The sequence below is a fragment of the Solanum dulcamara genome, chromosome 2 (genome assembly GCF_947179165.1).
Source record: "Solanum dulcamara chromosome 2, daSolDulc1.2, whole genome shotgun sequence".
NCBI classification, from domain to species: domain Eukaryota; kingdom Viridiplantae; phylum Streptophyta; class Magnoliopsida; order Solanales; family Solanaceae; genus Solanum; species Solanum dulcamara.
Genome location: NC_077238.1, coordinates 63,231,665 through 63,375,843, shown reverse-complemented (window position 1 = coordinate 63,375,843; position 144,179 = coordinate 63,231,665). Strand labels below are relative to the sequence as shown.

Sequence of the window (144,179 nt, the reverse complement as noted above, 5' to 3'; positions counted from 1 at the left end):
GCAATCACAACATCAAGCTACATAATCTACCAACAACAACAGCTTCAGAAAGCCTTTTGGTGCAGCTGGATGGTTAGCTCAACAACAACTATTGGGCCTTCTCAATTGTTTAAGTCGTGCAGGTTGTATGCAGATCTTCAAATGCCTGATGCAATCAACAAAAATCCAGACTAGCAACACAACACCCAATACTTGGAGCCGCACTCAATGGCTATCAAAAATGAAGCTAGTTTTCAATTTTGGTCACCGTTGTGTGTCTCCTGGTTTAGTTATACTGACCTTGAGCCTTGTGTTGGAGTTGTGAGGCTGATTCTGGATTTAGGAAAAATCGATCCTCCCTCAGTTATGTTTTCTCTTCTTAGTTGCATTGTACCGAGAGGAGTCCTCTCATAGATTTAACGCTTTTCTAGTACATAGATAGCACCTTTGTACCAGGGATAAGTATGCGGACCTTAAAGCCGGCTTCTCATCCATCATAATTTTTGGAGGTAAGGCTTCTCATGTCCCCCTCCTTGTACTTGTTCTTTCGTTCTGCTTTATATAATGAGGAAAATTTCGATTAAAAAAAATCATGGTAATAAATCTCAATAATAGACGATTATATTCCTTGAGCAAAACCTATGTCTGAATCAGACGGTGTAAAGTCTTTGCCACAAATCATGTAAAGTCTTTGCCTTAGACGGTGTAAAGTCTTTAGCTCGGACTATGGAATGCCTCTGACTTAGACAGTATAAAGTCTTTGCCACAAATCATGTAAAGTCTTTGCCACAAATCATGTAAAGTCTTTGCCTCAGACGGTGTAAAGTCTTTAGCTCGAACTATAGAATGCCTCTGACTCAGACAGTGTAAAGTCTTTACCAAAAATCATGTAAAGTTTTTGCGTTAGACGGTGTAAAGTCTTTAGCTCGGACTATGGAATGCCTTTTCTTTGCCACAAATCATGTAAAGTCTTTGTCTTAGACGGTGTAAAATCTTTAGCTCGGACTATGGAATGCCTCTGACTCAGACAGTGTAAAATCTTTGCCACAAATCATGTAAAGTCTTTTCCTCAGACGGTGAAAAGTCTTTAGCTCGGACTATGGAATGCCTCTGACTCAGACAGTGTAAAGTCTTTGCCAAAAATCATGTAAAGTCTTTGCCTTATACGGTGTAAAGTCTTTATCTCGGACTATGGAATGCCTTTTCTTTGCAACAAATCATGTAAAGTCTTTGCCTCAGACGGTGTAAAGTCTTTAGTTCGGACTATGGAATGCCTCTGACTCAGATGGTGTAAAGTCTTTGCCACAAATCATGTAAAATCTTTGCCTTAGGCGGTGTAAAGTCTTTAGCTCGGACTATGGAATGCCTTTTCTTTCCCACAAATCATGTAAAGTCTTTGTCTCAGATGGTGTAAAGTCTTTAGCTCGGACTATGGAATGCCTCTGACTCAGACAGTGTAAAGTCTTTGCCACAAATCATGTAAAGTCTTTGTCTCAGACGGTGTAAAGTCTTTAGCTCGGACTATGGAATGCCTTTTCTTTGCCACAAATCATGTAAAGTTTTTGCCTCAGACGGTGTAAAGTCTTTAGCTCGGACTATGGAATGCCTCTAACTCAGACGGTGTAAAGTCTTTGCCACAAATCATGTAAAGTCTTTGCCTTAGATGGTGTAAAGTCTTTAGCTCGGACTATGGAATGCCTTTTCTTTCCCACAAATCATGTAAAGTCTTTGTCTCAGACGGTGTAAAGTATTTGACTTAGACCAATAGAATAAAAGTTTATTGCATATGAAGTAATATTTTCATTTACAAAAAAAAAATGAAATAATAAAAATAATATATATATATATATATATTAAAAAAAATGTACCTCATATGTTGATGAACTCAAGAGGATATGTAAAAAAGAGTATCAAAACTGTCAATACCAATGATGAAAATAAATAGAAGGAGAGAGTCTATTTATAGACAAGTAGTGATGGTGAGAGAGTCCTTCTTTTAAAGTAATTGTAATTACTTTTTGGGTAGGACTCTAGTAAAATGATACAAATTTATTCTCTCCAAATTCTAATTGGATGTGAAATTATGAAAATTTGGGCTATCCATATTCTAAAAGGAGTGTGTCCTTTCATAATTCTAATTGCATTTGGAAGACAGAATAAAGGGTAGGCATTTGCAAAAAAAAAAACGTGAAAAAAAAAGTGAATAAATAAATAAATAAATTATCTAGAACGATATTGAAGGAGTTTAAATCTAAATTTTGGATATGTTGTATAACTTTGTATCTAAATTCAAAATAATCAAGCGGCTTGTGATTTTGAAGTTCCTACATGAAGATACAAAAGTTTTAATAAAATCACTCAAATCTGAAACCGCCAGCATGGCAAAATCTAGAGCTAACTTTTAAAAAAAAAATTATCTAGAACGGTCATGAAAGTATTAAATTCTCAATTTTGGATATGTTGTAAATCGAGAAATCTAGTTTCTAGAAAATCACACCATTTGTGATTCCTACGTATCTACAATAAGATATGAATTTTCTACGACAGACATGTCAAGATGAGGAAAAGGCTATTGAAAATCAAAAAAAAAGAAGAAGAAAGTACCACGGCGCTGAAATCTATTTATAGAGGTTTATTAGCACCTATTATAATTAGATTCAAACTTGAATTAGGCTTCTACAAAATTGACTCCTAATCGGATTCCAATTAGTGGTGGAATCTTGCATGACAAGTAAACACCCAAAAAAAAAGGGCAACAAAAAACGTGAAAAAAAAATCATTTTTTTTCTTCTCTTTCCTAATCCTCATTGGATATAACTAATTTGCTACATTCCTACTCCAACAATGATGAAGGGGTGCATCAATATAGTATGAATTCACGGTACATCTGAAAATAAATGGCATGTCATTATCCTACAAGTAATACTTCAAGCCTAGTCTTCAAAAGATAAAATATCTCGACAAGACTTGAAGCAGGGGGCATTTGTAATCATTTACAATTTATTAAATATAAATTTGTAGAATGGTTCAATTTATATTAAATTCAAGATATATTAGTCCAAATAAATATTTTGGATTAATAAAATTGGATCAATTATTTAAGCCCAATAAATGTGGATTTAATTAAAAAAAACTAAATCCATTGATTTGGGCTATAAAGATGACTCCACTTTGTTAAGCCCAATATCATCTCATCCTAGATGCCCAAAATCATGCCACATGTCAAAGTTAGGTGGCAATCCAAGTCAAATTAAATAAGCCACTAGAATTATGCCATGTGCCAAAGTTAGGTGGCAATCCAAGTCAAATTAAATAAGCCACTAAAATTATGTCACATGTCAAAGTTAGGTGGCAATCCAGGTCAAATTAAATAAGCCACTAAAATCATGCCACATGTCAGAGTTATGTGGCAATCTAAGTCAAATTAAATGAGCCACTAAAATAATGTCACGTGTCCATGTGACATGTTCTGACCAATCAAATTAAAACTCTTTAACAAAAAAATCTGATTGGTCAGTTCAAACCAACCAATCAAATCACACCCTCATACCACTCCCTACAACTATAAATAGGGGTCCTCATTATTCTGAGAAAAGGGGGTTTTGGAAGAACAAGAAGCAACAAGAGAGCTCGTGGATCAAAGACCACAAATTCTCTACAAAGCTACAAAGTTCAAGCAATCAAATTCAAGTTCAAGATCAAGAACGAAGAAGAAGATCAAGATCAAGTTACTTGTTCATCTTTACTGTTCGTCATAACCATACAAGTGTTCGTGACGAATCATTCAAATCCAAGTTCGAAGACGAAGATTCAAGATCAAGCTATTCAAGCCCTTGACTCTAAATCAAAATCAAATTCAAGTTCAACGTGTTTCATATTATTTGAAGAATCAGAGGATTATTATAGAGATTGTAACCACATTACATTTTGAAATCAAATATTACACTTTGTTACTCCAATTTTCCGGTCTTGATTATTTATTTTTCTCGGCTCGAAAATTTGTTGTTTACACACACATTGTGCATTCAGTAGGTTCAATTCTCTTTTTGTCAATATTGTTTCTATTTTTTAAAAAATATTCGAAGTTGGGCCATCGACCTATTTATTAAAACCAAAAACAAGGTAAAAAAGACTTGGGCCAAAAACAAACCCACTCTCTACAAACTAAAGAACAAAACACACTAAAACTAAAGAAATACTACAGCAAAACAATAGACTAACTGCCTAATACAATTCCAAATTGGAAAGTTATAGTATAACGCCATTACCGACGACATCTTCAAGCTATATTGTTTTTGTTTTTATAGATTTTGATTTCATTATTAGTTTTAAATTCTGGTTTTGAAAACTTTCTAGAAACTTTGTTGTTTATTATTTTTGCAAAATTTTTTGTTCTACAAAAGTTTTTCCCCTGCAAAAGTTTTTGTTCTATAAAAGTTTTTTGTTCTACTAAAGGTTTGTTTTGTTCTACAAATTTTTGTTGTTCTACAACAGTGTTTTGTTCTACAAAAGTTTTTTCTCTAAGTAATTTTATAATATAGATTGAAAAACAATCCTAAGGAAATTATTTATTTTTATTATTAATATGTATTATTGTATGGAGCTTAAATTTGTGTGGTTTTCTACTCCGTTTGACATTTAACAATGTCTGATTTTTTGGAGACTAAACTCTTCTGAGTTTTTTATGAGTCTTCGCTCAAACTCTCACTTTAAGGAAAGAGAATATCTTTATTATGGAGACTTATAGTCCTCACATATTTAGTCGTCAATTTGTCTTCTTCCAAGATGCTCCTGGTCGATTAGATCGAGATCTACGTGAAGCTCCATTAGACGAGGGATTAAGGCTTGGTAAAATTTGTGTGTTGGAAAAATTTAGGTCAAAAGCAACAGTTTCTTCTAATGGGTCCAACCTGAAGAAATTCTTTTTGCTCAATTATAAGTCCTGGTGGAAAAAGGTGCAAGGGAATTTTCTTGAAAATCATGTGCAAATCTTGGTAAATGTTGTTGGTCCGAATACTGATGCTCTTCAAAAGCATGATGATGAAGTCTTAATTGTGAACCAACCTCCTATTTTGGAGTCTAAAGTTGTTGTTCCAGAGAAGGTCAAGGGACCTTCCTTTGAAGAAGTTCGAAAAGAAAAGTACTCAACTCAAATTCATCATACTTCTCACAAGCGACCATCTCAAAATAATAGTAGCATCCGTAGTAATCGTTGTTGGAAGTGAAACTACCTTATGACACACCAAAAGATACTAATTTGCATGAGGTGGAGATTTCTGATAACAATGTTAGATCTTGAAGGACTTTGACAACTATTAAAGAGGTAACGATTTAAACTTTTCATCATCCCATGATACTAAATGGCTCCACTAATTATTATCTTTCTTCTTTTATTTAATTTTTATTTTTTTTGCAACCAAACAATGTTGTCATGTTGGAAGCTTCTTATCAAGTAAGCTACAAGATACTAGTGAATCTGTAAAGGGGCCGACTTCAAGGAAATTAATTTTGACAACCGAATAAGAGCAAAAGGCTACTTATATTTCTCACGAAAGAACTACATCAAATGTAGAATCTCATCCTCATAACAAACCCACAAAGTCCATGTCTATCTTTTATGGAAAGAAGGTCGTCTTAGACTTTGAATAAATTTCTTCAAGGAAACTTGGAATAAGATCCATTCTAAACTTGTCGATATCACTGCAAAATGTGCTTCTTCTCTTAATGATCTGGTCCAAGTAATTCTTCAAGATGTAGATGCAATGGGGGTGGATATTTCTCCTTTGAAGAACTTATTGGAGTTTCTCATTAAACTTGCCACCTCCTATGACAAAGCACGATCATCCCTTGCTGATAAAGCCTTGGAACTTGAAAAAAATGAGCAATATTTAAAATCCAAGGAACATCTTGATCTTGTCTTGAATAAAAGAAGAATGAGAAATTGAAAGAATTATTTGATGTCTGTAACTCCCAGTCATTCAGAATTGGATGATTGGATAAGAAATCTGCTAGCACTTATCCTTTTACTGTCTTTTGAGATATATACACAATTTCATTATTGAAATTGGAGGTACCACCTTGCCAGCAAATCACTTAAGACAGGCTTGGATATGACAAACTTGATAGGATTCACTTTAGAGATAAGTCATACAACATAAGCTAGGAAGTAGTGATTCATCTTCTGAATTGAGTATACGAGTGCTGGACATAACCTGTCAATAGGTGAATACTTGACCACATTTTGTATCATCATCCTACTCAAGTAATATAGGGTATTTTCCTTATCCTCTTGTGCTAGAAGTGCTCCTACTGACCTTTCTTGTTTCGGAATGTATAAAATCAATAGTTTTCTAGATATAGGAGCTACAAGTGTTGGGGGCTTCATAAGATAAGACTTTACGTTCTCAAAAGCATTGGTACAATCTTGGTCCCATTCAAAAGGAACATCTTTCTTCATATGACAACTGAATGGTTGACATCACCCAAGTAGATTTGAGATAAATCTCCTAAGGTATGCCAATTTTCCCTGCAAGCTTTTTAATTTATGAATACTTTTTGGCTAAGGCATCTTTAAAATAGAGTGTATCTTGTCTTGTCAATCTCAATTCCTCGATGTCGAAAAATAAAACCAAGAAACTTTCTTGAAGTAACCCCAAAGGCCTATTTTAAAGGGTTTATTTTTAGTTGATATCTTCGAAGTCATTTGAACATCATTCTCAAATCTTGCAAGTGGTCATCACTCTTCCTTGATTTCACAACAAAGTCATCCACATAGAACTTAACATTTTTATGAACCTAGTATTTTTTAAACCAAAAGGCATCACTCTGTAGCAATATATACATTAGGAGCGTAAAATGCATTAAGTTCTTCATCCCTTAGTGCCATCCAAATTTGCATATATCCAGATAAACCATACATAAAAGACATTGTATCGAATCCATTTATGGAATCAATCATAAGCTCAGGGATTGGAAGTGGAAATGCATACTTAGGATATGTATTATTAAGATTCCTTAAATTCAACACAAACTTAGATTTGACCATTCTTATTTCGTACAGATACAATGCTTGAAATCTATGTAGGAAATTTGACTTCACGAATGAAACCTTCTTCAATGAGCTTGTTCTTCAGTTTAGATCAAAGAAAATAGTTCAGGTCTAAAGCGACTTTGATCTTGTTTAACAGGATGAATGCCTCATTTCACAACAAGACGATGAACTGCAACTCTAGCATCTAATTCTGACATCTCTTTGTAACTTCAATAAAATACATCTCTAAACTCCATAAGAAACTCAATGTATTTATTTTCTTTATTTTCCTTCAGTGTGTCACTTGCATATGTAGGCCTTATATCATCATCAACCCCAAGATTTACTTCCTTCAATGCATCAATAGTGTTCTTTACCCCATCCTCGAGTTCAAGTGGCACATATTCAGTATTCTCATCTTCTTGAGGATCGCCATCATTAAAGAATATGTGATGAAATGTATGAACATCAACAAATCCATCCTCAATTATCGCATCTAGTGAAGTACTTTCCTTGTCACAAATTCTAATATGATATGATGATCTTACATTTTTTTCATCTTCATATTGCTCCTTAGTGTGAACTATGGTATGATTTCTTACTCTTATGACTCCACACATGAAACTACAAGTTTTTTGTCTCTCCTCATTCTAGAAGGAATCAAACTGGGGAAATTATCGGGTGAATTATGCTCTTGAGCATGTATCCATTCTTCCATTCTTCTATAATTTCATTGGTGCTTGTATTTTTTCTTCATTGGTCCCAACTGATCAAACACTAAAGTTTTTGGAGTTTATTTGACAAGCTGATCCAATGCAGAAATGCTAGGAATCAGGTCGCTGAGTCGATCAAACACAAAAGGTTTTTTATTGAACATCATAGGTTCTTCCATAAGGGTAATATAGTTGTGCTAATCTTTTTTATAGAGATTCGGACTGGTGATGGTTGTTTATAATCCAAACCTTCACGCGGTTGCTTCACAATATGCCCTCTCTCTATCATCATCCTTTGAGTAGGATTTAGGCCATGATTTTCCTTTTTAATAACTTAATGCGAGAGCTTTCCTAATTTAAAAGTTTCCTTGGGATTACATCCTTCTTTCACCAATCACTTATAAGCATTTGGGTCAAAACCCTCATTTGTACGCTTTTTAGGAATTGATTCATATGAATCATGGTTTTATAGTCTTACAAATTCTTCTATCATTTTTGAAGGTGCTTTGATTGCATCAATATTTTTGATAGGAAATATAAATCCTCTACTCTGCAACTTAGAAGGTGGGATTTTGACCTTGTTTGCCTTAGGTACATAGTGAAGAATAGGAATCACTTTCTTACCTGAAGATACCTCATTTTTTTCAGGTACATTGAGCATATCTAAAAGTTCTTGATATTTTTCGATCATAACCCCTGCCTTTCCAGATACTACATCAACCTTTTTTTGAATATTAACCTTTCTAATTGGCATCATGTTATCAAATTTGACTTCTTTTGAGATATGGTTCTTTAAGTAGAATTTCATATCTGCAAAGTGCGCTCCTATCTCAGTGAAAGGTTCGTCATAATAAATTACCTTATTTTGAACCCCATCTTCAAAGTACTAAAAAAATATTGATGGTAGGTTGACAGTACCACACAGTACCACTTTATTCTCGTGTATCCCTGTCCTTCCTAACAAGATATTATACGAGGTCTTTGAGTCAATAATATACATCCATACACTCGAATGCATATCTCCCATCGTTATATCTAATTTGATAGCGCAAATGGATCTCTGCCCCCTTAGTTAAATACCTAAATCATTAGATGACTTTCAGCTAGCTCATTCATTGAGACTCCAAGTTTTTTTACAGTGCGAATAGGGAGAATATTGACTTCAGATCCATCATCTACCATAATTCTATTTACTTTATTTCCATGCACAAAACCTACCATATATAAAGGACGATTATGCAATATTTCACCCAAAAAAAGATCATCATTAGTGAATATGAACTTCGCATCACAAGTGTCCACTTCTTTGAAGAGAGACTTGACAAGACCTTCATGTGATGGAAGTAATGATGGCGATAAATATTCCCCCATTGTTTCTTCTCTATTAATGTTACAATATAAGGACTCGGTGTCATAATGAGAAACCTTTACATGGAACCAACTTGGCGAAAATTCCTCCAATGTCACTGGAGAACACTGCTTTTGATAGTAATTCCCCTCAACTCTTGCCTTCTTCACATTCTTCTTTACCCTTTGAGTTTTACGTGGTTTCTTCACCTTTCCTCTTGACACTTGGTTACTCATCTCTCTTCATGATCTCTTTTTACAGCGTCTTCACCACGTTACCAAAATCCATCCTTCATCATCAATATGAGAACCGCAAGATTGATTTTCCTCTAGAGGTTTTTCTTACCCTATTACTTTATTATTCAATGGAAAGAGAAATGATGCACGAACATTGATCAGTTCAAAGTCACCAAATTTAATTATTTTTGTGGTGATGTGGCTAGGACATCGCCACAATCATGTAATTCAACAAAGTTGCAAAACAATATGGGATCGAGTGAATATGGTGATGTGGCTAGGACATCGCCACAGTCATGTAATTCAATAAAGTTGCAAAACAATATGGGATCGAGTGAATCAAAATTGACAGAGACTTGATTCAAACTCTCCTTCTCTTCTTCAAGCAATATCTTTCCTTCATGGGTCAAGTCCATAATCGTTTTCTTAAAGATAAAACACTTTTCAAACGAATGGCCTATCACATGATGATATTTTCAATAATTTGGATCATTAGTCCTCCTAGCTTTATCTGGATGCTTTATTTCAGGTAATTCAAAAAGTTTCAATGCCAGGAGATCTTCAAAATTGTTGGAACATCTAAGTCCGATAATGGATACTCTTTTGTCTGCATTTCCTTCAAAGTCAATTTTCTACCAGTGTTATTTTGAAAACTCATGGTCTTCACCCTTTGATTCTTGCTTAGCTTTGTGGCAACTTTCAAAGGTATGCTATTAACATTTATCGACTTTTTGTTTCAAACTTGGGTGCCAACTTCCCCCTTTCTTTACCTACATTTTGTTTTTTCCCTTGCAAGGCTCATAAATAGGTGGTCCTTCAATTCCGCTTGTGGACATGCTAAACTTCATATCATAAGCACGTGTGGCTAGTTCCTCAAATAACTTGGGTTTAATATCTTGTAGGATATAACGAAGTCCCCAACATATTCCTTGAATACACATTTCTAGTCCAGAAGCTTCACTAAGTCTATCCTTATAATTGAGGCTTTCATTTCTCCATTGATTGATGAACTCAATGACATGATCATTTACCTATTGACGTGTATTTGTGATTTCAACCATGCTCATGGTACGTCTCATACTATAGAAATGATTAAAAAATTCATATTTAAGTTGTTCCTAACTATCAATGGAACCAGCCTCGAGATCCTTATAATAATTAAAGGCATTTCCTTGTAAGGAGCGCACAAATTATTTAACAAGATAATCTCCATAATTCCAAAATTATTGCAAGTTTCAACAAAGTGTGCGATGTGTTGCTTTGGATTTCCCTTTCCATCAAATTGTTCAAATTTTGGAGGTTGATAACCTGTAAATATCTTCAAAACATCGATTCATGAAGTGTATAGTTTGGTATACGTAAATGATGACTTTGAAGAAATCTCATACCTATCTTTTATAGTTCCAATAATGAAATCCTTCAGTTGATGAATGGAAATTCCTCCTTCGGTGGATATTTGCAGTTCATCACCCACATGTATTTTCTTTGTAGATGAATCTCCTTTTTCTTATACCATGGGCATTTTCCAGGTGCATGACTTGAGTCCCCCTCCATAACACTTTCAACTATGTCCATCAACTTGATAATTTAATTATCCTAATCTTACACATATTTTTGTTAGACCTTCAATCCCCATTTTCAAACACTGTAGATGTTCTTCAACAGTTGAGGTGTTAGTCATCATTGCTTGGATGGCCTTTATAGCTAATGGAGTAAAGCACAGATTTTTCCTCAAACTAAAATTTGATTGGAACAACTTACGTGGAGTGACTGGGCAAATATGGTGATCAGGACATCATCTTTATCTTGAATTATGTGATCCTTTTTCTTAAAGGGACTAAATCGAGCCAATATCTTTTCAACAATCTCAGCTATATTCTCTCTTTCTTCCAATTCATTCGAAAAGAATCTTGCCCCCTTTGAAGATGAAAGATCAAAAATAGGAATTAACGCGGACAACACTTAAAGTGCTTGTTTTCCTAGTACGTTTGACTTGTTCCTAGTGATGGCTTCCAAACTTCTCGTAGTAGAATTCAGTATGTTCTCCACCTGAGAGAAAAACTTGGAATTAGTAGCCTTAGCAATGAAAGACTTGGAGTCAAACTTCTTAGATTCCATTTAAGTATTCTTAAAAATTTGATGATCGATGTAAAGAGATGAGAGGCAGAGATCGTTCAACTAGGAGTGCCAAAATTTGTGTCATGCCCCAAGAGGGTACCCTAGATGAGACCGGCACTCGAAGACCATTGCTGGTCCCCAAGCGAACCACTTGGTCCAATCACACATTCGTTCATATCAATCAATTAGCGAAAAGTTTAAAATAAAGAAATAATTTAGTGAGCAATCCAAATCAACGATTCTAACTCAAGAAAGAAAGGTTATGGTCCAATAAATCAACTCCAATCTTTGTCATTTAAATTAGTTTGACAAGAATAATTCAACGAAAGAAAATACTCAATCGACCCATCACTGTCTAGTCTATGAAGCCTCTATCACTACTATCTGATTGGTGCCAATGAAATGTTCATCGCTACCTCAAATCAAAATAAAAAGGGCAAACTTGACGCAAGAATAACATAAGCGTTGTCCTCCGAATATAGAGAAGACTCACCAATACGCTGAGTGTGTATAGATCCTCAATGGTTCTCTTATTGATGATCTTTTAAACCTATCTCTGCATTATGAAATGATGCAGGTCCAAATAGACGTCAGTACATGGAATGTACGAGTATGTAATATGGCAGAATAAAACATACCTCAAGAAAGAGTAACGTTGGTTCAAATATCTCAACTCAGAAAAATAAGAGAGACTCAATCAAAGTATCATAAGTCTAAAGTAAGGCTAAATTTTTAGACAAAGACCAATCATATACCATACAATCCAATCTAATTATGTACAATACAGTTCAATCAAATCATTTACAATTCGATCCCATCCAATCATATACCACTCTATTTAACCCGATCACACATCATTCTATTTAATCCAATCCAATCGTACACTATCCGTTCACATATCATTTAATCCAATCCACCACATATCACCTACTCCAATCCAATCATACATAATCCAATCATATATTATCCAATCCAATCCAATCATATACCATCAACTCAACAATCAACTCAACAATCAAGTCAAATGACTCAACTCAATAAATATGCAAATTAGAACTTAGTAATATGATATATTCCAACTCAACTATCAACAAGCTCAATCAAACCAATCAAATCAAGCACAATCCACTCAATTTGGGAGTTTCTCTAACCGACAATAATCCTACCACCTATAAGTAGGTGATGCACAACGAGCCACGTCATTGCCACGTCCGTCCATACCTTGCTAGGGCATGAACGAATCAACCAATCATGGATTCCATCGATCAGTCAATTCCTATCATTTCAGGATAATAAAATGGGAAACATCCGACTTTAATGGTTCGATCCCATGGGAAGGATCTGACTTTAACAGTTCAATCTCTTCCTACATTGGCGGCATAGTTTATGAGGTTTGCGTATGGACTATACTCTTATCCAATTCGGTGCTCGATACTCCTCCCAAGACTCAATATGTATATATTCATCAAGTGAGTAAAATATTCAAAATACTTATTTAATCTCTTAGGACTTAGTTTCAAATAAACTCATTTAGTCTCATTGGAATCTTATCAAAACTCAATCCAACTAGTCTCATTGGATCTTCTTTCATAATCAACTCATTTCAATCATCAAACTCTTCTTTCTGAATTCGATACCATCTCAACTCAATGAATGCAGAAAATATTAGATACATTTAAAATATAATTTCAACTCCTCAACACTAACTAAAAATAGATATTTTTATGTAAAAATACTCAACTCGTTTATACTCAAAATACTCATGTTCAAAAATAATTAAAAGACTTCTCAAACTCAACTCATGATTAAACTCTTCTTTAAATCATAGATGAAAATAATCACTCTTTAAACTCAAAATAGTGTATAAATAGTTTATGCAAAAATGTTCACAAATTATTTATTTAAAACTCCTTCTCAAAAGATCATTCATTTTCAAAATGTTCATAAAACTACAATCAAATCAAATTATGCAAATCACATATCACATAATCACATTAGACTCCAATCCACTTCACCTCAAGCATCATCACCAACATACCTCTTCATCAATCATTCTACATATGTTTAAAGATAACCATCACTCACATCATCATCACACATCACCATTTACATCATCATCAAACATCATTATTCACATCATTGTCAAACATCATCATCCACATTATTATCAAACATCTTTCTCCAAAATCCTTATTTAATTCTATATTCCATTTATAGAAACAAAAGTGATATTCTAGCTCTACCAATGTTTCATTTCTTTTTGTCATTCACATTCATAACTATCTCAATTCTAATATAACTCAAAAAAATCAATTTCATCAAACTCTGTAAAAGCATACCTTATTTCACTATGAAAATAATATTGTTTTTATTATAATAAAAACCATCAATCTCATTCTCAAGATAAATTATGACAAAAGAAATCTCATCTTGGATTCATGTGAATGAATATATGAATCCATACTCTCAACAAAACTCAACTCAAGAACACCATCAATACATATGAATTTATATACAAAAATTCACTTGTAGTCAATAATATGAAAGATAACTATTTAGTAATTCAATTCATGAAAATCATCAATCAATTAATAGTAAAAAGAAAATCTTTCTATAATTTTGGGAAAAAATCAGGAAAACCTCCATGGGAGGTTCAAGCTTTTCACGATTTTCATCCAACACATCTATGGTGCATATGGAAGAACTCAATCCATATTTTAGGTTAGCCTTACATACCTTGCTTGAACATCATCTCACTGCAAACCAAGACTTGACTTGAAGATCTTGAATCCTTGAGCTTTTGAGAGGATTTCTTGTTGGAGATGTTTGAAAGAGAAGAGGGGATGAAGATTAGGGTTTTTGGGAGGTGAGAAGGCTAAAAAATGATCCCAAAACATCCTATGTTAGTGTATATATGTTTAGAGAAAATGTCCAAGTTGCCCCTCTTCAAAATCTGAAAAACTGGGCAAAACTCTTGCTGGTGCTATAGTGGCGCATCGCGCTACTGCAGCGGCAAGCCAAAATAGGCTTAAAACCCTGCACATCTAATAGTGGCGCATCGCGCCAAGGACAAAACTACTGAGGCTGTTTTCTGGAGCTATAGTGGCGCCGGGTGCCATTGGAGCGCCAAGCCTAAATTTCCTGCAGTGGTCACCCAGGCCTGAAATTCCTGCAGTACTAGTCTATAGTGAAATAGTCATAACTTTTGACTTCGAACTCCAAAATTTGTAATCTTGGTGGCGTTGGAAATAAGACTCAAAGAACGTTAATTTGGAAGGTCATGAGCCACCCAGTTCATTATATTCTAGGAGATATGGTCATTTGAAGTTGACCCTTATACTAACTCATCTGAAAACTTAATCGATTGTAATTCTTTAGACTCAGTTTGGTGTTAGAGATCCCTTATGATCCCTAAATACATCTAACACACTTCAAATACATAGGAATTAATCCTAACTCATATATATAATTACAAGTCCTTCAGTTCGAGTCTACCCACACGTGGAGAAATGTTCGAGTCTTTGCGGAAAAAAATACGGGGTTTTACATTATCTCCCTCTTGGGATCATTCGTCCTCGAATGAAGATCAAGCAAAGCTGGACACGAGGAATGAATAACAATCGAGACTTAATCAAATCAACAAATCAACCAATCAAGCAATTTAGACAATCAACTATCCCCGCTCAAGAATAAGCAAATTAATTTAAGTGAAGAGTAGGGACATTTCCTTCATCATTCTCATCATTAGGCACGAATAGAACATTGAAACTCTATCAATAGAATCATTCAAACATCTAGATCATCAACAGTCGAACTCCAATTCATGAGTGACATTCACAATCCTCTCCATAATTTTGTAAGACCAATATATCGGTGCCCAAGCTTCCCTTTCTTTCCAAGCCTCATAACACCCTTCATGTATATCCAATCATTCCCCCGAAAGTCAACAATAGCCTGCTACCATCACTCTCATAGTGACTACCACACACTCAAGCCTATCACTCTAACCACCTCAACCACACCTAAGAATTTCCAGGCTTACCTTAACACTTCTACCTCCATTATTGTATGAGCTCACACCCAGAGACATACTAACATACTCTTACCTATTTATTGCACATCATAAGGTCTCATCTCGCTTCTCTTCCACACATCTATCCTCAACTAGACAAGTACAATATAACTATCACAATAAAGAAACACTCACTCTTCCCCATCTACTCTCACTCAACTCAGTCTACTATCATCCTGGTCAATTCATCACAATCGAAAGCTCAAGACTTACTTTGGTTCATTACCCTATCATCTCCTTCTTAGCTCAAAGGTATCAACTAAATGATACTAACTAGTCACCCAAAGCAACTCGTAAATTTAGAGCTAATACAACTCTATTCTATCTCATAGACACCTCTTAAGACGCTTCTTAACAAATGACTTAGCCTTAATTCATTGTTTACATTTGAGGGTCGCATACCCCTTCATTCATTACTCCTCCCACTCCTTGCAAGTTAATATCTTAATCTCTCACATACGTCATATCAAGCCTACTAAATCAAATTTTAAAACTAGCACTATCACAATCATTCATAACACCTCATTATTCACCCTATGGATACTTCACTTGAGTTGTAGGCCTCAATCAACCATCATTCTCACTACTTCAATCCTACTCCTCTAACTCCCTCTCTCTAACTCTAGGATCATCCTACAAATCATAACTCACCTTTTCCTCAAATCACATTCCATCGGATGGTGACACTAATTATTTAGAGACATAACTTCCCTCTCAAAGATAACATTCAAATAAAGATTCAGAGATGAGATTCTAGGATACATCTCGCTGTGGCTCAACGCACGATCTATATGAATGAGAGTACATTATTCCAAATTAATAGAGTTAAAAACATAAATCAGCTCCTTTCAAGACTTGTGCAGTCTCTTCACTTCCTCAAGACCTTATCTTAACGCATAAACAAGAATCTCAGATTTACTGTTCCAACCACCTTGAGTATAAGGGATAGTCGAATGGATTTGAGCAACGCACGAACTAGAAGGGAACATTCATAGAGTTAAACTCTATTGTATGAACTCAGAATATGAAAGAAGGGAAATAATTCTTAATGTTCTATAGCCTCCTGATTATAAGTGTGGTACACAACACACTCATAAGTAAGACTCTACTAGACACGGCTTTATAGACTCCCTAGAACTCTTGAACTCTGTGCTCTGATGCCATATTTTTCATACCCTGAGAGGGTACCCTAGATGTGACCGGTACTCGAAGACTATTGCTGGTCCCCAAACGAACTAGTTGGTCCAATCACACATCTGTTCATATCAATCAATCAGCGGAAAGTTTAAAATAAAGAAATAATTTAGTGGGCAATCCAAATCAATGATTCTAACTCAAGAAAGAAAGGCCATGGTCCAAGAAATCAACTCCAATCTTTGTCATTTAAATTAGTTTGACAAGAATAATTCAAGGAAAGAAAATACTCAATCGACCCATTACTGTCTAGTCTATGAAGCCTCTATCACTACTATCTGATTGGTGCTAATGACATGTTCATGGCTACCTCAAATAAAAATGAAAAAGGCTAACTTGATGCAAGAATAACATAAGCGGTGTCCTCTAAATGTAGGAGAGGACTCACCAATACGCTGTGTGTGTATAGATTCTCAATGGTGCTCCTATTGACAATCTCTTAAACTTGTCTCTGCATCATAAAATGATGCAGGTCCAAATGGACGTCAGTACATAGAATGTACAAGTATGTAATATGGCAAAATGAAACATACCTCAAGGAAGAGTAACATTGGTTCAAATATCTCAACTCAGAAAGATAAGAGAGACACAATCAAAGTGTCATAAGTCTAAAGTAAGGATACATATTTAGACAAAGACCAATCATATACCATACAATTCAATCTAATCATGTACAATACAGTTTAATCAAATCATTTACAATTCGATACCATCCAATCACATACCACTCTATTCAACCCAATCACACATCATTCTATTCAATCCAATCCAATCGTACACTATCCGATCACATATCATTTAATCCAATCCATCACACATTACCTACTCCAATCCAATCATACACAATCCAATCATATATCATCCAATCTAATCCAATCATATACCATCAACTCAACAATCAAGTCAAAGGATGAAACTCAATAAATATGCAAATTAGAACTTAGTAATGTGATATAATCCAACTCAATTATCAACAAGCTCAATCAAACCAATCAAATCATGCACAATCTACTCAATTTAGGAGTTTCTCTAACTGATAATAATCCCACCACCTATAAGTAGGTGATGCTCAACGAGCCACGTCATTTCCATGTCCGTCCATACCTTGCTAGGGCATGAATGAATCAACCAATCATGGGTTCCATCGATCAGTCAAGTCCTATTATTTCAGGATAATAAAATGGGAAACATCCAACTTTAATGATTCGATCCCATGGGAAGCATCCGACTTTAACGTTTCAATCCCTTCCTAAGTTGGCGGCGTAGTTTATGAGGTTCGAGTATTGACTATACTCTTACCCAATTTGGTGCTCGATACTCCTCCCAAGACTCAATATGCACATATTCATCAAGTGAGTAAAATATTCAAAATACTTATTTAGTCTCTTAGGACTTAGTTTGAAATAAGCTCATTTTAGTCTCATTGGACTCTTTTCAAAACTCAATCCATCTGGTCTCATTGGACCTTCTTTCACAATCAACTCATTTCAATCATCAAACTCTTCTTTCTGAATTCAATACCATCTCAACTCAATGAATACAGAAAATATTAGATACATTTAAAACATAATTTCAACTCCTTAACTCAAACTCAAAAAAGACATTTTTATGTAAAAATACTCAACTCATTTATACTCAAAATACTCATGTTCAAAAATAATTAAAAGACTTTTCAAACTCAACTCATGATTAAACTCTTCTTTAAATCATAGATGAAAATAATCACTCTTTAAACTCAAAATAGTGTATAAATAGTTTATGCAAAAATGTTCACAAATTATTTATTTAAAACTCCTTCTCAAAAGATCATTCATTTTCAAAATGTTCATAAGACTCCAATCAAATCAAATTATGCAAATCACATATCACATAATCACATTAGACTCCAATCCACTTCACCTCAAGCATCATCATCAACATACCTCTTCATCAATCATTCTACATATGTTTAAAGATAACCATCACTCACATCATCATCAAACATCACCATTTACATCATCATCAAACATCATTATTCACATCATTGGCAAACATCATCATCCACATCATTATCAAACATATTTCTCCAAAATCCTTATTTAATTCTATATTCCATTTATAGAAATAAAAGTGACATTCTAGCTCTACCAATGTTTCATTTATTTTTATGCCATTCACATTCATAACTATCCCAATTCTTATATAACTCAAAAAAATCAATTTCGTCAAACTTTGTGAAAGAATACATCATTTCACTATGAAAATAATATTATTTTTATTATAATAAAAACCATCAATCTCATCCTCAAATCAAGAACACCATCAATACATATGAATTTATATACAAAAATTTATTTGTAGTTAATAATATGAAAGATAACTATTTAGTAATTCAATTCATGAAAATCATCAATACATTAATAGTAAAAAGAAAATTTTTCTATAATTTTGGGAAAAATTCAAGAAAACCTCCATGGGAGGTTCAAGCTTTTCACCATTTTCATTCAACACGTCTATGGGGCATATGGAAGAACTCAATCCATATTTTAGGTTAGCCTTACATACCTTGCTTGAAGATCATCTCATTGGAAATCAAGACTTGACTTGAAGATCTTGAATTCTTGAGCTTTTGAGAGGATTTCTTGTTGGATATGTTTGGAAGATAAGAGGGGATGAAGATTAGGGTTTTTGGGAGGTGAGAAGGCTAAAAAAATGATCCCAAAACATCGTATGTTAGTGTATATATGTTTAGGGAAAATGTCCAAGTTGTCCCTCTTCAAAATCTGGAAAACTAGGCAAAACTCTTGTTGGCGCTACAGTGGCGCATCGCGCCACAGCAGCGCCAAGCCAAAATAGGCTTAAAACCCTGCACATCTAATAGTGGCACATTGCGCCAAGGACCAAATTACTGAGGCTATTTTCTGGCGCTATAGTGGTGCTGGGCGCCACTGGATAGCCAAGCTTAAATTTCCTGCAGTGGTCGCCCAGGCCTGAAATTCCTGCAGTACTAGTCTGTAGTGAAATGGTCATAACGTTTGACTCCGAACTCCAAAACTTACAATCTTGGTGGCGTTGGAAATAAGACTCAAATACCGTTAATTTGGTAGGTCGTGAGCCACCCAGTTCATTATATTCTAGGAGTTATGGTCGTTTGAAGTTGACCCTTATACTAACTCATCCGAACACTTAATCGATTGGAATTTTTTGGACTCAGTTTAGTGTTAGAGATCCCTTATGACCCCTAAATACATCTAACACACTTCAAATACTTAGGAATTAATCCTAACTCATATATTTAATCACAAGTCCTTTGTTTGAATCTACACATACGTGGAGAAATATTCGAGTCTTTGTAGAAAATAATCTGGGGTGTTACATTATCTCCCCTTTGGGATCATTCGTCCTCGAATAAAGATCAAGAAAAGCTGGACTCGAGGAATGAATAACAATCGAGACTCAATCAAATCAACAAATCAACCAATCGGGCAATTTAGACAATCAACTATCCCCGCTCAAGAATAAACAAATCAATTTAAGTCAAGCGTAGGGACATTTCCTTCATCATTCTCATCATTAGGCACGAATAGAACATCGAAACTCTATTAATCGAATCATTCAAAAATCTAGATCATCAACCGTCGAACCCCAATTCATGAGTAACATTCCCAATCCTCTCCATAATTTTGTAAGCCCAATATATCGGTGCCCAAGCTTCCCTTTCTTTCTAAGCCTCATAACACCCTTCATGTACATCCAATCATTCCCCCAAAAGTCAACAATAGCCTGCTACCATCACTCTCATAGTGACTACCACACACTCAAGCCTATCACTCTAACCACCTCAACCACACCTAAGAATTTCCAGGCTTACCGTAACACTTCTACCTCCATTATTGTATGAGCTCACACCCAGAGACATACTAACATACTCTTACCTATTTATTGCACATCATAAGGTCTCATCTCGCTTATCTTCCACACATCTATCCTCAACTAGACAAGTACAATACAACTATCACAATAAAGAAACACTCACTCTTCCCCATCTACTCTCACTCAACTCAGTCTACTATCATCCTGGTCAATTCATCACAATCGAAAGCTCAAGACTTACTTTGGTTCATTACCCTATCATCTCCCCCTTAGCTCAAAGGTATCAACTAAATGATACTAACTAGTCACCCAAAGCAACTCGTAAATTTAGAGCTCATACAACTCTATACTATCTAATACACACCTCTTAAGCCGTTTCTTACTAAATGACTTAGCCTTAATTCACTATTTACATTTGAGGGTTGCATACCCCTCCATTCATTACTCCCCCCCACTCCTTGCAAGTTAATATCTTAATCTCTCACATATGTCATGTAAAGCCTACTAAATCAAATTTTAAAACTAGCACTATCACAATCATTCATTACACCTCATTATTCACCCTATAGATACTTCACTCTAGTTGTAGGCCTCAATCAACCATCATTCTCACTACTTCAGTCCTACTCCTCTAACTCCCTCTCTCTAACTCTAGGATTATCCTACGAATCATAACTCACCTTTTTGTCAAATCACATTCCATCGGATGGTGACACTAATCATTTAGAGAAATAACTTCCCTCTCAAAGATAACATTCGAATCAAGATTCAGAGATTAGATTCTAGGATACATCTCGTTGTGGCTCAACACACGATCCATATGAATGAGAGTACATTATTCAAATCAATAGAGTTAAACACATAAATCGGCTCCTCTCAAGACTTGTGCAGTCTCTTCACTTCCTCAAGACTTTATCTTAACTCATCAATAAGAATCTCAGATTTACTGTTCCAACCACCTTGAGTATGAGGGGTAGTCGAATGGATTTAAGCAACACACGATTTAGAAGGGAACATTCATAGAGTTAAACTCTATCGCACGAACTCAGAATATGAAAGAAGGGAAACAATTCTTAATGTCCTATAGCCTCCTGATTATAAGTATGGTGCACAACACACCCATAAGCAAGACTCTACTAGACACGGCTTCATAGACTCCCTAGGACTCTTGAACTCTGTGCTCTGATACCATATTTTTCACACACCAAGAGGGTACCCTAGATGTGACCGATACTCGAAGACCATTGCTGGTCCCCAAGCAAACCACTTGGTCCAATCACATATCTGTTCATATCAATCAATCAGCGAAAAGTTTAAAATAAAAAAATAATTTAGTGGGTAATCCAAATCAATGATTCTAACTCAAGAAAGAAAGGCCATGGGATAACAAATCAACTCCAATCTTTGTCATTTAAATTAGTTTAACAAGAATAATTCAAAGAAAGAAAATACTCAATCGACCCATCACTGTCTAGTCTATGAAGCCTCTATCACTACTATCTGATTGGTGCCAATGACATGTTCATGTCTACCTCTAATAAATATGAAAAGGGCTACCTTGACGCAAGAATAACATAAGCGGTGTCCTCTGATTGCAGGAGAGGACTCATTAATACGCTGAGTGTGTATAGATCCTCAATGGTGTTCCTATTGACGATCTTTTAAACTTGTCTCTGCATCATGAAATGATGCAGGTCCAAATGGACGTCAGTACATGGAATGTACGAGTATGTAATATGGAAGAATAAAACATACCTCAAGGAAGAGTAACATGGGTTCAAATATTTCAACTCAGAAAGATAAGAGAGACTCAATCAAAGTGTCATAAGTCTAAAGTAAGGATACATTTTTAGACAAAGACCAATCATATACCATACAATTCAATCCAATCATGTACAATACAATTCAATCAAATCATTTACAATTCGATCCCATCCAATCACATACCACTCTATTCAACCCAATCACACATCATTCTATTCAATCTAATCCAATCGTACACTATCCGATCACATATCATTTAATCCAATCCATCATATATCACCTACTCCAATCCAATCATACACAATCCAATCATATATCATCCAATCCAATCCAATCATATACCATCAACTCAACAATCAAGTCAAAGGATGCAACTCAATAAATATGCAAATTAGAACTTAGTAATGTGATATAATCCAACTCAATTATCAACAAGCTCAATCAAACTAATCAAATCATGCACAATCTACTCGATTTGGGAGTTTCTCTAACCGATAATAATCCCACCACCTATAAGTAGGTGATGCACAAGGAGCCACGTCATTTCCATGTCCGTCCATACCTTTCTAGGGCATGAACGAATCAATCAATCATGGATTCCATCAATCAGTCAAGTCCTATCATTTCAGGACAATAAAATGGGAAACATCCGACTTTAACGATTCAATCCCATGGGAAGTATCCAACTTTAATGGTTCAATCCCTTCCTACATTGGCGGTGTAGTTTATGAGGTTTGAGTATGGACTATACTCTTACCCAATTTGGTGTTCGATACTCCTCCCAAGACTCAATATGCACATATTCATCAAGTGAGTAAAATATTCAAAATACTTGTTTAGTCTCTTAGGACTTAGTTTCAAATCAACTCATTTAGTCTCATTGGACTCTTTTCAAAACTCAATCCATTTGGTCTCATTGTACCTTCTTTCACAATCAACTCATTTCAATCATCAAACTCTTCTTTCTGAATTCGATACCATCTCAACTCAATGAATGCAGAAAATATTAGATACATTTAAAACATAATTTCAACTCCTCAACTCAAACTCAAAATAGACATTTTTATGCAAAAATATTCAACTCATTTATACTCAAAATACTCATGTTCAAAAATAATTAAAAGATTTCTCAAACTCAACTCATTCTTAAACTCTTTATTAAATCATAGATGAAAATAATCATTCTTTAAACTCAAAATAGTGTATAAATAGTTTATGCAAAAATGTTCACAAATTATTTATTTAAAACTCCTTCTCAAAAGATCATTCATTTTCAAAATGTTCATAAGACTCCAATCAAATCAAATTATGCAAATCACATATCACATAATCACATTAGACTCCAATCCACTTCACCTCAAGCATCATCATCAACATACCTCTTCATCAATCATTCTACATATGTTTAAAGATAACCATCACTCACATCATCATCAAACATCACCATTTACATCATCATCAAACATCATTATTCACATCATTGTCAAACATCATCATCCACATCATTATCAAACATCTTTCTCCAAAATCCTTATTTAATTCTATATTCCATTTATAGAAATAAAAGTGACATTCTAGCTCTACCAATGTTTCATTTATTTTTATGCCATTCACATTCATAACTATCCCAATTCTCATATAACTCAAAAAAATCAATTTCATCAAACTCATGTAAAAGAATACCTCATTTCACTATGAAAATAACATTGTTTTTATTATAATAAAAATCATCAATCTCATCCTCAAGATAAATTATGATAAAAGAAATCTCATCTTGGGTTCATGTGAATGAATACATGAATCCATACTCTCAACAAAACTCAACTCAAGAGCAGCATCAATACATATGAATTTATATACAAAAATTTATTTGTAGTTAATAATATGAAATATAGCTATTTAGTAATTCAATTCATGAAAATCATTAATCAATTAATAGTAAAAAGAAAATATTTCTATAATGTTTGGAAAAATTCAAGAAAACCTCCAAGGGAGGTTCAAGCTTTTCACCATTTTCATCCAACACATCTATGGGACATATGGAAGAACTCAATCCATATTTTAGGTCAGCCTTACATACCTTGCTTGAAGATCATCTCACCGGAAACCAAGATTTGACTTGATTGAATTCTTGAGCTTTTGAGAGGATTTCTTGTTGGAGATATTTGGAAGAGAAGAGGGGATGAAGATTAGGATTTTTGGGAGGTGAGAAGGCTAAAAAAATGATCCCAAAATGTCCTATGTTAGTGTATATATGTTTAGGGAAAATGTCCAAGTTGCCCCTCTTCAAAATCTAGAAAACTGGGCAAAACTCTTGCTGGCGCTATAGTGGCGCATCGCGCCACTGCAGCGCCAAGCCAAAATAGGCTTAAAACCCTGCACATCTAATAGTGGTGCATCGCACCAAGGATGAAACTACTGAGGCTATTTTCTGGCGCTATAGTGGCGCCGGGCGCCACTTGAGTGCCAAGCCTAAATTTCCTACAGTGGTCGCCTAGGCATGAAATTCCTGCAGTACTAGTCTGTAGTGAAATGGTCATAACTTTTGACTCCGAACTCTAAAAATTGCAATCTTGGTGGCGTTGGAAAGAATACTCAAATACCTTTAATTTGGTAGGTGTGGACCACCCAGTTCATTATATTTTAGGAGATATGGTCATTTGAAGTTGACCCTTATACTAACTCATCCGAAAACTTAATCGATTGGAATTCTTTGGACTCGGTTTGGTGTTAGAGATCCCTTATGACCCCTAAACACATCTAACACACTTCAAATACTTAGGAATTAATCCTAACTTATATATATAATTACAAGTCCTTCGGTTCGAGTCTACACACACGTGGACAAATATTCGAGTCTTTGTGAAAAATATTCTGGGGTGTTACAATTTGGAAATAATAAATTTTTGAGCCGAGAAAAATAAATAATCAAGACTAAAAAATTGGAGTGACAAAATTTAATATTTGATTTCAAGATGTAGTGTGTGTTACAATCTCTATGATAATCCTCTAATTCTTTAAATAATATGGAATATGTTGAACTTGAATTTGATTTAGATTCAAGGGCTTGATCAGCATGATCTTGAATCTATGTCTTCAAACTTGGATTTGAGTTATTCATCATGAACACTTTTATGGTTATGACGAATAATAAATATGAACAAGTAACTTTATCGTGAATTTGAACATGAACTTGATTGCTCGAACTTTGTAGCTTATCGAGAATTTACGGACTTTGATCCACGAGCTCTCTTCTTGCTTCTTGTTCTTCAAAAATTCCCCCATTTGAGAATAATGAGGACCCCCATTTATAGTTGTAGGGAGTGGTATACCTGTGTGATTTGATTGGCCGATTTAAATTGACCAATCAGATATCTCTAGTGAAGAGCTCTAATTTGATCGGTCAGAACATGTCACATATACACGTGGTATTATTCTAGTGGCTCATTTAATTTGACTTGGATTACCACATAAATTCGACATATGACATAATTTTAGTGGCTTATTTAATTTGAGTTGGATTGACACATAACTCTTGCACATGACATGATTCTAGTGGCTCATTTAATTTGACTTGGATTGCCATACAACTTTGACATGTAGTGTGATTTTAGTGACTTATTTAATTTGACTTGAATTTTGATATAACTTTGGCATGTGGTATTATTCTAGTGGCTTATTTAATTTAATTTAGACTGCCACATAACTCAGACTATTTTCTTGAATTTAATATTGTTCAAATTAATTTATGGAGTTAATTCCAATAAAATTTTAATACTTACACTAGGTTCAAAAGATCAAATAAATTGTGAATGACGGTTCAACATTATCGAACAACTCAATCCATTATCATGATGAAGACAATATTTAGGAATAAGCATAAAACATTAAGGATTTTTAACGAGTTAATAAAGCTTAAAGTTTTTTAATAGTTTCTAAGTTTGGAAAATTTTACCAAATATTATATCTACACAGTAACAAGGTTAGAAATAACCTATGTGAGTGTGAAATGTATGCCGCTTAAAAGAGGATGATTGCAAAAACCCATTCTCTATATAGTCATGAAACTAGGAGGTGTTCATGCCTGAAACAAACACAACCGTAAGAACCACAGACAGTAAAGGGTTAATTGTGTGACATATGGTTGTCTAGGTTTACAGCAAAGCTCGATGGTCCAAACATATCAAATCTATCGATTGATCGAGTATATCCGACGTATGTTCACTACGGTAAATTCAAAAACAAAACATACTTATCCAGATACAATTAATCCTTGTTTGTAAAGTACACACTTTGTCAGTTTCTTTTTCTTAGAGTTCCCCATTCATTGTGGGATTGTTGAATTTTAAAAGGTGTGAATGAAAAATGAAGAGTAGTGACTTTTCTGAAAAGATGTGACCTTTTTGAAGAGTTGCAGCTTTTATGAAAGGTTGTGACATTTGCGAAGGATTGTGACCTTTTCAATAAGGAACAATAAGAATCTATTCACACTACCCTTTATTGTCTATAAATAAAGAATTTTCCTCTCATTTTTCAACAACAAATTTCAAGAGTTCTTTTTCTACTACTAAATCTAGTATTGTAAGTGTACTTTACTTCTATTGAGTGGTTCACTAACACCGTAATTTTAGGTACCAATACACCGGTGAGTAAGATCGTTCTATTCTAGAAGGATATATTCCATTTGGGTATTTGAGGAGAATAATTTTATTAAGGACATTATGCGTTTAGTGAGCTCGATTTTTTTCTTGCCAATATTGTTTCTGTTTTTCTTACAAATTCTGTTCTCATTACTAGTTCTAATTTCTAGTTTTGAAAACTTGCTACAAACTTTATTGTTTATTATTTTTGCAAACATTTTTGTTCCTCAAAAAGTTTTTTTCAACAAAAGTTTTTGTCCTACAAAAGTTTTTTGTTCTACAAAAACTTTTATTCAAAGTGGTTTTTTAATACAGATTGGACAACACATTCATCATGTCATTGTTCATGGGAAGTTGAGACTTGTGGAAGTACTATTTTTGAGAAAGAAAATATATATATATATATATATATATATATATATATATATACAACAACAACAACAACAACAACAACAATCTAGTGAAATTTCATAATGTGGGGTCTGAGAAGGGTAAAGTGTATGCAGACCTTACTCCTATCAAGGTAGGATGGCTGTTTCTGAGAGACCCTCGGCTCAATAGAAGCATAAAAAGAGGTCAGGCTAAGAAGTTCAAGAAGTTCAAAGCGATATGTGAAAGCAAGTAACGAAAGCGACACAAATAAAATAGAGTAATCAAAGTATGGAAAGTAATAGATAATAATAGAAATCAGAGCATAAGAAATTATAGTGTGTGTGTCTTAGGATCTACAGGCTCGGCAAACTATATACGACAGGTTTTGCGATAGCCTTGATTCCACAACATCATTTCATTGCATTGCATTGGTCATCTCTGTTATTGTGAATCTTGTCTTTTATTATGAGTATTTGTGTGTAGTTTTACATGTTTACTTTACTCGCGCCGTTCTTATATAAATTGACGGCACCGATGTCGAAATGAGACTTTTCTATATGCAGGTGGAAGTGTTTCATAGTTTATTTTTGTAAGTTCTAATTATCTATCTTATACTTACTCAGTCAAACCTACTGAGTACATGTGAATTGTACTCACTCCCTACTTTTGTGTCCTTTTGGTCTAGATCCTAGTTAGATCATTTCTCGTGGCGGCTTATCAGATCTAGTGGATTGTGTCCATTCAAAGTTGTGGTGAGATCCTACCTTTCGAATAGTTATTGGACTCTATCTATCTATTTCAGTCTTTATTTTCGGTTTCAAAGACTTGTGAAGTACTTTAAATTCTAAAGTTGTAGTAGATGCTCTTTATGCTTAAGATACTAGGTTTCGGGAACTCTTTTGTTGCATCTTGTTTTTCTTTACCTTATGGTCTAACTCCATTCTATGAGTCTCGTATGTGATTTGATTTTCTTTTTTCGCAATATCTGAGATATCTCTTGAGTTAGAAAGTTAGGCTGACACAGTAGGTTGAGTTTAAGGTGTGTTTTATCATGACCTCAATTTTTGGATCATGACAGAAGATGAGTTTGAGGATCATTGAAGAGAGAAACTCGGATTAGACATCTAGAGGTGTCTAGACCAAGATCTGCACTATGTTGGATAATTGAAAGAATGAGGCACATGCCCCAATATAAAGTGAAACCATCGTAGTAAGTGTTTCATACCACGTGTGCTAAGCGATCAATGGGTTAATGAAAGAATGGTTCCCTGCTTCTTCATCGTGTGAGATATTGAATAGTTCAATTAAATTTTTCATGAAAATAACTTTTGACCTTAGAATTTTTCTTAAAGTTTCAATTAGTGTTGCTATTTAGCATGTCACTAATAGTCATGAATGATTCGGCCGTGTAGTGCTTGTCTAGGAGAGTAGTTGAATTGGAGCAGATAGATTCGAGAAGAAAGGAAAGACGATTAAGGTAAATAATATAACTTATATACACAAGACGACTATTATACTAATTATATAGATGTCAAGTGTAATTGTGTATATAAAGTTAAAACATGAACTCGAGTTCAGCTCATTAATAGGATGAAAGATCGAATAAGTAACTACTGAAATAGTAAATGATGTATAGGGTATTATGAGTAATATCTCATCATAATTTTAGCGAATTCTTTTCACATGTGATTAGATTCTTATATGGAGCTTGTAAAACCTTATATATAAGCTCTTGATGTGCTCAAAGGTCGCACAAATTATTTGTCATATGAATTTGGTATGTTGTAGATGTCGTACTGGCTTGGGTCTGTTCATCATGTTCAAAGTGGAGATGTTAGATTTTGAGTCTTGAGTCGCCCATATGAACCGATCCGACCCAACTGAATATCTTTTAAAAGAGGATCATATGAAAAGCTACTTCTGATGAGAAGTTACTGCAATTTGAATTTAAGTGGGAACAATTTTACGAGAACTAGAAAACAGTAAATCAGAAAATTTCCCTACAAAAGGAATCCCTCTTTCCTCAAGAAAACATACGAAAGAAACAGTGAAAAAGGAAAATCCTAAAGATTTATTATTATCTCCACAATTAACATCTACAACGTATGAAAAATATTTAATTTGTGACATTAACTTTGTTTCCTAATGATTCAAAGAGGGATTTGGCAACTCATTTTTGATATAAAATCAACAACTTTCAGTGCAAAAATTAGATATACAACCTGTTGATTTTTCGCCGAATTTCTTTCAAACACAAAAAAATATATAAAAGAAAATATAAATGCTGTACCTCCAAATAGGAGTTTTCGTTAATGTGTCTTGTCTTCCACACTGGAAGAGTTTGTCAAATATTTGAAGACAAAAAATGTTCACTTTTCACAAACTTAATGGACTAAAACCTCTAAAGATTATACTTAAAAGTAGGGCAGGGCATAATTTGGTTCAAATCGAAAAATTTCATCGAATTGATTTTTTTTAAAATTCGATTTCGATTTTTCGATTTGATCGGTCGGTTTTGGTTTTAGATTTTAAAATTTTGATAATTCAGTTCAATTTTTGGTTTTTAATATAAAAAAATAGGTTAACTGAAAAACCATTTTTTTGTAATTTGTAACTTTTTCATTTTTCTCATATCAATTCCTTTATGTCCAACATAAGCCCACATAGGTAAGACCAAAATTAAATGGGTTTTTCCATCTAAGTCAAGACCAACCATATCATCAAGTAATTATTATTTTTTTACCATTTTTTATTTTCTTAAAGATATCTTATTTTCTTTCATAAACCAACAAGATTCTAAATACTTCATACTAAATAAAGTTTTGCAGTTTTGCTGCTTAATTTAGATTCATATAGTTTTATTTGCATAGCTTAAAATATTTTTTTATTTCATCTTTGTTTTTTCGTGTTTTTTTTCTTCTATTATTTCATAATCTACTAATCTCAGAATTTTCTAATATGATAAGTGCAAACTGAAAATCAAACTGAATTTTAAAAAAACAAACAGAACCGAGTTAAATTCAATTCGATTTTGATTTTTTCATTTTTACTAAACCGAACACCAAAAAATCGAATCAAACTTTCCAAATCGAACCGAACCAACTGAATGTCCACCCCTACTTAAAAGGAGTACTCTAAAGTCTAAACCTACCCCAAACATAAATGGCCATTTTTATCACACTACAAAAAGAATTGGAATTAGCAAAGAGCTTTATCGCTAAATTACGTGTAGCTAACATAATTTTCAATAATCTATGACTAAATATGATTAGGAATGAATTTTATTCTTTAGCAATATAATTTATCCGTCGTGGATTCATATTTTTTTATAGTGTCATTTTATCCCATATAGAAAGAACAAGATTACATGGATACTACCCCAATCCAATTGTCAAGTATATAATAATGGATAGTATTGCAAAATGAAGTAAAGAAAAGTATAGAAGAATTGAGAAGCAAGGGAAAAAAATTACTATAAATCAAAAAAATTAGTTGAGAAGTTCACATCTTGCCTGGATAAAAAAAATATTGATGAGAATTTCGAAAGTTTTGAAAACTATACACAAACACCTGAAGTCATTTTCCACTATACATAAATGAAATGTAACACAACTTATTTTTCTTGACACTCTCAGCTATCTTCTAGAGTACACACGTTATTTTACAGATATTGCTGATTTAGAAATTTCTACCTTAGTTTTCTTCTTTTTTTTCTTCTTCTGTTTGATTTTCCATCAGGTATTCGATATTGATATTTGGGTTTGATTAAATTTTAATTTACATTGGAAATTTCCATATTAAAAATGAAAAAATATTTACCACTTTATCACAATCCTAATTGGTACTTTTGTTCTTCTTGTAGACATAGCAAAAGTTTATTAAGTTCAACTGAATTCAATATTTTTAACACAATATATATATATATATATATATATATATATATATATAAATAAATGCTAAATTTTAAATATTAATTTCATAATTCAAGAGTGCGATTTAAGGACCCTTACCTCATGCCAAAAAGTCAAACATTTAAATTTCCCACTTTGAATCAGCTTTCCCATTAAATATGACCCAAGATAGTGGCATAACCATTTGGGGTTAGTGTGAAACATCCAAATATGTAGTGTTTTGGTCATTCCATAGAGTCAATAAAAAGCTGAAACATTTTCCAAGTCAAGCACAACGTCTCTTCTATGTATGAAATGGGTCAGGAAAATAAAGATGCTTTGACAGAAAAATAGTTCAACTTTCACCACATTTTGATTGGTTCTAGATATTGAAAGGAATTTAATTTGGCTCCACTTTCTGTTAGGTGCAAATGGAGATTTTTCTTTATTTTCTCTCCGTCTGGAAATATATATATATTTTATCATCATGATGTCCAAGCACCTTACACGTACTACGAATAATTCTTCGGAATACTTATCATCTCTCACTAAAAGTAGATAAAAAAAAGTAGACAATTTTATCTATCAAAATTAAAGTAGATAAAAAAAAAAGGATGCGCAAGGATGACTTCCAAAGAGTTCATCCATTCTAGTACTACTCTTATTTTTTCAAAAATGTTATTCCTTCCCTCTCATTTTACGTGACATCATTTTCTTTTTAGTCCATTTGGAAAAAAACATGTCACCTTACTATAATTAGAAAAAATCTAATTTTAAAATTTTTCTTTTACTCTTACTGAAATGATTTACAACCACACAAATATCTAAAGATTGTTTTAGATCATAATCTTTAAAAGTCTTTTTTTAAATATAGTGTGAAGTCAAATGGTACCACAGTATTTAACAATATAATACTAGAATAATGAAAAAAAAAAATCCTAACTCCTAAGTTTTGTTTAAAGTTGTCCCTCTTACAAATGAAAGGAAAATTATTTATCCTTTTCCAGTTTGTGGAGTAATATGTTTTAGATTGCTTCTTGAAAATATTAAAATCCGAGCCATAGATTGAAATATTTAAAATTTTGTATCTTCATAAAAGTTTAATTTCTACCAAGGAACATTCACCGAAAATTAAGGGCTATATCTAGAAAATACACTGTGAATTGAAAAGGTAAAATAAGAAGATTCTTACACATGAATCTGACACGTTGGCATTACTCGCCATTTCTTTGTCTGTAATATTAGTTTCATGAACTAGCCAAGGAAGAAAAGAAAAGCAAATAGATAAATGAATGAGGTGTCAATTCTAAGGTCGTGTAATTTAGTTTGCAGTTTTCAAGAAAATAATTTCCAAATTAAATTTGACATCGTTTGCAGTTTTCAAGAAAATAGTTTTCAGGTGTACTGATCTGTATTTCCGGTGACGAACAATCCCTGCAACTCAAATAAGTACGCCGACGTGAACAGTACTCCGACGTGAGCAGTATTTTCCGGCGGCAACCAGGTTCATTTCTACCGGAGTTGGTACCTCCGGTTTTTATATCTTTATATTCTATCCTTTGTTCATATACTTGTAGTTACATTTTGCCGATTTTAAACCCTCGAATAATTTATTAGTTCATACGCATTTTCGTGGCTTTGGATAGTGATGGTAGACTAGGGTCATGTTCTCGCTCATGGACGGGGACGAGGGTAAGGAGAGGTAAGTGGGTTAAAGAAGCGTCTAGACTGAGAATAGGTTCTTGGAACATTGGGACGTTAACGGGTAAATCCATAGAACTGGTTAAGATTCTAAAGAGGAGGAAGATTAATATAGCCTGTGTCCAGGAGACAAAATGGGTCGGCTCCAAAGCTAAGGAGGTAGACGGGTATAAGCTTTGGTTTTCTGGTAAATCGAAGTATAGAAATGGGGTAGGCATTTTAATAGACAGTGATTTAAGAGATCAGGTGGTGGAGGTTAGGAGAGTCAATGATAGGATGATGTCGATTAAAATGGTCGTTGAAGGGATCACGTTGAACGTTATTAGTGCTTATGCGCCGCAAGCGGGCTTATGCGAGGAGGATAAGAGGCGCTTTTGGGAGGAGTTGGACGAGTTAGTAGGAGGCATACCACCTACTGAGAAGCTTGTCGTGGGAGGGGATTTCAATGGGCACATCGGATCTATTTCGGGAGGGTATGATGATGTGCATGGGGGCTTTGGCTTCGGGGACAGAAATGGAGGAGGAACCGCACTGTTGGATTTCGCAAGAGTTTTCGGATTGGTGATAGCCAACTCGAGTTTCCCAAAGAAGGAGGGCCACTTGGTAACCTTCCGTAGTTCAGTGGCTAAAACTCAGATAGATTTTTTACTCCTCAAGAAGGATGATAAAGGTTTGTGCAAAGACTGTAAGGTCATCCCGAACGACAACCTTACAACCCGACATAAGCTCTTAGTGATGTATTTAGGGATAAAGATGACAAGGACGAGGAGGGTCGGGGAAGAACGACCTAGGATCAGATGGGGGAGTTTGACAACGGTTAGTGCCCTTGAGATGGGAGAGAAATTGAAGAATATGGGGGCCTGGGATAGTAGTGGGGATGCGAACGATATGTGGGATAGGACAGCTACTTATATTAGGGCTGTAGCAAGGGAAGTGCTAGGAGTCTCGTCAGGTAGTCGTAGTCGGCATCGAGGGGACTGGTGGTGGAATGGAGAAGTGCAAGGGAAAGTGGAAGCAAAGAAGGTGGTGTATGCTAAGTTGATGGAGAGCAAGGATGAGGTGGAGAAGTGGACGAATGGAGAACTGTATAAGATAGCGAGGAAGGAGGCGAAGTCGGCGGTTGCAACGGCAAAAATGGCAGCTTTTGAACGTCTCTATGCTGAACTGGAAGAGAAAGGTGGGGACAAAAAATTATTCAAGCTAGCCAGGGCCCGGGAGAGAAGGGCACGCGATGTGGATCAAGTGAAGTGCATTAAAGACGAAGATGGAAAAGTATTGGTAGAGGAGACCCTTATCAAACAACGATGGCAGTCATACTTCCATAAACTTTTGAATGACAAAGGGGACAGAGAAATTGTGTTGGGAGATTTGGAACATACAGGAAGGAGTCACGATTCTGGGGGTTGTAGGAGTATTACGGTCGATGAGGTTAAGGATGCTGTACGTAGGATGCGCGGGGGAAGAGCGATCGGACCTGACGAGATCCCTGGAGAATTTTGGAAGAGTGCGGGCTCGGTAGGTTTGGAATGGCTGACTAGGTTATTTAATGTCATCTTTACGACCGCAACGATGCCCGTAGAATGGAGATCGAGCATCATGATCCCACTTTACAAAAACAAAGGGGATAGCCAGAGCTGTGACAACTATAGAGGTATTAAGCTTCTAAGCCATACTATGAAAGTGTGGGAAAGAGTGGTAGAGATGAGGGTGAGGAGAGGCGTGTCTATTTCAGAGAACCAGTTCGGATTTATGCTGGGACGCTCAACTACAGACGCCATCCACCTTATGAGGAGACTAATGGAGCAATATAGGGAGAGAAAGAGAGACTTGCATATGGTATTCATCGACTTGGAAAAGGCTTACGATAAAGTCCCACGAGAGATACTATGGAGATGTTTGGAGGCTAAAGGTGTACCTGTAGCGTACATAAGGGTGATCAAGGACATGTACGAGGGTGCCAAAACCAGGGTAAGGACAGTAGGAGGGGACTCAGAACACTTCCCAGTTATGATGGAGTTGCATCAAGGATCAGCTCTTAGCCCGTTCCTATTTTCCTTGGTGATGGATGGATTGACGCGGCAAATTCAAGGGGAGGTGCCATGGTGTATGCTTTTTGCGGACGACATAGTCCTCATCGATGAGACTCGTAGCGGAGTTAACGCTAAGCTGGAAGATTGGAGACGCACCTTGGAGTCTAAGGGGTTTAAGCTAAGTAGGACCAAGACAGAGTACCTAGAGTGCAAGTTCAGTGAGACACCTCAAGAGGTTGGCGCGGAAGTTAGGCTCGGGGACCAAGCCATCCAAAAGAGAAGTAGTTTAAAGTACCTTGGTTCTATCATGCAAAACAGCGGAGAGATCGACGATGATGTCACACACCGTATTGGGGCAGGATGGATGAAATGGAGGCTCGCCTCCGGTGTGTTATGTGACAAGAAGGTGCCACCACAACTTAAGGGCAAGTTCTACAAAGTGGTCGTTAGACCAGCTATGCTGTATGGGGCGGAGTGTTGGCCAGTTAAGGTCTCCCACGTGCAAAGGATGAAGGTTGCCGAGATGAGAATGTTGAGATGGATATGTGGGCATACTAGGAGTGACAAGATTAGAAATGAGGCTATTCGAGAAAAGGTAGGAGTGGCCTCGGTGGAAGACAAGATGCGGGAAACGCGACTGAGATGGTTTGTACATGTGAAGAGGAGACTCCCAGATGCACCAGTGCGGAGATGTGAGAGGTTGGCCATGGATGGTTTCAGAAGAGGTAGGGGTAGGCCGAAGAAATATTGGGGAGAGGTGATCAGACAGGACATGGCGCATTTACGGCTTAACGAGGACATGACCCTAGATAGGAGGGTGTGGAGGACACATATTAGGGTAGAAGGCTAGTACATAGTTGTTTTATTCTCCCTTACTCGTAGGCGTATTAACGCACTATGATTTCCTGTACTCTGACGTATGTTATTTATGGTATTTATGTTATTATCTAATAATAATATCTACTGTTTTTTGTGCTTTGATTATACTACTGTTTGGACCGTTTTCGTCATCTACTGATTTACTCTAATATTCCTATCTGACCTTTTTCTATGTTTTTATTGAGCTGAGGGTCTTTCGGAAACAGTCGTCCTACATTGGTAGGAGTCAGGTCTACGTACACTCTACCCTCCCCAGACCCCACGATGTGGGATTTCACTGGGTTGTTGTTGTTGTTGTTACAGTATTTGATTTTCATTTTTTCTTGATTTTCATTTTTTATTTTATGAAGGAATTAAACTAAAATTAGCTAGATTGGGAGACTTACAAATTTATCCTTTCAGAATCTGATCTTTCTGTACCGCGACTTAGTTTTAACTAGAATTACCGATCGATGAGAACTTGTAAGGCCGTATGACGTTCTATAGCTAGTTGAGTCTAGTAAAGAAAACAAGGTATTTGAAACATATTAAAGAATGTACCAAATTAAGTAAGTGGCTTAAAATTAGATTCAACCCACTCCATGTCACAATCCGAATCCAGGTTTGAAGGCACCTATTTTTCCCACCAGACAAGTCAGCCTAAAACCAAATATTTATGAAAAATAAAGCAAAAACAGTCTAAATAAGTAAGTAATAAACAAAAGCGAAAGTCTTTCAACTTAAATACCTCCAAAGATTGGTTGTCACATTTACAAGCCGCTAAAGAAAACTAAACTAAAATGAAATACAAGTCTCAATATGTCTTAAACTCTCAAATAGAGTAAGGCATAAAAGTACACGAAAATCTGAGAGTACACTGAATGTCAATAGCTACCTCTCCCAAACTCATGGAAGCCTCGAATGATCAAAAAGAGACAGTGATCAAAGTCTAGACTCAGAACCTACACAAGTGTAGAAGCAAGGGTGAGTACCAAACAATAAGGTACCCAACAAGCTAACTAGCAAAACTAAGTAAATCTAATAAGATACACGAACAACTTTCCAGTCCAACCGAATCTCTGTAACTACAACATGCACAGAAATCAACCCAACCTAACAGTTCATACTAAACAGTTCAATAAGTTTCAGATTACAGCTCAATATTACAAGCTATAACGTACAAATAATCACAAGTCACACATAAGCATCAAGTTTGTAGCACACAAATATGTAGAACATGTATATGCTCATACAATGATCATGTATGAGTGTAATTGCCGGCAAAGATCTCGACACAATAATCTTTGACCGGAAATGACTTCGGTCCCACAACCTCGTCGGAAATGACCTCGGCAATATAATTCCACCAAAAATGACCTCGGCCTATCAATCTCCCACCGAAAATGACCTCGGCGATGTAATAGCTCTGACAAAATATGACCTTGGTCTCACAATCATAGACCTCTCATCACAGTATTTTAGAACCAATGCAAACAGCATGCTCACACAAGTAATGAGGAATAATCAATTCAAACAAACCGCAATCAATATTAGACTATCAAGCATTTGGTAAGTAATATTCAATTCTCAACAATAACACACAACGTCTTTTATTAAACCCCGTCGATTCAATTTATATTAGTTCATTTCATAATTCAACACGTAACCTCATCTCCATTACTCCGTAACACATGTACACATGGGAAATTTGGGTTTCTAAAAGATTCACGGAGTTTTAAGAGTCTACTTGCCTTAATCAATATGCGATCGATCAATCCATGTGATCCTTCCCCTTCCAATTGCACTCTGAATCACCACAATCTATGCAAATTCGAATTCCCAATCAAAATACAAAACCAACGGCACCCATATCATAGTTTTGAAAATCAGGCAACAACTGACTCGAAATGCCTGAAAAATCCAATTCCAAAAACAAGTAGAAAATTATAGAAATTTTTACATGAACATTATCCTTAAAGTATTTGGGATCTACTAGTGAAAATGGAATTGAATTTGGAATTAAAACGAGCTCACAATCATCAAAACCTTGAAACTAACCAAGTTCTTGAACCCCCCCCCCCAATCTTTTGGACTCAAAATCATATATTAAAGATAAAAATCATTATGTAATAAACGGGAAATGAAATAAATGGGTTGAAATCACTTACCCACACGTTTTCACGCAATAACCCCCTTTAATTACTTTCCCCCGAGCTCTCAAAGTCTAAATCTAGAGGAAAAGGGTCTAATTCTCGTCTTTTAGGAAGAACACTGCCCATGCATAATTTACTCTTCGCGATTGTGGAGTAGGTTTCGCAATCACGATGACTTACCCATATAGTGCTTCGCAATCACGAATAGGCCTATGCAATCGCGAAGAACATTATCCCTACACCAGATTTAAGATACTCAACAGCTTTCTCTAAGTTTTAAATTCCCCGAATCAACCCTCGGAATTCATTGGAATCCCAAGAACACAAAATTTATATGAAAACCTACTATTTTTGACATTCCAGACTCAACGGAGCTATTGGAATTCAATTTTGAGGTCTGCTTGACCTGGAAACTAAAAAGTCGCAATTAAATCAACTTTATACCGCAAAAGACCAAACGACCTCGGAGCTTTTGAAACGTATACAAAAATTCTCACTAGGTCTAAAATCACCATCCGAATCTAACGGAGTCATCGGAATTCATTTCCAAGCATCCAATTCTCAAATGTTGACCAAGGTCAACCCTGTGGCCAAAAACTCAAATATTTCTAACTCTACATCTTAAATCCATGATATAATCCCGAATATGATTCTATCAACTCTTCTAGACCAATTTCAACATTTTGAAACTGATCGAATCGACGGAATTCCATTTCGAGAACTAAAACTCTAAATGATCTCGAATACTACTTTTGAGTCATTCTAAACCTCTAAAACTCAAAGTTTATCAAAAATTTCAACTATTTAAGAAAAACCACGAAACCAATATCAAATATCAATCAAATATGACTCGAAGAAATTATCGGGATGGGTAAAATGGTCTTTTTATGAAAAATTCCAAAAATAACCTTCAGGGTCATTACATCATTCACCACTAAAAATTATGTTTGTCCTCAACATAAAATAAAGGAAAGTACCTAAAGCCTCAAAAAGTTGTGGATATTGGGCCTGCATATTATCCTCCGACTCCCAAGTTGCCTCTCCGACTAAGTGTTGCCCCCACTGTACCTTCACTGAAGCAATCTCCTTGGTCCTCATCTTATGGACCTATCTATCAAGAATGGCTATGGTCTCCTCCTCAAAAGTCAAATTTGGACCCAACTCTACCGTATCAAGAGATAACACATGAGACTCATTTAGAACATTCTTCCGGAGTATAGAAACATGAAATACAGGATGTACCACTGATAAGATAGGTGGCAAGGTCAATCTGTAAGCCACCTCCCCTACTCGCCCTAAAATCTCAAATAGGACAATAAACCAATGGCTAAGATTGCCCTTCTTTCTGAACCGTATCATGCCTTTCATGGGCGACACTCAGAGCCAAGCATGGTCACCCTTCATAAACTCCAATGGCCGACCTCTCCTATTCGCATAACTCGTTTTCCTACTCTGGGATGTCCACAGCCTACTCGGGACCATCCAAACCTGCTCTATGGTGTCTTTAAGCAAGTCCATGTCTAGAGAGTCCATCTCAACTGAATTGAACCACCCAATAGGAGATTGAAACTGCCTACCATACAATGCCTCGAATGGAGTGATAATTGTTATTGTATGCAAACTCTGCTAAGGGGAAATGCTAATCCCACCTAGCACCAAAATCAATAACACAAGCTCGGAGCATATTCTCCAACACCTGAATCGTCCGCTCAGACTGGCCATCAGTCTGTGGGTGAAAAGTTGTACTCATATCAAGCCTAGTACCCAGGACCTTCTGTGATTCCTGCCAAAAGTATGAAGTAAACACTCAACCCCGATCCGAAATAATAGATATTGGAATTCTACGAAGCTGAATGATCTGACTGATATATAACTGGGCTAGCTTATCCGTTGTGTACTTCACCTTAATTGTAATGAAAAAGCATACTTGGTTAGTCTGTCAACAACTACCCATATAGAATCATAACCACCCACGATGGAAGGAAAACCCATAACAAAGTCCATGGTGATCCTCTCCCACTTCGAAGTAGGAATGGGCATCCTCTGAGACACACCTCTAGGCCGCTGTGCTCACACTTGACCTGTTGATAGGTCAAATATTTGGACACGAACCCAATGATGTCCCTCTTCATAACACACCAACAATAGTGCTGACTAAGGTCATGATACATCTTTGCCGCGCCCGAATAAAATAAGCCTCATCTAGTATCAATCTGATCAACTCGCCCACCTTGGGCAGACAAATTTGACCCTCAATCCTCAAGACACCCTTTGAATCAAGTCTAGCCTTCTTGGCTTCACGCTTCAACACCTTGTCTCAAATGAGACATCGCTTCTCATCATCAAATTTCCTCTCCTAAATTTGCTCAACTAAGGAAGAGCGAGCCTCAATAAAAGCAATAAATCCTCCACTCTCCTCAGAAACTAGCAATCGGACCAAGCTGTTGGCTAACTTCAGAACATCTCTAGCCAAGGGCCTCTTGTCAACACTAATCGCCGCGAGACTTCCCATAATAGAAGCCTTCCTACTCAAAGCATCGGCCACCACACTGGCCTTTCTCGGGTGATACAAAATAGTCATGTCATAATCCTTCAGTAGCGCAATTTACCTACATTGTCTCAAGTTCAGATCTCTCTGACTGAATATGTACTGAAGACTCTTGTGATCAGTGAATACCTCACAATGCACACCATACAAGTAATGATGCCATAGCTTCAAAACAAATACCACTGTCACTAACTCTAAATCATGGGTAGGGTAGTTCTTCTCATGAGCCTTCAGGTGTCCATAAGCATAGGCAACTACCTTGCCTTTTTGCATCAAAACTCCACCCAAACTAACACCCGAAGTATCATAATACATGGTGAAGTTACACCCTCCTCGGGTAAGGTTAAAACAGGAGCTGAAGTCAATAAGGTCTTGATCTTTTGGAATCTCACCTCACACTTAACAAACCAATGAAAATCAACCACATTTTGAGTCAGTCTAGTCAATAGAGCCACAATAGAAGAGAATCCTTGCACGAAGAGTTGGTAATATCTATTCAAACCTATAAAACTCCAAATCTCGGTAGGTGAAGTAGGACTAGTTCATCCTCTAACTGCCTCAATCTTGGTCGGATACACCCTAATACCCTCCTTGGACACCATGTGTCCTAGAAATGCCACAAAATCAAGCCAAAACTCAAATTTGGAGAACTTTGCATACAACTTCTGCTCCCTCAACTTTTGAAGCACCAACCTCAAATGTATAGCATAATCCTCCTCTATGTTGGAGTACACCAACATATAATCAATGAAAACAATCATAAAAAAGTCCAGATACGGCCTAAACACCCCATTCATCAACTCTGTAAATGTTGTTGGGGCGTTGGTCAGTCCAAATGACATAACCAGAAACTCAAAATAGCCATAACGAGTTAGGAAAGTGGTCTTAGGAATATATAATGATATAATCCTCAACTAATGATATCTAAATTTCAAATTGAGGAAGAGAATATTTGTTCTTAACTGTCACCTTGTTCAACTATCTATAATCAATGCACATCCTCATAGACCCATCTTTCTTCTTTACAAACAAAATTAGTGCACCCAAGGTGAAACACTAGGGCGAATAAACCTTTTACTTAATAGATCATGCAACTTATTGTTCAACTCCTTCAACTCTGCCAGAGCCATGCGATAAGGTGGGATAGAAATGGGCTTAGTGCGTGGCTCTAAGTCGATAGCAAAGTCAATATCCCTATCTGGAGGAACTCTCAAAAGATCAGTACAAAACATATCAGCGAACTCCTTAACTAGGGGAATAGACTCCATGGGAGGTGACTCAGCACTAGTATCCCAAAAAAAAGCCAAAAAGGACATACACCCTCTATCAATCAATTTCTGAGAATGCATATAGGATATGCACCCTCTATCAATCAATCTTTGAGCACTGATATAGGAGACTACCTTACTAGGATAGGAACCACTAGTGCCCTTCCACTCGATCCTTGGACCACTAGTTATCGCTAAAGTCATAGTCTTAGCATAGCAATCAAGAATAGCATGATAAGGAGAAAGCCATTCCATACCCAATATCAAATCAAATTATACCATCCCTAGTATAATCATGTCTACCCAAGAATCATACCTAGCTAAAGAAATAAGACAGGATCGATATACTCGATCCACCACTAAGGGCTTACCCATGGGTGTAGGACATGTACATGCACTAGCATGCGATCACAAGTCAAATCAAATCCAGATGCAAAATAGGTAGACACATAAGACAATGTAGATCAAGGGTCAAATAACACAGATATGGATCAATGGCAAGCTAGGACTATACCTGCAATAACTACATCGGAAGCCTCAGACTTAAGTCTCCCTAGAAAAGCATAGCACTAAGCTCCTATACCACCACCTGCTGAACTGTACCTCTACCTCGCAGAACCACAGTGCCACCACTAGAGGCTCTACTACCTTTACCCTTTTGAGCTCTACCCCGACCTCTAGCCGGAGGCACTGAATCCCACTCTAGAGCTACTAAATAAGTGCGTTGGGGATCTAAATAAGTCTGTATTGCTCACTTCCGCATCAAATGACCCAAATCTCCACAACTAAAACACGACCTCAGAATTGAAGACTATAGTGATGACCTTGATGGAATATCATAACCACCTCGACCCAAACTTTAAGACCCTTAGACTAACTACCCACTATTGGTTGCTAGCATAGAAGAATGAACAAGTCTCTGGCACTGAAACTGACTGTCTTTTCGGTGTGAACCCCTACCTCCAAATGAGGTACTTGAAAAATAACCACTAGCACAGGCCCTCTTGGGGTCCCCAAACTCCTCTCTGGCTATTATTTCTGCCTCCTTGGTGGTGCTCACAATGGACTGGAAGAAAGCCCCCTCACGAATCGATCTGAACACATAAGATCAAATAGAGAAGGTCAAACCCTTCATGAGCTTAGGACTCTCTTTGCCTCATCTAGGATTAATGTTGTTGCATGGCTCGACAATTGGCAAAAATAGGCCTCATACTCGGTAACTGACAAGACACCCTGAGTCAAATACTTGAATCTTAATCTAGTCTCCTCCCGTATGCTCCATGGGATGAAACAATCCTCAAAAGCATTGGCAAAAACTCCCCACTGAATTAGATGAGATCCAACTAATTTGGACCTCATAAATGTCTTCCACCACTCTTTAGCCGATCCACGGAGCTGGAGTATAACAAATCGAACACCCCGGGCATTAGCCATGCTCACTTCCTCCAACATCTCATAACACAATGTCAAAAACTTGTGTGTATCCTCACTCTTACCACCCTAGAACTGGGATGGTTTCATCTTTTGAAACCTCTCCTAACACTGCTGATATGCTATAGTCATAACTATGTTTGGAGAAATCTATGCACCGACCACTAGTGCGAGAACCAATGGTGGCTAACCCACCTGATCTAGAACCACTGGATATAATATTGTGCTTGAGTCTCTACACCAACTCTAGTCTGTGAACCCTGTGGTGTGCCTATCGCACCCTATGTAAAACTCTCCAACATACCCAGCATCTTTAATAAGGTCTCCTGAAGCAATGGTACCGCAGGCTCTAGAGGAACCTGTTCCTCATCAATTTCAACCTGTGGCTCTAGAGAGGCCTTTCTAGCATGACCTTAGGTAGGTGCCGCTTCTTGGGCATGGCCTCTACCTGTAACCGCTCCACGGCCTCGGCCACTCACTCAACCCATACCTATACCCGTAGATGGGGTCTCAATAGCTACCTTAGAGACTGCCTCTCGTCTACCAATAGACATAGATTTGGCCCTCAGCATTTTCCAAAACAACACGTGACACTTAGTACTAGAGATAATGACTTGGTAAGATAAGAAAGAATGAATAAAAGAAGTTTCCTAACAGTTTTCATAACCTCTCAAAGATAAGTATAGAGGTTGGACTTAGCTTGTACACGTGAGACCTATGAACCTGGGCTCTAATACTATTTTGTCATAACCCGAATACGGGTGTGATGGAATTGTCCTTTCCTACCATACAAGTCAGCCTAAAACCCAACATTTATGGAGAATAAAGTAGAAACAGTCTAAACAAGTAAGTAATAAACAAAAATGGAAGTCTTTCAACTTAAATACACCCAAATATTGGTTGTCAAATGTACAAGCAGCTAAAGAAAACAAAACTAAAATGAAATACAAGTCTCAAAATGTCTTCAAATCTCACATAAAGTAAGCCATAAAAGTACAGGAAAATCTGAGAGTATGCTGAGTGTCAATAGCTACCTCTCCCAAACTCCTAGAAGCCTCAAATGATCAGAAAGAGATGGTGATCAAAGTCGAGGCTCAGAACCTACACAAGTGTAGAAGCAAGGGTGAGTAACAAACAACACGGTACCTAGAAAGCTAGCTAGCAAAACTATGTAAATATAATAGGATACACGAACTCATTTCCAACCCAACTGAACCTCCATAATTATAACCTGTACAGAAATCAGCCCAATCTAATAGTTTATACTTAATTGTTCAATAAAGTTCTGATCACAGCTCAAGATCATAAGATATAACGTATAAAAAATCACAAGTCACATATAAGCATCAAGTATGTCACACACTGATATGCAGAACATATATATGAACACTCAATGATCATGCATGTGCGCAATTGCCAGCAAAGGCCTCTACATAATAATCTCAGACCAGAAATGACTGATAATGCTCAATTATACCTCTCAAAAGAAATATAGACAATCATTAACAGTATATTTTATCCAACTAAGAGTCGGAATCGAACCTACAGGGAATAAGTTGAAATAACACTATTAGCTATCACTTCTTCAGTTGTAGTAGCTATTTCCTGAAAATAAACTTGCATAAAGTAAAAGTGGGGGTTTGATTGTAATTTAAGAATAAGTAACAATATAATGACAAGTAAACAAGATTAAAGTTGTAAAAATATGAACACTAGACTAGGTTTATGATCTCCATGACATATGACTCAATAGATGATTCATATTCATGATATCGTTCAATGTATTGCATGCAAATTCTAGCGAGTTAGGTAACATTTAATTCACTTTTCGGTCCTTCTTAGATGTATCTCATTCATCTTCTCCCAATATCAGAATGTATGATTTACTAAACCTCACTCTAGATTTCAGAGTATTATCTCCTCCCTGTCTCAAGTAACTTAGACGAAGTTTATCCCTTCTTTCGAAGTCAGACTCTTCAAATTTCTGTTATGATATTCTTTTCTTAATCACTACCTCCCTCCCAGGCAAGCAATGAATATGTGCAAGTTCTTAATGCCTGCACTCACTAAGAAATTCTTTTGAATGAAAATCACAGTACATGCATAAATAAATCATGAATATCAATCCTACTTTTGCCTATTCTAATTAAGTCAGCATGGTTCCCAAAACCCTGGTTGTGGAATTAGCCTGGCTTAATCATGATGAACAACTCAATAAACAATGAATAAATCATATATTAGAAGGCTTACATATAACAATGAATCAAACTCACAATTGAAGATTAAATCTTTATTCAAAAACAAAAAAAAAGATCAATAGAACCAAGTTTTTTGTTCTTGATTCAAGGCTGCCCAAGTGCGTTTAATGAAGGAAAATCCCCAAGAATAATATATAAAAATGTGTAATATAACCTTACAATAGTAGGAACAACATGTGTAAAGTCTATGTAAATTTGTACCCTAAAAATATAATAAAGATTGGTATTTATAGAAACCTAAAACTAGTCCTAAACAAAGTAGGAAACCAAGATGTGTTGGGCTTCGAATTTCCTTGGACGGGCACCACCACGGCCAGTGGTGAGCACATGGATCCTGGTGGTGAGGCGTGGTGTTTGACTTAGCATTTTTATGGTTGGATTCCTACTACAAAACCCACTACGGCCAGTGGTAAGCACCACGACTCGTGGCGGATGGGCGTGGTGCGTGCCTTAGCCAAAAGCTGGTTGCCTTCTTCACGGATGGGGGCTTCCCTTCACTGCTAGTATTGCACACCACGACCCGTGGTGGATGTCTTGGTACATACATGGTAAAAATATGGTTCTTCCACCTCCATATATCATGTACAATGTCCTTCAATGCCTAGTGAAGTTCGTTCTTTGAGTTCTACTATCAAATTGTTACAAAACCTTGCCAAGCTCAAGTCAATTTAGCACTTCTTGCATACTTTATTTTCTTTGTGATCTCTCCTCAATACCAAGATGCCAACTGACTCCATGATCAATCAAATCTCCACATAAACCAAGCCAAAGTTCATCAACCCAAGCGTACTTTAATTTCCCTAAAAACTAAATAAAAACACATATCAAACTAACAAAACGTGCTTGAAACCTTACAATAATTCCAGGTTTTGAGTATTGTAAGTGTCCTATTTTGGCGACACATCAATTACCTCGGTCTCATAATATCTAACCGTAAATGACCTCGGTCTCATAATCTTCGATCGAAAATGACCTTGGTCTCACAACCTCACTGGAAATGACCTCGGCAATCTAATCCCGTAGGAAATGACCTCTGCCTATTAATCTCCTGCCAGAAAATGAACTCGGAAATGTAATACCTCTGATCGGATATTACCTTGGTCTCACAATCATACACCTCTCATCACAGTATTTCTGAACCAATGCAAACAATATGCTCACACAAGTAATGAGGAATAACCAATTCAAACAGACTGCAATCATAATTAGACTATTAAGTATTTCATCAAATACGCATAGATATCTAGATCACGGTAAGTAATATTCAATTCTCAAAAATAACACACATCATCTTTTATTAAACTCCATCGATTCATTTAAGATTAGTTCATTTCATAATTCAACACGTATACACACAGAAAATTTAGGATTCTAAAAGATTCAAGAAGTTTTAAAAGTCCACTTATTTTAACCAATAAGCAATTGATCAATACACATGAGCCTTTCCCTTTCGATTGCACTCCTAATCACCACAATCTATGCAAATTCTAATTTTTCAATCAAAATATGGAATCAACGACACCCATATCATAGTTTGAAAAATGGTCAAAACTGACTCGAAATATCCAAAACACCTGATTCCAAAAATGAGTAGAAAATTCCAAAAATTTTTACATGAACATCATCCCTAAAGTATTTGGGATCTAATAGTGAAAATAAAAGTGGATTCGCACTTAAAACGAGCTCACAATTATCAAAACCTTGAAACTAACCAAGTTTTTGAAAACCCCCAATCTTTTGAACTCAAAATCACAAATTAAAGATGAAAACCACTATGTAATCAATGAGAAATGAAATAAATTGGTTGAAATCACTTACCCACACCTTTTCATGCAAAACCCCTTGAATCGCTTTCCCCAAGCTCTAAAAGTCTAAAACTGGAGGAAAAGGGTCTAATTCTCATCTTTTAGGAAGAACACTGCCTAGGCATGTTTTACTCTTCGTGATCGCGATGACCAACATCTCGCGATCGCGATGACCAACATCTCGCGATCGCGATGAGCCAGAGGGTCAACTCATTAATTGACCCTCATGATCACGGAGTAGGCCTCGCGATTGCGATGAATTACCCACCAAGAGCTTTGCGATCATGAATAGGCCTATGCGATCGCGAAGAAAAATTATCTCGGCACCAGATTTAATATACACAGCAAATTTCTCTAAGTTTTGAATTCCCGAAATCAACCCTCAGGATTCCGAGAACACAAAATTTATATGCAAACCGACTAATTTTGACGTTCCAAACTCAACAGAGCTATTGGAATTCAATTTTGAGGTTTCCTTGACTTGAAAACTAAAAAATCACAACTAAACCAACTTTATGCCTCAAAAGACCAAAACACCCTCGGAGCTTTGGAAAAATACACAGAAATTCTTTCTAGGCCTAAAATTATCCTCCAAATCTAATGGAGTCGCCAAAATTCATTTTTGATCGTCCGATCCTCAAGCATTACCAAGGTCAACTCTATGGCCAAAAACTCAAAATTTTCCAACTCCACACCTCAAATCCATGGTACAACCTCGAATGTGATTCTATCAACTCTCCTTGACCAATTTTAACATTTTTAAACTGATGAAATTGATAGAATTTTGTTCTGAGACCCAAAACTCCGAATAACCTCAAATACCACTTTTTAGTCATTCTAAACCTCTAGAACTCAAAATTCATCAAAAATCTCAACTTTTTAAGAAAAAACACAAAACCGACAACTGATATCAATTAATATGACTCGAGTAAACTATCAGAAGAGGTAAAATAGTCTTTTTACAAAAATTTCTAAAAATGACCTTTAGGGTCATTACACTCCACCATGTCTCTAAGATCACACTTATGCCTATTTTCATACTGATGAGCTTTTTATTTGCTCGATCAAGGATGACTAGAAAACTACATATGCAAAAACCTTGCTAGGCTTTGATCTCATAAAATTATTCACCATGATCTATATATCTCTAATCAAATTAAAGGATACTCCTCAACTAGCATAAGTGCCAAATAGTCCATGCTGGCTATTTATGACTCAAGGAATTTGCTAAACATATTTACTTATCCAGATAATATGATAGTGATGTCATAATTCACGAATAACTCAAGCCACCTGTTTTGACTCAAATTCATGCACTCAAGTTGAATATGTATTGTACGTTGTGATTCTCCATGTACACTACTTCAAGATCTTCAAGGCAAATACAACCTCACCCAACTTCAAATCATGCATGGGTAATTTTTTTCATGCACGTTCATCTATCTTGAAGCATATGCAATCACTTTACTTCTTTGCATCAAAATATAAATTGTCCCAATATAATAAAATTCTAAATACACCAATAGCCTCTACAACTGCTTTATTTTTATTGCCCACATAGATGTATTTTTCAACATCAATTGACATTCGACTCCTTAGGCAATCCTGCATAGTGGCACTTACGTGAGTAGTTGCACCCAAATCTATCCACCAAGTGTCACAAGGTACTATAGCCAAATTAGCTTCTGAACAAATAAAATTGAGAACTTTACCTTTTTTTACGCCAAGCAGCGTATTTGGAACACTCTTTCTTCATGTGACCAAGTAATTTCTTATAGAAGAAATAGGATTTTTGATCCTTAGGCTCCAATGTTCCTTTGTCTGCAGTTTCTTTATTCTTATTCCTTTTTCGCTTATGTGAAACAACTTTAGTTCTAGAGGTAGATGTCAAATGAGCACTTCAATCCTCTCTTATTTAAATATGTCCTCTTCTTGCACCCATTGAGTTGTAAGCTCATTCAATGTCTATGTTTTCTTTGAGTATTATATGAAACTTTGAATTGACTAAATTGTATAGGAAGATAGATCAGAACTAGGTGCACAAGTATGTCATTAGACAATTCAAGCTTAAAGGCCTTGAGTTTGTCATAAGATTAGACATCTCCATAATGTACTCCCTTATGTTTCCTTTCACTTATATTGCATTGAAACAATCTTATTAAGAATAGTACTTGTTTCAACCTTTTTATTAGCAGCGGATCAGTACTTTTTATGAAAGTATTCTTGCCCACAACAAGTCTTGATCTGAATAGTTAGTGAGAAAATAGTATAAGGCTGCAATCCTCGTGAAATGGTATTTGGATGAATTTTGCAGAAGATTTAACAAGTGTTCTTCAATATTCGCTTGATTATACTGTTTAGTTATAATTGTAAGTTTCATGATCTTGTGGTATGCTTCGGCTCTGTATGAATTATATACTCTAACAATTGGTATCACGATTCTTCTTACATATAATTGCTAATGTAATAAGAATGCTATTGATTGATATATATATATATATATATAAGTTTGATAAATTATTTATATATCTTGCTATTATGGATGAACTATTTTGTTTTGTTACAAAACTTGGTTTATAAAAAGATTTGACAGGATTTGTGTATATATATATTAGTATGGCCTAAAATCATTGTTCATCACTATGAATGAATCTGTTCAGAAATTATCTTGTTGCTGTTTCAGTTGGTTCACGATTTAATGAGTTCATATCTCAATTTTTAATCTCCTATTGACGGTTGGGTTCGAAAATTACAAATTTTTTCTGCATTAAGGAGATTGATGTAGCAAGCTTTGATTATACCCAACTATAGTTGTTCTTATTATATTATAATTGAAACTATAATGGCAAGGTAATTCTGTTTGATTAATTAGAATAACCCTCAAAAGAACTTTTACCGATTACTTACTATATAGTTTCTGTCAATTGAGGGTATATTTATTTACAATTATGATTTTGCCCATCTAATGTCATTAATTATTAGCTCAAATCAGTAGCATAGTGGTAGGGCAGAGATGAGCGCACAGTCATGCTAACCCTCGCACATAGACTCATCGATGTTTGTCACTTTGATCGTATTGGAGTTTTTCAAATTTTAACGAACTTCAATTGACCTGAATTTTGGTTGGTTCATCGAAAATGACCCACTGAGAAATACTCGCTGCTATGTTGTGACCTAGGCCTTTTGTTGGCCATGCGGAGTCATTTTGATGTGTTTTTGACAATTTTTGTGTCATCTAAAAAATTAAAAAATTTGAAAAAAATTATATTTTGCAAACTAGTGCTTCAAGGGTTCATCCTTTATGGTTTTAAATGTCTTTTACAGTATATGTATGAGTTTATATGTTGACATAGGTCTTCTTTCTTATCGGATAAGCTTGTATATTTATACACTAGTTTAGTAGTCTTTTGTTTTGATGACTTGTATTAACTTACCAACTAAGTTACATGTTGAATCAATGAACATTACTCTCTAACTGAGTTGAACCTGTTTTGTTTAAGTAGTGATATATGAACATTCTCATGTATTTTCTTGAATAGTTAAGTTTCTCTATCGAATCTAACTGTTCATTAGCATGATTATATGAGTCTTGTATTACTATTTTTTATATAGAACATATGTCTAATGATCTATTTTAAAATATCTCTCAGATTAATTATGTCTTCCTTCAATCCTTTAACATCTATCTTGAATCAAAATAAGTTGGAATGTCCAAATTATGTGGACTAGAAAAGAAATCTAGACTCCTAACTTCTGAGGGCTATAAATTTGTGTTAACTGAGGAATGTTTTAAAAAATCAGCAGATCCTACTCCCTAGGAAGTCCAAGCTTATGATAAATGGGTGAAGGCTGATGAGATTGCAACATTCTACATTCTTGCCTCAATGGCTAATGCCTTACAGTATTAACATCAGTCGATGCCATCTGCTTATGATATGCTTGCATCTCTTAAAGAGATATTTGGAGAGGAAAATCGTGTTGCAAAGTAAACTGCCATGAAATCTCTTTTGACAACCAAAATAGTTGAAGGGTCTTTGATGAGGGAGCATGTGATAAAGTTAATGAGTTAGTTGAATGAGCTGGAGATACTTGGTACTGATATTGATAAGGAGTCTCAAGTGGAGATGATTCTTTAGACTTTGTCGGACAGTTTTCAATAGTTTTGCTTAAATAATAACATGAAGAAGATGGACTTGTCATTAGTGAAATTGTTGAATAAGCTGCAGGAGCTAAAGACTATAATCAACCAGCAAGCTCCTATGGCGTTCTTGATTGACAAGGCTGGACCCTCTTCTTCAAAACCAGTAAAATTTCAGAAGAAAAAAGAAAAAGTCTCACAAGGCTGTGACACCCGATGGAGCTAGGGGTGATGTGGTGAAGCTGAAAGGAAAGTGTTTTCACTGTAAACAATCTGGACACCACAAAAAATAATGTTCTGATTTATAGGCTAAGATGAAAAACAAAGGTAATTCTTTCTTAAATGTCGTTGAAACTTGTTTCGTGACTATATCTACCCAATTATGAGCTGAAGATTTGGGAGCCATTAATCATGTCTACACTTCTTTACAGGGGTTTCAGGTGACGCGCCAACTAAGTGAAAATAAATTTCTGTTTTCCAAACTAATGGAGATCCAGGACCAGCCATAGTTATAGGACATGGTTCTATTTCGTTTAGTTCTTCACAAATTCATGTTTTAAATAATGTCCTTTATGTACCTTCGATAAAAATAAATATAATTTCAGTTTAAAAAATAATGGATGATGGTTATTCGATTTGATTTGCTAATAATTGTGCTTTTATTAAGTATAATAACCATTTTATCCATAGTGCTCCTAAAATACATGATTTATTTGTGTGTGAAGTTTTCCATAACATTCTACAACAAAATGAACTTAATAACATTGATGTTTCAAACAAAAGAAAGCGTATTTCTGAATTGAGTCTGACTTATTTATGGCACTTACGTCTATGTCATATTAATATAAATAGAATTTTAAGGTTGGTTTCTGATGAAACTCTTAGTTCATTGAAAGTAGAGACACTACCAACCAGCGAATCCTGTTTAGAAGGAAAATGACAAAGAGATATTTCCCTTCTAAAGAAAATAGAGCTAGTAATAAGCTAGAATTAATTCATTCTGATTTGTGTGGTCCTATGAACATACAAGCAAGAGGTGGTTTTAAGTATTTTGTGACTTTCACATATGAGTACTTAAATTATGATAATATTTATTTGTTGCGTCATAAATTTAAATGCTTTGAAAAATTAAAAGAATTTATGATAGAAACAGAAAAGCGACATGGTAAACATATCCAATCATTACGATCTGATCTTGGTGGTGAATACCTTTCTTCGAAATTTATTAAGTACTTATCAAAATCAGAAATTACATCTTAATATTCAGCCCTTGGAACACCACAACAAAATGGTATGGTAGAAAGAAGAAATAGAACTCTTTTGGAAATGGTTAGATCCAGTTAAGTTATTCTGATTTGCCTTTAAGTTTTTGGGGATATGTTTTAGAAACTGGGAATTACATTCTGAATTTTCCATACGAATTGTGGAATGAGCACAAGCCTAGTCTACAGTGTATTCGAGTTTTGGGTTGTCCAGCATATGTTATAAAAGGAAAGACAGATAAGTTGGAATCTAGGACAAAAGTGTACATTTTTATTGGATATCCAAAAGGTACAAAAGGAGATTTATTTTACTATCCTAAGGAACAAAAGGTAATTGTCTCAACAAACGCCAAATTTCTAGAACAGGACTATTTAATGAACCATGTTCCTAGAAGTAAACTCGTGTTACAGGAAATAAGAAAAAGCATAATTAAAAATGGTGTAGCACCAGAACAAGTTCCTCAAATAGTTATTGACATACCATTGCTTCCACATAATGGAAGAAATGTCAATAGGCATGAGGTTGCACAAGAGAAAACTCAAGATATTTCAGTACCACAAAGTAGTAGGAATAATGTCGAGCAACCTCCAATTGTGGAGGAAGCAATTCCGAATGCTCAAAATTTAGTTCAAGACGTAGCAAATCCTGTAGTGACTAGTCATCATAGTGGGAGAGTTATTAGAAAACTTGAATGATTTACGCTCTTGGGAGAATTCCATGATAGAATCCTTGAAGAGCCTAATACAAAATCATTAAATTACGCCGAAGCACTACATGATAAAGATGTTGAAATGTGGATTGTTGTTATAAAATATGAAATGAAGTCTATGTACTCTAATCAAGTCCTGGATCTTGTAGAACTACCTGCAGTTGTTAAACCTATTGGTTATAAGTGGATCTTCAAGAAAAAGAGAGGTGTGGATGGAAAAGTGAAAACTTTTAAAGCTAGGCTTGTTGTGAAAGGGTTTACTAAAAAAAGAAATTGATTATGAGGAAACTTTTTCACCGATAGCTATGCTTAAATCCATTAAGATTCTCTTATCCATTGTTGCTCATTATAATTATGAGATTTGGCAAATGAATATCAAGACGACTTTTCTAAAAGGAAGTCTTGAAGAGTGCATTTATATGGTACAACCAGAAGGTTTCAAGGAAAGTGGCAATGAACACATGTTTTGTAAACTTAAGAGATCTATTTATGGATTGAAACAAGCATCTAAAGCATGGAACATTTGTTTTGAAAATTTGATTAAGACTTTTAGTTTTGATCAATTTGAAAATGAATCATTCATCTACGAGAAATTAGAGGGAGACAAAGTAGCATTTTTGATATTATACATAGATGATTTCTTGCTCATAGCAAATAATGTGAGTATGTTGAATTTTGTAAATAAGTGGTTGTCATCACGTTTTGATATGAAAGACTTGGGAGAAGCGGCTCATATCCTCGGCATCAAGCTTATGCGAGATCGCAAACAAAGCATATTAGGCTTATCTCAAGTACTACATACTGATACTATTCTTCCAAGGTTTAGCATGCAAAACTCCAAAAAGGAATTTCTTCCATTTAGACATGAAATATTTTATCAAAGGGTCAGATGCCCAAAAATGATTGATGAGATAGAGAGAATGAAGACGGTCCCTTATACCTCTGCGGTAAGGAGTTTTATGTATGCTATGTTGTGCACTAGACCAGATATCTACTTTGTTGTTGGCATGGTTAGTAGATTTCAATCTAATCCTAGATAAGAACATTGGACAACAGTTAAGCATATAATCAAGTACGTGAAAAGGATTAGGGATTACATGCTTTTTTTCCATTCTGGTAATCTTGTACCTACTGGGTACACAGATTTAGATTTTCAGTCGGATAGAGATTCAAGAAAATCTACCTTAGGATATGTATTTACTCTAGAGGTGGAATCATAGTTTGGAGGAGTATAAAGCAATCATGTGTTCCTGATTCCACCATGGAAGCTGAATATGTAGCTGCCTCTAAGGCAGCTGAAGAGGTTGTTTGGCTCGAAAACTTCCTAAAAGAGCTTAGAGTGGTACCTTCGATTGAAGCACCAATCACTCTTTATTGTGATAATAGTGGTGCGGTTGTGAACTCGAAAGAACCACATAACCATAAAAAAAGTAAACACATTGAGAGGAAATATCACTTGATTCATGATATAACTCAAAGGAGTGATGTAAGAGTCTTGAAGATCAAGTCGAAGAATAATTTGGCGGACCCGTTTACAAAAGGCGTACCTCAGAAGGTTTTCAATAAACACGTAGAAAAAATGGGTGTTAAAATTGGGGCTTCATGGTTATGAGTCTAAGTGGGAGATTGTTGGGATATACTATTAACCATGTAACTGTGTTATAGTATTTTTATTTAATTCCTTGTAAAGACTATTTATATTTTGATAATAAAGTCTTGATTTAAATGTTTAAATAGATCATTGTGTATATGTGTGTTCATTACTTACATAGCAAGTGATTTTGTGTATGGAGTATTTTAACTCATACACGAAAGATTAACATTGTCGGTTCATATAAGTTATAAATTTATGTTCACAATCAAAGATGAAGTAGGACAAACATCTTGTTGATTGTAACACAAGATTTAATTTGATCTTAATTATGAGAATGGTTAAATTCCAACTTCTTGTGCTAGTACATTTTGTATGTATTGAAGGACCAAACTAGAGATATTTATTTATGTTCTGAATAGTTATTAAATAAATTCTCTAGTCCATTACATTTACTTATAGTCTTAAACTTGATATAATTATTACGATCTATGTGATTTAATTTTCTATTTTGATATATTAAAAGGTGAGACTTTTTCAATGAGTCAATAAAATCTTAGTAGATTGGATAATGGCAAATGTGAAATAATAATTAGTTGATAGAACTGTGTTTCGGCCTCGAGTTGAATACAACCCTTTATAATTGCTTATAAGTTTCCACGTGAGAACCCTGCAGGTGAATTTTAATATTCTTCATGTGAAATAAGTTAAGTAAAATGGTAAAGGATTAATTTAGTCAATAAATTAAATTTTCAGATAATTTGATTTAATTGATTGGTGTCGGTAATTCTAACACGAAAAGTTAAATAAGTTGTAATGATAATTTTTGAAATTAAATCAAAGAGTACAATTACAGATTTTTAGTGGTATAATCTATGATTTATTATAATATGATTAATTCATGCTTTTACGAATAACTTGCGGTCCCTATTGTTCCTGACTGATTGATCAAGTTCAAAAAATAAAAAGGATCATTATGACATAAATATATTTTCGTTTTTCTAACATAGGAGTAAATCATTTTTAATTTTTTGAATTATCTAATAATTTAAAAAGAGGAAAAATGTTTTATTATCTTAAAAATAAAAGGAAGAATATATTCAGGTTATTAAGGGTGTTTAATGTTCTGATTTTGGTTGTTACTGATCTTTTAGCTTTAATGATTTTAATGGCTCATTATTCTCCTTAATTGATATTAATGGCTATTGAAAACATTTTTTTCCTTTGAGCCTTTCCCCTATTGCTTATTAGTATAAATAGGGGTGGTGGTTCTTGAGGGAAATCATCCTTTTATGAAAGCATTCTTGCCCACAACAAGTCTTGATCTGAATAGTTAGTGAGGAAATAGTATAAGGCCGCAATCCTGGAGTCTTGGTGTTTGGACGAATTTTGCCGAAGATTTAACAATTAAGTGTTCTTCAATATTCGTTTGATTATATTGTTCAATTATAATTGTAAGTTTCGTGATCATATGGTATGCTTATGTTGTGTATGAATTATATACTCTAACAGAATTTGCCAAGATCACAAGTAAATCACTAGACGGAGATTTGAATACATAAGAATGAAAATGGGACACTAACTTTTTGTTACACCCCGTACTTTTGTACCTTGGAACGCGTTCTTAAGTCTCTTGAAAGGCTCTTAAGTTTCATGGAAGGATCGTAAGCCTCTTAAGTTTCTTAAGGTTTCCTAAAGTTTCTTAAAGCTTCTAAAAGCTTCTTAAGACTTCTTAAGAACTCTTAAGCTTCTTAAGAGTTTCCATGTGAGCCGGATAATCTATAACGTAATCAAACAACTCTAAGGAAAGGAGAGTGTGATACCCCATAGTAGAGAAGATTAGAAATAGAGTTATAAGAATCCGGAAGAAGTTGGAGACCGAATGATGAGTCGAAGGACATGACTTATTTACATAAGCTACCAACTTGGAAATCTTACATACTTAAGCTACTAGAGTACATACCAATCTTCGTAGCAAGGATTACATAGGTTCGTAAAATAAGACGAGATTACGAACCCACAAGGGGGAGAAGAGAGTGCCACATGGCAGCATGAGAGAGTGCCACGTGGTAGCAGCTGGAGAAAGGGTGGTGGAGCCACCCCCCCCACCCCCCCACATGCCATGTGGCAGCCTGTGATTGGAGGAAAGGGGTGTGTTGGCCCAATGAGGGCTTGACACATGTCACCACTTAGGGCTTGACATGTGTCACTACTTAGGGGTTGACATGTGTCACCCCCTTAGGTGGCCTATATATATATATATATATATATATATATATATATATATATATATCTTATGACTTATTAAAGTTTCATACTTATCTAGAAAATTCAAGAACAAGAAAGAAGAGAAGAGAAGAAACTAGAGAGGGAGAGAGCCACGATTTTGGAAGGAAAAAAAGGTGAGTTCTTCGATTTTGCTCTGTGAATTAATTATCTAGGGTGTACCATGATGTTATGAAGGTGTTGTGTCACCCCCTTAGGTGGCCTATATATATATATATATATATATATATATATATATATATATCTTATGACTTATTAAAGTTTCATACTTATCTAGAAAATTCAAGAACAAGAAAGAAGAGAAGAGAAGAAACTAGAGAGGGAGAGAGCCACGATTTTGGAAGGAAAAAAAGGTGAGTTCTTCGATTTTGCTCTGTGAATTAATTATCTAGGGTGTACCATGATGTTATGAAGGTGTTAGTAATACATATTTATGGTTTGGAGCAGCCCAAAACGTTATCAAATAGCCACGAAGTTTTAGGCGCGCTAAAGAAACTTTTGAGGCAAGTTTCAACGAGTTTAACGAGTTTTGGGCAAGGTAAGGGATTCCCTTTCAAATTGGAGTTTATGATGTTGTTATGAGGTATATTACTTGTCTTAAATAACGTTGGAACTAGAAAAATTACATAAGGATGCTTGACGTTAGAAACAAACTAAATTGAAGTGGTTATAGCTAAATCGAAGTCGAGTAGTAGGTTGTCGTTTTGGTGTTGCGGGTGAAGCTGGTTGGGTTGCGTGTTACAGGTCTTTAAAGTGTTTGAAAAAGGGTGTGTGTGCTTCTGGTTGTTTCCACATGACCCTCCTTTTGGTATGGTTAAAGATTTTGTGAAATAAAGATTAAAAACTCTATTTTCGTATCGTAGTTTTGAGCTAGTTGTTTAGAGTTGTATTGTGTAGTGTTGAGGTGGTTTACTTGTATATATGATGTTGGTTGTTGTTTTTGGTATGGTTTTTGACACTCTGTCCGAGTTGAAATCTCGGGAATGTTGAAGTTATAGGAGAAATGCTGCCCGATTTTCGGTAGCATCAAAATTGGTAACAAACTAGTTAAGGGTAATGAATAAGGAAATGACTCCTATTAGTACTTGGTTGTAGAGTGGGATATTGGAAAGTGAAAGGATATTAATCTTAGTATTACTTTCATGTCAAATAGGTTAAGGAGGTATCAAGGTAAGCCAGATTTCAATTAATCCCGAAAAAGGTATGTGAAGCTTTCTCTTGGCATGTCTTTGGCATAAGTTTGTGAAGTTATCCTTCTTTTCTTTTGGCATGTCTTAGTCTTAAGTGATTGAAATGTGGGGATAATTCCATTCATAGAACCCCAAGTATGACTCATAAGTCTTATTCACTTCTCGATGGTAGAATTCCTATACTAGGTTATTGCCTCTCAAGGCTTCTATATGATGGAGAGTAGTAAGTACGTGAAGTTATCTCCTTTCTCTTGGCATATTTTTGCATAAGTACATAGAGCTACCCTTCTTTCCTATTGATATGTATTGACATAAGTGTGGTGCTATGATGGTAAGGTAATGCAATAATAAGGTTATGATACCGAGCCCATGACGGGCCGGGTACGATATATGTAAATGATGACTCCTTGAGGAAAAGTAGAGGCTGGGTAAAGCTTATTCTTTCTCTTCCTTTGGCATGTCCTAATTGTACGCAAAATGTGATACGAGCTCTGGGGTAACTCCACTTTTAAGTCCTAAATGTAATTCGTATCTCTTATTCACTTCTGAATGTCAAACTCTTGTAGTAAGTTGAACTACTTTCCGTGAACTCCATAGGTTGAGAAGTATTGGATGCACAAGCTCCTAGTCCTAAGGACTATGTGACGACGGGTATCCCTGATTCTATGAACTGTTAGTATTACTTTAGTACATGTCTAGGATCCCCGAGGTCCTAAGTGATATAGGCCTCAATGGCATTTAGAAGGCACTCAAGATGGCTACACTACTATTCTTGTCCTCGGACGATAGCTTAATCTTCTTACATTGTCGAGTCTCTGTTAATGATTTAGATTGTATATGGTTACTCACTACTTTATTCGTGTATACTGTAATACATCTTTCATTGAGTCCCGGACTGGCTATAATATAATTATTATTATATGATATATGGATCGTGTCGATCGTTCCTCGGCATTATTATATGATATGTGGATCGGACCAAACGTTCTTCAGTATTACTATATGATATGTGGATCGGACCAAACGTTCTTCGATTTTACTATATGATATGTGGATCGAACTGAACGTTCCTCGGTATTACTATATGATATGTGGATCGGACCGAACGTTCCTCGACATTACTATATGATATATGTGGATCGGGCCATCGTTCTTCGGTATTATTATACGATGTGCGGATCGGGCCGTACGTTTCTCGGCATGTACTTATTATATACATGGATCGGGCTATATGTTCCACAGCGCTAATAATATATATGTGCTTATGACGACAAAATGATGTAGATGGTACACCGAGTCCCCTAACGGGCCGGGCACAGTACGTGAAGGTAATATGTATGACTTTCTTTTATACGATGCGAGTACGGTAAATGGTTAAATGTTATACTCGCCCTCTGCATCCCTACGCCAACTGTAATTTCCTTATGATGTCTATGCTTTACATACTCGGTACATATGTCGTACTGACCCCCCTTTCTCGAGGGGGGTTGTGTTCATACCCATAGGTACAGATACACACCTTGGGGATCCGTCAGCGTAGGAGTTTCACTCAGCAGTTCAGAAGCGCTCCATTGTGCCGGAGCCTAGTTTTGGTATTAACCCTCTATGTATATATTTATTTGTTCACGGATACGACGGGGGCCCTGTCCCGCCTTATGTTACTGTTCTTACTCTTAGAGGTCTGTGGACATGTATGTGGGTTGTGTATGGGTTGTATATGCATGTATGTACCGTGGTGCCTATGATAAGCCTCACCGACTTATACGTTATACTGCCTATTGATGTGCTATAACTTAAACAGGGGATAGATTTACTAACAGATAGCAAGGATATACGCGAGTGCTCAATTCGGGCACCCATCGCGGCGTACGAGGTTGGGTCGTGACACTTTTATCCATGGCAATAACCTTTATTTAAGATGGAGAGAAAAAAGGAAAAAAAGTATCTTTTGATTAAGGGATCATGTTTATTTATAGATTTTGAGGTACCTTTTCACGTTGAAAAAATATATATTTACTTAGAAGGTCTTTTCATGAAAGATATATTTTAAAATATCTTTTTGGAAATATCTTTTCATTGAAAAATATCTTTTCTTATAAGTTTTCATCATGATTATAAAAAAAGGTTTATGAGAAAAATAAGTCCATAAAATAAAGATTACTAACCAGAAAAAGTTAAATGAGAAAAAAAAAAATCTTTGACTTGAGATGTAAGACAATGATCAGGTCCACAATGGAGGCAGACGCAACTATTTCTTCTTAGTTAATTGGTGAACCTGACATAAATGCATCTTTGGTCAATGATCTCTCTATCTTCCAGACTTATTCCTTAGTTGTTAATTGGCTTTTATTATTATTTTATTTGCTTGGGCACTTTCTAAAGTCTTTGAAATGTTTTTCTTTAAATTACATATTTTCTTCTAACTTTGTACTTTCCAAGTCAACGTCATTACCCACACTAGTGGACTCCCACAGTTGCTTGTGATGATATTTGGGTCATAATATACGTGGGTTATTTTTTTGTAACGAAGAATATGTTAATTTTAAATTGTAAAGTTAAAAATTATATCAAAATTCATTAATAATCAATGCATCTAATTACCCGTTTGCGACATCCGGTTTTGTGTTTTCAGAGAAGCCATAAATTTTCGTAATACTCACTCTACTACTCGATACTAGATATTAGAAAAATAGAGGATTTTTTTGTCCCAACTTAATAAAAAATTTGTGTTATAAAATATAACTTTTTTAATTCAATTCTCACTAAATAATTCACTAGAAAAATGTATGGAGAGAAATAGATTCTCAGTGATATATTCAGAAGCTTTTTAATTGTTCCATGTGAAAACACTATTCTCTTTGTCTTATTTTATGTGACACAATTTGAATTGACATAAGAAAAAAATGGACTTTTAAAATTTGCAATCTAAAGCAATTCTTATATGTTTGTGTGATTGTAAATAATTTCACTAAGAAAAAAAGGAGATTTTTTTAAAAGTTGAATTATTTCTAGTTATAATAAGGCATCATTCTTTATAAGACGAGGGAGTATTAGTGATTGTCCCTAATAAGAAAAATTAGTTACCTGAAAAATGATGAGGCAAACAACCAAGTACTACATTTCAACAGGTTAAATTATACCATTAACATAAATATTCTTTATCCGACATACTATTTATTCTAATGGAGAAAATACGAAATTAGCAATGAAATTTGTCGGTAATTCTCAGCTAATTCATCGCTAAAAAGCTTTTTGCTAATTATATTTTCTTATAATCCATCATTAATCAGTAGCTAAATGGGAATAGCATGGATTTTTTGATATAGCTACAAAGTATCATCTGTCGTAGTGAGTAACTGACCATTTTCTCTCTATTTTTACTATTAATATCTTAACTTCATGTCCAATCAAATACAATAATATATTACTCCATTCGTTTTAAAAAAAATGATTTACTTTCCTTTTTAGTATGTTTCAAAAAAAATGATTTCTTTCTTCTTTTAGCAGCACTTTAATTTTTGCTTTCCGCGTGACATATTTAAGGCTACAAAATTAAATGACATTTTGATACATTTAACATAACTTTAATTTAGAATCACAAGATTAAAAAGCCTTTTTTTATTTTTTAAAATTTTGTATCAAGTCAAACTACACCATTCGTTTTTAAACGAAGGGAGTATATTAATGGAACAACTACTTACTGCAAATTAAAGGTGATCCAATAACACTAATAATGTCATTAGAAATTCAAATATCTGTCAAATACAACTATATGTCACAAATTAGTCATTCTTGACTTATCTGCTAAGTTACAAAAGAAACTAGAGTTATATATATGCTAGGATCCAAGCAACAATACCATTTCATTCTCCTTCTACTTGTCCCTCTCTTTGTTTAATTAAAGTTCATTCCATTTTTATTTTCTTTGGCTAATCAGTTGCTATTTATATACAATATAAATGATATTTGTGGCTCCATGCACGTATATAGCTGAGAGTAATTAAGATGAATAGAGTGAAAAAAAGGCAAGAAAATAGTGAAACTATGGAAGAAATTAAAACTATGTCCAAAGAGGAAAATGAAGAAGACTTAATTCTTCCAGGATTTCGATTTCATCCAACTGATGAAGAGCTTGTTGGGTTTTATCTACGACGCAAAGTGGAAAATAAAAGAATCAATATCGAACTTATCAAACACATTGAAATCTACAAATATGATCCATGGGATCTTCCAAGTAAGTGTATAAGCATTTCACTACAAATATATTACTGCAATTACCTATAAATTAATCCATTGCTAAATTTCTCATGCGTGGCTAACACTTTATTTTTTTGACAAATTAGCGATGGATTTTTCTGTTTAACGCAACAGAATCTGTTTGCCGCTAATTCCTGCTCTGTTAATAGTGTTTTCTTTATGATCTAGCTTATATACAAGTCTCCATGGAGACAAAGAGAAAATTGTAGATACCCCAATCCAATTTAACCTCCCCCCTCTTAGTAAATTTTTTTGAGGGCTACGATTAAAGGAAGGATGTTTGGATTCTCATGTCTTTTCAATATATTCTATTTATAGAAAATAAATTTGGAGAATAAGTAATTAATGTTAAAAGTAAATTAAAAAAATAAAAATACTCTTTTAATACATTAAATTGACAAGTAAGAATAAAAATATTTTTTTAATATAATGAATACGTAAAAGTGAATGGAAGGACTAGTACTTCTAGGAATTAGCTTCAAATATTAAAAATTAAATCAAAGACATATATAGAGCTTGTTTATGAAAGTATCTAGTAATAAATAGGGATAATGCATGAGTAACTATGACCGAAATCTAAGTGACACACTTTAACTTAACTAGGTTTCTATTACCTCTTCCCAAATTCATTTTTCTCAGTGCACCTTTTGTGCTGATGTGGCACCTTCAATTATGTAATTAAGTTGGATGTATTTGTACACACACGCTTGCCACATTAATAAATATATATTTTTATCTTTTAATTTTTTTCAACTTTTTAATTCTTTTTAAATATTCTTATTTTCTTTATCTTGTATTTAAACTAAGTTAATATACGTAAAAAAAATTAAAAGAAATTCCTTGTATTTAAACTTTTTTTTAAATTTTTTTACCTTCATTCATTGTCTTTTCTCTTTTATTTTTCTATTGATTTTCTTTACTCTTTTTATTTTGTTTGTCTTTCCTGGTATTAATTTCGAATGGATAAATAATTGAAAAAAATCAAATAAAAAAATTAAACATTAAAATTAAAGGACACTTTTTAATTATAGTTTTTTAAAAAAATCCACATAATTTTTTAAAAATAATTAAAAGTGAAAAGATAAGAAATTAATGAAAAAAAAGTTTAAAGTGAGGAAGAAATTAAAATAAATAATTTACATATAAATAAATAAAAATAATTAAAAAAATAAAATATATATATGTTTTAATATCAATAATTATGAGTACTAACTAATTAAAAAATTTACCAATTAAAAAAAGACATGTATCCAAGTTTTTCACTCATCATTTGTCTTGAAGAGAGTGTGCACATTCTCTGTGTCATGTCAGCTTTTAGAGTGTATTTATTCTATTTTAAAATAATTTAGAAGGATTATAGGATCCTAGTTAAGTTAAGATATGTCGCTGAAATTTTCATAATAGTTTGGGAGGTACTCATGCATTATCACTAATAAATATTAGGATCCCAAAATCACTTTTTAAACGAAATTAATTATATAAATATGTAGTTGCGAGTCTGAATAAAAATATTAAAATTAATAATAACATTAAAAAGAAAACAGTTGGCTGCACGCCGTGAAAGTTATTTATTTTTGCAACATTTATTGAGAGATCACCAACATGCACATGTCAAATATTTATTTATTTATTTTTAATTTTTTTTTTTTTATGGGAACAGACCTTACACGAGGCTCCCACCTCTCGTGCACAGTCAGGGGTTGAGCATCACCCCCAAGTCTTAACATAAATAAATAAAGTAAAAATACAAGGAGGGGGACATAAACCTTACCTCTGATCCTATGGTGGTTCATAAGTCGGCTAACCTATTAAGGTCGGCTAACTAATCCCCGATATAAAAAGGAGACATGTCAAATATTTGAAGCACAGGTAAAGCTTTAAATTATAATCATTTAATAAATACTAGAAATAATGAGCTTAGTGATCAATTCGTATAGATTATTCCATTCATTTTAATTCATGTGGTTATATTTACTTAAGTGCGAAATTAAGAATAAAACAATTGAAATTTATGAGCTCAGATATAGTATGAGATTTTTGTGATTACAAAAGCATATTATTAAAGATAAATTTGAAAGTAAAAATTAAATTATTTCAAATATAAAAATATCTATATCCTTCATAATTTATGAAACACCATAATTTGTGATTTAAGACACTTTTTAATTATTTGTATAACTATAAATCATTTTATTAAAATTTCCTATTCATGCATAGATAAAACGTTAGAGGGTGACATGGTGAATATTGAAATTTATATACAAGATGATTCCTCTTCTTATATAATTTCTATATATATATATATATGAATGCCAATCCATTTTTGTCTATCTACATAACCATTTTTTTAATTTACGATTAACATTTTTTGAAGCCCTTCTTAAATGAATGTATCTATATATATGAGAAAATAGAACATCTTATAAAAGTCTTAGCTAAGAATTTAATTTTTGGATTACCTGTGGCTATAGAAAGTGATAGTAATTGATAGATTTGGATTTTTTTGGGACCTGTTTTTGGTGGACTTTGTCCTGCAACTATTTTAGACCAATAACTAGCATACACGGACTTCTAATTAATTCTCTTTGTCGACCATATACGTAGTTAGCTAATCAAACACTACCACTTAATTTTAGTATATACGCTAACATTGTATAAATTTTTATAATATCTGAGTTAACTTATACCAAGAAGTCTCATATAACAATTTGAAAACAAATATAATAATATCTTTTATTACAATAATAATATACCTAGCGAAATCCCATTGAGTGGAGTCTAAGGAATATTAAGTGCATGCAGATCTTATTATTATCTCGTGGAGGTAGATAGACTGTTTTTGAAAGACCGTCAACTCAAATGCATCAAATCCAAGTAAAAGAAGAGGAAACCAATGAAGAAAGCAATGTAGAAAGTATAAAATTTAATAAGGAAAGCAGTGCACCATTGACAAAAGAAGCAATAACAACAATAAAATAGTGTGGAAAGTGAAACACAATAAATAACATATGACTATAGATAACAAAAACTACAAGTGTATGATTAGTACTACGACAGACACTAACAAGTCTAAACCCTCGCAAGAAAAATATGCGCAATATATATATAATAAACACACGCTAATGTCATTCTATATAACAAAAATCATCCGTTGATGTAAATTACATCAATTCATGTAGTAAACACTACCCTTATTTATTTGACCATAGATTTTTAAATATTATTTATGAAATTGGAGTTAAAGATAGAGTTATATTTACTTTTTACAAATCGGAGAAGAGAATTGCATGCAATTTATTTAAATTTTGTGAGGATGGAGCTCGGAAACACGCTTGGAGCACTTTTTCGAATTTGAAATCTAACTTCAAGTTGGATTTGAAAATTTCATAACTAAAAACTATTTTAAAATAAATTTAACATCTCTCTATCGTACTTTTCTTTTATATATATATATTTGATACATATTCTTAAGGCAAAAAAGTATATGAACTGGACAAGTGAATTGGTGATATATTTGTTGTGATCATTTCTAAAAGTTTAAGCTATTTTTTATTTATTTAATTATACATAATGTATAATAATATAAATTTATATAATTAATGGAGTTGATTCATGTGTACAGAGGTTGGGGATAAAGAAATGTACTATTTCTGCATGAGGGGAAGAAAATACAAGAACAGTGTAAGACCAAATAGAGTAACATGTTCTGGATTTTGGAAAGCAACTGGTATTGACAAGCCTGTTTATAATTCTACTATTATTATTGGCCTCAAGAAATGCTTAGTTTATTATAGAGGAAGTGCTGGGAAAGGCACAAAAACTGATTGGATGATGCATGAGTTTCGTCTCCCACCAACTTCCAATACTAATCACCAAGCTGTAAGTTAATAATTTCCATTTTAAATTTTTTTACTTAAATTCTTCCTTGTTCGATTGACTGAGTTTTCAAAATCTGCTTATTTTAAAAAATATTTTTTGTCACAAGTGTATTTTTTTAAAAAAGATATTTTTTAAAAAGTGTACTAAGTCAAACATAAACAAATAAACATAAACAGACAGATTAACATTTTAAGTTAGATGAAATGTCACACATTTCGACATATTAAAGTGATACTGGTACTTATAACTTTAAGAAACAGATTGAGGCATAAATAAATTAGAACAAGTACCAGTATAACTTTAATACTATTTCCGTCTACATTTACTTGTTCATTGTACTAAAAATTGATATCCATTTTTATTTGTTCAATTTTGCAAATCAAGAGATACTTTATTTGCCTAGTTCCTGATTAATTTACTGTCAATGTGTTTTCCTAAGCTTTGAATTTAGTATATATATTCAAAAGAGGTGATATAGTAAAATTTTCATTCTATTTATATTTTTTAAGGTGTGTATCAAGTGAATATTGGACAAGTAAAAATGGACGGAAGGAGTAACATAGAAGAAAAATATATTCTTTGTTCTTTTCATACTTTAATTAGTTAATATATGAAAAATATAATTGCAGGAAGTTTGGACCCTATGTAGAATATTCAAGAGGACTAACAAGAGATCATCATACAGTACACAAGAAGTGAAGCATCCAGTAATTAGCTATGGGGATGCAAGTTCTAAAGCATGTAGCCTGGAATCTGATGAGAACAATACTGATCATGACCATTCCACCAGCTTTAAAGATATGTCTTTTCAACAACAAAATAATAATGCAGCTCAAATGGATGAAATTAGGAACCCTCATTTCTATATCAACCAACAAAATCTAATATCTCATGAGTCTACAATATTCCCATCATCAAGCTCAAGCTTTTGGACCACAAATAGTACTCAAGAGGAGTACGTGTTTAGTGATCATGGGAATAAATGGGATGACCTCAAATCAATAGTTGACTTAGCAACAATGATGTAAGATGGGGGCAAAAAATGGTGAGCATTAGTGGTATACGCAGAATTTTACTCAAGTGGTATTGATCGGGCTTAGGCTATTTGGTAATGTGGTGATTCTAATACTTTTATTCTTGTATCCATCTTTTTCAAGTTTTATTGATCTATTTCATATGTATATATTATTATTTTTTAAAATAATAAGTACTATTTACATATATATTGAGGAAATTTTAAAGCGATATGTTCGACGACACACGTTATAAGTATGTACACGGAGTGCTGAATTTTGGGATATTATTGGATGGACCAATGCATATGTACATCTAGCTATGCGAGTTGTACCACTTGTTAGTCCGCATGGGCGGAGCAACCTTAGGCTGCACACCCTTCATCAGAAAATTTTGTGGCGTATAAAGATTAAATGTTAGTTATTATGAATGTATATTAAACTTTTTGCAACCCTAATATAATTAACATAACTAAGAAGAAAATTTACACACCCTTGCCGAATTCCTGACTCCACCACTTGTCCGCTGATTGAAGATACAGAAAGTACTTAAATCAAGGGTGCAACATATTGGTCAAGCCACTACAACTAATTTGGCATTAATTAAGGTCACGCTTCTTTTAGACAGAGCTGAAAAAACGTTGCTAAAGGTAAATTTTGTTGGAGTGACCTTTTTCAATGGAGTTCTATATAACCGCATAGTTTATTACTTGTATAATTTGGCTTAAGCCTTCTAGTTCATTTGGTCAAACTAAATAGTGATGCAATGGGAGTTGGTGTATTGATGAAGAATTACTCTAAACTCCTTTGGAAGCTTACATCTTTACTCACACAACACTAGGCTTTAAGACAAGACGGTAAGTGTTGGCTCATACCTTCAAACATATATCAGATGCAAACATTTGGGAACATAGTCATGCACTAGACTCCACACAAGTCCAGGACTGAAACGAACTTTTAGTATGAATATCCACAATCAACTGATAATTTATTTAGATTCTTCAAACATCACAAGACTCAACTACCTCATCCTTTAAGAATAAAAAAGTTTGAAAGGAAAGAGGAGAGATACTATGCACAAAGTTAAACGTGCTGACAGGCAATAATTGTAAATGTGTAATTCTCAGTAAAGGTCCTAAAGACCATCAAAAGTTGCTACTGCTTGGGGCACATTTGATATTGGATTATATGGTACTATGTGATGTAGGGGGCTCCTTTGACAGCATTAGAAAGCTAAGGCTGATGAGAGTTGTGCCCTTGATCTTGATGCGAGTTTGAAGGTGATGTGACTACTGGTATGTCTAAGCTGCTCCTTTCTGTTTCAGATGCTACCTCTCTTACATCAGCTATTCTCGACTCCGTTGGTTGAATATCACTCCACTCACCAATTCCAATCGGCTGATGATTCGTTTGATCTACTGCTAGATCAACTACATTCTCTGGAGGCACATGATCGATGGCCCTAGAAACACTTAAACATGCTTTGTCCACATTCTCTTCTGATAAATCGACATGCTTGGTTTGTGGTAAGTTCCTAATACTACTTGAGCAAGACTCTGTCTTCTCAAACACTTGATTCATATCTACATGCTGCCTGTCAAGAGGAAAATCATTGTTCAAGTTCTAACCTCAGAGCCAAAAAAAGAGGAAAAACAACAACAATAATAATAGAAAATACAGCTGAGAATGAAGCAGATGCAGCTTTGCAATCCTACGTTTGAAACACCCACCCTCCCAAACACTTAACCACCACTCTCACTGTATTAAAGTGAGGAGGGATACAATGGCTTGGGACTCAACTCATGATTTTGATCTTGTGAATGTGAGAAGCTACTAAAATATCAAATAAAACAAAATATCGTTTAAGCTTGTGAAGCAGCACTTGAAGAAATGTGTGTGCTAGAAGATTTATCCTCTATTGGTTAATGCAAATAATAGTTACTATTTCAGCAGATTTAACTTTTATGTCTATGATGTATCTCTACTTAAACTCTTTAAGCTCCTAATACCAAGCTAAAGAGATGCAGTGTTCTAAAGGTAATTTTTCCATAAAACAATCCTTATACAAAAAAGGTACACAATTCCTACGAAAATTCTAGTGGGATTACATGGGTGTGCTGTTGTTGTTTTCCTACAAAGATTAGCTTTTGATTGACATGTCCTCCCCCGAACCTTCTTCCTTCTCAAAGCCTACTAAATGTAGAATGGATAAAATTTCATGTAATATGTTTCAAGGAAATCAGAACAAGGCAAAAGGATTATGCAAACAAACAATGTAGTCTCTGAAATCTTTAACACAGATAATCTAATAAACCTTGTTAATTGTGCTTGCAAAATATTCACATATGCCAGCAGTTCTTGCTTCTCATTTGCAGTAGCAGACTCTCTTTGTACAGCTGCTCTTATTCTAGCTTCCGCATCAGCCTCCACTACTCTGACCTTTTCTTCCGCCCGAACAACAGCCCCTTCCAGTATTACTGCCTGTTCTCTAGCTTTTGCGAGCTCGGAACGCCATAAATGTGCTTCTTGAATTGCCGAATCTCTCTGCTTTATCAGTTGATCCATTTCCTTACTCAGGGTCATAAACTTCTCTTCAAACTCCCTCAGCTACAAACATAACATTCAAGAACATGAGTCAAATACGATGTAATAGCTGATCGCAAATGATATACATGTTCTAACTGCAGGTAATGATATAGTATTAGTACCTTGGACTTTGAAGATTCCAGTTGCTTTTCTGAATCTGCCTTTAACCGCTCAACCTCAGCACAAGCAATTTGCCTTTGCTCATTCATAGTTTGAGCTGCAGATGCAGCAGCCTCTGCGGCTTCAGCGGTTTCAGATAGTTTATCTGCCAACTCTTTTATCGTCAAATCCCTTGCACGTATTTCCCTGGCCAGATTTTGCAATTCTTCATCCTTGACTCTCAGTGTCTCCTGCAGTAGACAGTCATAAAGCAATGCCTTTGTAAATTTGTCAATTCAGTTTGTTGTTGACTAACTCTGAATCTAACTCTGAATATGTATCATCCAAATCCTTAACATAGAGAACCCACTTTGGGAATTGAAACAGGATTGTTTGCTTAGCTTTCCACCAAGAGCCTCTACCTTTTCACTTTATTTTCAAGTCCCATGTTTTGAGATCGCAAGGTCCTCATAGAGTTTCTAGCGCATGAAGAATTCTTGATGATGTATCAAAAAATAGGTGATAAATACAATCTTATCAAATCTCAATGGCAGACCAAGTCACTAGACTATTCAATAAGATGCCACAATCACAGAATAAGTCCGCCAAAAGAATTAGCTGATTGGTGGTGTCTGGTGTATTCAAGCCTTAATCCAGTTCAGACCTTCAGTTATCAATGCAATTATTCAGATTGTTGGCAACAAAAATAAGATGAATGATGTGGTGTAAAGATGCCAACTGAGGGTATTGATTAGAAGAAATTTGAAAAGCAAGTAGGCTGTCCTTATTATCTGACAAGAACGAAAAAAATAAGTGGGCTGTATTTGGTCCAAACTTCATTCTCTGTCGGATTGGCCCCTTATTATCCCAATTGCTCAATACCGTAAGGTGTACAAAAGAAGTGGGGAGAAAGTGTTGACGAGTTTTAGAAATCCCTCACTAATGATCTTGAGATAAATCAGTGAAAGCACCAGAAAACATGCCTATTTCCGGTTGGCCTAACGAAAATGTAGGTGGCAGACAACTACAATAAGCTTCTACAGACAACCTGAAGGTTTCAAACCTGAACCCTAAAATCTATACCCTCTTATAGGAGATATAACATAAGAAAGAGGCAGAGCCACTCAGTCACATCAAAAGGAAAGCGTGTTCTGAACTGCAAACAGCTAGTGCCTACCTAGTTTTTCACCAACACCAAGGCCCCTACACAGAAAATCATCTAAGACAACATGACATCGGAGGCGTTTGGCCATGACATTTTCACTTTTTTCTGGAGTTGAACTCTTGAAAACACGTTTGGTCATAAAATTTTGGAATTCAACTTGAGGTTGAATTCAAGAATTTGAAAAATAACAAAAATCTGTTTTCACTTTCTCACTCCAAATTATTCATAAAAAGTCAAAAACAACTCCAATTTATATTCATGGCCAAGCACAACCAATTTTCAAATAACATTTTTCACGTTGAAAACAAAATTTCACAATCTGACATGGTCAAACACCCACTAAGGAGACTGTCATTTCCATATCATTAAAGCATGTGTTTGACTTGATTCGATTGTACTTCTAAACAAATATTGCTGATTAAAAGAAAAAGGAAATTGCAGCACTTCCTTACCTTCATTATTGACAGGTCATCCATAGGGCCATCAGGTGTGCGGTTCATCATTGCTCCTAAAGCATTTCTCATTGCAATCTGCATTGCTGCCTCAATTTCCTTCGAAGCTTCAAGAGCAGTTGAATTAGCTGCCGCGACTACAGTGGCCACTGTTCCCAATTTTGCTGACCCATTTCCACTTAATGAGTTCACAGCCTCTTTGTGAGCCTTTAGGACGAGCTGTGTTGCACTGATTGTATACATTGAAAGAGGAAAACAAGGAATAAGAGAGTGAAGATGTTATCATAATTAAGATAACAATCTGCTATATCTTGTACAAAATTTAGAAAAAGAGAATAAAAAAAGGAAAAAGAAAAAAAGAGATAAAATCTTCCTTGTGAAAAATATCATCAAAGCTCTTCTATTGAAATGATAATCTGATTCAATATACAGAAAAGAAGACAAGTAATAATAGCAAAGAAAATGAGGCTGGCATATCTATGGTATTTATGTTAATCTAATAATATCTACTGTTTTTTGTGCTTTGATTATACTATTGTTTGGACCGCTTTTGTTATCTACTTATCTACTTTTAACTTTCTTGTCTGACCTTTTTCTATGCTTCTATTGAGCCGAGGGTCTTTCGGAAACAGCCGTCCTACATTGGTAGGAGTCAGGTCTGCGTACACTTTACCCTCCCCAGACCCCACGATGTGGGATTTCACTGGGTTGGTTGTTGTTGTTGTTGTTGTTGTAAAATGAGGCTGGCATATGCGAAACAGAGTGTTTGTGGGAACACGGCATTAAGTTAGTATGTCTATGTAACGACAGTCCAGGTCATTTTCTCTATTTTGCGGTATTTTCGGCGTTGTCACTTGATCATTCCTTTAGTTTTTATGCTTTCCGTGTTTTGGAGCTTTGGAAGTTTGAACAGTTGACTTCAATCAAAACTTCAGGAAAAATACTCCAGAATGCAATTCTAATGGCCCCGTTAGCTCCACAACGTCGAGTTTGGTCTAGATGGACCTTTGGTTTGGATCTCAAGGCTTCCGAACTCATTTTGAGCAACCTTGTGGCTTATGGCTAAAACGAAACCTTGAAAGTAGGACAAACTTTTTGTCGAGACGACCCCCGATGGAAGTTTTGACATCTCTGTTGGGTACGGAATGTCAAATTTGGTGGGATAACATAGTTCGTTTGCTTACACGGGGTTCCGAACGAATCTCAAGCCCCAGTCGGGGCATTTTGCCAACTTCTACTTTGAGCTGGCGCAAACCTTTGCTGGTGCATCCACCTTTTTCTTCGTACCCACAAGCTTTAAGTTGCGTTTGCGAAGGCCAATGAAATTGGTCTTCGCGATTCTCTTTGGTCTTCGAGGTCCCAGGCATTGACTCACGCGATCGCGAATAAGGGGCCAGTGGACCCAATCCACGCTGAGCATAGAGACCACGACCACTAGGTCCCGCGATTGCAATGAGTAGTGTGACTTGCAGTATATCAGTTCATTCCTGTTTTCAGCAGCTCATTATCATAAATTATCCTCCATAAGTCAGCTTTGAGAGCTCGTTTCTTGTGGGAATTCATTGCTAATTGTTGGGTTTAGCAGGGAGAGTGCATTGGGACTTTGATAGGCTCATAGTTCACGCGCTTAAAGCTGTACATTCCCTTCAATTTCCTCCATTTTAAATATTTGATTGTGAATTCTCAATTTTGGTGCATGATCTGTTTCGTGGCATTTTAAAGCTCGGATTATGCCCAATTTCGGAGCACAAGTACCATTGACGGAAATAAATTTGGGATTCCTTGTGCAGGTCCCACAATGCCATTTTTGGCTCGTTTTTAGTCATGTCTTTAATAATTGCAATTTGGGTGTCAAAACGACTGCATTGACGCCATGATCATTAATTTGATAGAGTTGCATCATTTGGAGGTGGCTCGAAAGGGAAAAGCACAAGATTAGAGGTTTGGAGGGCGCGTAATCAGCTTCGAGGTAGGTCATGGCTTACTATCATTAGACCTTGTTTGTTGATTGTTCTAGCGTGCTAATTAGCTAAGTGTGGGGGGAATATCTAGCATGATTCCTTCTTGTTTCCTTATTTGTCTTGATTTAGTCTTATTTCAGTTATTTCGGTTTATTCTTGAGATTCTTATGATTTGGTGATATCCCGTTTATTCAGATGAGTTGAACTTAGGCTAGAATGACCTTAGTATTGTTATTGTGGAGTCTTAGCCTAGGTTAGCTAGAGTTGCTTTAGATGTTGGTTTTTGGAGCCCACGGGGCCTGTTTTGGGAATGGAGTTGAGCTAGATGCAACCCTCTAAGCTAGGTTATGAGTTCGAGTAGCCCTATTAGTATCTATGATTGGCTGGTGGTGGTGAGTGATTACCTAGACTTGTCCAGGACACCATTTTCCTTATAGCATTATAGTTAACCTGAGATGAGATTTCGAGAGGGGCTAGCTAGTGTTGTAGCTATTATGATGTAAGATTTCAGGATAGGTCAGGGTTCTGTACAACTGATCCGATGTAAGATTCCGAGAAGTGCTAGGTGTTTGTGTGGCCATTCCGATGTAAGATTCAGGGGTGGGACCGGCCTCTCCGAAGTAAGATCCCGGGGACTGTTGGGTTCTAATAAGGCTGTCCGATGTAAGATTCTGGAAAGGACTAGTTATTTTCGATGTAAGATTCCAGGATATGTTAGGTTATATCAAGGCTTTTCGATGTAAGATTCCGAGAAGGACTAGCCATTTCGATGTAAGATTTCGGAGTGTGTTAGGTTCCGATAAGGCTTTTCGATGTAAGATTTTGAGAAGGATTAGCCATTTCTATGAAAGATTTTGGAGTGTGTTAGGATCTGATAAGGCTTTTCTGTAAGATTCCGAGAAGAACTAGCTATTCCGACATAAGATTCCGGGAGATGCTAGGTTCGAGGTGTTGATGTTCATTTCAAAATTCTGCCTTGTAGTGTAGCCTTGAGTGTACCCTTCTTGCTTATAGGGGTTTGGCCAGGTTATTGTTTGTATTGGTATGCCTTGTATGTGCCTTCTAGGCTTATAGGGTCCAGTTCGGTTTAGATAGCTTTACTACCTTCCTATTTACTGTGGTAGTTTTACTTTGTCGCATACCTAGTTATGCCTTTTTTATTGCCCTTTGACCTTGTTATACTTGCTTGTTATCATGTTATTGCAATCGCAAGCTCGATCGGCCTATGAGGCCTACTAAGTACCCGTTATTTTGGTACTCATACTGCACTCTACATCTTTTTCCCTGATGCAGATCTGAGAGCTAGTCGGCCCCGTAGACTTTCGTGATGCTGTAGCCGGTGATCCGAAGACTGAGGGTGAGCTTTTTGGGATCTGTGGTTGACTTGTCTCCTTCTGCACACTTTGGGCTTGTCAGTTGTATTTCGAGGCAGCTTGTATATTTATTGTATTTGTCTAGTCTATGCTCGTCTTTTGTAGTAGCTTTGCACTAGCATCCACCAGGTTTTGGGATGGATCTTTGCACTGTTTTCCTCGTTCAAGGGTTCTATATATGTGTATTCTCTCATTCCCGCTTTTGCTTCCTTATTTGTGTCATTTATGCTTCTTTCCATTTCTTTTGCTCCCTAGGCCTGTTATCCTTGGTTTTGAACTAAGGGTTAGTCTTTCCTACTAGTGGAATTTAGTGGGTGCCATCATGACCCCAGTTTTTGGGCTGTGACAGTATGAACAAGGGAGAAAAAAAAAACCAACACATCATCCTCAGAAAGAGGATTTTCTCCCTCCACAAAAGAAAACAAAATATAAGAGAAATGAAAGTTGTTACAGGAGCTCAAGCAAACCTATTTAGATATAATATGTGAGGTAGCCTGGTACACAAACTTTTTTAGGAGGTTAGGCGACTATCCTTTCCAAGGTACCAAACTTGTCTGGTTCTGTATCTCGGGGTACAAGAATGTAGATGAATATCATTCATGGGATGAGCTGTGGATAAAATGCACATAACTTGAGTATGGTGTCCATACAATATAATTATCTTTAACAACAACATACCCAGTGTAATCCCACAAGTGGGGTCTGGGGAGGGTAAGATGTACGCAGACCAACACCCTAATGAGCATATTTAGAAACAATCTCATGGTGTATGTTCTGTATATTGTTTACCTCTATTATCCTAGAGGTTGATGGTAACTTTTTTTTAAAATGAAAGATACATTTTATTGATAGGGTACCAAGATGGTACTAAAACGTACGAAAGGAAGGATGATTCCTTATGTATATATTACGAACATAGAAGGTTTCATTGAGAGTGTGTGTCATTTACAACATTCCTTTTACACCAAAGAAAAGATGCTTTAAACATCTAAATTTCACATGAAAACTAAGTTCTTTTTTCACTTCAAAACATCTTATATTCCTCTTGAGCCAGATTGTCCACCTTATGAAAGTGGGAATAGCATTCCGCCAGCACTGTCCTTGACTCTTTCAGATCTTCTGTCCATTCCAACTACTAATTACTTGCTGTAGATTACCAGGCATGGCCTACTTAACTCCAAATTTATGAATACGGTCCAAATTTGTCAAGTATATTTGCAATGTAAGAAGATTAACTGATTCATTTGCTTCTTCACATATGAAACATGTGCTGCAGATGACAATGCCTATTCTTTGCAGATTATCATGAGTTAAGCAAGCTACATGTGATGCTACCCAAACGAAACAAGCAGCTTTAGTGAAACTTTTGTTTTACAAAGTATTTTCCAAGGCCAATCCACTTTTTTATTCTTTTTTTGAAACCTGTAAAGGATTTTATAGATGTCAAGAAAAAAAGCTAAAATGGTGCTGGTGGGATTACATAATCCTCTACAAAAAGGTCAATCCACTTTAAATATGGTGATTGGAATAAAAAGGGGAGCTTGAGTCAGCATGGCCTGTTTAAAATGAACTGTCAGTGATTTTAAAAAGTTAACCATTGTTGCTAGGCCAAAAGTACAATAAAGAAAAATGAGGAACCCTAGGGCAAAGCAGCTGAACACCTATACATGCAGCCACGGCCAAGTATCTCGCCTTCTTTCCCTTCCCTCACCTCTTATTCACTAGAGAACAAAGTCAATGTCACCGTTTCATCGTTGATGGCTCACCCACATCATTGTAGCATCTTAAATCTGTTAGGATGGCAAATTAAACATTAAAAGGAAAAGGAAACCTAGATAAATAGTTATCCACCTATCAACTTGTGATCTGATGGCAGCTAGCTGGAAAGTTCTTCAAAAGCTTTGGTCCTTTTTCAATTCTTTTGTATATGTGTCCACTTTGGCACAAGTTAAATGAGTACTAGGAAATTTCAACCATTCTACACTGTTTACTACTGATATTGCTCAATCACATCTTGTTTTTTACCTTGTATTCTAATTACTGAATTTTTCTGACAAAACAACCAAATCCTACTTTATAACATCCTAAATGACTACATATTACTCCTTCCACCATCAAAACTTAATAGATTAAACTTCATAATGAGCAATGTTCCTTTAGATTGAAACATTTGTATGGTCAGCCAAAAGGAGAAAATTATACTTGCGAAAGCAGATTCAGAGAAATCAGAGAGGTAAACGGGTGATTTCATTCATGTAGCACAAGATGAAATCACTAGGAGTTCCTTTCAATAGACAATCATCAAGATGAAGCAACTATAAACATCACATGTAATCTGAACAATATCTGCACAACGAGCTGATAGGTATTTGCACGAACAATCTTCGACTAGAGAGCATTGTGTCGTTGTCAATTGAGGTAATATAGAACAATGAGAGGATTGTAGTCTCCACAACATTAAAGAAAAAGAAAGCATTGACAACTTACTGCAACGTAGATACCCAAGCCCTAGCTGCGCCAGGGGTTTCTGCACATAGGAAGTAGTCCTTCTTTTGTGGAGTGCCAATATCTGAGTACAGTTAAGAACAAAAGAAACAACACAAAAACTTACTTGGAATTCCCCACTTAGACCTCAGAGAGAGAGGGGAGAGCAAGAAAAATAGGGCAAGAATCTCAAAACTCAAAGTTGGATACAAAAACAGCAGCTATCATATTTTCGCAGTCCACTGAAACCCGGATACGCGGAACAAGAAATAAATTGCATTAGTCATCGGGAAGATACCCTGGTGTTTCAAATAATCAATTTTTTTACTCATAAAAAAATTATGTTAGAAACTTACTGGAAGTTTACAGGAGATACGGATATCGTGCTATTGGCATCAAATATTATGGTACCCTTGATTGTCGGCTCATTCCTCCTAGCCCTAGAAACCAAATGAAAGAAAAATTGAACAAGGGAAACTATCATATGATAGACATTTAGAAACTATAAGAAAATGTCTAGTCCAAATATACACACTTATATTCCATTTTTCCAGTTGTTGCATCCAATATCACCCATCTCTCGTTCCACTTCCTCAGCTGTTCAAAAAGCCAAAAGAGCTGTCAATTGACAAATCAGGAAGTTTTAAAAACTTCCAACACATAATTGAACTACAAAATATAGAATGACAAATTTGACGTCCATCTAATACACTAAGGACCCATTTGTTTAACAACTTCACTTCCAAATGTTCTACTTTATTCGCGGGTCGAAGTTTTTGGAAAAGATATTATTTCAAGTTCAAATAGTGGTGTGAAGGTGTATTTCAACTTCCACTCACAAATCGACCTTTTCTCCTAAAAACTACGGCTATCCAAATGCAACTCAACTTCCACAAACTATTTTATCAACTGCAACTTCAAATAATTTTGTTTCTCAAGTTCAACTCAAATTGTGCAAACTAATACTTAAAGTCTAAAGACCTCAGCAAGCACCACTTGATTAAACAGATAACTATGAAAGTCAATGACAGCTCAGCTGGATGCCACATGGTCTACACTGTCCAGTGTTGTCCAAGGCGCGCTTAATCCCTAAAAGCAGGGCACAACTCATGCTGAGCGCTTCGCCTCACTTTGTGAGTGCTTTACTATTGTCGTTAAGGCTCTAAGACATACTTTTCCTTGCCAATGAGCTTAATCCGGAAGAAACAACACTTGATATTTCACTTTATCTTAATTTCTTTAAAAATATCTTTGTCCATACAGTTATTCATGCTTATAATCTTTAGTCTTCGATTACAGATGCAAGTTTGTATTTTTCCCCCTCCATTTGCACCTTTTATCGTTAAAGTCAACGCTTTATTTATGTTTTGCCCTTAAAGCCCCAAAGAAACTTAAGAGCTCTTTTGCGGTTTTCGCCTTTGATAACACTGACATTATCTCCTCAGTAAGTGAAATGCAGTCTTCAGTGTAAAGTTCAAGGGAACGCACTACCCAGGTGGAAAACATTAAAACCAGCAACCAGCAATATATTGAGAAGTAGTTGTTTGAAAGCTTCCTTCTGTTATATGAAGGATATTTCTTTTATAAATTTCTGTTGTATGAGAGAATTGAATAAGTGAACCATGAGAATCACGTCTCCGTGAAGATTCTTTACCTATTTCTCTTTGATAAACAAGATTATTTAGTATTTACTTTGTTAAAACATCTTGTATGCGGAGGTTTTCCCATCACACCAATCAATTACTCCCCCCGTTTCAATTGGTTTGACTGGTTTTCAAGAATTTACTTTATTTTTTGGACACTAATAGATTTGTTTTCATGTCTCTCAGATCCAATATGTTCAGCACTGAATCTATGGGCTCCAACACCAATCAATTGTTCTTTTTGTCTGATATAGAATACAATGACTTTCTTCAGTATCATGCGATTAAGCAGACATCTTCATCAATAGCTTCTGTTGTTCAGATTGGTAATCCTGTTACTTGTATCTCACAGTCCACCAAACTTGGCCCTTGGGTCATGGACTTAGGTGCTTCTGACCACATTTCTGGTAACAAGTCTTTATTGTCTAATATTACTTATTCTCAGTACCTTCCCACTATTACGTTAGCTAATGGTTCTCAAACCATGGTAACCGGAGTCGGTCAAGCCAATCCCTTACCTTCCTTAGTCTAAATAATGTTATTTTTGTCCCTAGTTGTCCCTTTAGCCTCCTGTCAATAAGTCGTTTGGCTAAGGCTTTAAATTTATTCGTCTCATTCTTTAGTGACTTCTTTGTTATATAGGACTTCAGTACAGGAAGGATAATTGGCGAAGGGCATGAGTCAGATGGACTTTATTCTCTCAATTCCCACAAATCCACTAGAGTTTGTTCAGTCTTCAACTCTCCATATTTAATCCACAAACGATTAGTACACCCTAGTTTATTCAAACTTCAAAAGATGATACCTAGCTTGTCTAAATTGACTAAATTAGATAGTGAGTCGTGTAAATTGGAGAACACACCCGAACTATTTTTCTACGTAGTCCTAATAATCGTGCAATCTCTTTTCTATTTAGTTCATTATGATATTTGGGGTCCTAGTAGAGTTAGTTCTACAATGGATTTTAAGTATTTTATTACTTTCATTGATGAATACTCAAGGTGCACTTGGATGTTCTTAATGAAAGATTGTTTTGAATTATTTTTCATATTTCAAACCTTTTGTGTTGAAATAAAAAATCAGTTTGGTCTTTCTATTCGCTCTCTTCATAGTGATAACACGTGAATTTTTTTTTGACAATTGGTAAGTATAATACACATGAACATTTATCATTGCAATTTAAACAATTTATGTTTTCATATGGAATTCTTCATCAGACATCTTGTCCTTACACTGCACAACAATTGTTGAGACTGCATGCACTCTTCTCATACAAGCAAATGTTCCATTGCGTTTTTAAGTGGAGGTAGTGCTCAACTCTTTTATTTGATTAACTATATGCTCTCCTCTACTATTCAAAATTAGGTACCACACTAGGTTATGTTTCCTCAATCAACCTTATTCTCTCTTCCACCACGCGTCTTTAGGAGCACATGCTTTGTCCATATTCTCACTTTAGGAAAAGACAAATTCGCTCCCCGTGCTCTTAAATGTGTCTTTCTCGGTTATTCAAGGGTACTAAAGGGATATCAATGCTTCTGACCTGACCTCCAGTGATACCTTATGTCCGCTGATGTTACTTTTTTTTGAAGGTTAGACCTACTTCACATCCTCTTCTGCTGAACAATTAAGCATTTCTAAGGTTCTACCAGTTTCATTTTTTGGGGATCCCAACATAGTCTATCCTTGCATGTCATCTCCTACAACGTCATAACCTTAGTCGTTGGGTATATACAATGAAAATTGGCCCCGATGGACAGATTGATCGCTTGAAAACTCGCTAGTGGCCAAGGGTTATACAGAGATTTTTGATCATGACCATTGGCCTCTCTACCAGTTGGATATTAAAAATGTCTTTCTTCATAGAGATCTCGAAAATGAGACAAATATGGAGCAACAACCTAGTTTTGTTGCTCAACCGGAGCTAGTAACATGGTGTGCAGACTACGACGAGCACTCTACGGCCTAGGTTTGGAAAGTTTAGCATGGTTATTCAGGAATTTGGCATGGTACAAAGTGAAGCTGATCATTCTGTTTTCTTTTCTGTTGTCACTCTGCTCCAGGCTTGTGCATGTATTTGGTAGTGTACGTTAAGGTCAGTGATAGCGTCTGATTGCTTTTTCTTAAAGAAGGTTTTTACTTTCCTTCCTGTTCCATATTCTGTAGAGAGGTTTATCCCTAACTATCTTAGTATCTTAGGGGAAGATTTCTCTCTTCTCTACAAAGACACTCAAAATGTTGATTGGTCACAGTCAATGGGACTAGTACAACATGAAGACATGACGCATTAATATTCACAAACAAAGACCATACTAAACCGACTCCTCTATTGTGCCGCATTGCTACAGGTAATGATAATGAGGAAATTACCAAATTGAAACATCACCTTTTCCAACATTTTCAAACTAAGGATCTTGGTCAATTGAGGCACTTCTTGGGCATTGAGGTTGCTCAATCCAAATTAGGAATTGTCATTTCACAAAGCAAGTATGCACTTGATATTTTTGAAGAGATAGGGATGATAGATTATACGCCTATTGATTGTCCATTTTTGAAGAGACAGGGATGATAGATTGTAGGCCTATTGATTGTCCATTTTTGAAGAGACAGGGATGATAGATTGTAGGCCTATTGATTGTCCAATGGTCCAATGGATTCAAATGTTAAGCTCCTACCAGGTCATGGGGAGCCTCTTAGCGATCCAAGAAGATATAGTAGGCTGGTAGGAAAGTTGAATCATATTATAGTAACTAGACCCAGTATTACCTTCCTGATTAGTGTTGTAAGTTAATTCTTGAATTCTCCTTGTGACAGTCATTGGAATGCAGTTATTTGCATTCTTTGATACATAAAATCTGCTCCAAGGAAAGGACTACTTTACAAAGACCGACATAAGAAAATTGTTGGAAATTCAGATACAGACTGGACAAGGTCACCCTTTAACAGATGATCCACTTCTGGATATTATGGATATTGTGTTCTAGCTGGGGGAGGGGGATTTGGTGTCTTGAAAAAGTGAGAAACAAAATGTGGTTGCTAGATCTAGTACAACAGCAGAATATCGGGCTATGACAGTGGCAACATGTGAACTCATATGGATCAACCAACTATTGAAGGAGTTGAAATTTGGAGATACTAAGGGAATGGAACTTGTGTGCGATCATGAAGCTGCACTTTCATTGCATCGAATCCAGTATTTCACTAGAGAACCAAACACAGAGAGACTGATTGTCATTTTGTCAAAGAAAAGGTACTCTCAGGAGACATCATCACAAGGTTCGTGCAGTCAACTCATCAACTTGCAGACATATTCACCAAGTCCCTAGCCAATCCCCGAACAAGGTATATATGTAACAAGCTTGGTACATATAATTTGTATGCACCAGCTCAAGGGGGAGTGTTAAAATTCTAGAGATATTACATACCATATGTGTAAATATAGTAGGTAGCTTGATTTACTCCTATTTTAATTAGGTATTGATTTCCTTTCCTTTTTAGGACATGTAAACTTAGTTATTCAAACCCCAATAGCTTGTTGGAATAATTAAGTTGAGTTCTCTCCCAAACTCTTGTCCTCTAACCTAGTATCAGAGCAGGCAGAGGTCCTAAGATCAAATCTCACTGCCACCCATATCAAAAAGAATTTCCACGTACTTGGTTCATGAAAAAAGAATTAGGCCCACAAGTGAGGGGGCGTGTTGATAATATATTTAAATAATAAAAGGGTGCTCTTGCTAATAGCTTAAACTTTTAGGGGGTCGTTTGGTAGAGTGTACAAAATTAATGCTAAATAGAGTGCATTAGTAATGCTTGCATTAATTATAGACAGAATATTTCTTATGCATTTCTTTGTTTAAGTGTATTAAAAATAGTATGTATTGCATAAAATATTTATTTACAAAATATCCTCAACAATTATTGTGGAAAAGATGTAAAAAGAATTTTGAGGGGAAATTGGGTCTTTAATCATGTTAATACCTAGATCGAGGCTGCTATTAGGTCTCATCCTACCGGATGGTATTGCCTCTCTCTCACTCTTAGCCCCCCCCCCCCCCAATAATTCCCTCATTAATTATCAGTACTCTTACTAAGGTGAATAACTAGGAGACAAAATATATGAGATACTTTGACAAAGTAAACTTGATGAGAGTGACTTTTTCCACCTTTTGAGGAGTATTTGCATCCTCCAGCCCTCCAATTTCCTTTCAATTTTAGTATCACTAATTTCAGAGTTTGGTGTCTTTAACATTTCTCCACATAAACAAGTTCAAGTATGTAGGAAGATAAGTCCTTGGTGAGCACATATTGAGTCTAGTTCCCCCGTGGATCTATACCTTCCTGAACCCAGAATTGCCACATAAACTTTTTTTTAGGAGAATAAGAGTTAGTATATATTCACACAAAGCACTACATCCAAAATATGTAGTGCCATATCAAAAGCATTACATACTACATTTGTCCTTCTATCGACCTTGTTTCTTACAAGTAGTCTAAGACATCAAAAATATCTTCAGTTTGTACTAAAATATCTTGTTTACACCAAAAATAAAACAAGGATAGACAAATCATCTTGAATTTATGAATACCAATTTGCTTGTCTTCAAAACATCTCTGATTCCTTTCCTTCCACACCGTGCACCAAATGCATGTTAGGACAATCTTCCATCTCTACTCCTTTGTACATGCATTGCCATCACTGTTCCAGGAACTCAGAACTCCTCCGATGCTACCTGGTTTCACCCAATTTATCTTTCTTAGACAAATAAATAATCTCCATAATTGACCCGTCCACTTGCAATGTACAAAGAGATGGTCGGTTGTCTCCTTTTGCTCACCACATAGAAAGCATCCTGAGCATAGATGGAATCCTCTTTTGTTGAGATTCTCATGTGTCTAGACATTTTCCTTAGCCAGTAACCAACTGAACCAATTCACTTTGTATGGTATTTTTTCTTCATTTAGATTGTTGAAAGCTGCTATAGTGGAGTATAATGATGCTACTCTACCCACTTCCCAATCATTTAGGTGTCTTCTGAAATTTAGGTTCTAGCCTTGCCCAATCCACATTTCAGAAATTGTTGCTTGTTGTTGCAAACATACACTGAAGAGATCTAAATACTATTATTTCAAAGTAGCTTGACCAATCCAATTGTCATTCCAAAAGGAAACCTTCGGTCCATCACCTACCTTGAAATTGACCTTTGCTTTCATCACAAGCCATAGATTCCTAATAGCTCTTCACACTGCAAAACTATTTGGAATAGACAAATAATTGCCATATTAGTTGTCCAATTGTCTTCCCGCCCATACTTTGCACAAATAAAATCCTTCCATAACATGTTGTCAATTATACAAATTTCCTCAACCATCTCATCATGAGACTCTGGTTTCTGCAACTTCATATTTCTCATCCCCATCCCTCCGACCTTCTTTCCCACTGTTAGTTCCTCCCATTTCACTAAGCGGAGTTTGTTCTCATTTTCAATACCTTTCCGGGAAAAAGTTTCTTCTGATTCTATCAATCCTCTTTATCACACTAGCAAGGACTGGGAAAATTGACAACATATAGGCAAGTAGTGTATCTAGTACACTATTTGCCAAGGTCAGTCTACCTCCCCTAGATAAGTATTGACTTTCCAACTTGTTAACTTCTCACATTTTTCAATGACCCCATTCCATATCCCCATGGATTTTTTGTTTGCTCCCAGTGGCATGCCAAGATAAGTTGTTGAAAGTTCCCCTACTATTCCACCAAGCTTTGTTTCAAGACTGTACAATCCCAACACCTCATTAATGGGGTAACTCGAACTCTTTATCTAGATGATATGGAGACCAGAAACTGCTTCAAAAATTATAAAAATGGCCCTCAGTATCAAAATATTCTCTTCCACTACCTCACAGAAAATCAAAATTTCATCTTCATACTGCAGGTGAGTGATTTCCATGTTGTTGTCACCTCCAGCCTGAAAGCCCCTAATCCACCCTTTACCGTTGGTTGGCTGCAGCAAGTTGCTCATACTTTCCATTGTCAAGATGAATAGAAAAGGGAAAAAGGGATCATCGTGCATTATCCCCTTTGAGAAGAGAAAAATCCATTTGGTGTTCTATTTAATAATGTTGAGAACCTCACTGTGCTAATATAGTGTTAGATCCACTTGACCAATCTAGCGCCAAACCCCATGTTGTCTAGCATGTGAATAAGAAAATCCCAATTTAGGTGGTCATAGGCTTTCTAGATATCTAGTTTGCATAATAACCATGGTAGCTTGCTTCTTTATCTGGACTCCGTACATTCATTTGCTAGGATGACATCCATGATTTGTCTCCCACAGTAAATGGCATATGTTGTCTGTCCACCCGTTTGTGTATCACTTTCTTCAACCTCTCAGCCAGGAGTTTTGCCATAATCTTATAAACACCACCAATGAGGTTGGTGGGTCTATAATCATAAAGTTCCACTGCTCACACCTTCTTTGGAATTAAAGCCGCAAATGTTGCATTTAGACTTCTTTCAAAGAGGCTTGCCACATGAAAGTTTCGAATGGCTGCAATCAGATCTTTCTTTATAACCTCCCAGCCAACACTGCTTAAAGAAGCCCATGGAGAAGCCATCTGGGTCAGGTGCTTTGTCTCCTACACAAGCTCTGGCGCTCTCCAGGATTTCTTGTTTATCAATATCAGCCATCAAAAAAGTGTTATATCCTCCTCCTCAACCTTGGGACAATTGCTCATCTCCGACCGTGGTCTCCAAGCTTTTGTTTCTTTATATAAGTTTCTCATGGTACAAAACTATCTCTTACCCACTTGTTCTAGTTCTGCCACTAACACATTTCTAACTTTGAACTTGTCTATTGTATTCATCCTTCAATGAGCATTTGTTGTTCTATGGAAGAATCTTGTGTTTCTATCCCCCTGTTTCAACCATGTTTCCCTGGACCTTTGCCTCTGTGTTATCTCTTCGTTTTTGGTTATATCTTCAACTCCATGTTCAAAACTAGCCTAGAAGTAAGTTCATCTTCATTTAATTCTCTCTGTTCCTGCAACCTGTCCGGCTCAACCAGTTGTGATAAGACATTTTAATTTGGTATACCCAAGTTGCCTTGAGCTGCTTTGCCCCATTCCTTCAGCTTCATCTTCAAGGCCTTCAATTTAAGGGCTAGAATATAGTCTGGCTTCCCAGTGTAGTTTAAGAATAAAGGAATCCCATCAACTCTCGACTCTTTCATTGAAATATGTTGTCTGCAACCACCAATTCTCAAATTTAAAGTAAGACTTGGGGATCCCCACATTATAACATAAGGGGAGTATGATCAAAAGTCACCCTTTGTGACGTACTCTATCTAATTTTCCTGAAGCTGGCATTCCATTCTTCTGAAAACAGAATTCTATCCAGTCTTGTAGCACAACTATGTCGGTCACTTCTCCTCCATGTGACTCCCCCCAATCAACTCAGGATCCCCCAATTCCATATCTTCAATGAACTCTGAAAAATCAGACATTGCTTTGCTGATTCTGTTACAATTCTTCTTTTCTAAAGGGAGTCTTGTTGTATTGAAATCCCTACAACATCGTGGTCCAGTTGCTACACCCTTGGCAGCACCAATCTCCGACCATGTCTCCTTCCTCTTGTCTATCATTTGGGGCGTACACTCCAATTAGATGCCATTGGAACTCCGGAATCTTCCCAAAAAAAACTACAAGCTACTGTGTACATGCCTAGAGTGCTAACCTCACCTTCCCACTCCCTTTTGCCCCAAATAATCAGTATACCTCCTCTAGTGCCACTAGTCTCTAATTGGACATAATTTTCCCATCTATTCCCACGTATCACTTTAACCTTGTCTACAAAGTCCCTTCTAATTTTGACTCTTGTAGACACACTACATCAGCCTTCCAAGTGCGCAAAATGTTCCTAGTTGTGCTTCTTTTCTTTGCACAGTTTAGCCCCTCACATTCCAAGACACTATGTCATCGATTTTTTATGGCTAAACATTCTCCCCTAAGCCTGGAGCCATTACACACACAAAATTTGAGTTGATCTCTAGCCTTTTCAGCTCATTGACCCCTTTCTTTTTGGCCATTGTTTGCTCCCCTACCTTCTATTTGAACTTGATTATTGTTAACTACCAGATTCCAATGAAGGATTTGTCTACCAGATTCCGCAAAAAGAAAAGAATTTTGAATTTTCAGAATAAAATTGAGCTACCTCGAAGACCGTGCCTGAGAGCATCTCTTCCTCGTTTAAGGAACCTCTCTAGCAACACATGAAATTCATGCATAAATACCTTATTTTCATCTATGTAGTTCATGGAATACCAATGTCATCTGCAAACAAGATATCAGATGTTGATAAATAGTTCCTAGCCCCTCTCTTCATTTCAAACGTGCTCAAGATGACTAACTGCTATGGATTGTTCCATGAGCTCTTAATTCTTATGGCCTCCAATAAAAAATAGAAAGAGTAAAAGTGATAAAGTATCATCCTGATACTTTGCAACTCCTAAAAAACATCAAACACTCCCTTACCATAAAAGGAGAATCTCATCATGAACATGCAGGACCTTATCCAGTTTCTACATTGATCTAAAAACTTATTGCACAATATAATATAGGTGAAGATAAATCATATTTACATGACAAGAAGCAACAAATCTATGTATGAGCTACACAACTTTATAAGATCCAAAATTCAAAACTAAAGCTCATTTCACCAAGTTACTTGGAAATTAGAAGTACTTATTTTTCAAAAAAGATAAGTCCTTATTTTGAGAAGTTAAAGGTGTTTCACCAAACTTTTATGAAAGTGATTCTCAGAGTAGCAGAACCAGTTTATCTGCAGTGAGAAGGAAACAGAAATTTGTAGCTGCTCTTTTGGAAGCTATGCAAAAATTACATTTTTAGGGAAAATAAAACTTACCAAAACTTTATATGACCATACTATCCCTTCTTAATTTAACACATTCGTCGATCCTCCTTACTTACATTCCAAGTAATTAAATTTGAAAAACTTATTTGACGTCTATCATAATATTTATCTATTTCAATCATACTAATTGTGAAGTGAACCTTTACATGTCCTTTCTTTGGAATTTGCACACAAAAACAACTTTTGAAAAGGAGTGGTCAAATGCAGACTGTTTCTCTAATACCGAGAAAATGTCTCTTAAATAATTTGACCAAACACAAACTACTCCTACTCTCCCAAAGTAATTTGAACAAACACAAACTACTACATTTTGGAAAGAATGTCAATCCAAAATAATAAGCACATTTTTAAAATTTGACCAAAAATGGGCTCTAACTCATAGTATAGTCAAACTAAAGTATAATAAGAAACCATACTTTCACATTCCTAGCATACTCTATCTATGTGTGATATAATCATTATTGAACATTATAATTAATCATGTGGCTTTTGTGTTCCATGAAATTGTAAAATGTTCATCAAAATCAGGAAGCCTCAAGTAGAAAAACTAGGACACTGGGAGAACACTCAAGTTTGGGATAAGCATGACAAAAGAACGCTTCTAATAGAGCAATTCTGGTCTAAAACTTAAACTTCCTCACTATATATGACTTCCCTTTTATCTTTCTTTCACTCAATTTTAACACATTTTTCATTTTCATTTTCTTGTTTCTCATTATTTTTATCAATAGTAATTAACTGCATATCAACTTTGAAATCAAAGATAAACCAAACATGCTGGATTGTGTATAATTTATTGGTAGGACCTGTCTCTCCTAAAAGGGAAAATAAAAGGCGTCATCCTATAGCACTGTGACGGGTTTTTTATGGGTAATGATGACTTTTATAAGTGGTGTAACAGAACTAAGATATTGCATCGAAAATTACAGATTGTAGGTCCTGGTCATATCTAACAAGGTATCTACATCGTTAACAAAATTCAGCTTGCACTAAAAAACTAAAGAAAACACGTCTTTAAGGCTATGTATGTTGCTGCTTTGTTTGCCATGAAAAATTCTATTGCTTCTTTCAGTCCAGATTGTCCACTAAATGACCACAGCAATAGTGTTCCAAACTGTACCAGTATCCATCAAACTGTAACTTTTTTTGTGAGGAAAGCAGATCTGATAGCTATTTCATTTTCCCAAATTAGAGAAGATAAACATCATTTCCAGTGTTTGGAAACAAGGAGCTCTTCCTTCCCCACAGCTTCCTCCAATGACCCTCCCCCCCACCCCATTAAGAGTGTTCAGATCAAGCATAAACCTTTAGGATGCTCCTTGAGCACTTTTATTTGCAAAACTTTCCATTAAACGATTTGCACATAAATTACACTTCTATTCTTATTTAATAACGTCTAAATTGCAAACAACAAAATTTTCATCAAAATACCATCCAGTAAACTAGAGGAAAGGCTGATTTGTGGTTGAGGAATCAGCTCACTACTCACTATAATCTTTCTTCTACATAGTCCATTGGGAAAATCTATATGTATAAGTATTCCAGCATAATGAGCAGTTCATAACCACAATCTGAAATGAAAAACATCAAAGTTCGGGTTACACCATTGACCCACATAATCTGAGGGAAAGGGAATAAACTCCTCAATCACAACAAATTTGGGGTCCATGATACCACTGGGTTAATGATTTTCCTTTTAAGACAAATCATCAATACTTAGGGAAAAAGGAGCAATATATTAGAATAAAGTTCGAATTCAGAGAAATGATTAGGAATTGAGTAAGAAGGGCATGGCTTACAGTCTCAGATCGTTTGAGAAGTGGACCCTGTAGTAAATTCCTGCCAGAACCAGAAGCCAATTGCCGTTTGATCTTCTCTAAACTTGTCTTTGTATCCGCATCTCCCTGAAGAAAAAAAAAGACCCATTTATAGTGTTAGTTATGAAAGTGATTTGTATGGAGGTATTACATTAGGGAAACGAAAAGGCTGGGCACTTGCCAGAGGAGCTCCATTGGAAGCCATGGTAGAAGATGCTCTGGAGAAATGAAAAATCGAAGGGGTTTAGTTAGGAAGAAAGAAAAATGAAAAGGCCCAGCTGGTAGGGTTCACTTTTCTGACCTGTTGGTGAATATTGAGTTTTTTTTTTGTTTTTTTTTTTTTTTTTTTGGTAGAGTGAATGTTGGGTTGTTCACACTCAACAATTATTTTTTCTTTTTATATTTATTTTCAATTAAAATTATTTAATTTTAAAATTCTCATTTTCTCCTTAATAAAATTATTTTTAATCACACAAATTTCAAAGATCTCTCTTTCTTTCTTAAATTTAATATGAAGTTAAAGATGTCACATAAATTAAAGTTTATATCAAGTTAAAGATATCACATTAATTAAGACGGAATGATATAATAAGTTAATTATCATTATTATTAGAATACCAATAAATATTTGTTAAAAATGTGTTGAAATTTTCAAATAAGTGATTTGATTTATAATACTATTTAAATTATTAGTTACATAAGTCAAACTCGTTAACATATTGCACACAATTGCACAATTCTACTTATTAAGCTTTAAATAAATTTTTCTTTGATTATATTTTCTTTTTAAAAAAAGTTGAATCATCAGCTATGTTGACCTATTTTTTTTAATTCTTATTTTCTTTAATTAAAGACCACAAGATTGAATTTATTAAAAAGAAATAAAGGTACAAGACACGTGGGTTGACAAAGTGCACCACCCACCAAAAGATCAAATCCAACAAAAGGAACATATATACAAAAAGATTAAAAAAGAAAAAGGAAAGTGGAATGCTGAGGGGCACTGTGGCAGCTTCTAATCATATTCTTCATGCTCGATCGATTATCTTCCTCTATGAAATTAGATCTGAAGCTCGATTTAGTTAAGAGTAAGTATTCTCCAACATTGAAACAATTTGATATTCTACCGATTAACTTTCATTTAGACATCATCTCAATTTATCCATGATAAATGATTTCAATTTTTTTGCTCATCTCGCTTATTATCATAGATAGATGTGTATTAAACCTCGTATAGATTCTGTAGAGAGTATTGCTGATAATCCATCATTTTAACCTCAAATTAATTGAAATCAGTTCCTCTTTTTAGATCTAAACTTTAATGGCTTGAACCCCAAAATTAGGATTAATACCACCACCAAAGCTTAAATTCTTAAAGATTACTAATTTCAGCATCTTTTTGCGAGGTTGAGTTTGGATTTATGGAATTTTCACTATTGTTCAACTGTGCAAAGTATTTCTGAACTTGAACAAGCTGTCAGATACACTGTTGAAACCAACCTATCTTTTTTATTGGACTTAGCCATCGAACCATTATGATCTGTGATTAGGAAATAATAAATCTACTGTAGATGTTAATTAATTTCTATAATCTATGAGTCGTGGTTTTATACCATATGAAATACCCCAAACTGTCACCATTATAAAGTGTGTTTAAAACAAACCAGATATGTCCTTGTAGTATTTGACTTAGACTACCTTATCCTCATTTATGGTGTGTTTTGTCTATCTAAGATAATTCTCTTGGCTGTATCTTGGACCTCGTGGAAAGATTTAAATTCATATGTACCTACAAACATGAAAAACTAAATTAGAAAAAAAGTCCGCAAGATTATTTTCCTCTCTTAAGGAGTGTTGTACTCTTACTAACATTGAATTTTGTAATCTGTTGATGGAATTGACCTCCATTATTACATTCCAAGGTATTTTCCACTCACCATTTAACATTTTTACCAAAGACAGAGAGTTATCTTTAATTATAATGTTTGGAGAATTATTTTCCAAACAACATTGAAGACCTTCTCTAATAGCAATAACCTCAACAACTAGATTAGTAGAAACAAGAATTCTCACCCCCTTAGCAAACACCAACTCTCTTTTGTGATTTCTAATAAAAAATGCAACAACATTAGGCCCAAGATTACCTTTAGAATCCCCATATGTATTACATTTCAATCACCCACCTAGTAATAAACCTAGGCCTGAAACCATCCAATAAAGTAATCATATGAGACCAAGTGGAGGAAACATCAATGTATTGAAACTTCAACTTCTGGAATTTTTTAGCAGTACTATTGATGTCCCAAATCACTTTACTTGCGGTATAATTACCACCATGAAGTACAATATTTCTCCTTTTCCATCAGAACCACAAAATTAGATTAGGAATAGCTTGAAAACCCACCTTTTGCCTAGTGTTTCCTTGAACATCCCACCATTTTTTAATAGATTGCTTCAACTGAATCCAAGGCCTTAATATTCCAGCTGCAGATGAGAAATATTTCCACACTCGTTTTGCAATCTCACCTTTCAAAAATAAGTGTTTCATAGTTTCTCTTGCTGGAATAGTACAACATAAGCAAAGTTGAGACTTGTTAGAGTTTCAATTAGCTATAATTGCAGCTACTGGAACTCTATTTGTCCAAACCCTAAAACTAAAGAATGATATCTTGAAAGGAAGATCTTGCATCACTTCCTTTTTTCCCCTAAAATCTCTCAAGCACTCTTCACTGAGAACTTTTCAATGCCGATCTTGATCCACCAAGGTATGTCCCCCATATCAGTCTATCTAACATGATCCATATGTTGTCTAATATGTTCCATAATATGACTAGGCAAATGATCGTGCATACTATCATAATCCTATTCTATTTCCTTCATGTCACGACCCGACCTAGGGCCTAATCATAACACGACAATTGAAACCCCGAAGGGCTCCAACCAAGCCTCTTGTACATATCATAAGCATACATAAGGTAAAATATAAAAGCGAAAACATCATAAGAGAGTCTAAACCATGAATAGAAATCTGAAAATGTTTTATGACAACATAGACTCAAACATATGCACAACTAGATGCCTCTAAACATGAGTATGGGCGGGGGCTAAGACATGTCCCTAGCTCACCCTCAAATTTACAACATAAACAAAAGTCTTTTAAAAAGAAAATAGTAACCAACTTGAAACTAGTCTCCGGTCAATGAAGACTCACCCCAACACCTTTGGATAGGAACGCCTACTAGTTATGTGGACGATAAGGATCTTCAACCTCAACTCCTACATTATGAGATAATGTAGGCAAAAAGTATGCATTAGTACATTGGAATGCACTAAGTATGAGAGCGTGACATGCAACATAAATCATGAATGCAAAGGTCAAGTAAATCATATGATAAGATGGAAATGTAAAGTCATGAGAAAATCATATTGACCAAAGCATTTAAAAGCATAAGTTCAAAATCATAACATACTAAAGAAATCATACATATGTGGGATAGGAACCATAACCGACAATAAGACCATGCGAGCTATAACATGCAATCCGATGATACCCACATCAAGAAGGAGGAGTCTACTTTGCCAAGGTAGACTCCTAATCATGAACATGTGCTATTTGTTGATCCACTAGCTAGGTCATAAAGGCAACCTACGGTGGCACATAGTTTATGGGACATGAGGCTGCTACTAAGGCTTTTCGTAGGGCCCCCACCTCAAGTCCGCTCCGTGCTAAGTCAAACTCATAGAATACATACATAACATAAAATCATAATATCATATATCATAGTCATGATCATAGACTTGAAATTATAGAATAGCTCATTTTCATAACATACTTGTAATGTAAGAATTGTCCTTTCATCATTACAAACATATTTGCATAATTCATATCGTTAGGCCTTAGGTCACCACATAGGGCCCTAAGTCGCCTTACTTCATAACTTGCATGCAATTCATACCTTGAAACATATTTATAATTCATGATCATAATAGAAATACATAGTCATAATTCATACTTTGAAAATTCATGACCATAGCTTGAACTTGGAATTAGGGTATTACATGAATGCATGATCAATTGACTTAAAAATCATGAAATTAACTTGAAAACATGCATGATCATAAACTTTATATCAGCCCATACATAATTCATATAGATAATATCATTTAGAAGTATAATTGAAAATACTCATATTTTACACCATGAACCTTAGAAATCAAAATAGGAGAATTATGGGAAAACTCTTCAATTTAATTCAATAACCATTTATTTATATCAAAATAGACTCATGATCATACTTTAAATCAAAATTCATACAATTTGAATAGAGATCACAAAACCCATAAAATACCATATTTTAATTTGATAGAAAACCTTGAAAAAATAATTGGGCTTCATGGATGAAAGGATCCATGAATCAATATCACATACCTTGAGTGAGAACACAAATTAATTTGGAAGAACTTGAGAGTTTTGATGGAGAAATTGAGTGAATTTGCTTGAAGTCTTCAATAAAAACCCTTTAAAGCTTTTTTGTAGAGAGAGAAATATTTGATAGATGAATTGTAGAAGAATGAATTAAATTAGAGGTTTAGGTTAATTTATAGAGTTGAATTAGGTCCTAAAAACATCTAGGTTCATGAACTAATAATTTTGAAAAAGTCTAAAACGCCCCTTAAAAAACTAAATTCGGCCAGAATTGCTTTCCAGGTCCGTGATGCGATCCTGTCATGGTCATCTCGGCCAGAAAACTATCCCAGGTCCGCGATGCGGTCCTATCGCGGACTCTACTATTTTGTGGATTTTCTCTAAAATCCATCTTCCGATATATAGGTCCTAAAAATCCATCGAGACCATTTCCCGTAGGTTTTGACCCCCTGATCGATATTTCAAACTTGGATTTTTCAAAAAGATTAAGGATAATGCGTTACATGAGCGGCCTATTTCCAAGACATTCTTAAGGTATTTCGTGAGCATTTTTTAGGGATGTTACACTTCATGAAAAATTCAATGTCCATCAATGTGCGCATTAGGTAAGAATACCCGTCTTTGCAATTGATATAGAAAGCTCCGTCGAAACCATACTAATAAAGTCCCCCTATTTTGTCAAACAGATCAGAATATGTTTAGTACGAAATAGGCCAATTTGACAACTCCCTTTAACATCACATTGTTGAGGAATTATCCTTCTTAATTCTTGTAAATCACTCCAGTCTTGTGTAAATTTTCAATCACTGCGAATTGAAGATCTTTAATTTACTTCATTCTATCAACCTCTTCCTTCATCCATTTGAGTTATGCGATACCCCCAACCATAATAATATCTCTTTTAAGACTGTCATGACTTTGTTGAACCAATTTGTTAAGAGAATCTGCAAAAGAGATATCTTTGGGAAGACTAGGGTTTACAAGCTTAGGAACATCAGTATAGTTTGAAGGTAATTGTGGAAATTCTAAAGTAGATGTTAGTAGACCAGCCACCGGAAAAGGGCGCCGGTAGGATGAGTCATGCTAGGTTTTTCCTCTCCTCGCTATGTTGACTTGTATTATTTTGTGTGTAGTTTTAAAATATGTCAATTACTTTATGTGTTGTTTTAGAGTTTTTGCCTAAATTCTTTCCTGAACTATGACTTAGACTTAGGTTACATTCTTCTGTTATAATAGTGAACAAAAAACATTCTTTTAATAACTAAAATATTGCAAGAAACATCCTTCCGTTTATTCCAGTTAAAAAAATAATGTTGTAGTTCCAAAAATATGACTCTCTCTCTCTTCCATCTCCCTATTTTGTCCTTTTTGTCCCTCTCAAATCTCGTCTGATCATCTTACAAGTTTAGTAAACTTCTGGTAGGACTTCCAACTATGTTGGTGTAATTGAAATTGAGAGTTATTATGATAAGATGGAGGCTCTTTTGAGCCAAGATATGTACCCAACAGTTATTATATTAACGAAAGTTACTAAATTTACTCGAGAAAAAAAAAGTTATGACACTTAGAAATTTAGTCTCCTTTTAGATTTTTATCAAACAGGTAAGGGGCATAATCTTGGTCATCATATGATTACTTTTAGTTATCTTTAGCAAATATAATAATTTCTTTCAAAAGTCTCAGAAGACAAAACATAAATTAGATCACACTTGTCAACTACAATAACCAATTTAAACACTATTGGAACAAGAAAAAAAAGAATAATTACAAACATAACTTTTGCCGTGTCTAGTGCAACTATCTTTAGGAAGACAAATAGAGTCAAAGTTATAGCTCCTTCAGTTGGTTATGATGTAGAAAAGTTGGGGTGGATGTTGTTTTTGTTTTGTCTATTTAGAAGAAAAGAGAGGTTCAATTTTTTTTCCACAAAGAGAAGTTCAATCTTGAATGAGGAAGACAATCAGGAGGACAAAATGGGGAGATGGGAGAGAGAAATTTATGTTTTTGAAAATGCAACGTTAGTTTTTCAACTGAAATAAATGGAAGGATGTTTCTTGCAATATTTTAGCTACTAAAAGGATGTTTTTTGTTCACTATTATAACACAAGGATGTAACCTAAGTCTATGTCATAATTATGGGATGAATTTAGCCAAAAACTCGTTGTTTTACGAATTTTTATTTTTTAGCCTTTTAGCTCTCATATTCTGAACTCCTACACATAAATTGAGATAGATGGAATATATTTTTATATAATGTATTAAAATCAACTTACACTATCAAGATTATTCCTACAGATACATATGACCTCTTTTCTAAAATAAGTATCAAGCTACTTATTCATGAAAGCTCAGTAATGAGGGTGTTCATGGTTCGATTTGAGTTGGTTATTGGCCAAAATCAAACTCAAATCAATTTAGTTGATTTTCAATTATGAAAAAAAAAGTATCAAATCTAACACAATTTTTTTGATTTGATTCGGTATGATTCATTTTTTGATTTTTTAAGAAATCTAATGATATTTTTCTCATCTTGTTAGTTTTTTCCTACGATTGAAAATAATTTCTCATTCTTTGCTAACTTATAATACCTTACTATGATTTTTAATGATGGTCATGATTTTCTTAAATTATTAAGAAAATATCTTGAGATATATAATTTTAATTAGGTGAATAAAGTTTATAGAAATATAAAAATGTCTAAGTAAAATTCTCTTATTTATTTTATTTTTTTCCGAAGATTGATTTTGATTCATCTCTTTATTTTAAGAAATGAGCTTAAGGCCTAAAGTTGTATAATGTGCCAATTCTTGAGAAATTACTTTTTGGTGAGAAATGACTATTTTGCCCTTTCTCGTAATGTATTCATACTTTGTGATATGGGGATGGTTGGAATGAGTCTCGATGCAATCAGGTGGAATTTTGGCCATTTGAGGCCTTGAGTGAGAAGTTTCATTGAGATAATTGACTTTGGTCAACATATTGAGATCTGAGCGCCGGATAGAAATTCCATTAGTTTCGTTGCTTCCAGAATGTCGAGTTTGGTAAAGTTGAGCATTGACTTAGAGCTCCTGGACCTTAATTTTCGTTATGGGAAAATAGGCTAAAAGTTGGATTTTAGGACAAAAAGGGGTCTGGGAGGGTAATTTCATTATAGCAATTGTTTTTGGATATCCGACGATTCCATTAATTCTGAAATATGTTTTATAATCAATTTGCACTATTGGTTCATGTTTATAGGGTTCCGAATGAGTTCTGCAGGTCAAAAAGATATTTTAAAGGTTGTTGGTGCATACTTTTAGCAATGAAACATGGATTTTAGCGACGAAATCGCTGTGTTATAAATCTGTTCGAACCCATTTTATATTTTTGACATTTTGGAAGCTAGAAAGGTCTGTTTAAGGTGATTTTTAATACATTTTTCTCCTATAATTATTGGGTATGTATTTCTAACCTTATTTTACTCATTTGACAAGAATATCTCTTTCATATTTAGTGATTTCTATTCACAAAATGGAGATTTTAAGCCTCAAAGCAGAGAAATCAAAAATTGTTGATTTTAAGGTCAATTTGGAATGGATTATCATTGATTTTTGGGATTTAAGTTTCTTGTATTGTGGGTAAACTGATTTTGACAAAGGTTTTTCAAAATTTCTCATTTTAAACCGCGCTGCAAATGTTTGGTTTTGGAGTTTCTTCTCCTAGTTGAAAAATTAGTAATTCTTTGATTTTGATCTCGATTTCTAATCAATTTTAATGGGGTTTTCAACCACGAACTCTTTTTTTCTTATAGAACATGATTTTCAAATAAAATTATGATTGACTTACTTGATTTCAGATAGATTTTTGGATGATTTTGATCCAAATTCTAAATCCTTGCAATGTGAGTATTGTTAGACTCCTTTTGATGAACTCTTTCCATTTTTGATAGTTGGTGATCATTTTGGAGTCAATGTTTTTGAGTAGAGCTCCAATTAGAGTATTTGGACGAAGTTTTTCGAGGTAGGTTTGACTATCCTTCTTTGAGAATGAGATTGGGTGTGTCATGACTAGATTTCTCAGGTCATGATAACACTTACTTTAACCCACCAGTAGGTTAGCCTAACCCATAGCACAGAGACAAAACCAACGGGCTATTAAGCGGAAGATAAACCAATGAAACAATGACCTATAATGAAGAGAAGAAAGAACCAAGGAACCTTCCCTAAGGCCTAACATCAGTCAGTAGTAGAGCATCTAAACAAAATAAGAGTACAAGGCTTATACGAATATAAAATAGATATGGACAGTCTTCGAAAGCAATTAAAGACTAGTCCTAGCCCAAGATAGATGGAAATTGGCAACTTCGGACACCTGGAGCTCACCAAATCTCTGAATAGAAGATGCTCCGCACCAAGTCCAATCACCGGTGATAACCCCTACTATGATCTGTAGGGTGTAGAAGTGTAGTATGAGTACCAAACAAATGGTACTCAGTAGGTATAAGCCGAAAGAGCTCCACAAATAAAGCAAGTATAGATAACATATAACCAGGTAAATACAATACAAGTAACTAATAAGGAGCTAACAAATAGTAGTATTGAAAATAAAAGCAAAGATATAGGTTACATATAAAAAATAATACAAGGTCAAGAAACACACCTGAAAGTGCAAGACAACAACCTATTTACGATAAGAAGGCACCATAGGAGTCAACTAATCAAGAATGGAATACTAACTGTCTCCGCTAATCGCATAGACACTTAAGGACTAATCCAACTCAACCTAACTGGGAGTGCCAACAACAAATTCAGACTAAGATACCTTATAGACCAACTATAAATACAATAAGAGATAAGTACAAGGATAATCAAATAATAACCGACACGATGCCCATCCCCCTAGAAGGTACAAATAATGACAAACATACCCCTGGTCCCCAAAAAATGAGGGACCAAACAACAAACAAGTATGATAGTGATAGGTGATGTTAATGAATGCAAGTCTGTAGTAAAAACTAGTAATATAATTGGTGGCTCTCAGAGATCATCAACCAAGTGTATAGACCCACCCCAACCCTCGGCTTGCCAGGTGGACCCATGTAGCTCCCTCATCCAGTTCAGTGGTGCACTGGCTAGAGGGGATCATAGGGGATGCGGGAAGTCCATATATACTGCTTGGGCCCAAACCAGATCTTATATAAACGTATAGCATCCCCGTAGTAGTACCGAAGAGTGAATGACTAAGCTGTTGTAGGAAAGGGCGACACCGCACCAGGTAGTCTAGTAAAAGCTAAAAGAATTCCATATGCAGCCAGAGTAGAAAAGGGTGAAACCACGCCGGATATCAATAAAAGCTGAGTGTATTTCGATACCTCTGAAACTATCCATATAAAAAAGAGTACATCTTTGATGCCTCAAAAGTCTCAAAACCAATGTCTAAATAATCCAGGTAGTACGACTCCCATTAAAATCAGTTAAAAAGTAGTAAAAGTGTGAGAAAGTCTTCTCAGAAACTGTAGTGAAAACTCATAAAGAATTCGGGATCGTACCACAAAATATGAGAAAATGCTCAATCAATGCAACTATGCCATTGATTGAGGTAGTACATCTTCGATGCCGCAAAAGTCTCAAAACCAATGTCCAAATAATCCAAGTAGTACGACTCCCATTAAAATCAGTTAAAAAGTAGTAAAAGTGTGAGAAAGTCTTCTCAAAAACTGTAGTGAAAACTCATAAAGAATCTGGGATCATACCACAAAACATGTGAAAATGCTCAATCAATGCAACTATGCCATCACCATCATCCAAACAAGATACAAAGTACAAAAAATAACATCAAGTAATACCATACTATTGTAATGACCTCCTGGTCATTTTTATCCTACTCAGTAAATTCCAATATTTAGAGCTTTCTTGTAGCAACCCCAAGTCATTTATGACTTACTGGTACTAACAACTTGGTAACCTGGTCATTCGTTTGGGGTTTATGCCCGTTTCCCTATTCTAGAGATCTTGTAGTTTGAACGGTTGACTTCAATCAAAACTCCTAGAAAATAACCTTAGAACATAATTCTTATGGTTCTATTAGCTCCAGAATAGACAAATTAGGATAATAGCATGGTCGTCATAAGTATCGAGGCATTCAGTGCAAGTTTGGCGCCATTTGGCACTTTAGACTTTGAAATTTGACCTAATGATGACTTTAGTCAACATTCTTAGAAGACATGCTCGGATTAAAATTTTATCAGTGCGATTAGGTGCGAAATATTGAGTTTGGTCTAGAATGACCTTTTGTAAGTATTTCGAGGCTTCTAGTTTAATTTTGAGCCCTTTTGTAGATTTTGGTTCAAATTGATGCTTGAGTGTAAGACCCATTTTTCGACGAAATGGCCTTTGTTGGAAATTTTGACTACGCAACTGAGTCCAGAATGCCAAATTTGGTGGGCTAGCATTCCATTTGCGCTCACAAGATTTTGAACGAATCCCGAGCACCCTGTCAAAGCTTTTCAAAGCTCTAGTTTGAGCTGGTACAATTCCTAATGGTTTCAGGGATTTTTTTCATCACGATCGTAATGAAACCTTCGCGATCGCGGAGGGGCACTCAACTTAACCATCGCGATTGTGAGGCACCTTACTTCGATCGCGAAGGGCTTCAATGAGGGGTGGACCAAGTGGTCATTGCGATCGTGAGGTTTGACCACTGCAATCATGATGGTCATTTACCTTGGGTGTTGCGATTGTGACCCAAGTTTCCATAATCGTGATAGCTTGTTGGGACTGGTCTTTTAAATAAAGACCAGTCGGGAATCAGCCCCAACTCCCATTTTCCTTTTTCAATTTTGGAAGATAGAGAGCTCCGTTTTTTATGATTCCAAGTGCATTGGGTTTGTGGGAGTCGTGGGTACATGTTGGTATGTTCGGGGGAGTGTAAATATCATTAATTTGAGGTAACTTTGTGCTGAAAGGGGCTACGCTAGCTTAGTTTCAAGCTTTAATGGTGATTTAATTTATTGGGATGATTTCTCTCATTTTGTGCTTCTATTTGTGCCCCATTTTGGGGTACAATCTCAAGAATGCATTTAGAAACCTTTAATAGAGTTGATTTTGGGTTCATATTGATGGTTTCATAATCTCATTTTTGACACAATTTTTGGGTCTATCTTTGAAAAAAATGCAATTTTATGTCAAAACATTCGTATTGATGAGGTGATCGATATTTTGATAAAGTGAAGACAAATAAAGGTGATTTTAGAGTGAAAAGCTCTTGAGGAGTGGACTTAGAGCGCGCGTGTTCAACTATGAGGTAGGCTATTATCTTCATTTCTTTAATTGAGCTTCATGAGGTACTGTTTAGTATAAATTGATTGTGGTTTAGAATGTATGTCACAGGTTAGGCTCAATTTCTAGTTTTTTGCTTCCTTGTCCTGATATGATCCTTAGGTTATGTTATTTTTATGAAATCCTTTGTGTATTTGGTAGGTCAATTTTTTGGCCTTAGTGTAGCCTTGTTAGCCTATTTTAGGCGGGTTATTCAATATTTATGGTAGTAGTGGAATTGGTGCCTCAGGATTGAGTTTGGGTTGATCCTTAGTTTTTTTGGCGGCTTCTGGTGGGAATTTCTGGGAGTTAGTGTCCTTTATTAGTATGGAACCCGTGTTATGGCTTTAGTGTATTAGTTTTCACCCGGTTATACTTGTGGGTTAATGTTGATCCTATTTCAGGACTGACTGCTAGAACCCTCTATGTTTCTTATAGTCATTTTGTGGGGTTAGCTGTGCCTAGATTCTCATAGTCGTATTTTTAGTTGGATTTGGAGGTTGTTGATTTATTTGCCGAGCACTTGATGTCTCATATACTCCTCCTTGTTATCTAGTTAGGGTTGAACTCCCTCTTAGGCCTTATTGTTGAGTTAGTGGAGTAGATTTGAGTCAAGGCCTTGATCAGAGACCGATTGTGTGCCAGTTCTGTTTCTGTGCTCTAGAGGGTAGGGTGATTATAGCGACATTATTATATGTGATTTTATGTGTTGCTTGGGTGTTTGTGAAGGAATGCATTGCATTGGTTCCTTGATTTTTCATGGTTATGGTCGACCCAGGTGCATGCATTGGTCCTTGGCATTGATTTGAGAAAGTTGGGTTGTAACCCAAATTGTTTTGTATTGATATTCAAAATGGGGGTCTTTCACCTTTACTACTACTACTTGAGATGGACTAGAGGCATCTGGGATGCGCTCATTTTATATATACTGGCTCAGTTATAGAGATTTCTAAACCTTTCTATATTGTTTTGACTTTTTATCTCCGGCCATCATGGAGGAGAGGATCCTAGAGGATCGAGGATATATTTATATATTGAGATATGACTTGAATCGGGACTAGAGAGGTATATAGGGGCATTTTCGAGCCCCCTATGGTGATATCAATGAGGCGCATAGGTCTTACTTCCTGGCCAGGACTGGAAGTAGGTGTATATATCTTGATCTGAGGCACTTGGAACTAATGGTAATATTGGTTCAATTGCATAACTGTCATTCATTTATGCATTGCCTATCACCAGCATAGTTGTTTTATACCTGTCGATAGTATGAGATGCTGTGCGAGTTTACCTATTTGTGAGTGAACCTCCTGGCACACAAGGTCTCAGGAGATATTATTTGACTATTTGCGAACTTGTGGTGGTATAAAGAGTGGTCTCTTGTTTGAAGGTAGTTACTGCCCTTATTCTTATTTATCTAACCTTTTTGATTTTTAGGGATTTAGTTGATGCCTTCCTTTGGGCCTTTATGTGATATCTTTGTTTACTTTTATTAGTAGATTGTCACTTAGTTGTTCTCCTTCATAGTATGTTGTCGTGTTTAGGTTTTGGGCTTGCGCCACCAGGTACGTTCTTTATTTCCTTGCTTGTTTCCTATCTTCTCCCTCCCTTATACCAGATGTTTCTTATTGCAGGCTTCTGTATTATTTTTGTTAGTTACTTGTGATATATACTCCTTGCTTACATATTCTTTATACTTATTTTATATTTAGAGCTCAATCGGCTAATGCCTACCGAGTACCACTTGTTGGTACTCATACTACACCTCTGCACCCTGCATATCATTATACGGGTTTTTACTATTGATTTTGATATCGTGTGGAGCAGCTCTTGGATTTTTGGAGACTTGGGTGAGCTCTTGGCATTTAGAGTTGCCTACTTCTCTTTGTTTTGGTTTGGATTAGTCTTTATTTTGTATTCGGAGACACTTGCACTATTATTGTATATGTATAAACCTTGTACAGCCTTATTTAGTTTAGTTACATGACTACCGACTGATACTAGGTTTTGGGGGTTATCTTATTGTATTATTCTCATTTTTTTCTTATTATTAATATTGTTATTATTTATTTCTTTTCTTCTGCTTGTGATGGTCTATTGCCTATGGTTTCGGACTATAGGGGTTAGGCTTACCTACTGGTGGGTTAGTAGTAGGTGCTATTATGAATTGAGAAATTGGGTTGTGACAGAGTGGTATTAGAGCTTAGGTTCACTGGTATCGTCGATCTAAGAGAACGTGCCAAGTAAGTCCCACGGGTCGGTGTGGAGACGTCTATATCCTATCTTCGAGTGGCTATAGGGCATTTTAGGGAAAGTTCATTCTTGATTTCTTATGATGTAAAACTTCTTTGATCAACCTCTAAATACTTTCTTGGAATTCATTCCTCCTTAGATATATAGTACGAGCTTTCAGATGGGCATGGACAGAGTGTCAACATATACTACCCAAGCTTCGAGAGTATCTATGACTACCTCAGCTTCTTTGGATCCAGCGTTGGAGATTCTACATTGCGATGAGAATACACCATAAGTAAGAGTAATTTTGGGTGCATTGAGTGGTTCACAGCTTAGGGTTTTACTTGTGGGTTCTCAACAGGGTTTTTCGTTAATATTTTAGTATATTGTTGAGTTTCTTGAGTGGGTCGAGCAGACTCCCACCTTGTTTCCTACTGAGCGAGAATTGATTTGGGGGTTTATTGGTGGATTGAGCTTACCTCTCTATTTAGCATCGAAGCATTTGATAGTAGATAGATCTACTTTTTCCCTAGTGGTGAGTTATGCGAGGGCTATGGAGCAGGCGTGTATTGAGGCTTACAGAAGTAGAGGTAAGAGGCCCTATCGCTAGTACAGTAGTGATAGCATCTCACCCCAAGGTAGGCATCATCTTAGTATGGGTCAGCCTCACTCTTGACCTGTTAGACCCATGTGGGGAGCACCTTAGGTTCTAGGTGGGTTTATGGCAGGTTATGGTACCCACCATGTATAGAGTTCACGATGGGCATCTCAGGGTTTGCTATCTGAGCATTCAGGTTTTGGGGCTATACTAATTTAGCTGGTTCATCTCAATGGGCTGTGTTTGGTGGGAAGTGTTATAAATGTGGTGAGTTTGGGCATCCGACTAGGGAGTGTCCTACAGTCACACATCATAGGCGATATACTCGATAGGATCAGATTCGTAGTGCCCGAAAACAGTTAGTTAGATGTAGTACCCTGAGTGTTGTAGTTAGTAGTGTGGATGTTCAGTTCGAGGTCAGACACATTCCATCCTATGCTTCTACAAGCTAGATAGAGGACGAGATTGTAAATATCGATCATATTTGTATAAATATATTTATAGGACCTTCCTTGCTTGTAGTGTAAGGTTATTGGGGTTTTCGTGTCCATCGTTGCTTACTTGACTAGTTATTTTTATCTTGTGAGTTTGATGATTTCATTACTTGGATCTGTGTATGTTTTCTTACTTAGCATAACTACCTGCCAATTATTGCTATGACAACTTTACTTGAATTTATGTGTGTGCTTATCTTCCGTAGGTGATTTCTTATAGTAGTAGATCATATTGGTTTTACTGTTATGTTGCAGTAGTGGTAGGGTTATACCTTTTTGATATTGAGCTTAGTTGATTGCTCTGGTGGGTTTTTGTTTAGCTATTCAAGAGTTTTCTTGGTTTAGTCCCTCTCTCCTACTTAGTTTTCTCTCCTTAGTGTGCTTAGCTGGTATTAGGTTGCTGTCGAGAGAAGGATGTGACAGTAGTTGTGGGTCCTTATGATCTACTGTAGATCTCTTTCATTGATTCTTTCTTTATTCAATTTTTTATTCTTAGTTCCTAAGGTGGCGAAGTTAAGGTTTGCCTTTCAGATTGGCTGGGTTGTCTCTTTATGGTAAGTTTGCTAGTTAAGTTATCAGTTCAGTTGGTTGTGTGATGTGGTGTCAGATGGCTATGTCTATTTGGGAAAACTAGGGATGGAATTTTCTCTATTTATTCTAAGTATGGTGATATTTTGGCTTGAAGTGTTATGTAAAAAGGGTTCCATTGGGTTCATAGAAATGGAGTTTTCTTATGCATGTGACCGACCAATGATGAGCGGGAAGGGGTGGTTGTAGAGCGATAACATTTATATTACTAAGTCATGGTTTATCAGATTAGCCTTGGTGTGCTCTTGTGGATTATGTACTTCTAGGTGGTTAGTCAATACATTTTGGAAATTTTAGTCACAGGCTTGTTTTACCTTACAACTAGGACTACCTGCAATCTCGATGATTATGTGTTGTACCGTGGTTCTATCGGTAAACTACAATAGTTGTGTCAATGGTTTAAAAGGGTCATGCTGTTAAGATGAGTCATGTGTTAGGGTGTGCATTGACGAGTTCAAACTTTACCCTTCACGAAGGAAAGAAAATTTCTCTTAGTTGGTTCAGCCTCAGGATGGGATCAAAATAATTTATGGGATCATCTCTTAGTTTTTTGTTCAGGGTGTAAGGTTCGATTGTGTCATTGTGGTTAGATGGTAGTGTTTCTTGCGGTAGTTCAGCTTCATTTGGTCTTTTTTTGATGGGTTGATCTGTTTATTCGCTACTTGCCGACTCAACTTCTCTTGAGTTGGGTGGTTAGCTTAGATTTGCATTGGCGGATTGACTTGTGGTGTTTTCTATGGAGGTTCGGTTCCATTAGGTCACTTGTGGTAGGTTTGATATGCTGTTAACTCTTTATTGGATCAGCTTTGCTCTAGGTTTGGAAGGGTTGGTTCAGATTTGCGTTATGGCATGAGTCTTCGTCACTTTGGGCCTAAGTCTTCTTATTGGTTCCATTTTTTTGAAGGTATCTCATTCAGTTTAGGGAGTTTGCATTTCAGGCTTAAGTTGTTGGCTTTAGGTGTTTGGGAGATACAACACAAGTTGGATATTCTGAACTATGATTCGAGTGGCAATTTTTGTTTCTGACTAGTTGCTTAGTTTTGTAATTTCTGTGCTAAGGTTGTTTGACTTAGATGCAACAGGCATGTCAGTGGGTTAGATTTCATTGGGCAGGGATGTTGGACTTCAGTTTAAAGTAGCCACTTTAGATAGTAAGGTTGGTTTGCTTGCTCTTAGGGTTCGACATCGGTTCGAATTCGATAGTTTCAGTGTGGTTTCGGGCTACTTGAGTTCTTTGGATAATTTTAGCTTCTTTTAGTTCAGTTTACTGGGAATTGGTATTAAGGAAAGATTTGGGGAATTTCCTGAAGTTTTGAGGTAAGTTTGTGGTTTTCTCCTTAACCAGAGTTCTATTCTAGCGTTGCTTGCTTCGTGAGAGTGCCTTGGGTCTGGCGGAGCTTGCGGACCCAACATCCTCGTCTTTTCTTCTTTTGAGACTACATTTTCCTTGACTTTTAAGGACGAAAGTCATTTTAATAGTGAATGTTGTAATGATCTCCTAGTTACTTTTTTCCTACTCGGTAAATTCCAACGTTTAAATCTTTCTTATAGCGATCTTAGGTCATTTATTACTTGCTGGCACTGATAGCTTGGTATCCTTGTCGTTCGTTTGGGGTTTATGCTGATTTTCCTATTTTGGAAATCTTGGAGTTTGAATAATTTACTTTGGTCAAAACCCCTAGAAAATGACCTTAGAATGGAATTCTGTCGATTTCATCAGCTCTGAAATGGCCAAATTAGGCTAGTGGCATGGTTGGCATGAGTATCGAGGCATTCCATAAAAGTTTAGGGCCATTTGGCGCTTTAGCTTTTAAAATTTAACCTAAGGTTCACTTTGGTCAACATTTTTGAAAGACGCACTTAGATTGAAATTCTGTCAGCGTGGTTAGCTCTGAGATATCGAGTTTGGTCTAGAACGACCTTTCGTGCATGTCCCGAGGATTTCAGTTTCATTTTGAGCCCTTTTGTAGATTTTGGTTTAAATTAGTTCTTGAGTGTGGGACCCACTTTTCGATTAAATGGCCTCTGTTCAAAATTTCAATTGTGCCGTTGAGTCTAGAATGCTGAATTTGGTGGGGTAGCATTGTCTGTTTGTGCGCATGGGATTTCGAATAAATCCCAAGCACCTCGTCAGAGCTTTTCAAAGCTTAAGTTATAGTTAGTGCAGTACCTGCTGGTGCCAAGGCTTTTCTTTATCGTGATCGTGATAAATCCTTCGCAATCGCGGAAGGGCACTCAGCTTAGCCATCGCGATCGTGAGGCCCCTAACCACCATCGCGAAGGGCATCTAGTGTGGGGTGGACCAAGTGGTCATCACGATCACGAGGTTTGACAACCGCGATCGTGATGGTCATTTAACTTGGGTGTCGCGATCACGACCCAAGCTTCCGCAGTCGTGATAGTTTGTTGGGATTGTTTTTTTAAATAATGACCAGTCGCAAATTAGCCCCGAATCCTAAATTTCTTTTTTTATTATGGGAGCTAGGGAGTTCCATATTTGGCGATTCCAAGTGTGTTGGGTTTGTGGGTATGTGTTGGTATGTTCGAGGAAATGTGAAGATCATTGGTTTGAGGTAAATTCATGCCCAAAGGGTTTTACCCTAGCTTAGTTTCAAGCTTTAATGGTGATTTAATTTGTTGGGCTAATTTCTCTCATTTTGAGCATTGATTTGTGCCCCATTTTGGGGTACAAGCTCAATAACGCATTTAGAACCTTTTTACAGAGTTAATTTGCGGGTCGCACAATCCTGTTTTTAATCCAATTTTGGGTCTTTCTCTGAAAAATGCGACTTTTGTGTAAAAACGTCCGTATTAACGAGCTGACCGATATTTTGATAGCGTGGAGACAAATGGAGGCTATTTTGGAGTGGAAATCTACCGAGGAGTGGATTTGGAGCGCGCGTGTTCAGCTTTGAGGTAAGAGTTTGCAAGAATTGAAAGATCGACTTACTAGCGCTCCCATTTTGACTTTAGCGGAAGGGTCTAAGTCTTTGTTGTGTATTTTGATGTCTCAAGAATTGAACTTAGTTGTTTATTGATGCAACATGGTAAGATGATAGCCTATTCTTCTAAGAAACTTAAGGTGCATGAAATAAACTATCCAACTCATGACTTGGAGTTAGCGGCAGTTGTGTTTGCTTTGAAGATTTGGAGGCACTATCTTTATGGTTTCCATATGGATATGTTTACCAATCATAATAGCGTGCAATATGTGTTTAAGAAAAAGGATTGGAAACTTCGATAAAGAAAATGGCTTGAATTGATGAAGGACTATGATATGAATATTTTGTACTATTCGAGTAAGGCTAATGTGGTTGCTGATGCACTAAATAGGTTTTCTGTGAATAATGTTGCACACTTGAAGAAGGTAAGAGAGAATTGGTTAAGTATGTGCGTAGATTGGCTCGTTTATGTGTTCGGTTGGTTGTTCGAATTATGGAGGTATTCTTGTTCAAAATGGTTCGGAATCATCTCTTGCGGCGGATGTTAAGGCTAAACAAGATAATGATACGATGTTGATTGAATTGAAGAAGTCAGTTGCATAAAAAGCCATTGAGGCTTTCTCCTAATGGGGAGATGGTATGCTTCATTATTGAGGTCGGTTGTGTGTACCCAATGTTAATGGTTTAAGGGAATTTATATTGGATGAGGCTCATGGTTCTTGGTATTCCATTCAACCAAGATCAACCAAGATGTATCGTTATTTGAGGGAAGTGTATTGGTAGAATAGTATGAAGAAGAATATAATGGATTATTTGGCAAGGTATCCTAATTGTCAACAAGTGAAAGTCGAGCATCAAAAATTGGGAGGTTTAGCTCAAGACATTGAAATTCCTACTTGGAAGTGGGTAGATGTGAATATGGACTTTATGATGGGTTTGCCTCGTACTAAGAAAACACATGATTCTATTTGGGTTGGTTGTTGTGGATCGAATGACTAAGTCGACATATTTTCTACCGATTAAGACTTCTTATAGCGCCAAAGATTATGCTAAGTTATGTATTTGTGAGTTCGTAAAGATTCATGGCATCCCCTTGTCTATTATATAGGATCGAAGTACTCAATTCACTTCATATTTTTTGAATTCGTTTCAAAGGGGTCTTGGTATGAAAGTTAAGTTAAGTAATGCTTTTCACCCTCAAACCGATGGCCAAGCCGAAAAATGATTCAAATTTTAAAGGATATGTTGAGGGTGTGTATCACTGATTTCAAAGGAAGTTGGGATGATCATTTACCATTGATTGAGTTTGCCTATAATAATAGTTATTGCTTTAGTATTCAAATGTCTCCTTTAGAAGCTTTGTATGGGAGAAGGTGTAGGTCCCTGGTGGGATGGTTTGAAGTACCTGAGATGGCATTGATTGGTCTCAATTTAGTGTTGGATGCTATGGAGAAGGTGAGGCTCATAAGAGAGAGATTGAAAACGGCTCAAAGACTCCAAAATTGATATTCAGACTTAAGGAAAAGAGATCTCGAATTTGATGTGGATGATTGGATCTATTTGAAGGTTTCACTCATAAAAGGTGTGGTATACTTTGGTAAAAAGGGGATGTTGAGTCCTAAGTATGTTGGACCCTATAAAATCTTGAAGCGTGTTGGCAAGGTGGCATATGAGTTAGACTTTTAATTTGAGTTGGCAATGGTTCATCTAGTGTTTCATGTGTCGATATTGAGGAAGTTTGTGGGTGATCCAAATTCTATTATTCCATCTGAAAATGTGAGTGTTGAAGAGAATGTCATGACCTGGACTAGGGCCAACCCATGACATGGCAATAGGTATGTGAGGGACCCCGACCAAGCCATATTAGCATACATCGCATTTATAAGATAAAGAAATATGATAAAGATAAGCGGAAGTAAAAGCTCAAGGAAATGGGTCTAAGGAATCTCAATAGATGCCTAACTGGACTACATCAAATCGCGCCTAAATATGCCTCTAGTATAGTCTTTGATGGTGGCTTAGGATAAGCTTCTAGCTCATCCGAAACAAGTAAAGAAAAAACAAGTAAATAATGAGAATGAAAGTCATGTCCTCGCAAGAATAAGGTCTCACCAACTTCAAATATCTAAAGCAACTCTAGCAATGAAGAGGATGGTCGTGAGTGTTGTTCATCCCTATATTATGAGACAATGTAGAAAAAATATGCGTTAGTACATATAAGGTACTAATTATGTGAGGTATGCATGCACAAGTAAAGAAATGTAAACGATATGCCATAAGATGCATGACCAATCATAATGAACATGAGTAAGGCTTAAAGCATTTGAAAATATGTGAAAACTCTTGGTCAATGCCTATCATAAACTTCATCATAAACTCATAGCCTAATATTTAACTTGTGTGGGATAAGACCTTTAACCGACATCTTAAGACCATGCGAGCTAATCCTATAGAACCCTCATCGAGAAGGAGGAGGCTACCTTGCCAGAGATACTTTGTCATGGTACTCAATTCAACTCAACTATGTTATATGTGGATCCACTAGCTAGGTCATGAAGGCAACCTACGTGGCAAACATAGTTTGGGACTTTAGGTTGCTACTAGGATTTCCTTGGGTAACTAACTATGTTACCGAACCTAACCCCACCTAGAAGTCCTCTCGGTTCTTAGTCAGTATCCTAACGGAAACTCATAAAAACATGATCATAACATAATTGGGAAAGATAATAGCTAATTATCAATCCATCTTTATAAAACATATTAGGAGTACCTCATTAAATGTAATGATTCATAAGAATCCATAACTTCGGTGAGAATTGTACTTATCACCATCTTTAACATGATTGTGTGAGAAATAGACTTATCAGACCATAATAACTTTCTTGATCATAACTTTATCATTTAAAATCATAATCTCAGCTTTATATCATGAAAACCTTCCTTGAAAATCATTGAACTCATAGTCAACTCATGAAAATTCATCTTTGAAACTTAAAATCGTAATTGAGATAGCTTTATGGCATGGGCATTCATAACTCAATTTTAAACCATGTAATTAATTTGAATACATGTTTAGAGTAATCATTGATAACACATAAAAATAAAATTTAAATAGCCTAATGCAATTTATCAAAACTAGGGGTCATAATCAATTTGAAAATTTAAAGGGAACTTGAGAAAAGTTTGGGACTCCATGGATGAAAGAAACCCATGGATCAATCCCCACATACCTTGATTGAAATTACTCAAAATTGAAGAAGAAACCTTGGTTATATCTGAAATCGTAGTTTTTGAAGCTTGAAGAGGAAATCTTGAGAGCATTTAGTTCTTGCCTTAGGAGAATTTTTAGACGAATGATTTAAAATGGAGGAAATTTCAAAGGATTGGATAGATATAGGGTCGAACTTGGCCATAATTCTGTCTAGGTTCATTTAACAAAACTTATGAATTGACATAAATACCCTTTATTAAAACTTTGAAACTGACCCTACGAGTTAACTCTACAGGTCATACAGAAGATGATGAGCTGTCAAGACGACTCATTCTGCAAGCTTTTGAAAAGGCCTGAAAATCAGGTCTCTGAAGTTTTCATACAAGTCATTTGTATGACTCTTTCTCACAACGACGAGTTGTCAACTTGACTCGTCTTGCAGGCTTAAAAAACTGCAAGTTGGAGGTCTCTAATATATGGTTATGAGTTGTTTCTATGACTATTAACAACTTCTACGAATCGTCTTGTCAAGTCGTAGACTCGACCTTGAGAAGCTCTAAAGCATGAGCCTGTGAAGTTTGATTACAAGTCCCTTTTACGAATCGTCAACAGGATGATGACTAATCTTGATGAATCGTAAGAAATCCTTTAGAGAATTGCCTGAACAAGCCCAAGGACAGCCTCTACGACTCTTTTCTATGAGTCGTAGAATCCACTACGAATCATAGAGTGGGTTGTAGACCTGAATTTTGTTCCTTTTCTTTAGATTTCTCCTTCGTTCTAACTTTTCGTCTTCCGGGGTCTTATAATATCTCTACCTTGAGAACACTCATCCTTGAATGAGATTAACTTATCATAGGAAAGACACTGAAAGAGAACTAGCAGCCCAGCATGAATATAATGATACTAATAATGCATAGAATATGAAAACCTTAAACTTTAACATAAATCATGACTTTAAAATCAACTTTCATGAACATGCATGCATATGAATGACACAAGAGGAACTGAATATGTATGAGTTCCATTAGCTTGAATAAGAACAATTCACTAGATTAGGCTTAAGTAAAGGGAAAGGGGTATGGGTATCGTTTCATCATATCCGCTTCCTCTTCCAAATTAGCATTTTCTACTTGTTGATTCCTGTATAATACTTTTACGGACATAACTTCTTTTGTTTTTTAGCCTCTTAACTTTCCAGTCTAAGATTTCTACCGGAACCTCCTCATAAGTCAAGTTCTCTTTAATACTCACATCCTTTAGTGGGACAATGGAATTCAGATCGCCCACAAACTTCCTCAAAATTGATACATGAAATAACCTTCTCATTAGTTTCCCTTTCTTTCGAAAACACATTACACCCTTCATGGTCGAAACCTTCAAATAGACACAATCATCCACCTCAAATTCAAGTCTATCTTTCTAACGTCCGAATAGGACTTTTGACGACTTTGAGGCATCTTCAACCTGTCCCTTATAAGTCTCACCTTCTCCATGACATCTATTACCAAATTTGGACCAATCAAAGCCATTTCACCTACTTCAAACCATCCTATCGAGGACATATATCTCCTCCTATACAATGCTTCAAAAGGAGCTATTTGGATGCTAAAGTGATAACTATTATTATAGGCAAACTCAATCAATCGCAAATGCTCATCCCAACCTCCTTTAAAATCAATAACACACGTCCTTAACATATCCTCTAAAGTTTGGATCGTTCTTTCAGCTTGACCATCGATTTGAGGATGGAAAGTGGTACTTAACTTAACCTTTGTACCAAGACTTTTAAAATGACTTCCAAAAGTGTAAAGTGAATTAAGTACTTTGATTCGATTTGATGGACAAGAGCACACCATGAAGCCTTACCAATTCACAAACATATAACTTTGCATAATCTTCAGCACCATAAGAAGCCTTAATCAGTAGACAATTAGCCGACTTAGTCATTTAATCCACAACAACCCAAATAGAATAATATTATCTTCTAGTACGAGGCAAACCTGTTACAAAGTCCATTTTCACATCTTCCCACTTCCAAGTAGGAATCTCAATGTCTTGAGCTAAATCTCCTGGTCTTTGATGCTCAACTTTAATTTGTTGAAAATTAGGACACTTAGCCATAAACTCCGCTACGTTTTTCTTTATGCCATTCCACTAATATACTTTTTTCAAATCACAATACATCATGGTGGAACCCGGATGAATTGAATATTGGGAACTATGAGCTTCATTCACTATAAAATCTCTTAACCCATCAACATTAGGCACACACAACCGACCTTGGTAATGAAGCACTCCATCTCCCCCTTGGGAGAAAGCCTCAATGACTTTTTCAATAATCGACTTCTTTAACTCAACCAACACTGGATCATGGTATTGTTTAGCCTTAACATCTGCCACAAGAGATGATTTTAAACCATTATGAACAAGAACACCTCCATCAGCAGAGTCGACCAACTACACACCTGAATGTGCCAATCTATGAACATATTTAATCAATTCTTTCTTACCTTCTTCAATATGTGTCATACTACACATGGACAATCTACTTAGTACATCGGCAACTACGTTAGCTTTGACCGAATGATACAACACACTTATATGATAGTCCTTCAATAATTCAAGTCATCTTCTTTGTAGAAGGTTTAAGTCCTTTTTCTTAAACACCTATTGTAAAATCTTATGATCGGTTAGCATATCCACATGGACACTATAAATATAATGTCTCCAAATCTTCAAAGAAAACACAACCACCACTAGCTCAAGATCATGGGTTGGATAATTTCTTTCATCCACCTTAAGTTTACTAGAGGCATAGGTTATTACCTTACCATGTTACATCAAAATACAACCTTTGAAAATTATTTTTTGAGCTTTAAGGCAAGAAATGAATTGACCTTTGAACACGGAATTACTAACCCTCCATTCTAGGACCGGTTCACTTGGAAATTGAAACTTAACCACTTAGATTCTACAATCAAAAATAGAAGCATAACATTCATATAGCCAATCCATATCAAGGATAACATCAAAATCGATCATCTCAAGCTCAACTAGATCACATAGGGTAACTTTATGGAAAACCAAAATTGGACAACTTCTATAGATCTTTTAGCCATAACCGACTCACCTATGAGAGTATAAATGGAAAAAGTCTCTAACAATATTTTGGGGCTAACATCAAATCTTATGGCCACATAAGGGAATGCAAAGACAAATTCACACCCGAATCAAGTAAGGCATAAACATCATAGTGGAAAAACCATAACATACCGATAATAACATTGAGAGTCTCATCCACCTCTTGTCTACCATGAAGAGCATACAACTGATTATTGCATTGGCCACCCTTTGGTTGCATTTGAATGCCTTGAGCAACTTGTCCTCTATGTGAAACTTGGCCTCCATGTGCAACTTATCCTTGAGGATGACCATATTTAACCTTGCACTATTTAGCATGATGACTCGACTTACCACATCGGTTTTAAACATTCAAACCCTCTAAACACTCGCCCTTGTGGTTCTTACCACACTTCTTGTATGCTGGAGTAACTTGGCCAATAAAATCACCTACTTGGGGCTTAGGGTTGGGCACACTATCTTTGTCAAACCTTGGAATAGTGCATTTGATGACTTGGATGGAGTGACTTTGGTGAAAATGAGGAATTCCACCACCTCTGGACTTACCATAAGAGAAATCACCACCGTCGGTCCTTGGCCTCTTGGACTTCCTAGTTTTTTTCTTTAGCTTCTCACTCTTTATTTGCTCCGAATAGGTCATAAGTCTAGAAATATCCATCTCTCAGATCAACATAGCTGTCTTACACTCCTTTAAGACCATATCTGATAGACCCAACACAAACTTACTCATATGATCTTTTGAGTTGGCAACCATAAATGGAGCATACTTTAACAATTGAGTAAACTTGAAGGCATACTCCCTCACACTCATAACACCTTGCTTAAGATTGATGAATTCTTGCATTTGTCCTTCCTTAGATTTAGTGGGTAAAAGAGATCATGGAACACTCCTTTAAACTCATCCCAAGTCATGAGATCTGCCTCTCTAGGCCTCTCACTTTTCTATTAATCAAACCAAATTTGGGCAACACCCTCCAATTGATATGTAGCCAACTTTGCCCTCTCAAATGGGCTAACCTTTATAATGTCCACAATCTTGTGAATGCTATTAACAAACTCTTGTGGATCCTCTTTAACTTTAGACTCCCAAAACTCTTGTGGATTCATCCTTATAAAATCACGAACTCTTGTCACTATTGTAATAATATTTGGATTCATGGGAGCAACCACCTCATGGTTGGCTTGAGTTATAACGGCTTGAGCAATTACTTGGAAAGCCGCTCAAAACTCGGCATTGGAGAGTTGGTCATTCAAAGGACCATTAAGAGCTTATTGCTCCTCTTCAACCACATTCCTTATAGTGGGATATCTTCGAGGAGGCATATTTTAAAAATTGCAAAGAACAAGCATTAGATGGAAAGACTTAACAACTCTACCACATGACATAGATCATGAAAGAAGTGAGTCTTTCCTAAAACATTTCATAGCCTCCTATTCTTGGATATGGCGCGCTTAACATCAATGAATAAGACTCTACATAATATGGCATGTTAGAATCCATAGGACTCTTCTAAACCTTATGCTCTAATTCCAACTTTGTCAAGACCTGAACTAGGGCCAAGCCGTGATATCAAAATTAGGATGCGAGAGATCCCAACCAAGCCATTTTAGCATACTTATCATTCATCAGATAATGAAATATGATAAAGATAAGAGAAAGTAAAAGCTCAAGGGAATGGGTCTAAGGGAATCTCAATAGATGCCCAACCGGACTACATTAAATCACGTCTAAACATACCTCTTGTTTAGTCTTCTATAGGGGCTTAGGACAAGCTACTAGCTCACCAAAAACAAGTAAATAAAAGTCAAGTAAACAATGAGAATGAAAGTCATGTCCTCGATAGAATGAAGACTCACCAACTTCAAATATCTAAAGTAACTCTAGCCATGAAGAGGATAGTTATGAGTGTCATCCATCCCTACAATATGAGGCAATGTAGGCAAAATATGTGTTAGTACATAGAAGATACTAAGTATGTGAGATATAGATTAAAAAGAAAGGAATGTGAATGATATGCTATAAGATTCATGACTAATCATAATGAACATGAGTAAGGTTTAAAGCATTTGAAAACAAGTGAAATGTCTTGGTCAATGCATATCATAAAACTTCATCATAAACTCATAGCTTAACATTTAACTTTTGTGGGATAAGACCTTTAACCGATATCTTAAGACCATGCGAACTATAACACTAAATCTGATGGAACCATCATCGAGAAGGAGGAGGCTACCTTGCCAGGGTATACTCCATCATGGTACTTAACTCAACTCAGCTGTGCTATATATGGATCCGGTAGCTAGGCCATGAAGGCAAACTATGTGGGCAATGTAGTTTGGGACTTTAAGTTGCTACTAGGATTTCCTTGGGTAACTAACTGTGTTACCAAACAGAACTCCACCTAGAAGTCCTCTCAAGGCTTAGTCAATATCCCAATGGAAACTCATTAAAAAAATATGATCATAACATAATAGGGAAAGATAGTAACTACCTATCAATCCATCTTTATAAAATATATTAGGAGTAGCTCATTAACATTAATAATTCATAAGATTCCATAACTTCGGTGAGAATTGTCTTATCACCATCTTTAACATGATTATGTGAGAATTGGACATATCACATTATATTAACATTCTTTGATCATAACTTGATCATCATCATAAATCAAATGGTTAAAAAAGTAAACATAAGCAATAGAGATTTTTACCCCAAGATTCGTGAATTATCATGATAACTTGAAATAGGTTCAAAACTTTGTCATTTAAAACCATAATCTCAACTTTAAATCATGAAAACTTTTCTTGAAAATCATTGAACTCATAGTCAACTCATGAAAATTGATCTTTGAACCTTAAAATCGTAATTAAGATAGCTTTATCCATGGACATTCATAATTCAACTTTAAATCAAGAAATTCATGTAAATACATGCTTAGAATAATCATTTGTAACCCATCAAAATAAAATTTAAACAACCCAATGTAATTCGTCAAAACTATGGTTCATAATCAATTAGAAAATTTAAAGGGAACTTGAGAAAACTTTAGGACTTTATGGGTGAAAGGAACTTATAGATCAATCCCTACATACATTGATTGAAATTACTCAAAATTGAAGAACAAATCTTGGTGAAATCTTAAACCATAGCTTGAAGCTTGAAAAGGAAACCTTGAAAAAATTTAGTGCTTGCCATAGGAGAATTTTTAGAAGAATGATTTAGAGGGAAATTTCAAACAATTTGGTAGATATAGGGTGGATTGGCCATAATTGCTTCTATATTCATTGAAAAGAACTTCGAAAATGACACAAATACGCTTTATTAAAACTTCAAAACTGACCTTACGAGTTGACTCTACGGGTCGTAGAGAACATGATGAGTTGTTAAGATAACTCCTCCTGCAGGCTTTGGAAAAGGCCTAAAAATCAAGTCTCTGAAGTTTGCATACGAGTCATTTCTATGGCTCATCCTCACAATGCCTAGTTGTCAACTTGACTCGTCTTGCAGGCTCAAAACCCTGTAAGTTTGAGGGTCTTTAATCTTTGGTTATGAGTAATTTCTATTACTCATAACAACTTCTATGAATCATCTTGTTGAGTCGTAGACTCAACACTGAGAAACTCTAAAGCGTGAGACTCTGAAGTTTGATTACTAATCCCTTTTACGAATCATCAATAGGACGACGATTCATCCTATTGAATCATATGAATCCCTTTAGAGACTTGTCTGAACAAACCCAAGGATAACCTCAATGACTCACTTCTATGAGTCATAGAATCCTCTACGAATCATAGAGTGGGTCATAGACCTAAATTTTATCCTTTTTTAGATTTCTCCTTTGTTCTAACTTTCTGGCTTTTGGGTCTTATAGAGAACTTGACTTATGAGGAGGTTCTGCTGGAAATTCTAGATCGGCAAACAAAGAGGTTAAAAAATAATGAAGTTGCATCCATCACTATATTGTGGAGGAATCAACGAGTAGAGAGTTCTACATGAGAAGTAGAAGCAGACATGATAAATCACTATTCGTACCTTATTCCTTCCACTTAAGCTTAAGGTATTAGGGTACTCCTATTCAAATTGCCTAAATTCCTACGTTTTAGTTCTTCTTATGTCTTTCATTTGCATGCATGTCTATGAAGATTTATTTTAAAACTCATGTTTTATGTTAAGTTTGAAAATCTGATGTTCTATGCATTTTGGTGTGTCATTACATTTATGTTGGGTTGCTAGTAATCTTTCATTGTCATTTCTATGCTAGTAGAATCTCATTCGACGATGAATGTTCACAAGGGGGAAATATTGTAAGATCTCAAAAGTTGAGAAGGTGAGACAAAGGAAGATCTCAAGGAAATTGGACTATCCTCAAGTCTAAGATTCGACCTATGAGTTATAGAAGGGACTCATAGGGTTGATGATCAGGGTTGGAAATTTGGTTAAGTATGGAAGAAGGTTTATGATTCGATAGATGACTCGTAGAAGTGAGTTGTTGGGATAGTGCTCTGATTTTTATAGAATACAAGACTCGGTACTTTTACTACAACTTAGCAGGATGAGTCGTAGAGGATATAAAAACTCGTAAGAATGAATCATAGAGAAAGATCAGAGACTAAGGATTTTTGGGATTTTAAGACCCTACAGGACGAGTCATTTGTACGACACGTAGGCCAAACGACAACTCATAAAACTCAATTCATAGGGTCATCCAAGATTAATTAATGAGGGGTATTGTGCTCTTTTCCCAATTTCAGTTCAATGTATCTAAACACCTTTAGGGTAATGTTCAGAATCTACATATCCCCCAACCCTTCAAATTTCCCCTATTTCAATTCATTCTCTAAACTTTCTAAGAGGTATTCAAAGATCTTCTCCTACAAGTCAAGCAAGGGTCAAGAACACAAGTCTGCTCTCTAATTTTAGAGTTAGATTCATTAAGATATAGTGGATTTGACCCATGGCTTCCTTTCACCCATGGAGTCTCAAAGTTTTCCTCAAAAGATCTCTTCAAGTTCAATTACATTTTAATCCTAGATTAATGTTATTGCATTGGGCTGTTCAAATTATGTTATTATTTATCTTCAATGATTATTACAAGCATTATTTTATATTAATTGCATGAATTAAAATTGTTTTACAAATGCCAAAGCATAAAGTTAGTTTCAATGATGATTTCAATGAATTATGATCTTGAAGTTCAATGTTTTTCAAAGAAAACTTTTATGAAAGAAGTTTGAGACTTATGAAAGATTCATGAAAGTTATAATGATGTCTCAATAATGATTCAAGAAGTTATTCCGATGTGATAAGTACAATTCTCACACAATCATGATTAAAGAGTGATAAGGACAATTCTCACCAAGTTATGGATTCTTATGAATAGACTAAGTTAGTGAGCTACTCTTAACTATTTTCATGATGATATTATTGATAATGTATTAATGTTTTGATAATTTCCGTTGGGATATCGACTAAGAACCGAGAGGACTTTTAGGTGGGCTTTGGTCCGGTAACTAAAGGTTTGTTAACTAGGAGAATCCTATTAGCAACCTAATGTCCCAAAGTATGTTGCCCCCGTAGGTTACCTGTATCGCCTAGCTAGTGGATCTACATATAAATCATAATGTTAAATATGTTCTCACGGAGTCTACCTAGGCAAGTAGCCTCTCTCTTCTCGATGTGGGAGTTATATTGAATTCTATGTTATAGCTCACATGGTTTTAGATGTCGGTTAAAGTTCTTATCCTATACAAGTTATATGAATGATGTAAGTTTTACTATGAAGTTTTATAATGCATTGACCACATTCTTTTACCATGATTTCAAATATTTTTAAGTCTTATCTATGTTCTCATTACATAGGTCATGCATCCTATGTCATATTGATTATGCTCCATTTCTTGTTCATACATATATCACATCCTTAGTACCTACTATGTACTAATACATATTTTGCCTACATTGTATCATAATATAGGGATAGACAATCACGCTACGTATACTATTCGTGGCTAGAGCTTAATATATTCTAGAGTTGCTTGGTGAGTCCTTATTCATCGAGGATGAGACATTCTTTCCTATTGCTAATTTTAACTCTTTTATGTTAGAGTGAGCTAAGAGCTTGTCCTAAGCCCCCTTCTTGTTATAGAGGCATGTTTAGACATAGAAATTTATGTAGTCCGCTTTGGACATATATTTTTGAGTTCCTTCTATTGTTAGACTTTCATGGTTATGAATTGATATTCTATTTGATTTATTATATTTAGTTGACCTTATGAATGTGATGTTTTCTAACAGGCGTGGTCGGTATCCTTAGAGGTTTCTGATCGTTGTATCACTCCTAGGGTGTAGCTTGGGGTATGACAGTTTGTGGAAGGATTCTTTTTCATTGCATCACCCTTGACTACTCTAACTCAGATAAAGGTGAAATTCGTATAGTTTGAGGCATATGAGAAAAGCTTCCAAGAGTTGAAAGATAGACTTACTTTCGATCAGGTGTCAACTCTACCAAGGATTTGATGGGTTTTGATTTATTGTGATGTTTCAAAAGTTTGTCTTCATTGTGTTTTGATGAAAAATTGTAAGGTGATAGCCTATACTTCTAGGAAAATCAAGGTGCATGAAAAGAACTATCTGACCAATGACTTGGAGTTAGATGCGGTAGTTTTTACTTTAAAAATTTGGAGACACTATCTTTATGGTGTCCATGTTGATGAGTTTACCGACCATAAGAGTTTACAATATGTGCTCAACCTAAAGAACTTGAACCTTCGATAAAGGAGATGACTTGAGTTGTCAAAGGACTATGATATGAGAGTGGTATACCATCCGAGTAAAGTGAATGTGGTTGATGATACTCTTAGTAGATTTTCCATGAATAGTGTTGCCTATATTGAGGATGAAAAGAAGGAGTTAGTTTATGATTTTCATAGACTAGCTCATTTGGGTGTTCGTTTGGTTGATTCCGAAGATGGTGGTGTAAATGTACAAACTGATTCTAAATCATCTTTTCTGGCGGAAGTTAAGAAAAAAAACATAATGATCTCTTTTTGGTTGAGTTGAAGAAATCAATTGTCGAAAAAGCCATTGAAGCTTTCTCCCAAGGGGTAGATGGTGTGCTTACATATCAAAGTCGGTCATATGTTCCTGATGTTGATGGTTTGAAGGAAATGATATTTTTTGAGACTCATAGTTCGTGGTATTCTATTCACTTTGATTCCAAAAAGATGTATCAAGATTTGAGGGAAGTGTATTGGTGGAATGGTATGAAGAAGGATATTGTGGAGTTTGTGGCCAAAGGTCCAAATTGTCAACAAGTTAAGGTTAAGCATAAAAAACTGGAAGGTTTAGCTTAATATATTAAGATTACTAATTAGAAGTGGGAGGACCAAAACATGGACTTCATTACGAGTTTTACTCGTACCCATAGGCAATATGGTTTGATTTGGATGGTTGTTGATTGAATGACTAAGTCAGATCATTTTCTTCTTGTTAAGACTTCCTATTCAACCGAGGACTATACTAGACTTTATATTCGTGAGTTGGATAAGCTTCAAGGTGTTCCATTATCCATTATTTTGGACTGAAGTACTCAATTCACATCTCAATTTTGGCAGTCTTACCAAAAGAATCTTAATACCTAAGTTAAGCTTAACACAACTTTTCACCCTAAAAAAGATGGTCAGGACGACCTTACTATTTAGATCTTGGAAGTCATGTTGAGAACTTGTGCATTAAATTTAAGGGTAATTGGGATAATCACTTTCCATTGATAAAGTTGACTATAAAAGTAGTTACCATTCTAGCATTCAAATGGCTCATTTGAGGCTTTATTGGTAGGAGGCTTAGGTCTCATATTGGATAGTTTAAAGTTGGTGAAGATGCCTTGATAGGCCCTTAGTTGGTACATATAGATATGGAAAATGTTAGACTCATTAGAGAAATATTGAAAACTTCTTAGAGTCGACAAAAGTCCTATTCATATGTAAGGATAAAGGAACTTGAATTTGAGGTAAATGATTGGGTTTACTTAAAAATCTAACCCATTAAAGGTGTGATGCATTTTGGAAAGAAAGGAAAACTTAGTCCCATCTATGTAGGCCTATATCAGATATTAAGACATATTGGCAAGGTGTCATATGAGTTAGATTTTCCTTTTGATTTAGCATAGGTGCATCTGGTGTTCCATGTGTCCCTATTGAGAAAGTATGTGGATGATCCTAACTCTATGTGCCTCTAGACCGTGTTGGTGTGAAAGAGAGTCTATATTATGTGGAGGTTCTAATTGATATTCTAGACCGGCAAGTTAGAAGATTGAGGAACAAGGAAGTAGCTTCAGTTAAGGTGTTATGGAGGAACCAAGAGATTGAAGGTGCTATATGAGGCTGAAGCTAATATGATGTCACAGTATTCTCATCTCTTTCATTTTGATCCCAGTTGAGGTGTTGAGTTCCTTCATGATTCACTCTATAGAATTCATGTAAGGCAGTCATTATCATGTTTTCATAAACATTCATGTTCATGAAATGAGATTTCAAGTCATATTTTAGCTTGGGATTGAATATTTCGTGTTTCTATGCATTTTTGATATGTTTTGCATTCACGTTGGGCTACTATTCTCTTTCAAAATCTATTCATGCAAGTTTGAATCCCATTTGAGGATGAATATTCCCAAGGGGGAGATATTGTAAGACCATAGAAGTAGAAAATTCAGAAATCAAAGTCTAATAAGGAAATCAGAGGAAGTTGCAGGTTTATATCTTTTCACGGAGCCCTCCATGGGCCGTGAAGAAGACAACGAATCGTGGAAGAGCATTGATCAGTGGGATATTAGGGGAAAAGGTCTACGAAGGGCTCTACAGCTTTTTTTTCTTACCATGGACCACGAAGCCATCCATGAACCTAAATTCTCATGACCCCAAGTTCCATTGAGGACCACGACAGGGTTTATGACCCATGGAAAAAACCATGTACTATGGCGACCTTCGTGGAAAAGACCTATCCAAGCCCAGTCCAAACCCTCGCGACCACGACCATTACCATAGACTATGGTGAGTTTCATAGGTCGTGGTGACCTCCTGTGAAGGTGATCCATTTACTTGAGTTTAAGGGTGTTTTGGTCTTTTCCCTATTAGCTTATTAATATATTTGGATGATTTTGGGGATTAATCCTATTCTATTTACTACCCTAAGCCCTCCTAACTCCTTCATTCACACCGTAACACCCAAATTACAAATCTTATGTCTAAAAGTTCTCCCAAAGTTCATCTTATTCCTCAAGAAAGTTTCAAGGGTTTCAAGCTCAATTCTCCAATTCAAGTAAATTTAGGGCTCCAATTGTCTAAGTTATGTGTGAATTCATCCACGGATCCTTCCATCCATGGAGTCCCAAGGTTTTCTTCAAATCTCTTTTATGAATTCTTCTCCTAAACCCTAATGTTTCATGAAATTGCTTTGGGTCTTCTCAATTATGTCTTATCTTATTATTATTGATCTAATTATGTATAATTCAAGTCACATTGCATGATTTCAAGTTGATTTTCATGGACCCATGCCATATTCTATTTTCAAGTATGGGTTTTTGCAGGAAAGATAAGCTGAGCCCTTGATATATTATGCCTTACTGTAAAATGCAACCGATATGTAGAGTTACTTACTAGCTAGAATTCCTCCAAAATTAGAGGCATTGCATTCAGTTATTCATGTTCTATGTTAGTAAGTAAACCATAGATCCAACAAATTTAGAACCGACCACAGATGTACAGATTTTAGAGGAATATCTTATGAAGAAGTCTATATTTTCATAGTAGGCCGTGCAATTTAGAGATTGTGAAATAAGGATGAAGCTTGAAAGTGTTGTGGCTGAAGTGTAATATCAAGGAGATGACATGGGTAGATGAAGGGGACATGAAGCCCAGATATCCCCACTTGTTCACTCCTTCTTATGTTGTTCAGAATAGACAAATAGTAGACCCGCATTTGAGTATGTGAGGAATATTACTGGTGTACTACATGAGTTCTTATGTTATTTCCTATGATGCCCCACACATTATCATCATTTGAGGATGATTTTCCTTAAGGGAGGAAGGATGTAACACCCCACTCGTTCGAATGTTAGACTAACTCATACTTTTGGGATAAGATTAGGACCTTAATGAATTAGGCAATATGTTTTATGAGGAATTTTAATTGCATAATTATTGTATGTTAAGTTTTGAAGTCAACCAAGTTGCAAAATAAAAGTTGGAAAAAGTTATTGTAATTTCCATTTAAGGAATTCTCTTAAAATTTGAATTAAATGCGCTGGGGTTTTCTTCCAATGTATGAAGAATTAGTGGGCTCCGTATATATCAAATAGAATCTCTATGAGACTAGCTTCTAAAACACTAATCCTCACATATCGACTTAAGAATAGAAATATATTCGCATTTTTGTAAGACTGCACAAGCAGGCACATCAAGGTGGCCCCTAGACCTTATGTCTGTTTAGCTTTATAAAAGTTGTTTTAGCTTCATTTTAACTCAAAAAAAAATTCATATAAAATCAGAATGAAATTCCCTAAATTCTCTATGGATATTAAATCTTTCAACTAAGACGTTTAATGGAAATTTCTCCACATAACAAGCGTGTCATTTTTGTATAGTTTTCCCCATCAATTTTGTGGTGTACCTTCATGGGTGTTGTGGTAGCAAAATAGTAGGTTGTCACGACCCAAAGTACTCCCTAGGAATGGCATGGCGAATAGGATCACGAAAGACCTTACAAGCCACCTGACATAAACATAACACTAAGATAAAGACATAACTTAAATAAAGAGACAAGCGGAAGATAAGTCTTAAATACAATGTCATCATAGGAAGGAAAGTGTAAACATAAACCATAAGTGGAATCTAATGGATGATATAACCGTCTACTAACATAGGTGAGTTCCTAGTACATATTCCTAGTTAACGCAAAATCTGATACTGAAAGCATAATCTAAAATGAATATAAAAATTCATAAGAGGTATGTCCCTGAATTATGAGGACTAAACAAGTAGGACAACACTGAAAAGATCCAATAATAACCATGGGCGTAGATGGGGCGTCAAAATATATGTTATGAAAAAATATAGGCAAAATTCATAAGAGGTATGTCCCTGAATTATGAGGACTAAACAAGTAGGACAACACTGAAAAGATCCAATAATAACCACGGGCGTAGATGGGGCGTCAAAATATATGTTATGAAAAAATATAGGCAAAAGTATGGAGAATTTACAATGCTTAATATTAGATATGATAATACAATAACCAAGCTAAAATATGATATAATCATTTAAAACATCATTAGAAACATGAAACATGGCCAATGCAAAATGCATAAGAAGATCATAATCAGAACATAACATAAGTTAGAATCATAAGTCTTTGTGAGATATATTGTTAACATACACCAATGTGAGCTATAACATGGAGTTCGATATCTTCTCCAAACTGAAAAGAGGTTGTCCTACTTGCCAGGTAGGGACTATGCTATTTTTGGATTCACTAGCTTAAGTTGATTTGTCCAATTAGGACATCCTATGGGTGAACGTATTTACAAAACTTAGGGAATGCTACTAAAGTTCTACGGACACTAAAAAAACACCTTCATCCCTAAACTCCACTCCTTGTTAAGTAAAATCTCAATGAAATATCATAAAATATGTTATAATCTTCGAAAATGGTAAGATTCTAGTAATACCAAGTTCATCATAAAATACTTGAAATCATAAGAATAGATCTTTTCAACATATCATGATTTATAACATAATCAATTCATAAGATACACTTATCTAAAGCATCCTAGTCATAATAAGCTTTTCATAGAAAATCACACTTCAAATCAAAAATGGCTAACATAGAGAATAGTTCAATTCGAATCAACCTTGTTTTCATAAAAATTATATTGATACTTTATCTAAAAGAATCTTTAAATCATAGTTTCTTAAATTGTGATGCATGCATAATCTCAAAGAATAGTCCATAATCATAAAATATGCATAATGCATGAGTTCATGAGAAAACTATTGAAAACATGTAATTAAGATTAAATCATGCTTAATAAGATCAATAAAAATGAATATAACCATAATTGATTAAACCTAATGCTTAATCTTAAAACCCTAGGTTTTTGGAAGAAATCATATAGAAAATTTGAAGATTCTTTGTGACTCCATGGATTAGAAGAGATCCATGGATGAAATTCTCAAATACCTCAAGGAAATCCTAGTCTTGAAATTGGGAGAGGAGACTTGAATCCTTGAAACCCTAAATTGCTTGAAGAAGAAGAATTTGAGTAAGAAACTCCTTGAGAGACTTAGGAGTTTTGAGTGAATGAGAAGTAATGGGAGAAATTTGAAGTGTAAGAAATTAGGTATATGGATTATGAATAGAGGGAAAAGACAAAAAAAACCGCCAGATGTCCAACATAGCGACTTTAGTCGAGCTCCCCGACTCGTTTGATGAGTCATCGAACGTGCCTTATGTCACCGACTTACCTTGGTACCAAGAAGAAAAATCAGATCTTTTAGGCGAGATTAGTCATGCTTGTTGACAAAAATGAGCGAGTCGGGGGTTCTATCTTCTCTCGCCAACTTGGCTTTAAACTATGACATGATTTTCAAAATATTTTGGTCATAATCCCTTAGCTTGATAAACCTGTTAGATGAGTCTCCAATCCTGTCCTTCCTCACCAAAATTGCTCGAGACCTGAGCCAAACTCATTGAACATTTAGGCGAGCTCGCAAGCACTTCGATGAGTCACCAAATAACTTTGGCGAGCTTCAGACTCGCCATTCCATTAATACTTTTAAGAATTGAATCAAACTTAAAAAATTTCAAGGATGTTACACAGATGTTTATGAGTATTTGGAAGTATTTATGGCTATATATTGTCAAGGTAAGCATCTCATACACTTATCTATTTGCTAACTTGAGATTCTAAGCTTCTAGTTACAAAAATTGTAGTTGCCGATGATTTGTAGAAGTTTCGTGTTGATTTTGGCTTTGATTGTTCTTACTTCATAAAGGAAGAATTTTTATCTTGGTATTTCAAAGGTTTTTTTTCAGGAAAATCATTCCCCTATGACCCCTTCATAATTCTGTGTTTTAGTATCATTTTTTATAGATTTTTGAGCCACAAGTGGTGTTTTGGATATTATTGCTCCAGGAAGTCCCTTTTTATTATTATGTTGGTTATTATTGTAATATATTGATGGTGTTAAGGTGTGGAGGGACTGGGGGTTGGTTTGATTCTTATCGGAGTCATGTAAGAAGGTTGTTGAATCAAATGATGTGAACTATGCCTAGAAATAGTGCATCTGGAGCTTGTCCCTCCTTTGAGGTCACCTATAATTACATAATATTATTGTGTTGTATTTATCATCTTTCTTCCACCTATGAGTTTGTTTTGACCTCAGTAGACAACGCGTGTTTGGCCTACAGGTAGGCTATGACTTTCCATTTCTTAGATTGAGTTGGAATGTGTAAATACTTGTTGAAATTGATGGAATTCAGGTTGGATAGCTATTGTATATATGTTAGATGATTAGAAATAATGTTTTAGGGTGACTTAGGGTCGAGAAGACCGTACCTTTAGGACAAGTAGGTTGTACCTATTGGACAGTAATTACATTATATTATCATGTCTTTGCAATGGGCAGACCGTACCTACAGGACGAGCAGACTGTACCTACAAGGCAGGAATTATATTACATTAACACGCCTTTGGGCAGGGCAGACTGTGCCTATGGAATAGGCAGGCTGTATCTATGGGACAACACTTATATGGTACTATAGAGCCTCTTATTTGTATTGATTCATGATACATGTACATTTACATAGTTCAGATCAGATCAGATCACCATTGCGGTCCAGGTAAGGAGGCCAGTATGGGTATTTAGTAATTGTTTGTGCCTACTAGGACTTATAAAAATTATATGTTGTTTGTACATGCCGGGCTTATGGGGGCCAGGTAAGGTTATTGTTTGCCATGTGTTATAGAACAACACTTATATGGTACTATAGAGCCTCTGATTTGTATTGATTCATGATACATGTACATTTACATAGTTCAGATCAGATCAGATCACCATTGCGGTCCAGGTAAGGGGGCCAGTATGGGTATTTAGTGATTGTTTGTGCCTACTAGGACTTATAAAAATTGTATGTTGTTTGTACATGCCGGGCTTATGGGGGCCAGGTAAGGTTATTGTTTGCCATGTGTTATAGATGGTATCTTATTGTAGGAAGGTAAATTATTGTACTTCTGTTTTACTCCTAACCCTTTTATTCAATCTTTACGCTTCAGTTTCAGCTTTCAGTTTATCTAGCATGCTTGGTACATTATTTTGTATTGATGCCCCATTTCCTAGGGGTGCTGCATTTATGCTTGTAGGTTCTGAACAATGATCAAACGGACTTGACAAGTAGCATAGCGCAGCTTAAGCGGATCGGTTGACTCATTTCCTTTCAGGGATCATCAGAGTATTTGAGGCTTGCCTTTTTACTATTTATAGATTTTGGGTAGGTTCAAGCCTTGTACAACCAAGTATTATATTCATAGAGGCTTGTAAACTAGTAAGTTGGGTTGCATAGCTGTGATGGTGGTCATTTTGGCCTTGTATATTTATTAGTTATTGCTTGTTAGCCAATTGGGCCTTGTTGTTGTTTTGTTAGCATCTTAGTGGTTTGTTGGCCTAGTTTACATTATGCATAAATGTTTTAATTTTTTGTATAAAGATCATAGTGGCCTCGATTTTTCTCATGGTGTTTATGCTTTTCTAGATATCATGGCGTCCTCGACGGCCCAAACATGATTATGTGCTACCTACTTATTTCTTTATATGAATTGTTGGGAGTAACTGTTTTCTTTGTAGAGCTATCGACCGAGGCTTTACCAACCAAGGGATTTTTTAAAGCCGAGATATACTTATTTATTTTCTTGACTGTGTGTGGCTTCCATGTGACATTAGCAAGTGGTTCAACAGGATTGACCTAGGAATAAGTTTTTACATTAGTTGCCAATTCTGCCCCTCGAGTTTGGGGCATGACAATTATATATATATATATATATATATATATATATATATATATATATATATATATATATATATATATATATATATATATATATATTATTGACGATATGCAAATATTAGGTCGTTTTTCATATTAACGCTTTACTTTATTCATTGTGTAGATTTCACGTTGATTATTATTGTAACACCCCAATTTTCTTTTAAGAAGAAAACAAATATTCTTTTTAGCTATGTTTTCGGGTGATCTGACTTTGGAAGGCCATAAACCCATTAGCATTTAGAAATTTGGGAAAACTCATAAAATAAAAGTTGTATATAGTTGAAATACCTTTCCAATTATATGTTGTGGGTTCATATGTGACATTGTGATTAAAAGTTATAGATATTTTAAGGCAGAAAGATCAAGCTGGGTAGCAATTTTGGGTCCAACCCGATTCCAAGTCGGGTCAGGCCCATTTCCCCTAACATTTAAAGGATAAGTTCATCCTTATCTCTTCATTTTCAGACCATAAACTTTCAGAATATTTTAGAGGGTGAGAGAGAGAACTCCTAGGCTAAGAAAAGCCATTTTGACCTAAATTCGAGTCCCGAATTTTGAAGCTCGTGAAGAGAAAGGTGTTGCACATTTCGTTGCCTTCGGTTTGAGCTAAAAATAAGCTAAGAAGGAGTGTGTTGTCATGGTTGTTTCACACCGAAGGTAATATTGAGATTCTTTTTCTTGTTACCAAGCTTGTTTAGAGACTTAACGGATTAAAACGGAGGAAGTAGCGTTGTAAACTTGTTTGTTGCTTTGTTGAGATTTATGGATTAGGGGCTGTTTTGGTTGGACTAAATAGGTGGAATTAGTTAATTTATGATGTAGAATGATTGTTGATATTGTTGTTGATGTTGTTGATAAGTTGTTGTTATCAAAATTGGGTGAATAAACTTTATTTTGCAAAACCATTTATGGATGGGACTATTGTTAGTAATATTAGTATAACTCCTTGTGTAAAGATTCATTTTGAGTGATTCAAGATATTTTGGAAAGATAGTTTATAGGTATATAACTTTCATTTAGGCTATAAAACCCATTTTTGCTTTTATCTACTCGAAAAAGGGTGATGAAGTATAGGGGAGGTGCTGCCCAGATTTTGTTTTGAAAATCCTACATGGACTGCTGTTGGTATTTTGGGCATTTAGTTTTGTACATATTTGATGTAGGGGTGATTTTAAATTTTATGCGACCCTAAGACATATTTATATAACTTTCATTGAGGCTACAAAGCCTATTTCCCCCATTTACCCCTTCGAAACTGAGTAACAATATAAGATAGTAGGCTGTCCAGAATTCCTGTTTTGATAGTTTGGGCTGATATTTATTGATTTCAGGTTGAGTTTCGATATGCTGAGACTTTTAAACTTAAGTAGATATTTTATTTTTTATTTAAGGTGTATATGCTCTTATACAAGCTAAGAAAAACTGTTTGACGAAGTGGATTTTGGTTGGTCTATGACGTAGATGAATTGAACTACTCAAGTTGTGGTAGAACTTGTTATGTGCTAAAACGCCAAGGTTTATGTATAAACTTGAACTTGGAATATTTTATTTTCTAAAATTTGAAGTATTTTGATGGGTTGTTTCCTTACTCCTTGTCTTGTATTATGGTATGACTATTAGCTCAAGTATTGCGAAACTTCTGCTAAACCGCCCACTTGTACAAATTGCTTGATCATTTTGCATTCTTATTGGGACTTTATCCTTCTTGTTACAGTGACTTGTCCTCGATATTGACATGCATCTTGATTCAGATCTTGCCCATCTTGACTTTGGATTTACATTTTATCTTGATGATGAATTTTTATCCATTTTTGCGTACGAGTGGAGCCACTTTCAACATGGTTCTTGATTCTCTTGATATTGGGTGACGACCCTTCTTGATATGGGGTTCGGTCCTTCTTGATTTTAGGTATTCGTTCTGTCTTGGTACTGATTGTTCTTAGTGTGAAGGCATGACGTATATATTGGGCAAAATTAATTATTTGACAACTCTTTTGAATTGAATTGTAAGCTTTCTTGATACTTGAGCCTTCGAATATTAATATTGATATTTTAAAACTCTTCAAGGTTTGTATTCGATACTTTGATATACTTTTTACTTGGGTTTACTTTTACCTTATTGATCCACCCGCGATGAATAAGAGAATTGAAGAATTTAATGGCTCCAAGCTTAAAGTTTATATACCACTAAGCTTTATGCTTAGCGATAGTTATTTTCTACCGTAGGTAATGTGCGGGACAAGATATGAAGATGGCCATTTGGAGTAGACTTTTTGGAGCCCTTGTGAAGATCACATCTGCATATGCATCTAGTTTTGTAAATATTTTGGGGACTTGTACAGGATACATATGGCACTCATGTATGAAATTTTGAAGGTTTGTGAAAACAAAATCATATGCTTGTAACTTGAATTGGGTGACTAGTTTTGCTATTTTTGGAGTGTGCTTTTAATTCAAGTCATGTCATGTACTGAGTTTACACTTTGACTTGTTATTATGCACAAAGGAAGATAATAGTTTTGTGATAATTTCTAGTTTGAGTTTTGTGTATTTTATGGACCCGCAATAGTGTTGAATTGGAAATAGAATTTCAAAATAAGTTTTCTAAATGTGTTGACTATTTGAGATTATAAAAAAACTATCTTTTGCTTCATAAGTGGCATCCTCCGAAAGGGGATGCTACAATTATACTTGTGCAATATGTTTTATCTCCTCCTCAATTGAAAAAATGAATTTAGCTAGGACCCACCATTGTGGATTTTAAAGGGTGCTAAGACCTTCCCTTCAGAATAAGTTGAACCCTTACCTAGAATCTATTGATTTCGTAGATTATTTTTGTTAATTAACTAATTGATTTTCTTATTATTCTTAAATTAGATGGAGACTCCTAAATTTCCTAAAATTCTTTTAAAATAATATAATATAATAATTATTTTTTGAGTCCCCAAGATGTTGCGCCTTATTTGAAAAAATAAGAATGTTAATAGATGGTATCTCTATTAATCTTTTTACCATAACTATTTGTAATTCTACCTTTTGCCTAACATACCAATATATTTTATTCGTACTAAAATTTCGTTGCCCGGAGATACTGCATTTCATGCTACTGGTTCAGACAGAGGTCTTGATCTGCCTTTGCATTTGGGGTGTTGTCTCAGCTGAGTATTGGTAAGCTCCATTCTCTTGGAGCTGTTGTTGTCGGTATGTTTTGCATAGTTGAGTTTAATTTTATGTATAGTTTTCGGTTATTGTCGGGGTCTTGACCGATTAATTGGTGTATAGTACTTCTAGAGGCTCTGTGGAGATACTTTGTTGTATCTTTTAGAGTTTTCAATTTCTACCATTGTTCGCATTTATATATATATATATATATATATATATATATATATATATATATATGTTGTTACAGCAATGTTGGCTTGCCTATTTTATCAGTTGAGTTGCTCTTGTCGGCCCTTACATTATGTTATTCTTATTGTGGTTGTGATCTTTCTGATCCAAAAATAATATTTTAGTAATTACTTTTTTTGGATTTGTTGGCCCTCATTTGTCTTTTTTTAGTTATGTTTCACTAACTCGATGAAATAAGATATTGACTGGTAGTTGTGTCTCCCCTAATTTTGGGCATTACACTAATCTCTCCTTTTATTAAGGCTCTTCCCCACTATGAACTCTCCGTGTATTTCTTCTCTCATATGGAAAAAGTCACGATCCGATTTCTCAGGTCATGATGGCACCTACTATATCCCACTAGTAAGTAAGAATAACCCATAGCTCGGAGCCAGAGACAACGAGTTATCATACGGAAGCGAAGAATGCAAAAGATAACAATAAAAATGACAAATATAGAAAAGAGAGGATCAAATTAATACAGAATATAAACCTCCAAGACCTGGTATTGGTCGGTAGTCAAGCTTCTAGTCAAAATAATAGTACAAGCATTTACATAATAGGATATAAGTACAGGCTGTCTCTAAAAATAAAATAAAGACTAAACCTATCAAATATAGTGGGAGATAGGCAACTCCGAACTCCAGGAGCTCACCCAGTCTCTAAATCCCAAGAGTTACTCAGCACAAGATCCAAATCAACAAAGACAACCCGCACTATGATTTGTAGTATGTGGAAGTGTAGAATGAGTACTAAAAAGTGACACTCAGTAGGCATAGGTCGATTGAGCTTCGAAGATAAAATAAGTATAATAGGCATGTAAGACAGGAGCATATATCACAAGTAATAACGACACAACTGGAAACTCATACTAAGGAACAAGTTGGAAGCACCGAAAGAGAGTAAGGAAGCAGGTTAAAGAAGTAAGATACGAACCTGGATGTGCTAGCCCATTAACCTATATACGACCAAACTCTGCTAAATGGAACAACTATCCAACAACATACTAATAAAAGTAACCACAAACAACATGTAAAAGCTAACAAGAGTATCCTAAAACAAACCCGGCATAAAAGAGTCAAATAGTAGGGAACAAGGGAAGTACCTATCTTCAAACAAAAGAAACACCCTTTGTACTGCCACAAGTAAACAAGTAGTCAACCAAGACCTTACCGAGCCCCTATGCCCAGAAGGTACAAAATCACAAATTAAATCTGTACGGTCCTCATAAGACCAACAGGTACACACCATAACCAATTATGCTGGTGATAGGCAATGCATATGAATGAGAGTAATGTAATAAAATCAGTAGTGTCATAGTACCAAGATATACATACCTACCCCTCAGTTTCGGCCAGCGGGGTAGGACCCATGTTGCACCTCCCTCTTTCTATTTCAGTGGGTCACATGGACAGAGGAATCCATGAGGGATTCGAGAGTGTCCATATATATCTGCTTGGTCTCGATCTAGGACTTTCCACTTCGGTAGTATGACAGGAGATCATCAATATCAACCAATAGCATGGAAAAAGTCATCTTTCTCTTTAACCAATCAAGTAAAAATGAGAGTACATCCTAGATACCTCTAATAGTTCCAAGTAGAAAAGGAGCACATCCTTTAAATATCCATAATCAATTTATCAAAAAGATCCAGGTGGTACGACTCCCATTAAAAGATAATTATAGTAGAAAAAAGGACAACAACCATGTTTCCTCAAAAAGATGATCAAACGAATATTTGCTCAGGATGGTACCACAAAACACATTTAAATGAGCAACCAATGCAATGCATGCCATCACCAGTATCCAAACAACTCAAGCAAATAGCAACACAATATACACAGCAAGTAACCCCACTCCTAACATACAGAAACTAACCTAGAATCCAACTAATCCTCAATCAAGGCCTTAGGACCAAGATACTCCAACCATTTCAACAACAAAGCAAAGTAAGGCACATATCTACTCAGATAATGAAAGATAGTATAAAGAATCGGTAAACGGAGGAGTAACTTAAGAACCTCAACATCTACCTAAAGATAACATTCAAAGGACCAAAATCCTGCTTAACTACATCTTATGGCAATTATATGCATCCAAGAATCCAATGTATAATCATAAGATAAGGATTTCATCACAATCATAGGGCTAATCAGGGCCAAACCTCACAAATCTCAATGCATCCCCATGGTGCCTGTACTAGCTAGTGGAACGAAACCAAAGGATTACTCATCGAAAGCAACTATGCTAGCAAGAATCACCAAAACTTTCCCATTGGTGCTAAACATACCAGTGCTATAAAACATCAACTATCAACCAAAGAGAGACTAACAACCCTAGACTAAGGCAAAAGCTAGGAATTTCCAACCAAAACTAAGGCCCCTACAATATTAAACTAGCCTAAGGCTAATACATGAATCAAGAAATAAGAATAAGAAGAGGAAATCCTAAACCCACCACATATAATCCTAACTCACACGCAAAATATGCTAAATAATATCTTATGAATCATAATCTAAAATAAGTAAATCATAGCCTACCTCGAAGTCGAGCACACATGCTTCAAAGCCCACGAATTTAAAGTTTTTCTTCCCGAACCACCTCCAATTTACTTCCATGCTATCAAAATATTGATCATCTCATCAATACGAATGTTTTGACACTAAAATCATACTTTTTAGAGACGGACCCTAAATTGAGTCTAGAGCAAGATTATGGGATCCGCACTGGAAATCTCAAAATCCACTCCATCGAAAGGTACTAAATAGCTTCATGAACTCATGCCCAAAAAATGGGCGTAAATCGAGCTTGAAATAGAGCTAAAACAGTCTAAGAACAAAATCATCATTAAAGCCCCAAAATAAAGCTTGGGCAGCCCCTAGCGGGCAGAAATCACCTATGCACAATGCTCCTCGCACTTTCTCAAACATACCAACACGTAGCCATGATCAATAGAAACATATAGCACTTGGAATTGCTCAATTTGGATCTTTCTAGCTCCCAAAATCACTAGAACAATAAAAAGGGGTCAGGTTGTTTCACGATTGATCTTTATTGAAAAGATCAGTCCCAACAACCCATTGCGATCGCGGAGCCCAAGGCTCGTGATCGCTGCTAACAGGAGTTTAGACTTTGGTGATCGCGGAGGGCATCCTCGCGAAAGCGAAGGGTCAGTAGACTTAACCCTCGCGATTGCGAACAGGACCTCGAAATCACATAGGCCTAGATGGTTGGGCTTCGCGAATGCAGCCCTCGGGGCTAGCGAATGCGAAGGGTAGTTGGGTCTTCACCAACTGAGTTTCATCATCTGGTTTAGGAGAAGATCAAAACCTCCGATGGAGGAGCTTGAGATTCATTTAGAACCCCGTGTGCACAAATGAACTATGTCACCCCACCAAATTTGATGTTCCGAACACAACGGTGCAGTCAAAATTTCCATCAGAATTCATCTTGATAAAAAGTAAGTCCACACCCAAGCGCCATTTTTGTCAATTCTACACGGAGGCTCAAAATGAGACCAAAATCCTTGGGAATCACACGAAAGGTCGTTCTAGAACAAACTCAATATTTCGAATTAACCGCGTTGACATAATTTTCATCTGAGCGCGTTTGCCAAGAATGTTGGAACAAAGTCAACCTAAGGCCGAATTTCAAAGGTTAAAGTGTCAAATGGCCTCAAACTTACACCAATTGCCTCGATACTTGGGTCAACTATGCTACTAGCCTAATTTGGCCAATCTGGAGCTAATAGAACCATCAAAATTTTGTTCTAAGGTTGTTTTCCTGGAGTTTCGACTGAACCCAACCATTCAAACTCCAAGAGCTCCAAAATAGAGAAATGGGTGTAAAACCCAAATGAAGGACCAGGCAACCAAATTGTCTGTTCCATCAAGTCGTAAATGACTTGGGATAGCTACAAAAAAGATCTAAAAACTGAAAAAATCGAAAAACAACGAAAATGACCGAGAGGATCATCACACAAAATCTCCCAAGCAACCTCTTGTGAGTGTGTAGATATATATCCCCTTATTTATGTTGTGACACATGTCCTTTATATGTAATGTGTGTTACACGACGTCACGGGTATTTTCTGGACCGATATCTATCATATTTCTCAATTACTTTATCATACATGAATGTTTCCTAATCATAAAATAGTCAATCTACTTTCCATCAAAGTGAGAAGTTACTTAATTACCTCAAAAATTATCCTACAAATTTTGATTAATACTATTGAACTAGCTCTTTTATTAATTAAACACAACTTAATTACGTGAGATATATATCTTACAACCATATCTGAAACTAAATGACTTATTTTCCTTGGATAAGTTCGACATATTTAGTTGTAGTATTACTTGACAAGTTATCCAAGCTATTTATATCTGTCAAGGACTAAGATTTCCTTGGATAAGCATTACACGTTTAGTAGTATACTGCTATATTCTAAGGACCATGTTTGGTCATAGATATTTCAAGTAATTATTAGCAAAAATTTTGACAAAATTTATATGGTCATAAAGTTTATCAATTTTGGGTAAAAGGTTTTGACAAAAACTCCAAAATTCTTAAAATTAGAAAAAGAGGAGGCTATTATTGGGTCGAAATTAAATTTTTGAGTACTTTTAAATATTTTAAACTTACCCAAAATTTTATATTATAAAAGAAAAACCCACTAATTATCACTCCAACGATAATCTATTCATCTACGAAAGTAATCCCTCGTTAAATCATTCATATCTATAAAGAATGAATTTTTCTTGTGGCTCTGTTTATGCTTAAAAAAGAATTCACTATTGTTGTACTCTTTTTTTGGTTGGTTGCTGAGTGACATTATAGTGTTATTTCTAGTTTTTTATTAAAATACTATTATATGATTTTTGGATAATGCATTATTTAATCCATTATAAAAAAATATATTGTGTCAAATTTTTGGGTGATTTTAATAGTTTTTAGAAGTTACTAGTTTAGATCATATTTCTTGACTTTTAATTTTTTTTTAAAAAGGTGTAATATGTTTCCCAAAAACTAGAGTCAAATGCATATTGAATTTCATCCAAAATTGACTTGTCAAAAATATTTGAAAATTTATGGCCAAACTCTAGCTAAATTGCTCCACCTTCACCCAAATCAAATACAAAATGAATACACACTTTTTACATAATTTGACTCAATTCTTATGTGAATTGAAATTTACTTTTCATCTCATAGCTCAACAATATTTTGAAACAACAATATAGTAATTGTCATTGACAGTAGCAGTTACTGTAGTTGATGGACATTTAAACTTGTATTTTAGTATGCTATAATACATGAGCTTGCACTTTAACTTGACTTAGATAACATCTATGTCCTTCAATTTTAGATGTGCATAAATAAATATTTAAATTTGTATAAAATTAAATAAATAGATAGATGTGTCCTATGTCGCATCCTACATGCCAACTGGTGTTCTACGTGGCTTCTTACATGTATTATACCACGTAGAACGCATACGTTTACTGATTCAATTTTATACAAATTTAAATATCTATTTGTGTACACTCCAAATTGAAGGACATAATTGTCGACTTAAGCGACACATTTATATATTATGCCTTTTTAACTTTTTGCTTCTTTGGAAATTCAAACCTTTGTTTTTTTTTCTTGCTACCTCATGCATTCAAACAAAATTTTTGGCTAAATGGTTGTTTTATTCCTTCTTCGAACCTTGGTGAATTGTTTTCCAGTGTTTTTTAAAAAGATGTTTGATTATGCTTAAGTGTTGTTCAAACTAGTTGATGATAGTTCAAAAGATTTCAATATGAAGATTTGGTTCATTCGAGATTAGTTTGCAATTGTTTGAGAATGAATTTATAGAATAGAATCTATTGGAGAATGTTGTTTGAAACTGAATAACGTGATTATTCAATGATTTAGAGCTTGTTTGGCTTAGCTTATCTAAAATAGCTTAAAAGATTTGGTTCATTCAAGATTAGTTCGCATTTGTTTGAGAATGAATTTATAGAATAAAATCTATTGGAGAATGTTGTTTGAAACTGAATAACGTGATTATTTAATGATTTAGAGCTTGTTTGGCTTAACTTATCTAAATCAGCTTATCTTATAAACTATTTTAGATAAGCTAAACTAAACAGACCCAATTATTTTTTTGTGCTTATTTTAAGCACAAAATAACTTTAAGTTGGCCAGCCCAACACTCAAAAAAGCTGAAAACAACTTATAAGTTGTTTTCTTAAGGTAGAGAATGTGAAAAAAAAGAGCAGAAACTCCATACACGTTATTGTTGAAACTCAAAGCTACAAAGTTTGAATTAAATTTTTGCAACTAAGCTTTGTTTCGAGTGAGTATTGTTACAAGAGATGGGGCACGTATTAACGAGCCTCGATATGAAATTGCTTTTTTGTAGTTTTTGATGTGTTCTAGATGAACATGATGCTTTGATTCAAAGAAAAAAAGACGGAATCAATTTTGAATATATATAGTGTATAAATACCTCTTAGAAATTCGTATAATATATACATGTGTATAATATAATATATCGAATTTTTAGATATTGTTTTAAAATGAAAACAATAGAATTTTGTAATGTTGTATATCAAGTGTATAATAGTGTATACCAAAATTTTAAAACACTACTATAATAAATAATGGTTGTGCAATTAGAAACATAAAAACTTAGCTATGTGCAATACAGTGTTGTGAAAGGTATCTGTAACACTTCAAAAGAAATTTTTAAGATAAAACTTGAATCGTACTTTGTAAGTGGATAGGATCATGCCAGATGATTCCTAGTTACTCATGTGTGTTAAGATTCACTCCTAAGTATAGGAAGTGTATTGAAAGTGATTTAGTGTCATTAGAGGCCACTAAGCCGAGTTCAAAGTGTTTCCTACTTGCTAAGTTTTTCCATGAAATTATTTGAGATTCAAATTCAAACAACCACATCTCTTACAATATAAAAATTTAGGTGACTCCTGGCCCACCAAATTAAAGGTCTATGAGTCTTCTTTCCAATGCCACTAATTTTGCTTCAATCAGAGTTTAGAGTAAAACGTTATGATCGTTTTACTACATGGTCTGAAAATTCTATTCCAAGAACTACAAGCGAAAACTACCGTCCATAAAAGCATTTATGGACCGTAGTTCCAAGTCATAAAATGGGATCAGAAGCTCAAACTTTGCTCCTAATTCCAAAGATACAATCCACAAGCCGTGGATTATTTTATGGGTCGTAAATGGATTCGTAAACCATGTATATCATCCATATATCATATATATGAAGTGTATATCAATAATTCCACATTTCATAAAAATGTTATTTTGAGTTTCTTTTCTCATTTTGCACCCCTTGGTCGACCCCCACATACCCCAAAAGCTCTATTTAACTCAAATATGTCTTGGTAAATATTCTCCATGATTTTACAACATAGATCCTAGAATTTCAACAAGATTTTAACCATAATTCCTTTTCTTATCTCTAGTTAAATCAAGAACATAATTCTAGGGTTCAAGACTTTATTTTTAAGCAAGTTCCTCAAGATTTGTTCCTTTCAAATTAAGGTAAGCATACTCTAACAATCTCTTAGGTATTCTAACATAAGATCATATATCCTAAGCAAGAATCTATCATCAAAATATAGGATTTTCAAGAAACGAATCCGAGAATTTCAAGAAAGGATTTCTTGATTGTTCTTCATCAAGTTAAGGTTCTTCTTCAAGATTCATGGAGATTTTAATGTATGTAAGGCTAGAATAGTAAGGAGTTAAGTTCTCTCTCACGCTCAGCATCTAAAATTTCAACTAGTAAGATCAAAGTTAGGGTTCTTCACTTTCAAGCTTCAAGTTCAGCAATTCTATCAAGATTTTTTGTTCCAAGTATTTGGAATTTCATCAATGGATATCCTCTCACCCACTAAGTCCCAAAGAAACTGTCACATCCCAAAAACTCTAACTCAGATTAGACTAGAAAAGCCTAGAAAAGACTTAAGTCTTTCCTGAAGTTCACTATTTACGGACACTATCTATGACCCATAAAAGTAACCACGGACTGTAGATGGACTCGTGGAATCAAACTCCTGAAGTCGAGACTTTAAGTCTGAGTTTCATGGGTAGGACTACGGATTGTAAATCCCTTTACAAGCTGTAGATCGAACTATGCTACAAAAGTCCTAAAAGTTGGAATTGTAGTCTAACTTTCACGAACCATTTCTACAGTCCGTAGAAGCATTTACGATTCGTTGATGGCCTTGTAAAAGTAAAGTCTCGAAAGCCTTCTAAACTTAATTTATACGGACAATAGTACGACCCATAAAATTGTTTATGGACAGTAAAAGATTCCATAAACCCAAACTTCAGAAACTCCAAAAAGTCACATGATTTCTACGGATGAGCAGGATAGTCCGTAGAAGTGTTTACAACTCATAAAAGGGTCAGTAAACTAAAATTTCCTGTAAAGTACAGTCACTTTCTACGAGAGGCTTCGACGGTCCGTAGAAGTTTCTACGGACCGTAAATGGTCTTGTAGACGGCCCCAGTCCGATTTTAATGAAGAATATTTTAGTCTTTTTCTATCATTTCTAAGTCTAAACTCCAATGTTTTAGGACACAATTAAGGTCCTTATCAGTATAGTTTGACCTAATTACTCTCATAATCATACTCAAGACTTGAAAAATATTTAAGAGGAGAAAACTAGGATTTCAAGCACCTTCATCGAGCTTCTTTAAGAACCTTATTTTTTTAGGTATGTAAGACTACTCATAGTATTGTGCTATGTTTTTCCTCCCTACATATAAATTCAGTCAGTAAGAGTTAATTCTAGGATTTTCACCCTAAGTTCCCATAAATTCAAATTGTTTCTTTATTCTTGCTTTTTGATTTCTAACTTTTATCATTGAGATTAAAATTCTTCATGTATTTATGACTTCTTAAATATTTGTTCATGCTGATTTCACTACATGAATTTCAATTAGGATTGTTTCAAGGCTTTTGCATTGTTATTCATTATGCAATGTTTTCTGAATCAAGTAAGTACAAGAATATTATCATTTAAAAAGAGTTTCGAAGAATACTAAGCGTTCCAAAAATATTATTTTCACAATATGAGTAAAGCTAGTTTTCAAGAAAGCATGATCAATTCTAGGAAGAAGGCTCAGCCAGTTAAAGTATAGTTTAGTATACTCAAACCTCCATAAAATGCGCTGCAAGTATAGATAACATCATGTCATTGATTTCAGCGACTCCTCACACAACCCTTAATAAGGGCTCTTTAGATGGATCCATAAGTTTAGTTTTGTTGTCCCTTACCCTAGCAAGGTATTGAATGGCTCTAGCAATATGGGATAGATGTTGTATCGCCATAAGGCTCATAGTGCTGGTTGTCAGTTAGAGAAACTTCCCAAGAAAAGTAAACTTATTATTTTAAAACTTGTACTTAATGCATTATCTGAGTTGTAAAGCTTTACTTGATTTCATTACACTTGTATTGCTTTACCTTCAGTCAAGTTATTTTCAATATTCTTTTTAACATGTTAACTCATTTCAGTTAATGTTTTCATTCAGCCTCATTACATACCTTACATTCTGTAAACTTATGTCATTCAACGCTGCATCATTTTATGATGCAGATATAGGTGCTCAGAATCATCATTAGGTACTTCATTGAGATCATTATTCCGTCAGCTTTTGGTGAGACATCCTTTCTTTTGGAAGACTCCATTTCATTTATGCTTTTCAGTATTAGTACTTCATTTTTAAGATAGTCGTGGGTCTTTTCTCGATACCTCTTTTCAGTTAGTAAAGAGTTCATACACAACGTAGAGAGTCAGTTCAGCTTAAAGATTTTTAGATGTTTTTAAAACATTCTTATTTATTACATTAAGTTTATTTCAGACAGTTGCATGAGTTTTATTTGAAGTATTTTAAATGTTCATCTTTTTAAGCTTCTGCATGTATGTTTAGCTTTCTGCTTAGTAGTCAGTTGGGCCAAGTGTTTATTTAGGACCAACTATAATTTTTGAGGTACACCCATACCTAGGGTGTAGACTCAAGACTTGACAAACCTGATATCAAGGTATGAAGTTCAAGTGTCCTAAGATGTCCATGAAATCATGTCTAATATAGTCCATATTAGTATAAGGTGTGCCACATCTATAATAGGGAAGCTACAGGACATTAGGAAATATCGCCCTCCTTTAATACTCTAAATTCATCCAATAGAGTTTAACTCTATAAAAGTTCCTTCTAACTCATGCATTCGCGTATTTCGGATCATGCCTCCAAAGTGCACTGCTAGCCAAAGAAATATCTCCATAATGAGGTTACCGCTGGAACCAATATGAATGTTATGTCTCCACCAATTAGGATGCAGATCAGAAATGTAGCTCGCTTGACAGACCAGGGCTTTAGTGTTGGACCTAAGAAGTGCCTGCTAGCACTGCGAGGGTTCCACCTATATCTTCTCCTCATCCCACTCTCATTTAGGGGCATAGTTTAGGGGAGAGATTCAGATGCTTACTTAGTTGGTGGTTATTCAGTCTGGTTGTTAGGCCTACACAATCACTAACTCCGATCCCAAAGAGTCATCAGATGCGACAAAGATCAGTGATTTCGTGAGGATAAATCCCCTAGTATACACAGGGTCTAAGGTAGAGGAGGATCCTCAAAA

At 35.4% G+C, this 144,179-nt stretch overlaps 3 protein-coding genes across 3 annotated transcripts; 2 read left to right on the top strand and 1 right to left on the bottom strand.

Moving 5' to 3' along the window:
* Positions 1 to 51,438: 51,438 nt before the first annotated feature.
* On the top strand, positions 51,439 to 53,356 carry LOC129872219 (uncharacterized). Its single transcript, XM_055947125.1, has 3 exons — positions 51,439 to 51,601; positions 52,785 to 52,990; positions 53,072 to 53,356. The coding sequence occupies exons 1-3, from the start codon at positions 51,439 to 51,441 to the stop codon at positions 53,354 to 53,356; spliced, it is 654 nt and encodes a 217-aa protein (XP_055803100.1).
* An 8,973-nt stretch (positions 53,357 to 62,329) lies between these two features.
* On the top strand, positions 62,330 to 67,796 carry LOC129876333 (transcription factor JUNGBRUNNEN 1-like). The gene is made up of 3 exons (XM_055951746.1): positions 62,330 to 62,671; positions 66,317 to 66,573; positions 67,203 to 67,796. The coding sequence occupies exons 1-3, from the start codon at positions 62,443 to 62,445 to the stop codon at positions 67,599 to 67,601; spliced, it is 885 nt and encodes a 294-aa protein (XP_055807721.1). The 5' UTR covers positions 62,330 to 62,442; the 3' UTR covers positions 67,602 to 67,796.
* A 727-nt stretch (positions 67,797 to 68,523) lies between these two features.
* LOC129872210 (uncharacterized) lies at positions 68,524 to 90,297 on the bottom strand. The gene is made up of 10 exons (XM_055947113.1): positions 90,274 to 90,297; positions 90,075 to 90,188; positions 78,242 to 78,303; positions 78,063 to 78,146; positions 77,917 to 77,948; positions 77,710 to 77,791; positions 71,889 to 72,117; positions 70,295 to 70,522; positions 69,901 to 70,193; positions 68,524 to 69,180 (listed from the first exon to the last, which is right to left on the bottom strand). The coding sequence occupies exons 1-10, from the start codon at positions 90,295 to 90,297 to the stop codon at positions 68,820 to 68,822; spliced, it is 1,509 nt and encodes a 502-aa protein (XP_055803088.1). The 3' UTR covers positions 68,524 to 68,819.
* Positions 90,298 to 144,179: the final 53,882 nt, after the last annotated feature.

What these genes read in the sequence shown, in the direction of transcription:
- LOC129872219 (XM_055947125.1), top strand. Translation starts at nt 51,439, where the DNA reads ATGAAGAAGATGGACTTGTCATTAGTGAAATTGTTGAATAAGCTGCAG. An exon ending in AAAAGAAAAAGTCTCACAAG is followed by an intron (nt 51,602 to 52,784) that starts GCTGTGACACCC and finishes GATATGTTTTAG; the next exon opens with AAACTGGGAATTACATTCTG. An exon ending in ACTATCCTAAGGAACAAAAG is followed by an intron (nt 52,991 to 53,071) that starts GTAATTGTCTCA and finishes CTCGTGTTACAG; the next exon opens with GAAATAAGAAAAAGCATAAT.
- LOC129876333 (XM_055951746.1), top strand. Translation starts at nt 62,443, where the DNA reads ATGAATAGAGTGAAAAAAAGGCAAGAAAATAGTGAAACTATGGAAGAA. An exon ending in TGATCCATGGGATCTTCCAA is followed by an intron (nt 62,672 to 66,316) that starts GTAAGTGTATAA and finishes TCATGTGTACAG; the next exon opens with AGGTTGGGGATAAAGAAATG. An exon ending in CCAATACTAATCACCAAGCT is followed by an intron (nt 66,574 to 67,202) that starts GTAAGTTAATAA and finishes ATATAATTGCAG; the next exon opens with GAAGTTTGGACCCTATGTAG.
- LOC129872210 (XM_055947113.1), bottom strand. Translation starts at nt 90,297, where the DNA reads ATGGCTTCCAATGGAGCTCCTCTG. An exon ending in TTCTCAAACGATCTGAGACT is followed by an intron (nt 78,304 to 90,074) that starts GTAAGCCATGCC and finishes CTTTTTGAACAG; the next exon opens with CTGAGGAAGTGGAACGAGAG. An exon ending in GTATCTCCTGTAAACTTCCA is followed by an intron (nt 77,949 to 78,062) that starts GTAAGTTTCTAA and finishes TCCGGGTTTCAG; the next exon opens with TGGACTGCGAAAATATGATA.